The 121,896-nt window shown below is 46.8% G+C and overlaps 1 protein-coding gene across 1 annotated transcript; it reads left to right on the forward strand.

Moving 5' to 3' along the window:
- The first annotated feature begins 52,949 nt into the window (after nucleotides 1-52,949).
- LOC120841526 (LIM/homeobox protein Awh) lies at nucleotides 52,950-116,651 on the forward strand. The gene is made up of 5 exons (XM_040212445.1): nucleotides 52,950-52,961; nucleotides 55,236-55,417; nucleotides 93,966-94,183; nucleotides 103,494-103,751; nucleotides 116,542-116,651. Exons 1-5 carry the CDS (start codon nucleotides 52,950-52,952, stop codon nucleotides 116,649-116,651), a joined length of 780 nt encoding a protein of 259 aa, XP_040068379.1.
- Nucleotides 116,652-121,896: the final 5,245 nt, after the last annotated feature.

The raw sequence follows: 121,896 nt of genomic DNA on the forward strand, positions 1-121,896 counted from the left end.
CTCAGTTTTATTTCTAGCACTGGCTTTTTACACCAGCTCTAATACCCATGATACTGACGAACAATGTCCCATTTTATCTAGAATGTGAATGAACTACCTAGTTTGGCGCACTTTGGCCTCAGTAGCATTTTGCGCCATAAAGCCCCCAATCATCATCATCCCGCTAAATTTAGCAGGGATACCGAAATGGTGTCTTGGACACGTGACGTGAATTTTTCCGTTAAATTTGACGGGTAACTGAATTGGTGTATAAGTCACATGACGTCAATTTCTGGCTAAATTCAGTGGGGAAAATGAAATGATATTGTGGTCACAAGGCGTGAATTTTCCCGCTAAATTTTGCGGGGAAACTGAGTTGACGTACACGTCACGTGCCATCAATTTCCCCAAGGTGTACAGGTCACTTGACGCCACTTTCCCCGCTAAATTTAGCGTAAAATGCACAGATGGACGGACCAAAATTTAAGGATTGGGGATAGCGTTAAAAAGCATTTTATGCTTTAAAAATAACATAAAAGAAAGTTCCCTTTCTGAGTCTGGTGTTACCGATGGTTCCATATGTGTTGCCATACCTGCCGACGTTCGTTATTTCCATCTCTTATGGAATACTTTGGTGGCAGCTCGAAGCTTCGGTGACCATATCCAATGCTTTGAAGAACGATGTCTCGCTTGTACGTCATCTGGCACTTCCAGCGACCATTCTCGAAGTGTAGGATCCTAGCCACTCAATATTTCTTAATTTCGTGCATACTTCACTAAACCTATTTCAACAAACAAACTAAAAAAAAGCCTAGAAATATTTGTGCACCAATTACTCCAGTGCGTGTTTTAATGTTTTTCATTGTATATCAATGATGTTACTAGCTTTACTCTCACTGGCCGCACTTTTGCCGAGTAAACAAAGAGGACAAACGTATTGAGTATTGATATAACCAACTGTAACTTACCGCAGAACGTAAGGTATGTATAATTTATGTATGAAAACTATTACCCTTTAAAACCTCTAGAAATAACGCCAACATGACTTGAAAACCACTAGAACACCGCTGTCCGCAAAACAAAAGTTTGTCCCCCTTGAAAATGCAAACTGAAAGTGAGGGTGGAGAAAAATCATGATTTGTTTTAAAGAAATAGAGTAAAATAATTTTTTATAATCTCAATCAAAGTTATTTTATTTAAATCATAATTATTTTTTTTTAATTAAATTTATTTGATTTAAAGCAAATTTATTTAATTTAGGTCAGATTTATAATACTTAAATAATTTTATCTAAAATAAGTGATTTTAATAGACCTTTTAAAATAGCAGATTAACGTTTCGATCTCCCCAATCATATTGCTCTTCTATGTTGTATATGTTCCTTTGTCTTTTTTATTTTTTGCGCTTTTAAACTCAAAGGGGCCATGAAATGACCGTTTTACTTTTGCCAAATAACTTTTACATTAAACTTTCAATGTTCACTGAATGCCGAACAGGCATCCGTCTTTGTTTCGGTTTATAAACTTCTACACAAAAAGTCAATGGAATATCGACTTTTTCTTCCTCTCCAGCTCACCGCAGAACAAGCTGCGGCGTAATTTTGACGGTCGTGACGTCCGCCGCATCGGAACCGGAAGTTCTCTCGGCAGTAGGAGAATGGGAGCGTTAGCGGTGGCGAGTTGGCGGTGTGCCGGTGGGTTTTACTGCGCTGATGGCGCTGATGCCACCGATACATATTTTCTGAGTCGGCGCCTCTCATCGCTGCAGAAACTGTATTTCGGGTACTTCGGAAAACACTGCAGCTTTTCGGCATAGCAACCGAGCGATCGATCACAAACAATGTAATCACTTCTCGAGCAGCTAGAAAACAAAATTCTGCTATGCGAAGAAAGCGCGACCAGGAGCAAACCCGTTCAGCAGACGACGCTTCTGGGTTGACTGCGCAAACGCCGTCGGGTCTTCCTGTTGCTTCGTTTACCACACGATAGATGGCGCTTAGCTCTGAGCGTTATCAAATTCGGCAATTTTCGTCACATCTCTAATTATGCTACAAAATGTAAATCTGAATAATATTTACCAAAAATTTTAGGAAACATTCGCCGACTATTTATTGCTCATGATCGCGGTGCTGGTGAGGTAGGCTCTTACCCAATAGGCAACGTGGATTTGGCTGACGTGCTGCGGTTCCGCGGATACATCGCAGTGAAAAGGCAGAGCGCTTTCGAAGGAAAGAAGGTCCAAAGAGTTCGGTTGTCTTTTAAAAGTTTTGTAGGGAAGACTTTTTTTGACTCTCTATTTCGATATATATCATAACAGACAAAAGTGAATAAGCGTGTTTATTCGAAGGTGAACATTTCGGCAGACGTCTGCCTGGTTGGGTTAAATGTTATAAATAAATAAAGGGCAAACGCCAACCAATCCCTAAAAGATCGTAGGGTCCCAACGTTTCGGTGCCGGCTCGGCACCTTCTTCAGGGGGGCTATTTAAAAGAGAAGCAGCTTCTTCCTTTTCTTCTGCGGTGAATGTAGGGCAGTATCTTCGTTTTTTTACGGTGGTTAGTTTTCAAACCAGGTGCGGTACCTTCGTTTTCTTCAAAGATGGTTATTTACAAACGAGGATCAGCATCTTCATTTTCCTCTAAGGTAGGGGCCTGTTTCTTCGGGTTATGCTGAGTATGACGTATGCTGAGGGAAAGGTGCCGGAGGATCGATTAATATTTCCTGGTGTGGTCTGTACGCGCCATGACTCAATAAAAAGCCGTTGCCGCCAGTTGGTTTCTACATCCAGGATTCGGGTATTTTCAAAGTCATTATCCTCGCAGTGTAAACTAACTGGCGGCAACGGCTCTTTATTGAGTCATGGCGTGTACAGACCACACCAGGAAATATTAATGGATCCTCCGGCACCTTTCCCTCAGCATACGTCAGTGGACTAGGACACTTAGAGGAGACACCAAAAAAACAGGCCCCTACCATAGAGGAAAACTAAGATGCTGATCCTCGTTTGTAAATAACCAACTTTGAAGAAAATGAAGGTACCGCACCTGGTTTGAAAACTAACCACCGTAAAAAACGAAGATACTGCCCTAGATTCACCGCAAAAGAAAAGAAAGAAGCTGCTTCTCTTTTAAATAGCCCCCCTGAAGAAGGTGCCGAGCCGGCACCGAAACGTTGGGACCCTATGATCTTTTAGGGATTGGTTGGAGTTTGCCCTTTATTTATTTGTAGCGTATTTATTTAATCGCGCGCTTCCCCGGTTTTTCAACCGACCTGCTGTGGCATTCCGAAGCATATGTAATGTAAAAGGTTGCGAAGCCTCGTCGTCGAATTCGAACGAGTCGCTATGCCTTGGTAACCAATAATTGCGCACTGACATTGAATAAGTACGGTGCCTATTTTTCGGAGTTATTGAGCTAAGAAGGTAATATTTTACGATCCCCCGCTTCTTAACTCGTACGCAATATACGGCATCAACCAGGTGGACCAACGGAAGAGAACTTTTATAAAGAAACTTCTTTTCAGCGGTACTGCGAGAAATAACGGTGCTCTCCAAAGGGTTCACTAAGTTTTATTGATGTAAGAAAATCAGTTTGTCCCGCTGGTTACTCCGGGCCATCGAAGAACTTCTGAGACTCCATACACAAGCCGAAGAATATTTTCATTTTGCAATGTTTGCCACTTCTGAATGGAGTTCCGCGTTGCCGATTTTATTTTACTTCGAACACGGGGGATTTATGTATTTTGTTGTTGATGTTTCTTTCCGCGGAATAGGGGCTTTTTAATATCAATTTTGGGCGTCGGACAAACAAATCGGGGTTTATCGGGGCTTATGTTGAAGGAAATAGAACAGGGGCACGGCAGTCCCTAACCTCCAGGGAACATACGCAAAACCCGAATGCTTAAAAAACGTCCCCGTAACAATAAGAAAGGGAAACAAAATAAGATGTATGGTTCTGAAGAAGGAAGAAGCTTCGTGGACAGTTAATTGGGGGAATGTGTTTTGGGGTCAACAGAAAATACCGCTGTATATAAAGATTGCAAAAGATTTTCTTCCCGTGAAGTTGGGTTTTTCTTATTGAAGGACGTGCTCCAGCAAGGGGTTGCTCGGTTATCCCCGATGTCACTTAAGCAACCTACAGTGTTAATTTTCGGGCTGTGTCGGTATTTACGGAAAACATGGAATGATACTTATGATTAGTGTTTTCTGTCTTGAGGGTTATTTTTTTTTTTATCAAATTCGGTTTGCGGGTATTTTGCCCGTATTTTCGGTGTTTTCGGGTGCTTATTTGGGGTGCCGGAGAGAAAACAAATGTTGCTTACTGGCGAACTTACGATAACGAAAATAGGACGCACCCGTGGTGTTTTCCCGGGGAACGGGTTCGAATAGCTCAATTATGACTGCGAAGAAACGTTCAGTTGTGAAAGGATCAAGGAGCTTACACACAAACATGTAACACCAGGTCGTCCCCTTACTCTCATTTTATTTTTACAGGATCATTTCACTTGTTTTATAGAGGTATAAAACACTTAGTATTCTTCCGATAAACATCTGAATTTCCAACGATCTGCGGACAAAAAGATGTATGTACGGCAGAAACAAGGGACGGAAAGTTTGTTTTTAAAATCGGGTACTGCGATGTTGATGTCTTTTTACTTGAGCCGGTTACATGGGCTAGTATTGTTTTTGTTCATAATGTCCATATCTCAGTTGCTTTTAGAAGCTTCGATGGGGACTAGCCAGCCGTGTTTCGAAAACAAAAAGTGCACTAGGTTTGATTTTGCGTTTTGTTACAGCATTAAATCTCCGCAGTTTCATATATGCGACATGTTGGGACTGGGAATCGAGACAACATAAGTGAAGTAAGAACTTGTGGGTGGGAGTTCATTGCCATTTTTCGATATATTACTTTAAAAAAGTGATTCGTTATAGTTACATGTCTACTTTCTGAAAGAAAATATGGCAAATCGCAAGGCAATTGTGTTGCATACGTGAAGCGTTCTACCGTCAAAAACGTTTAGCGACACCTTGTGTTTCTAAGCGCCAGACGCCTACGTTCTCGGCGCTCTTCATCAGATAGTTCAACGCTTACCAAGTGCACACTTGTACGTAATCCGTTACAAGTAACGAAATTACTTGTAATCCCTTACATTTATCAGTAATTTAGTAACGAAATAATTACATATTTTTTACAGTAATTATAATGTAATTCCCTTACATTTTTGACGTAACGGATTCCTTGTAATCCGTTACTTTTTTTTCCGGAACCAACCCCCCCCCCCCCCCCCCCCCCCCCGCCGCCTTCTAAAGAAAGGGTTGTTTTTATTTGGGTAAAGTCGAGCGCAGTGACACTGTCACGCGAATTGACGAGCGCAAAGGGAGGCTTGGCACTCTGCAGTTCCGCAAAGCCTTTTCTGGTAACACCAAGCCCCTGAATCTATTTCTTTAGACCCTAGCAACAATTTCAAAAAACCCAAATAAACATTTTTACAAAAAAATTTAAAAAAAAAGGGGGGGGGGGCAAGTTATATCCGCTTTTTTTTTGGTCCCTTTGTCTTTTCTTTGCGATCGAAGACGCAGAGAGGATAACACCAAGTGATTGTGTGCCCCTTCGAGAAGCTCGAGGCGGTGAGTGCACAGAAAAGAATTAACAATGTCCTTCTTGGTTTATAGTGACTACGACCATTTTCATAATGTCACAACACGAGACAACGCTCCGTCAACCCTAAAACACACTAAAATCGGTGTGATAATATGTGAAGGCGTTTTTGCCACAAGCATCCTCGTTCGTTGCTGCACACTTATCAACTTCTCTTAGAAAATAGGATGTATTTTTTTCCGCATCTTTTACATTATTTGACCCTGTTTTAAAAGCTATTTACTTCTTTGTAGTCCAACTTCTAGGGTTGGCCCACTTTATTTGTGAATACCAGCCAGGTTATCTCCATCCCAGTCACCCTTTTTGTGAGTCAGCTTTTTGCGAGCACTTGAAAAGTGGTAATAGTCTTCCTTTCTTCTTCCTGTTTTCCCCAGCAGGACGCATCTTATCTCAAGCAAATATTTTTACAAATAAAACAAAATGGTGGCTAACGTAGACTCAATGTTCTGGGCTTGAGGAGAGAGTGAAATTCGTGAGTGGGGCCATAGCGCGGCTTACTCAGTACTGTGCCCTTCGCTGCCCGTGGCATCAGCGGGCGTCTATCTGGAGAGCACCAGAGTAAACTGCAGTCGATTCGTGCTCCGTGCGTTTTTGAACGGCACCAAGAATGGTACACACGGCAAACCTGCTTTATATTTCCTTGTTTTAACTGACATTCTAATTAATTGTTGTTATGAGTTTCCTTTTTTTTATTGCGTATATTTATAAACTGGAAACTTTTTTTTTTATTCACCGACGTCTCAACCGAGGCTCGACCTGTTCAGAACCAAAGAAAGAAGAATATCGAGCCAAACATTATTTATTATTTAATTATCACCTTACTGTTACATCTATGTTTTGCAATTGTCTGGCAATATATGTCGGTATAGTAAGATGGACATAAATTAATTCTTATTCTAGTTTTGGTTAGATGTATGATTACTTCCTCAGCTTCGCGATTTAGACAATGGACAATTTGAGTAGATCGGTGCGATGATTGCGATAATGATACCCGATACCCCGCCGCCGTCTTTCCACATGCATCTTATCGTTATCGGGGGCATCGGGGGTATCGGAACGATCTACTACTAAACTCTCAAATATCAGGCAGCGACTGCAACGACGAAGCTTTGTTCTATCTTCGAGCTAAATAGTACTTCCAATGCTTCGCTGAAGAAGCTCAATACAGAGCATGAAGCATTCGTGAGGAACAATATGGCACTCCCACCCAGTGCCCCAGTTCAGAGGGTGTTCTGCGTAGCAGTCGACATATTAAGTAAGAAATAACGCAAAATGTCTGACGAGACTTTCGAGAGCCAGCTGTTGCTCAAAATACTCAAGGTCATTAAATGGAACAGGTTGCAACAATAAGAACTTGAATAACGCTCTTCCCTTTGTTTCTTAGTTGATAAGAATAATGTTAAAAGTAACGCCGCGAATGTAACGGAATACTTTTTGGGGTAAGGGTCAGTTACTTTTTATGGGAGGGTAATTGTAATTGTAATAAATTACAATTTAGCCTCGAGTAATTGTAAATGTAATTCCTTACTATTTTTCAGTAACGTGTACAAGTCTGACCAAGTGTATACTTGATAGTTGTTCCTAGAATGAAGCAATAGTACCGCTGATCGGGCTGATAAACCTGGTGATTTTCCAGAGCCTTCCAGTCTCGAGCTCCTCTGCCTCAATGCGCACAGGTGGTCGAGTTCCTCCTCGCATACCCCTCTGGTCACATAATCTCCCCGTTAACCAATCAGCATCGAGCACCTCACTCCTCCTCTCCCAAACCGTCAACCAATCACTGTCGAGCCTCGCGGCCGTGCATTTATCTGGGCTTCACGAAATGCCGAACACCTACCCAAAGAACGTTTCAAGTTAATAAGTAGCGAAGTTACCATTCATGTTCGTTACAGAATTACATTAAGAAAGTAAGGTCGTTGTGTTCTTGTGTTCTTGTCGTTTTTGCATAATACAAAATTTCAAAGGAAGATTAAAACGTCTGTGCCAACACCTGTCCGCCGCTGCTTGCTCGCATACTCTGGTCATGTATTGGACACGAGGACTGCGTTCAACGAGGATTCAGATCCAATCACGCCCTTCGTGTCCATTAATGGATGGATGCTAACGTCTCTACCCTTGATAGCGGGCGGTAGCTTGCACCGCCTACCCTACAAATTAGGAACCAAAAAGTATGATGTCTTTCACTCGCCAATTACCCCGAGCAAATTCCTAAAAACAATGGCAAATGCCAAAGTAATTTGATAGACTTTTGAAAAGGGTCTATTAAACCACTAAAAGCACATTCCGCATGACTCTCATTCATTCTAGGGCATCTTGCGTGTCTATTCGGGCCCATTTGGCCCGCAGCGCTCGCTTTCTTAGGACAGGGGACCAGTCGGAAACACGCTCCCGGTTTCACGCAGCCGCGCGGGGGCCGCCGTCGCCCGCGGAGCCCGTGCCTCGTGGGCCCCGGCGAGTTGTCCCAAAGCCCACTTGTTTCGCGCCGGTGTCGCCGTCTCCGCGGGCCCGCTGATTTACGGCGGCCGCGGTGTCACACGGCAGGCAATCTATTCTAGGTTAAGGCGCAGCCTCGTAAACATGTCGGCTCGATCGGCGCGCACGGGGGCCCCCGATCGTGCGCCGAGCGACGCACTGCCAATCGCCATTGTCGGGCTCGCCTTTTCGCTCGGAGACGCGTATGGCGCGCGCAACCTGTTGCTGCTGCCCGCCGCACTCCCAAAGCGGGCTCCCACGCGGCCCGGCCTTTTGTCGAGCGCGACGGACGTGTCTGCGTGTTCCCCGACCGACCGACCGCCGCCGCTCGACGCACACGCGCGCACTCTCGGCCATATATAGTCAAACACAACTCGAGGTCCTTTTTTCTTTTAACGACAGGTTCCGAAGTTCGAACACAATTAGAACCGGCGGCACGACCAGTGTCGCGCAAAGCGTGCAGCGAGCGTCTCCGAAAACGCATCAGACGGTAACTTTGACGTGAATGGCTCGAGGCAGAGTTATCGGGACTTAAAACCTAAAGCGGAGTCAATGGGCGCCCTTTCATTCGCCACCTGGGTCCAGAAGCGGGCTCTGCGGCTTCCAGAACGCGTGGCGCGGTGTGGATCCGCTGACGCGGGCCACGCGCGGGCGACGGCGAATTTGTTACGATTTTGCAGCAATGACACAAGAGAGGATGTACTTAGACCTGTGTTTTTAAAAATTTATTTATTTATGTTTGGAACACTCTTCAAAGCCCTTTTAGTAATGACATTATAAGGCGGGAGATGAACAAAATTTGGAGGAAAGAAACGAAAGCAACAACAATGAGAAATCACCGAAGAAAAAACAGAAATAAATGAGTAAATAAGTCATATAATGCCGAAATTACTATCCACAAGAGCACAAACACTTTGGGGATTAGACTGCGTGACGATGCGATCATGGAGGTCATTCCACCAGACGAGGGTTTTGAGAAGAAACTATCACTTTTCTACGATAGATTACGACGAGTTGCAATCAGGAATTACTGGGGCATCAGACAGCGACGGAGAGATGCCTTGTAGTAAATGCGGAAGCCGTCGTTTCACCGCTTTTCACGACGATTCCTAACTATATGGGAAGATGCTCCCGGGAACGTCGGCTGGGGACATTCCCAGGCGCTATAGGAAGCCGTGGGCTCGCAATCGACGAGAGCGCATCTTTGAAAGCGATGTTTTCACGTAAAAACAGAGGAATTCGTAAGTTGGAACTGTGACTATTCTGATGGCGGGTGTATGAGAGGCGAAAACGGCTGGGCGAATATAGCGATTAAACTCGCGCGATAAGATTGAAGCCTATATCGCGTTCTGTTGGTCGCGTCGTTATATATATATATATATATATATATTGTAGGGTTCGGTGCTACTGCTCACCCGCAAGAAGGACCAACGAGGCGGATCTCCGGAAAAAACACACCTTTACTTTCTGGTGGCAGCCAACCGACTGCCGAGCCCCGAGACTCGACCGTGGCTCGCGCGCACGTTGCTGGCCGGGCGCGGAGCGCGAGTTCTTTTGCGCGGTGACGGGCCGCAAAGCCCACAAACTCTCCCCCCCCCCCCCTCCCCTCTTCTCTGTCCTCTGGCTCCGTGGCTGTCCTCTCTGGTTGTTGGTGGTAGAGGAGGAGGGGTTGTGACGGTGCAGGCGGCCGGATGCGGTTCGTGGAGGCCGCCTTCGGATTGGTGATGCGATTGTTGCAGTTGCCAATGAAGTCCCGATCTGCATCTTGATGTCGGAGAACTGTGCGTTGTTTAGGTGACGCACTGCTCTCTGCTTGGCCAGGTGGTCCTCCATCTGCACCATGACACAGCCGTTCTTGTTCTTTAGTGATCTTGACGACGTTGCCGTACAGGCAGAGCAGGTTAAAGAGCTTCTCGGCGTTCATCTTGTTAAAGTTGAGGCCGCACACAATCAGCAGAGACCCGTGTTGTGGACCCGCCGCTTGGGGACGAGTGGGTACCCCCGGGGCCGTGGCTGGCAACGTAACGGTCAGCAGGACCTTCGTTGCGGTCTTGGTCTCCGTTGGTCTGCGCCCCGTAGCCGTCGTTGTAGCCGCAGCCGGGCTGCTGATCTGGCGGCGTAGCTAGGGCCGGTACAGGGTCCCCGGCTGCCCACTGCGTTGCCGTAGTCCTCGAAACCACGTGGCTCATCGAGGACGTTGATAGAACCTCCGGCAACGGTTGGGGCGGTAGCGAGACATGTCGAAGGTTCGAAAAGAACGAAAGAAAAAAAAAAGAATCAGCAGTTGTCTTCTGGAGAGGCTTCTACAAGAAAGCGTCGGTACGTTGGGCGCGGCAATAGACTGGCTAAATTTGCGAGCACACTGTCGGTGTATATCGCACAGAACTACGTGCACAATCTGTATGGTGCGGAAACTAGTTCTCGTCAAAGCCTAATGCAACGCGCATTTTCTAAGTCTTCGTCTTCGTCTTCGCCACCAACATCAAAAAGAGTCCTCGCAGAATTAAGTTTATTTTTAATTATAACCCGGATCGGCATCACTCTCCACCTGCGTGAAAAGTTGGTCATCCGATTCATAATACCGTTTGAGGTTGGTGACATGAACGGGTCCTGCGAGTCGTCCAGACTCACAATGAACAAGCGTGTACGTGAGGCGTGAGACCTTGTCTCGCACTCGATACGGACCATCCCACCTGTTTGCCAGGGAAGCTGTGAAACCTCTGGAGGCGTCACTAAGTGGGTGTGTCCGCCGGAGTACAAGATCTCCAACTTCGAATTGCACGTCCCGGTGGCCACGATTGTACTGCTCAGCCTGCTGAAGCCGTGCGGCGTCCAAGCTCTCCCGGGCATCACGAACGATGTCCCTCAGTCTGCATCGTAGGCTTCCTGCAAACTGACCGTATGAGCGAGCAGCGCCACGGTTGTTGGTCGTGCAAGTGTTTTCCAGCGGGAAAGTCAGCTCTCTTCCGAAATTAAGGCAAGCTGGCGTAAAACCTGTAGACCGGTTAACGGTTGTGCGTGTTGCGAACGCGAGCTCTGAGAGCTTTGCGTCCCAGTCAGAGTGACGTTCGGTGTGAGCTATTAACATTGATTTCAGGTTTCGGTTCACCCGCTCTGTGATGTTTGCCTGTGGGTGATAGGGAGACGTCCGCTTGTGTTGTATGCCCAATGCGGCACATGAGTCTCGGAACACTTTGCTGGCAAAGTAAGTAGCGTTGTCGCTAATCAATTTCGCCGGAAATCCGAAGCGTGTGAACGTCTCCATCAGACACGACCAGATTCTTTTGGACGTCAGCGACCGTAATGCAAATAGCTCCACCCACTTGCTAAAGTGATCCGTGACAACCAACAAGTACTGGTTGCCACGCGGACTGCGTGGGAAAGGGCCCATGACGTCGATAGCAACGCATTCCCATGGGGACCGACTCACGACTGGCTGCATGAGACCAGGGGGCTGACCACCGCGCGGTTTGGCTTTCTGACAAACCGGGCATGAACGAGCGTACCTCAGCACGTCCTGACGAATTCCTGGCCAAGTTGCAGTACGGCTTAACTTTTCAAAAGTCTTGCAGCCACTACTGTGACCAGCCAAAGCAGAGTCATGGTAGTATCTAATGAAGGACGTGCGAAGTCGGCGAGGTATCACGGCTCGAAATGGAGTGTCTGTGCAGCCACCCTCCTCGTCGTCGATCTGAGGTATGTACCGGAGAAGCAGACCGTCTTCGGCCAGCAAGTACGAGTCAAAACCCATGTCAGCGTCTCTGTTGCCACGTCGGTCACGTGAAGATAACCACTCAGAGACCCTGCGACAAAGTCCATCGTTCTGCTGTGCAGCACGAAGCTCATCTCGGCTAATCAAAGTACCCCAGCGCGAGCCAGCATCTATCGCAGCCACAACATTGGCATCCTCGAGCACGCGCTCTTCGCCGAGCGGAGCGCGCGACAAAGCGTCTGCAACTTTGTTTTGTGAGCCTGGTTTGTGCACAATAGTGTAGTCATATTTCTGAAGCGTTAGTGCCCAGCGTGCTAATCGTCCTGCCGGATTTTCCAGCCGCTGAAGCCAAGACAAGGCGCCATTATCCGACTGGATCACAAAGCGCGCGCCATCAAGATACATGTTGAATTTCTGCAGGGCGAATATGATGGCCAGGCACTCGAGCTCGCAAACATTGTAATTTCGTTGAGCTGCTGTCAACGTATGGCTAGCAAACGCAACGGGTCGTAAGACACCATCAAAGTCTTGAAGCAGCACCGCACCTAAACCGTAGCCGCTCGCATCGGTTTGCAGCACAAACGGACGGTTGAGGTCTGGGAGCTTCAAAGATGCTGTCTCAGCAATAGCTCTGGACAGTTGAAGGAAAGCATTTTGCTGTGCCTCCGTCCAACGCCATTTGACGCCTTTGCGCAGCAGTTCGTTCAGAGGCCGCGTTATCTCTGCACAGTGGGGAATAAACTGGCGGTAAAATCCAACCATGCCAAGAAATCTCTGCAAACTCTTTGCATCATGTGGGGGAGGAAACTCAGTTATGGCCCTCAGCTTGTCCTCATTAGGGCGAAGCGATCCATCGTCGATTACAAAACCGAGCAGGTTAATCTTAGATGTTGCCAGTTGCATTTTTCCCGGGTGAACTGTCAAACAAGCATTCCGCATGCGCTCGAGAATAGTCCGAAGGTGCACAAGATGTTCTTCAAACGTGCGTGAAAAGACTACTACGTCATCCATATATGCCATGGCGTAGTTGTGCCGTGCGTCTCCAAGCACAATGTCCATAAGACGCTGGAATGTGGCAGGAGAGTTGCTCAAGCCGAAAGGCATGCGCACAAACTCGTACAACCCTCTGTAGCATGTGAATGCTGTTTTCTCAATGTCAGCAGGCTCGACCTCTATCTGGAGGAAACCGCGACTGCAGTCAAGAGTCGTGAAAAAACTCGCGTTTCCCAAGTTGTACATGATCGACTCAATCGAGGGGTACGGGTAGGCGCCACGAACGGTTACCGCATTCGGGCGCCGGTAGTCGACGCAAAGCCGAGCCGTTCCATCCTTCTTGGGGGCAAGGACGATCGGGAAGGCCCAAGGGCTCTGTGACTCACGTACTGCACCCGTGTCGATCATCTCTTGGAGCGCCTTGTCCAGCAGGGCTCGCTTGTGTACGCTGATAGGTCGAGGGTTGCAGCGTAGAGGCCGTGTATTCCCGGTGTCAATTGTATGCTTAAGGACACCGGTTCTGCCGGGGTTCTCCGTGAACATCGGCGAAAACTCCTCAAGGAGTCTTTGGAGACGCCGCTTTTGCTGGTCCGTAGCAGGACACTTCTGCAAAGAATCGCTTACCGCACATGGGAGCCGCAGAGCAGGCGTTCTAACGCCAACGTTATCGACACTGACGACACAATCCTCTCGTCTAGTAAATGGGATCAGTTGCGCGTCACTACCCAACCGGTAGCCTTTGTTCGGAAAGTCCAGAACCAGGTTCTCCCCGAAAATGAAATCTCGCCCCAAAATAATCGGTACCGTGAGACCAGGTAAGCAAACGAAGCGCTGACGCCGTTTTTTCTCGTTGAACCCGATCTGTAACCTCACGGCTTGACTCGCGAGCATTTCTGGTCCTGACGCTAGCTGTAAGCGCACGTTAGTCTCGCGCAGGTTAGCTTTCTGCTCTTTGCAGCGTTCAATCAGGTAGTCCCCAATAAGCGACAGACTCGCACCGGTATCAATCAGCGCTGCCACAGCTACTCCGAGCACTGTAACTGTCATACGAGGCTCAATTAGCTCAAGGTCAGGCTGAATTCGACATACCGATGGAAGTTTTGCCGAGTTGTCCATGGTCATCGCGGCCGGCAGGCGTTCAGGGGTCAACGCCACCGGCCGTACTCGTTTCCCGAAGCTGCAGGGCTGTTGCGCAGTAGGTCGGGGCAGTCACGCCGGAAGTGGCCATGGCGACGGCAGCCGAAGCACCGCACGGAGTTGCGCCGGTCAGGGCCGTGCGTCGGGCTTGCCTGCGCTTGTCGTTGCGGCCCTTCTTGGTGTCCCTCGTTGGACCAGCGATCGGCGCCCCGGTTGGCATTGCGGGGGAAGGACCTTAAACGGCTTTCACCCTGCCGTAGTCTCGATCCAGCCGGCCGGGCACGTAGCCGGGGGTCCGAACCATCGAGTGGTCTCCCGCGCTCCCATTGCCCGAAGGCGTAGGAGTCCAGCGCACGGGGGGGACAGACCGCGCCATCCAGGGTTTGGCGCTGAGTCGGACCTCTTCTGGGCCCGGGAGCTCGCCAGGCACAGGACGGCTCAAGAGCTTCTTCAGGCGGTGGCGGGGGCCGATACTGCAGCTCGGCCAGGAGCGTCTCTTGTATGCCGTGAGCGTCCCGGGCCAGTTGCTCCAGGGTGGAATACGTGCGGCCATGCAGGTAGGGCCGGAATCTTGGGTGGCTCTGCTGCATCACCCGAGCAACCCTGTCCGACTCCGACGTCGTTGGGCAGGCTCTTTCATAGAGCTCCTGCATCACCCGTACATATTCGACGAGGGTCTCGTCCGGGTGCTGGGTCCGGCGCTCCAGTTCTCGCTGGACTCGAGACTGGTACCCAGGTGGAAGAAACTCATCTTGAAACTTCCGCCGAAAGTCTTCCCAGGTGAGGAAGGGGGCCACGATGCGCCACCAGCGCGCGGCGCTAGCCTGGAACGCCACGGGCAGCACCCGCGCAAGGACGTACTCGTCCGAGGCTCTCGTGGCGAGCTTATAGGCCGCCAGCTCGGCCAGGAAGTCGGCCACGGACTTCCAGTCGTCGTAGCCCGTGTACAACGGAACCGGCACTTGGGGTCGTGGCCCTTGCCCTTGGGGTCCGTGGTCAGCCAGGACCAGGCGTTGCGCGACCGTGTCGCACAGGTTGGCCACCCGAGCCATCAGGTCCATGGACGTCGGGTCAGGCCCTTCTCCGGTCTCGCCTTGGTCTGCTGCGGCTCTATGGCGGGTCTGCATCGCAGTAGCAACCGCAGAAAAACAGGCAAACAGAAAAAACAGAACAAAACAAAACACAAAAGAACGGAAAAACACGCAATATACTACAATATCCACACTATTCACAACGGCCAAGCCCCGATGGCAAAGATGGCGTCCGGTGGCCGAAGCCTAGTCGAACGACCACGTAGGCCTATCGGGGATGGCGAAAGCGAGAAAACCGGGCGAACACGCCTAAAACGGGCTAAAAGCCTGCGGTCCAACCCGCGGGCGAGCAATAGGCCTCGCGTGGAGCACCAAATAATGTAGGGTTCGGTGCTACTGCTCACCCGCAAGAAGGACCAACGAGGCAGATCTCCGAAAAAACACACCTTTACTTTCTGGTGGCAGCCAACCGACTGCCGAGCCCCGAGACTCGACCGTGGCTCGCGCGCACGTTGCTGGCCGGGCGCGGAGCGCGAGTTCTTTTGCGCGGTGACGGGCCGCAAAGCCCACAATATATATAACTTCTTCAATTTCACAAAAACAACAACATAAAAAGTAGCGTTGGTTGTTGCTGAGAGAAATCTGAGGAGGTCATTCCTGGCTGTTTCAAGAACCGGCTAATCCGTGTTATCAGCACCAGCTAAATAAAAAGCTCCAGTTCTGGTGTTTGTTTGTCGTCGTCGAGCGGTTTCAGATAGAAGCATACACTGAATATTTTCAGTTCTCGGTCCCACACACATAACTGTTAAGTGATGCCTAATTGTTTTTCTCGTGATAAATAGATGTATTTTTATACAAACCTTTTTTTACCCGTATTTGATAATAAGCTATTTTCTGTCATCTTTTCTGACGACGAGGAACTAGAACCTTATGTGGATCGAAATAGTTGACACGATAAGCTAGCTTTTGACGAGCTGTTTTCAAAGAGGTACTGCGAAAGTGCTCATCCCCCTTATGCCCGAGTCCCGCTACAACGACAAACAGTAACAAACGACAGCGACATGCCTCAAACACATGCAGCGTGCTAGCAATGATACTTTTGGCAAGCGTTTAGTCGTTCGGTGCTCGTGAAGTAAGCACGAGTGATTGCAAGCCTGCCAAAGATACCCTCGCGTGCATGATGATCGTGTTTGGGCATAGCCTCCTTTATTCTACAAAGCCTGTCAAAATATCAAAAGGCTCTGGCTGGAGGCCTGTCACTGTCGTTTATTTCTGTTTATCGCTCCAGAGGGATTTGGGCATCAGGGTACTCGATCTCGCGTGTACAAATATCAGACTTAAAATTCATACAGAACTTATCGGATAAGTATATTTGTGAACACGAGCTGCTGTAGGAGTAGTAATTTCATTGCCTGCTAAACCGTAGTTTTACAGGTAAGCTGGTTTGGTTACAGACTCTTCAAAAACTGTAGAAGAATCGAAGACAAAAAAAAAAAGCATCAAGCACAAGACGTTTCAACGACTGACATGTTTTATGTTTGCCTCCTATTTCGTCCGCTGTCTCCGTTTTCTTTTTTTGTTTTTTTTTTGTTTGTTTTTGTAACATAAATCATAGCCTCGCTATAATATAGAGTAATTGCAGCATAGACTGCAGCTTTGGAACATCAACTGCAGCTAACATGCTGTTAAAGTACACGCGAACGTGAGATGGAGAGGTATTTACGCCTGATATATAGCGCCCATGTCAAAAGAACGTCTGAACGATTATTGCGCATACCTGAGAGTGATTGTCACTCTAATATACATTTGTGTGTTTACTTTTCTACAGAAGAAAAGGATCCCAGCGGATGGCGAAGTCCACCGTGTAATTAGATCCGAAAAATTCGACGTTAGCCAGGACACTGAAGAAACGGAACGTCGCGATAATTGTCTCTGCACACACCACTTTCTTGGTCCGATCGTGCTCTAGGCTTCATCATTTGCTGGGACCCTTCCTTCATTTGCAGCGATTGGCTTTCTCTGTGTTCTGCAGGGTGGTGCAAACTTATTTTTTTAGATTGTCTTCCACAATTTAAAGAAAAAAGTCTGTGTGTTAAAAGAGTATGTTTGCATCGGAATCCGGGTTGCCTTTCTCGAAACAACTACGCTTCATCTGACAAGCTGTATCTATGGTGGCAACAACCCAGGGCGTTTTAGCGATGTCTTTGCGATACACCTTCCACATTGTTCGCCGAAGGCCCTTGCAAAAAACAGATTTGACGCGAGCGCTTCGTCAGAGTGCAGCAACTCGTCTTCTCACCGAATGAAGACGGCTGCCGTCCGAACGCTGAAGCGGCTCTCGGGTCCGATCTGCTCCGCGACGGCTCCCGGTAAGTGAATGAGAAAATCCACGCATCGCGGCGTCGCTAGGCTATGCGGGCCTTCATCGAGGGAGAGGAGACGAGTTCGCGAAGGGACGTTGGAACACAGAGCTCTGGTTGGAATGATTAGCGAGAAGACGCGAGGCTAGCTGCCGTTGTCTCTACTCACCGTTCGACCGCGTTCGAACGCCCAAGGCCGGCGTCTGGCGCTCGGCGTTCGCGTTCTAACGCGTTCGACGTGTGCAAAGGCGGCTCGCTATAGCCTCGCATCTACCCACTAATCTCTCCGGTCAGAGCTCCGAGTTCTGGCGTCTGCGCGCCCTTCCGTTTCCTCCTCTCCCTCGCTTTCTGCCCGCATAGTCACTGAAGGCGTCAGAAGCGCGGGGCTTCTTGAGCCTTTTATTATCACTTCGCAGCGAGAGAGACGGCGGCATTGACTGATCCAGAAGGCCAAAGAACGGATGACGAAGTGGAAATCGTGAACCTCGGAAGCCACCCGTTTCGTAGGCCGTCGGTCGCCATAAAAGGGGTCAATGCAGCTATATATATATAAAAAAAAAAAAAGAAACGCAAGAACAAGAGCATCGTTTTTCGCAAGTATTTGTTGACATAGAAAACAAGTTTTAAGAGCCACGCGCTCTCATCCGTCCGTCTCTCAAAGGTGCGAGCTGGGCTATCAAAGAGTGACCTCTCAACCGGCGAGTAACATCGAGAAGCAGTATGGAGGTTTTTTGGGCGACATAGGGGACAATTACAATTCGAGTAGACACGGACAAGCGCTTGTCCGTGTCTACTCGCTTGTAATTGTCCCCTGTGTCGCGCAAAAAAACCTCCATACTGCATCATGAACCAACTAGGCCAACAACAAGTTTTAATTAACATCGAGAAACCTGGATGTGGCGGAGGTCTATCTGGAAACGTCTTTTTCATTATTCGCCCTTTTTAGTTCCGCGCAATGCTCATTTGGGCCTTCTCGTTTTAACATTATTAAAACATCCAAACCGTGTTTTTTTTTTTTTTTCGCATTTGGGCATATTTGTTTCTGGTCCCGTTCGCACTCCGACCGAGAGACGCGTGATTCTCACACCTGCTTGGGCTCGGACCGCTCGTAGCCTGCTCCGCAGTCCACTTTAAGAAAACAAAAATAGTTTAGGCGTGGAGAGGTAAAAGTCTGGCGAAACCAACCAAGACAGCACATGCATTCACCTGAATGCTATATACTCACCAAGATCCTAAAAATAGCACCACGTGGGTTACGATGTGAACGCTTCCATGCTTCGGGATGCGTTCTTTGGCGCTGATTATTATCGTCTAATAATGCAATTTCAATACTGCGGAAAAACAATGCGGAGCAAAAGTTCTTCTGCTTCGTTTGCAGGGGTTATGTTGACGGTCAGAACACGAGTTCCGCATTGAAGATACGGAGAACCTAGCAGACCTGGCATTTCTCAAGCCCTTAGTGGCCATCGTAATTCTATCTACGCCGTCAGGTTTCACGGAATGGACACATGGTCACCCGGTATGAAACCGTTCACTCTCAACACGAATCTTCGTTTCTGGAGCAGCCAGAAGCGATGACAGAACACGTTCTTTCTTTTACGCTCGCATCGAAATTACTCGCTCCAAGCGAGTTCTTCTTTCGCTATGTAGCCTTTAGGAGGAGCCATCTGCCAGAGTTCTCTCCGTTTACTTTGTTTCCTCCAACGTGACGCTCGGCCGACCCTCGAGGGATTTTCCGGCGGGAGCGGTGGTCCCGTTCCCGCAGCGCACACGTATACACACCGCGAGGCCTGCGCTGATGAAGCGGCACAAGGCGCAATTAGTCGGCGGTCGGTTCATTACCGACGGGTCCTTCGCGGGGGCGGCACGTGACTGACATCCGGAAGAGGAAGAGTTTCTTCTTCCCGAGGCTCTGGACTGGGTCCGCGTGAGGTGATGGAGGCGAGAGGCTCGCTCGTTTAGTTTGTACGCGACGCTTTCTTTTCCTTTTCTGGCGCAACGCGTTTCCCCGGTCGTCGTCGTGGTGCTTCGCTATAGAAAGCTGCCTTCTGACTGCGGGTGCGGCAGGCGTCCCTTTTTTTTTTTTTTGTGCGATGGGAACACGCGCGAAACGATAACAACTGTGCAGCTATGTTTAGTAAAAGTAGCCTGTATCTGCCGTAAAGTAGGCGGGTCGTCTGTCGGCAGTCTAATCGGGAAAAAACAAATCGTATTACATATGCAATATATATTTTTTTTAAGGTGGCACGGTTTCGGTGTTATGTAAAACACTCGAAAGGGGAACATGTGCGAGGCTACGGGTCAACGCGTCCAATAAGCCGCTACGATCTTTGAGCAGCCACATGCGTGGATGCATGCCGATTGGTGGACTTAGTTATTCGACAATGATGCGAAAACACAAAGAATCGATTCCGTTTATGCGTTCAGTGTGTGTGGCATGGACAGGATCCAATATACGCTTTGTGCAATTTCTGCTTCTGACTGCACAGTCTTCTACGCTACTGCCGTAGCGTGAAGGTTGATTAGCGAATTTCAAACATGTAGAGTACTTTCAGGAATCAAAGCGAATATTGTAACACGTGTTTAGGAGAAAAACACAACCGCAGCGCAAATAGAAACTACGCATCGTCCAAGGCTCAGTTTCCGCGCAAATTTCGTGCTGGCGGTCCGGACCAGGCGCCAAGGTATCAGAGCTAGCCCTCTTATCTGATTCAAAAGTCATCACCAGATATTTCAAATAAGAAAAAGGGGCGCGCTTCCTGTAGCGTTCGACATCTATCTTCATGTATTCACGGGCTCCGTTGGCCGTCATTTCCTTATTCAAAATATCTAAAAATCGCTTGTAACTTCTTTATTTACGTGCCGGTAAGTTCTTAAAATTTGGTGTCTAGTTTGGGCCGCTACTGCTACGTTTAGGCGCAGACTGAGCATTCGGTGATGCTTCGTTGTTTGTATTTTGTTTTTGTTTTGTGTTTTGCGATAAAAAATAGCTTTTTTTCACTCCTAAGCACTCGGCATACTTAACTTGTTTTGCAGTAATCCAAATCCCCGAATTGCGGCATATGAGTCAAGTTGAAGAGAAGTAAATATCTATTTTTGAACTGTAGTTTCTCAGTGAACATGTTTGAAAAACAGATATAATGACGCGATATAGCTAATAAAACTTTTCTGTACGTGTTGAGACGCTAGACTAAACTATCCAGAATGAATGTCATGTACCATTGTCCAATGACATCCCCAGTGAATTCGTTGGCATGCCTGAGGCAATAACTCAAAATTAAACGTGTCGGCTCGATGGATGTGACAGCTTAATAGTTGGATGTATTGACTTCAGACGTTAGCTCGCTCGAGCTGTATAGATGGTTTTATATTTGAATGTGGAACGCCGAGCAGTGATATTAGTTGGAAAATTTGTTTATATTATTTCATACTTAAACTTACTTGAACCACGGTAGGCTTTTATGAGTGAGTATTAGTAGCTATCAATGTCACTGTGGTTATTTTCTAATGTTTTCTTTTTTCAATCGCTGGTGAGTATAATAAAATAATCTTCTCAAACACCATTCGAAGTCCGACGTACACTTCGCGCCTTTCATGTTTCCCCGTCCCTTTTCCCTTATTGGACTCTTGCTTTTTATTTTCCTACGCGCAGCCATGACATGAACATGGTCTTTGCGCTAACCGCATTCGCCTGGAACTTAAAAAAAAGGCCATGGCTCTAAATCAATAACCAAAGATATACAGGATTGCGCTACGTCGTTGGTCATGCAGGTAATTTGTTGAATGCACGGAGCAGGTATGCGACAGACCGCTTCACCAGCTCATTTTATAGAGACAAAACGGCCAGCCACCTGCTCCAATTCCTACGTAAGAAACGTTTAAGTTCATATTTTTGTAAATGTATAAATTCTTAAGGTTTTCTACGCTCGCCATTTAGGTCCCGTGAAGCATCCCATGATGGTCCAGCACAAAACCATCGTACTTGCGTGAGTCAAGGCGAACCGAATCATCTGGAACCATGATACGTTGACTTCTCTTTCATCAGTTGTGTCAGCTATAAAGGATAGAGAGGCCATGCCCTTCCCTTTGCCTTCGTGGCACTACAGAGAAGCACTGAGAACCCCCTGGTAAAGTTTTTTTAAAGGGGAACTGAAGTCAATTTTGGGAAAGGTGGTTTTTGTCTTATATTGTTTAAAACTTGTTCGTTCTCATATTTCCCAAGTCCTATATTACAAAACCACCTACTCATCTCAGGGCAAGAGAAAAACATATGGACTCTTTTTTCTCGCGGACTACACTGTGTGGACCGATGAAAGCCTTACAATTAGTAGCAGATTTTGAATGATTTTATTATAATTTGTTTCGAAGGGAGTCTGATATGTACACATTCGGATAAGACTTCACTTTTTCTCCGCGGGCGAAGCCATCGCTTGCAAGTCGCCCACAAGCGGCCTTCGTCGACCACTTCACCCGGAAGAAAATTTTTCCCGAAAAGGGCGTGTCGCGATCTTTGAACACGGTTTTAACGAGGACATAAGCTACGCACGATTCTGATTTTGGGCTCGTTGGGATGCTTAGAACGTCTAGATTGAGTTGTCACCACAAAAGGACGATGTGAGAATCGACTTCAGTGCCCCTTCAGATGTAAATAGTCTACAAGCCACAACTTACAAATATGATGAAGCAAGACCATTGCGTCTTCCGGGTGATTTAATTACAAGTTCTAGATTGCACTCTACTACTTCTCCACCCGCCCCGCGAATGAGGCCACAGGGGGTTTACCATCGGCCATGTTACTATGCCACTGCTTCGGTTGGGTAAAACGTTATAGAAGCTAACTGGCTACTTGCTTCAGGGCACGTTTCCTCCTTCGTTACCCTCGTTTGTAAAAAAGCGGATCCTGGAAACTTTGTTAAGTGCTAGTTTCTTCTTTACACGACCAGTGAAACACTTTAAGAAGCAACTGCAAACTTCCATTGTGCTCGTGTACTACTTCACGTTGAAAACGATTGACAACCCGCGTGTTTCTTCAGAAAATCTTAGGCTGATTTCTGCCACGGACACTATGACATCCAACGGTGTATTAAGAAGCACTCGGGCTTTTGTGTACTCGCGAAAAAGTGGAAACGTTCTTATTTGTCGATAACTCCATTTCTCCACCCCCGCCCCCCCCCCCCCCCCCCCCAAAAAAAAAAAAGTTGTTTTTGCTGTGTTTTGCTGCAGACTAATAAACAAAATATGGTATTAAAAAAAAAACATTATTTTATGAAGGGCATATTCCGCGTATTAAATTGGGACAAACCTCGTTTCCTCGCTCAACCCTTCGTCGTGGCAGAACAAGCCGACCTTGCATCGTTGTCCCTAGCCAAACGTTGTTCTTTCTCTTCCGGCGTCTGATTGGTACAACGAACACGCGTGGGCAGCCGCCTCTGTTCAGCGACAGCCCCTTTTCAGTTCGCTCCTTTCTCTTGGGAGGCATGCTAAAGATGGCCCCAGCACTTCAGCAAGCGTGCTTCCTACCATAAGAGAGGTGAATGATTGAATGAATGGTATGGGCTATGCCCATTGTATCGGGCGGTAGGTTGGGTATACCTAGCCTAAAAACATTTCCATCCCTCCCATTTGAATTTAAGTATAAATTTCGTCTCTCGGGTAATCATCTATCCCCACCAATCTTGTGCAAAACCAGGCTTTTCTAGACCTTCCCCACCAATCTTCTAACGTTCCTTTTGTGATTGTAATCCTTTGTTTCTGTATTCTTTTATACTCGCCAGCAGCGCTCGCCTCGAATCCGTCACACCTTCAGAAAGTGCAGGGACAACACCCCGTGCATTTCAAAACCGCATATTCTAGAGTCTCGCTGTCACTAAGGCATACGACGTATATCTGTCTACCTCTTAGAATCTAGCCCTATATGTCTTTGTCATTAACAGTCTTGTTCTCGTCTCAAAAAGTACATAGCTTCTCTAAAAATTACCAAACACATTTTATTGTCTTATATCTTGTCTTTGCTGCCCGTACAAGCAGATTTTTCTTACATACATCTTTCCCCCAGTTTCTTTTCTGCTTCATTTACACTATTTTCAACTACACTAGTCTAGTCAACCCTATCACTAGTGAGCAGGTATACTTAACTATTTTGTTAAGTATGTTTAGCTGATCAAAACGGTAGTAACAATTTTTAAATGCGGTCGCATTTAAAAACTGTGACGGCCAGCCGGTCCAATTAGCAGGCAAGAAAGCTGTCGTTCTCACCAAGGACAAGAGTCGGTGTCTGTGGATGGTGTGGAGGATTTGTTTAACGTAATCGCGCTGGAATGGGCTATAATTTTATAGCTGAAATTACAGCTATGAAATAATCAGAGAAAAGTATTTTATTAATAATAAGATTACAATCTTGAGGAAGTATTTAAATACATAAAATACTAATACATTACGACGAACTTGATGACCTTAAAACACTTTTCGAAATACCTACATAGGTTCCCATAGCTTGACATCTGCGCGTTTTTAACCTGTAGTAAAAATGCTCAAGTTTGTGCCCGAATAAAGAGTCGAGCGTATATACGCTACGACAGTTAAGTGCATAAAAATAAAATCTCATATTTTGCAATAAACTTTATTTGACAAGCAGGCAAAACATCGGGAACGGCAATATATTTTCAGTATTTATGTTTTGTGATATAAAAAGGCTGCATACAACTTTTAGAAGGACTCTAGAAAGAAAGAAAAATTCAATGCGACATCCCCACACAAATGCCAGTATGTCTACCCAACAGTTGGGTTATCGGTGGCTCTCTTCTTTTCTATTTTTATTTTATGTTTATCACGCTTGGACCGTGACGTCGTCAGAAAGAGGGCTAACATTTTATTGAGTTACCATGGCATGTAATCTGCAAATTTTTTTCAGTATTTAGGTACAGATGTGAGTAATAATTTCCTAATATAAAACTACATACAAAATACTAAAACCTATTTTCATGATTTGTTTTTAAAATACTGGCCATCCCAGTGCATACCATCTATATCGGTGTTTACGACAAGCAAAATACGGAATACGGAAGGCATCTGTTCATGCAATGCATGAGTGATCTAACCTCGCGTACAGTCGATTACAATAGTAATCGTAATAGTTTATTTTCGATTCATTTTAAAAACATTTGAATCCATCTCACGAAAGCACTTTTGTGCTTGTGTGTCCACCTCGCATCAGTCGCCAGCCATCAGCTGTTCGGTAAATTCAAATTTCAAATCAGCAGGCGAAAGTTTGACCCTTTTCGTTTTGTGTTTCAACTCTCGATTAACAATTCCAGAAGTGCAGTTCCTCTGCTAACCGGGGTTTCGGACCGTGTATCACAGACTGTTGACGACACAGGCGTGCGCTGCTACATCGCCGGGGTTAATCAAAACATAGAGAAGTGGTATTCTGTACTTGGTTTTATTTTAAGTCCAACCGTAGCTAATGCTAAGAGGTAGAGAGACCAATCAACCAGCGTTAAAAGCCCCAGGTCCCCAGGTTTTTTCTTCGGAATCAATATGTGGGGTTTTGCGAGCACTGCTAGTATATTAGTAGCGATATGTAGGGAAAGAGACGTACCAGGAGGAAAGGAGGGAAACGACGTTTCGACCAACCGGTCTTCTTCAGGTATGATTACACGAGTGCCGACTATACCTCAATCAGCTTACCGCTGAAACACTACCACGACACGTTCTCGAACGGTTTTAAGGGAAGTTCTGTAAACGTTAACTGGCCCACTGCACTAATACAAACTAATTGAACTCATTGATTCTTTTATATCACTAACTCGTGTCACCTCTGATAACAACAATCCGTGGTAGGAGAAAATCATTTCACAGATACAAAAAAAAAATCTTATAGACGGGATAAGTGTTGCGACACACTGGGAATCGGGGACAAATACCACGAGTGTGCAACAGGATACAGAACAGCTGCAAATGATGCAAAAACTAAATTCCACACACATCTCCAACCTTCTGGTTAATAACCCCAAAGAAATTTTGGAATATTTTTATCCTTCTACGTCGCCGCCCTTGCGATTCACTGACGACAGCGGCCATAACCTATTCGATCACCAAGGTGAATTTTCACTTAAAATTTCTTTATTTCTGTCTTCACAGATGAACCCTTCTTAATATTCCTGTCTGACGCCAGTTTTTGCACACTCCTATGGGGCGCATCACCATTGAATATGCCGCGTCCTGTAAAGCAATTGAGAACTTGAAGCCATCTTCCAACTTAGGGGTGACCTTCTCAATTCTAAGATTTTAATAAACACGAAACACACAACCCCAGTTTTCGTTTGTGACATATTTTCCCAGTCACTTACTCATTCTGAAATTCCTCGGGCTTGGAAAACAGGCAACGTAACACCAGGATACAAATCTGGTGACCGCCACTTAAATACGAACTATCGCCCCATTTTACTAACTAGCGTATTATCTAACCTCATTAATCACCTACTTTACTCCAGTATAATCGCATATTTAAGAGATGACAACCTCCGTTTTAATCACCAACATGAATTCCGGAAAGCGTAATTTTGTGAAACCCAACTAACGGCGTTTCTTTATGACATAGACGCAGGTTTTAATACAGACATTCAAATTTGACGCCATTTTTCTCGACTTTTCCAAATCGTTGTATAGGGTCCCTAATCAACGTCTTATAATAAAACTTGACGAATTTAAGATCCAGCCCGCTATCGTAAATAGATATCCCAATTTTCGACTAACCACACCCAGTACACAACCATCAATAGTTCTAAATCCCCCTCCCCCGCAGTAACCTCAGGTGTTCAAAGCCGGGTTAAGGAACGGGCTAAGGAGGCTGCGGCCCAGGGCCCCAGGCTGCCAGGAAGCCCCGTGATGGCACCAGGAAACTTAGAAAAAAAATGCTAGCCCATTTCAGTCCAAAACAGCCCAAACCTATCGGAGGAACAAAACTCACAGGAGCCTCTGGGCCCTGGCCTTCTGGTGTCGTGCCCCTCCCTTCTTTTTATTTATTTATTTTTTTTTTTTTGGACGGTGAATCTGGGATGCTTTAAATTTCTTTTCGGCGGAAGAGCTGATGTTCGTGAGCTGGTTGTAAACGGCTGTGCGAGCAACAAGATGCAAGCGTTGCCTCCCACCCTCCTTGTGGAGCAAAGCTGTCGACGCTGGCGGTCCCGTTGAGGTCTCTTCTAATTGAAGCCAGACGGAAGGACAGCCACGGAGTCCCCTATTGTACTGGGCCCCCTCGACGCGTTTTACGGGCAATGCTGGGTTTGAAGGCAAACAAATGTTGCCGAAGGCTACAGCACACAGGCTGCAGGCTACACATTATTTTTTTGTTAATTTTTGGTCTTTTAGCGTAGTTCCATGTGGAAAGTTTTCTCCGAAACGACAAGTTTAAAACAAGCCAAAAGTAATATTGGTGAACGTTCCGAAGCCATCCTTTCTAACAAATAACAGGCACTTCAAGGAGCCTACTCTTCAGAGGCCCCATAAAAGTTTTCGAGAGGCAGCAATTGCAAGCAACTTCTATGGAGCCTGTGTCTGATCTGCCTGTGCGAGACAACAGCTTTCGTGCCACCGAGTGATATAATCGCTGGAATTGTTTTACGAGCCTCCGAGGTAGGACTTATTATTCTTAGCTTAGAGTAATGCGTCCAAATGGATAAAAAAAGTTCTTAATTGGTGCAATTAGAAGAAACAACAGCCCTTCTACAACTAATTGAAAATTTTTCCCTTGAACAAGACATAATGTAGGAGAGGAGTTTAAGAATATATCCTTGATCTTCATGAGAAATGCTTGTGAATGTGCCCAATTGACAGTGGTTGCTTTATTGCAATCGAATTCTGTCTCAATTAGTTCTTTTAATAGTTGAATGCTGAAGTCTGTTAGTTTGGAACGCTAGAGTTCAGTTATTAGAAAAGAGTGGACGAAGCGGTTTGAGCCCTCAAAACTTAAACCCCCAAGATTACTTTGTTGTCTGTTATTTCACTGTTTAAGTCAGTAATTAATTAAATATGGGCTAGTTATCAAGCTCCAATCAATCGAATCAATTTCTCGAATAAAAACGCTTTATTCTCGGGCCACTTTTCGAGCTGCGAGTTGCGAAGCATTTTTTTAGGGGCAGCGAAATTGTTTGTTCTTTCTTGTAGTGAGACTTTGCAGGTATCCTTTAGGTCACCGTCTAATGCAATCTGTGCCCAACTAATCATGCACTCAACATCAAGGGGGTCCCATCTGTACCATCTCTGTAACTCAACATCATGATGAATTTATGCAAGCCGACAGAGACACGTACTGCATAAATAAGGCTGTAGACCGGGTCAAACTGGTCAAACAAGCTCATAGGAACGCGGAGTCATCATTTTCAACTTTTCAACGGAAGTTTACGAGGCCAGGGAGCTGCTCAATGTGCGCGACACTTCTTGACATTTTCCGCAATCACTCAGCGTTTTGCGCTTTTAGTGGGTGATTGACTATTTCCAAAACAGCCTCTACTCCACAGTCGCATCTATTCCATTTCCACCCAATGAAACCCGAATTTCCTAATCTTTGAATCTACCGATCCGAAAACCTCCCAAGTTGTAACATAAAATGAGCGTTAAATGTATTTTATAAGGTGGTGAAATATACATATTGCCATCATTGCCATCATTGTCGTTACTAATACTACCATCGTCATCATATTCAGTATTATCTTCATCATTAGGGGGCTTGCGAACTGCTTTATTCCAGGGTCTCAATATCCCTTAACCGGGCTCTGCAGGTGTCCCTCAGGGGAGTGTACTTGGGCCCTTTCTGTTCTTATTCTACATTAATGACATTTAATTAGCACATCTCGTCATCAGTCCGGTTGTTTGGAGAGGACTGAGTAATTTACAGGCCCATTATCTCGCCCGACGATTACCACACATTGCCAACAAATATTTCACAAGTTATACAATTGTGCAGTAAATGGCAGAGGACTATAAATTTTGACAAACGCCACTTCCTTTCGTTTTCTTGTTTTGTTCTTCTTCGACCTTCTTCTCACCATCTTGACGCGTCCCCTTTTCCTGTTTGCAGTTCATATAAGTATATGGGTAGTCATTTAACATGTGACCTTTCATGGACGCCCCGCATCAATAATATTGTAGCAAACGCAAACCGCACCCTCGGCCTTTTGTGCCGAAACTTGAAACCGTCAAAACCAGCGTTAGAATAACTACCACACCAAACTTTAGTTCGGTGTAAGTTGAAATTCACGTCTTCTGTATAATACCCTTGGCAATCTTACCCTACTTATAAAACTTGAATCCATCAAAAAAAAAAAAAAAAAAAAAGCTCCCTGCTTTCTTTTTTTGATTACCGTATTTCCTCGAGTAATAGCCGCACAATTTATGAACAGGGACCTTGCGTCTGCTTTCCCGCAGAACAGATATACAGGCAATCATCGCGTTGCGCATAAATAACATAGCGAATAACCAGATCGAGAACACGATTCTCCATACAAATGCAATCTTCACAGATGGTATCTTCGCGCCAAGACGTTATCTTTGTCTTGTAAACCGCTGCAATCATGCTGCTGATCGCGGTGGTTGGCAAGAGGCATGCTCCGCAGGAAAACGAACCCTCACGCTTTCTTCATAAACAGTGCGGCTATTACTCGAGTAGATACGGTAGTCACCATTCGCAAGCATATCTGAAGTTTCGTATGGCCACCGAAGATCCCGTCTCCCTCTTCTTCACCGTATCTTTCACCTTAGCATGCCTCTTTGTGAATCGCTGCTCTCCGTGACAAATTTCCCCCCACTTCGACCACTCCTGTAAGTTGCGGCCCATTTTTTTTTTTCGTCAACTACTTCATACAGTATTTGAAATTTACCCATGGCCGTCAACGTTTGGAATATACTACCAAACTACTTTGTTGCCATAACTGACACATGAATTTACTGCCTCTGTAACCACCTTCATGTCTGCGTCATCCCGGCTGATTCCTTCTTCTTCTGCCATACAATACCGTGCGAAAATGTTCGGCTGAAAAAAAAAACGTAAACAAATGAATTGCTTTTTTGTGTAATGACCGTAAGGGCCTTCAGGGATAATAAATTATGATGATAATGAACGAGTGGTTCAGCGACGATAAAACGCGTACATAAACATGTCGAGCACTATTATGGCGCGCTTTTGACACTGTCTGATTGGTACCTTCAGCTCGTTCAGTCGGCTGCGTCTGGACTTGAAACGAAACCAAGTATAATTCCTCATAAATTTACCACTTGTAAAAATACAAAAAATCCCAAACATTTGAAAAAAAAAAAAGAAAAGCCTGGCGCGAAAGACGACGCTCCTACTATTGATTCTTCACAGAATCGAATTCAAACTTTATATCCAGCCAAAGCTACCAGATTTCGCAACAGCGCCGAAGCACCGTCGCGAAATCTATACTAACGATGCGTTCGTCGAGCTCGTGTTCGGGTGCGAGATGAGGTAATCCAGATGTAGCAACCGGAAATCGATGGCGTGATTAACCAAATTGACCTGCCGCACCGCTAGTGTCACCGACAAGCGATATGCAAAATCTCCACAACGTAAAAAAGAATAAGGGGGGGGGGGGGGGCATTATAATTTTCGCATGCCGCTCCGACGAAACTGAGGCAGTTCGAACGTTTTCGCGTCTATCAGTGATCATATAGTGCATATTTCTTGACAGAGGTACGGCGCACATGCGACACGAATCCCACGCATTGCTCAATGTCGGTCGCCAAGTTCCACGGCTGCAGGAAGAGCGGAATCGCCCGCCGCATTCACTGAATTGGCTCTCGTAAAATGCAAATCGATCGCCCGTCTGCCGATACGCAGCGTCAACGCCGAGCGAGAAATTAGCCAATAAAATGCTCGCTGTTTTTTTTTTCTTTTTTCTCCTCACTCGTCGGCGTCTCGGGTAACACTCCAACTGCGCCAAGTTCCAGACGCCACATTGGAGGCCCATCAAAGTCACCGCAGCAGGATAGCCGCACGCGCGCGATCGAACACCGTCGGCAACGGAGGGTGGCCTAGAGGAAGAAGATCCCGAGGCCGGCGGACCCCACAGGAAGATGCTTTGATCGGCGGGGCAGACGCGCCGATACCAGTTCACGAAGGCGTCGCTTAGCGCGTTGGAAACGCACCCGCGCCCCACGCGGAGGCACCCCGCCGAGCACGCTGTGACACCTCGCCGCCGTCAGCGGGAAGCCCCGCACGGTCCCCCTCGAGTGCCATACCCGAGTCCCTCAGCGCAACGGCCTCGCCGTTGCCCAGTCCCCGACCGCAACAGCGTTGTCAGAGAGAGAAAGAGAAAAAAAAAAGACTGAATACACCTTGTTCTACCTTACAACGGACCGTACTGGATACCCCGTGCCATCTCCAGCCAATACAGCGCCGTGAACGCGTCCTGTGACCAGGCGCATCCGCTCGTGTCACTGCGACACCGAAGGCCACGTGACGGTCGTACGGCGTTGGATTGCCTTCGATGGCTCGTAGTGCCCCCTGCTGTCCGTCGTGAAGGCGACACGGAGTACGGCGAGCTGGGCCATGTAAATATTGTGGGTTCGCCGTGGAGCGTCGGAGACGCTATACACTTCATATCACCTGGACGTTGGACCGCCGCGGGCGCTAACGAGCCGTCCCAGCCTATCGAGCGCGGTGAAGGTGTTACCTGAGTCGCGTCCCTCTGGAATGTCACGTGACAAGTCAGTTCTTTGGCTCCGACGGCTCGTAGCGTCTTCCATGCGGTTCATCGCAAGGGGGTGGACGGAGTATAAGCCTGGCCAGTCTGGTTGTTTGTTGTTGTCTTTTTATTGCGAAGGCCCACCGGCCGGCTGTCCCCCCGATACGGCGTCCCGACAAGTCAAATAAGACGTCATGAATAATGCATCGGCCGTCCATTGCCACGGGGATCGGCGCACACTGTCCCCGAGGCGGCGGCGAGCAAGCGGCAGCGACACGTCTCGGGACGTCCCGCCGCGAAAGCGACCACCGCGAAGGGTCCCCGCCCGAACGGTCGGCCGCGGACGTGCACGTGCTCCGGGCACACGTCCGTCTCGCCTCTCGGCGTCACTTCTCTCGGGGTGACGTGTCTCGTCCAGGGAACGAGGTTCGATGGCTGGGCTTCGTGCATGTTTAGGTGGAGCGATGCTGCGTGCCTTGGGGGGGCAAGGAGGGAGTCGAGGTATACCACCATCGTTATGCCGGTCTGTGGTGTATATACACGATGCGACACGTTGAGACATGAGGGCGTTGCTCCGCGGTCGGGCCTTCAGCCACCCGGACGGTAAAACAGATCTTTCGTGCACGGGTGATCGTAAAGGCCTGTTTACACATACAGTACAGCACTAACGTAAGAAACACAGCGCAAACTTTGTACTGTATCAGCGTTGTATCAGTGCTGCGCTGCATGTGAACCCACCTTTTTCAGGACACAACCACAACGCTGGCTTTGCGTTATCCCAGCGTTGCGCTGCGTCTATGAACCGGCGTTTTATGTTCACACACACTCTCACACAGAACTACGTCCACAGGCATCGCTGACAGCAGCACTAATGCGGAGCTCACTTTGGGTGATCACAGCGCTGGGTTGCATGTGTGAACCGACCTCTACTAGCGCCCGCTTGAGATAGCTTATGTGCTGGAAATGTTGGACAGGAATTGGCGGCGTCCAAGAGACACCGGTATTTCGCAGATTGGGAAGAAGGAAAATGAAACGCCATCCTAAGCTATACACATTGACTGTGACTAACCGTTGGGATGTACCTGCTGTCCGGGTCAGCTGGGAACGCGCTTTCTCTGCACTGAACTTAATTTTATCGGCTCTGAGATGTAGCCTGTCCCTGGACATGCTTGATTATGCGCTGTTGTCTAGGTTAACTAAGCAACAGCGCACTAGGGAGGTCTGTCTGAATGAAACATCTTTTTAATTGGAATTTGACCGGCTACATTCTGATCATACGTCCCGAAGTGCATAGCCTAAAACCACTAATTGTTTCTAACTTTCCGATATCGTCTTCCTGACTCCCTTCAACGTTCTTACCGTATTGTAAGAAAAAAGCGAACCAGCCCTGCTATTTTCGACATTTTGATATTAAAAGGACGATTTGGTAGAAGATTGTCTTCCAATCTTCACATCAAACAAATAGAACATTCTTTAAGCGCGGTTGTGTTTACTTCCGCTGAGGAACTGTCAGACGCTCTTTGCCCGGGCCTCGTTGAGCGTCGGTGCCAGGGCACTTTTCTTTAGACACACAAACACCGATCTCTCATGGATGGGACTTAGGACGGGAAGAAGGACGCGTAATAGCTAAACACAAATTGTCTGTGGTAAGAATACGAATTACAAAGAAACTTAGTGCCCTACTGAAAAAAAAAGAAAAGAAAAAAAAACGAAATATTTTAAATTAAAAATAAAAATAAAAGAAACTCAGAGACATGTGCAGCCAAAAAAAGAAAATACGTGCTAGCAAGCAGGATGCTAGAAAACTATACACCTGCATTCTGGCATACAAATGAACCCTCATATGTCGGTGTGTCCGTGGCTGAACAGGGCAATTTCCGCAATAAGGGGGCGTAATTATTCCCCAAGAGCGTGCCTTATAACACATCGAGGGGAGTTATTAAAGGTCACCCTACTCGATGTGTAAACACTCCATAGGTACCAAGAAGAGCGCGCACAAACTCCAGCGAAGAGTGGCGCTGATCCGTTCAAATCGCTTCTTTTGGGCGGGACAAGAAAGGAAGAGTCCGCAACACTCTAGCAGCGTCTCTTCAAGCGCATGAGAGGCCCGCGTGTGTTGCCCTTCGCGCGACACAGCGTCTCCTTTTGACTCCTTTCTCCCGTTCCTACCAGGCGGACGCCGGGTTTCCCTTTGTCCCCCGGACGGCGTGAACTGGGCCACCCGTCGGGCCTACGAGAGACAGTCAAGCAAACAGAGTCCTCGAGTCAACAAGACGACCCGCGGCCGCCTTTATTTTTTTCCACCGAAAAAAAGCGGGAGAGGAAAAGGGACACGGGAGCTCCTCGTCGCCACAAAAGGGGAACACTTGTAAGCGGGCTTATACCCCGCAGCGGGTGTTCCGCGTCGCGGAGTCCGCAACGCCCCGTCGCTGGGGACCTCGGGCCGACGCATTCACGCGGCCGACGCATCCCCCGAAGGGGGAGGCCGCAACCGCAACGAAAGGAGCCGTATTGTGCGCCTTTCCCCCGACGCCATTCATTTCGGTCCCGGTGCCGGTGGCGTCGGCGGCTGCCGACGACGACTGCCCGCGTGGCGCTCAATGGCCGTGAGCCGCCCGGCTGGGGACTCTCGATGGCTATCGACGGCCGACATGTTGGCTTCCCGAAGGCCCAGTAATGCGGGCTCGTTCGTCGCCGCTAACGCCGCCACACTCCTCGCCGCTCCCTGCGATGTACCCGAGACGCGGATCTCCGCTTTCCGGCTTTGTTGTCGCACCCGGGCTAGAGCCGGATGTTATCGAATAGGCGTTTTCTTGGTATTCCGGGGGATATGGCGGGCATTCCAGCGGGTATCACCTTCCGGAAGCAAACTATTTATCGGGGACTCGCATCCCAACACATGCGCGTTTGTGCCTAGACTCCCTTTTCACAGTAGAGGGTTTTAGTACATCGTTTCGATACCCCCGATAACGATATCCGGTGACGATACCACGCGTGTGCAAAGGTGACGGCGGAGTGTGCTGTACCGTTATCGGAGTCATCGGAACTATCTCACTGAAACTGTCTGATAAATTTGAACATAGCCTCCTATATACTGACAAAGCCTGGCAGATCGCCACGGGAGTTGCGGCCGCCGAAATGGAAAAGGTGGAGCGGCAGACAACGGATGAGAGGAAAGCCACGTGACTGGCGCCCCGCTGCGGCGAGAGTCCGAAACACACTTCTCACGAGCGAACACGTGTGTTTCGGGTCCTCGCCGCTGCAAAAGCTGTGCGCTGACGTCCTGTTTCCCCGCAAAATGGCTCTTTGATGCTCTGTGCTACCAGATCCTCGCACTCCAAATCTGCGACCGGGCGGCGCACTATGGCTCCATCTTCGAATTGCCATGCTTTGTGAATATAGTGATGGCTATGGTTTGAACTAAAACTCTGATTAGGCAATGCCAAAAGTGCATCGTCACGCCGTTCATCGTCTTTGAGGCGTTTGCTGTCAGCGACTGAACAAATCACGCATGAATGAACCGCCATCTCGCGTATTTTGCTGTGCCTCATTGCTTTAGCGGGTCGTGGGAAACATTTGAAAAGAAAACGAACGCCGTGACGATGAACTTTTGAGAGCTGCTTGATTGATGGCATGGTAGACTTGGCCGTTGTTGGACTCGAAGTAAAACGGAATCTATACGGTTTGAGGACGGCGTTTCCCGCGAAGGTTACTTCGCTTTAAAAGAGTCAATTCAGCTATATGTCGGAGCGGAACGGCTAGCCCGGCGACTTTAATGTGTACCTTCTTACCTCATTTTAAAAGAACGGTTACGTACGATGTTCGTCGGATTGAAATTGACCAACGCGGGAATCCTTTCCAGTCCTCGCCAGACGCAACGCAATCTTTTGCGTAGATTTTCTCCTCGTCAGCGAGCCCATGTCTGAACCTGTTAGCCATCCTAATAATTTATTCGGGTATAGTCGTCGCTAGATGACCCTCTTTTATAAATACCGAGTGATCTTTTTCCCCTATTGGTTTATAATTTCCGCCCAACTATTTACGATCTAACCTGTGTTGGCACCTCTGTTTTTGTGGTACATTGACCGTCGCTGCTGAAGTTGTCGAGCTCGTAATGTCTTTTCTGGGTATTTTGTTGTGACCCGATTAAGACTTCAATAGACCATTCCAAAGATATGTGCCTCCCTCCCCCCCCCCCCCCCCCCCCCCGGTCTATTTGACGCGTTACGACTAGGTTGTGCACTTCCCGGTTTATAACCAAAAAACACCTATAAACATCCGCCGGTGACGAGAGTGTAAAATCGGTTGTGACCAAAAAACATCGTTGGTTCAATATTTTCGCCTAGATCTGAAAAACACCGGTCGTCGGAATGCTTCCGCCCTAGCGACGACTATTTTCTTCGAAACTTTTTCTCCGTAGAGGTTCGTCCGACGTGTTATCTCGTGGTGGATCCCAGGCTCTTCCAGTGGCTATTGAGAGATCGCTGTGGTTTTTGGAAGTCACTGCCTACATCACTGTGGTCCTGGGCCTCTAACCTTGGAGAACGCATCTCTTCAAAATAATGAACCCAGTCACCCTCGATCGTTTATTCACGTAGACTAAAGGTGTACAGGGCCTCCTTCGTGTTTCACTTTTTTATGATATTTCTTTTTTAGAAATACGGTGGCGGCAAATTAGGCGCCACTGTTTGTGTTCAATGTGTTTTCGTGTTGTTTTTTCACAAATAATTATCGTTTCATGGGTTGTTACGAGTCGTTCCACCGATATACACCGGTGTTTAAGACATTCGCCGATTGTTCTCATTAATAAACACCGGAAAACGCACTCCCTAGTTACGGGAAAATAAGCGCCAAAAAAAACACGGACAAAGAGTAGATTGACAACGACACAGGGCGCACTCTCAACTGAATTTATTAGGAAAAAACACAAACTTATATACCAATGGGAGCACACTATCAGACACCACACGTCACGTTAGTCTCCGCCCAGACCACGTTTCAAATATTCAAACTCATTCGTAGACAGAGCCAATGATGTATCGCTAGTGCATTTTTTACCCCTTCTCCTAATCTCAAATGCCTCGTGAAGCTCGCGTGACACTTTGTTTCTGTACCTCGCCAATATTTTAGTGCTGTCAAATGATGGGTCGCAAGTGCATCTTTTGCAATGTACAGCCAAATGCCCTGACGGTGTAGTTCTAGTTGAAGCGGCGTGCTCGCGGACCCGATCATTAATACACCTTCCAGTCTGCCCTACATAGCTTAAACCACACGTCATTGGTATTTCATAAACGACGGCGGTTGCGCAATCAGTGTACTTATTCCTGTGCTTGGTATAGCACGGGTCAGTTATCGGTTGTGGATCATTAATTCTCCTGCATAATCGCGACATTTTGTTGGGCGCTGAAAATACGACCGGGACATCATAGCGCCCAGCCACCTTCTTAAGGTTATGGGAGACACCGTGCATATATGGTATCACCACAGGCCGTACGTTGCTCTTTTCGCGCGGTGGTTTCTGCGTCCCCTTGAACTTCTTTATCAAGCTCCCAGCCACTTCGACCAATGAGCTCATTGGGAAACCCCCTTTTCGCAGACGATCTACTTGTCTGACAAAGCTATCGTGGGCGCTATGCAGGCAAGACTTTCTGAGAGACGCCTCCATACACGAGCTCGCGATTCCTCTCTTCACTAGCTTGGAGTGGCAGGAATTGAAGGGAAGGACCCCCTTCTTAGATCTAGGGGAGTACTCCCAACAAATGTGCTCACCTAGAAAACTTAGCTTGAGGTCAAGAAATTGTATAATTCCGTCTTTTGGAGTCTCGTGCGTGAATGACAATCCGCGGCAGCAAGACTTGAACACCTTTAGCGTCTCTGAAACTTCACAGCTAGAGAGATCGGGATTGCGTCCCAGGATGAGAAAATCATCCACATACCTAAATATCTTGTATTTGCCATCACTCATATCAGAGCTATCCGCTATCGCCTTTCCGCACTTACTTAAAAAGATATTGCACAAAACCGGCGCGACACTGGCACCGATGCAAATTCCCTTCTTTTGTAAATAAACACCTCCCTCAAACGTCACAAACGTGTTCTTTAGATAAAAAGACAGGAGCTCAAGGAAAGCCTCAACATTGACACCACAAGAGCTCTGAAAAGCCGCAACCCCACTCAGGTCGATGCAGTCTCTTACCGCAAGGAAGAGGGGCTCATAAGGGATGGAATAAAACAAATCCTGGACATCTACGGAAAAGCCACTGCGCATGCCATGGTGAGCGTTGCTCAAAAATTCAATGACGCACTCAGAGTTCCTTGCGGCAAACGGGTCGTCCAGTTTTAACCCAGACAAATGATTGCGCAAATAGTCCCCTATCTGCGACTGCCACGTGCCTCTCTCTGTCACTATCGCCCTAAAAGGGTACTCAGGTTTATGAGTCTTAGCGGTGAAAAATATGTCCAAAATCAATTTCTTGCTGGCTTTCACATTTTTCAGAACCGTGGGCAGCTCCAAGGAACGGCACAAGTCCAGCGCGCGGTCCCTCACCTTCGTTAGGGCACCAGGATTCACCAGCATGAAGTTCCTGTCGATGGCCTGTCTCGTCCTGGTACTATACAGGGCAAGGGGGGCAACCACAAAGCCTCCCTCCTTGTCAGCTGCAAGCAGCTTCAAATCGTGACTCAGGAAGTGGTCGATGATATGGCCGAACTTGAAGCCCCTTGGGGAGATTCCGGAAGTGCGCTGTAGTACGTCTACGCCGTCCGCCACGCATCGATCTTTGTCTTCGGGTTTGGCCTTTTCACCTATCCATCTCACCAGTGATAGCTTTTCCACAGGGCGTAGCCCTGGCTCATGGCAAAACTTCGGTCCGTGGTTTAGAGCTGACTTGATGTCCGGTGGAAGCCTCGCATCACCTAACAAGGTGACTTCTGCTTGCCCTCCTGACGGGGCAGCTGGGCGCTCCGTACGTTTCCTCTTTACCAGCAGCGGTCTTGCTTGTTCCCAGAAGAACTCCGTGTATTGGGCGGCGGTCCGAAGGTGCGTTCTGTATGCGCTCTCCGCTGAAGCCTCTCCAACTCCGCCTGCGTGACACCGGATCCTCAGGCAGTCCCTGTAGCGTTCCACTTGTTTCCACGTCTCGGAACGGAGAATTCTGCACATTCTTTTGACGTGACCAGAAACCACCGCGCGAAAAGAGCAACGTACGGCCTGTGGTGATACCATATATGCACGGTGTCTCCCATAACCTTAAGAAGGTGGCTGGGCGCTATGATGTCCCGGTCGTATTTTCAGCGCCCAACAAAATGTCGCGATTATGCAGGAGAATTAATGATCCACAACCGATAACTGACCCGTGCCATACCAAGCACAGGAATAAGTACACTGATTGCGCAACCGCCGTCGTTTATGAAATACCAATGACGTGTGGTTTAAGCTATGTAGGGCAGACTGGAAGGTGTATTAATGATCGGGTCCGCGAGCACGCCGCTTCAACTAGAACTACACCGTCAGGGCATTTGGCTGTACATTGCAAAAGATGCACTTGCGACCCATCATTTGACAGCACTAAAATATTGGCGAGGTACAGAAACAAAGTGTCACGCGAGCTTCACGAGGCATTTGAGATTAGGAGAAGGGGTAAAAAATGCACTAGCGATACATCATTGGCTCTGTCTACGAATGAGTTTGAATATTTGAAACGTGGTCTGGGCGGAGACTAACGTGACGTGTGGTGTCTGATAGTGTGCTCCCATTGGTATATAAGTTTGTGTTTTTTCCTAATAAATTCAGTTGAGAGTGCGCCCTGTGTCGTTGTCAATCTACTCTTTGTCCGTGTTTTTTTTGGCGCTTATTTTTCCCACGATGTACCAACTGGCCCATCTAAGCATTTTATTGCAGTTCATTTCTCTTACAACGGGCTCTGTTCAATGTTCCCCTTCCACCCATCATTCGGTCCACACCCTTATTAACCTCATCGCTACGTCATGCTGCCGAGCCAGGCAGTATTCGTATGCCATTCGTCGAGGCACCTGCCCGAGCGAAATAACGTCCCTCTTCAATGGAACCCAGCCGTCAACTGGTCACGTCAAAAGAATGTGCAGAATTCTCCGTTCCGAGACGTGGAAACAAGTGGAACGCTACAGGGACTGCCTGAGGATCCGGTGTCACGCAGGCGGAGTTGGAGAGGCTTCAGCGGAGAGCGCAGACAGAACGCACCTTCGGACCGCCGCCCAATACACGGAGTTCTTCTGGGAACAAGCAAGACCGCTGCTGGTAAAGAGGAAACGTACGGAGCGCCCAGCTGCCCCGTCAGGAGGGCAAGCAGAAGTCACCTTGTTAGGTGATGCGAGGCTTCCACCGGACATCAAGTCAGCTCTAAACCACGGACCGAAGTTTTGCCATGAGCCAGGGCTACGCCCTGTGGAAAAGCTATCACTGGTGAGATGGATAGGTGAAAAGGCCAAACCCGAAGACAAAGATCGATGCGTGGCGGACGGCGTAGACGTACTACAGCGCACTTCCGGAATCTCCCCAAGGGGCTTCAAGTTCGGCCATATCATCGACCACTTCCTGAGTCACGATTTGAAGCTGCTTGCAGCTGACAAGGAGGGAGGCTTTGTGGTTGCCCCCCTTGCCCTGTATAGTACCAGGACGAGACAGGCCATCGACAGGAACTTCATGCTGGTGAATCCTGGTGCCCTAACGAAGGTGAGGGACCGCGCGCTGGACTTGTGCCGTTCCTTGGAGCTGCCCACGGTTCTGAAAAATGTGAAAGCCAGCAAGAAATTGATTTTGGACATATTTTTCACCGCTAAGACTCATAAACCTGAGTACCCTTTTAGGGCGATAGTGACAGAGAGAGGCACGTGGCAGTCGCAGATAGGGGACTATTTGCGCAATCATTTGTCTGGGTTAAAACTGGACGACCCGTTTGCCGCAAGGAACTCTGAGTGCGTCATTGAATTTTTGAGCAACGCTCACCATGGCATGCGCAGTGGCTTTTCCGTAGATGTCCAGGATTTGTTTTATTCCATCCCTTATGAGCCCCTCTTCCTTGCGGTAAGAGACTGCATCGACCTGAGTGGGGTTGCGGCTTTTCAGAGCTCTTGTGGTGTCAATGTTGAGGCTTTCCTTGAGCTCCTGTCTTTTTATCTAAAGAACACGTTTGTGACGTTTGAGGGAGGTGTTTATTTACAAAAGAAGGGAATTTGCATCGGTGCCAGTGTCGCGCCGGTTTTGTGCAATATCTTTTTAAGTAAGTGCGGAAAGGCGATAGCGGATAGCTCTGATATGAGTGATGGCAAATACAAGATATTTAGGTATGTGGATGATTTTCTCATCCTGGGACGCAATCCCGATCTCTCTAGCTGTGAAGTTTCAGAGACGCTAAAGGTGTTCAAGTCTTGCTGCCGCGGATTGTCATTCACGCACGAGACTCCAAAAGACGGAATTATACAATTTCTTGACCTCAAGCTAAGTTTTCTAGGTGAGCACATTTGTTGGGAGTACTCCCCTAGATCTAAGAAGGGGGTCCTTCCCTTCAATTCCTGCCACTCCAAGCTAGTGAAGAGAGGCATCGCGAGCTCGTGTATGGAGGCGTCTCTCAGAAAGTCTTGCCTGCATAGCGCCCACGATAGCTTTGTCAGACAAGTAGATCGTCTGCGAAAAGGGGGTTTCCCAATGAGCTCATTGGTCGAAGTGGCTGGGAGCTTGATAAAGAAGTTCAAGGGGACGCAGAAACCACCGCGCGAAAAGAGCAACGTACGGCCTGTGGTGATACCATATATGCACGGTGTCTCCCATAACCTTAAGAAGGTGGCTGGGCGCTATGATGTCCCGGTCGTATTTTCAGCGCCCAACAAAATGTCGCGATTATGCAGGAGAATTAATGATCCACAACCGATAACTGACCCGTGCCATACCAAGCACAGGAATAAGTACACTGATTGCGCAACCGCCGTCGTTTATGAAATACCAATGACGTGTGGTTTAAGCTATGTAGGGCAGACTGGAAGGTGTATTAATGATCGGGTCCGCGAGCACGCCGCTTCAACTAGAACTACACCGTCAGGGCATTTGGCTGTACATTGCAAAAGATGCACTTGCGACCCATCATTTGACAGCACTAAAATATTGGCGAGGTACAGAAACAAAGTGTCACGCGAGCTTCACGAGGCATTTGAGATTAGGAGAAGGGGTAAAAAATGCACTAGCGATACATCATTGGCTCTGTCTACGAATGAGTTTGAATATTTGAAACGTGGTCTGGGCGGAGACTAACGTGACGTGTGGTGTCTGATAGTGTGCTCCCATTGGTATATAAGTCTGTGTTTTTTCCTAATAAATTCAGTTGAGAGTGCGCCCTGTGTCGTTGTCAATCTACTCTTTGTCCGTGTTTTTTTTTGGCGCTTATTTTCCCACGATGTACCAACTGGCCCATCTAAGCATTTTATTCCCTAGTTACGACGCGAACGGCACGGCGAACCGCGCTTTTCTGTGGCATACGCCAACCGGAGGCTATACGATTACTGTAGAACGCTTGCGTGTCCAGTTTTAACCGCGGTGTCCCCGTAAAGCATCATGCGAGATCGCCACGTTTTCTTAAAGCTATCGGGGGCCCTCTTCCTTCTTTTTTTTTCTTTGAGGCCTTTGGTTTTTGGCAAGAAACTGCGATATGAGCACATTGAAGCTCTCTCACGCAGCGTGGGCGCTGAACATTTTTGTTGCGCACATCGGCAGCCGAGTGCCGACCTAGCTCGACTCTTCGGGAGGTCCCGCAAAGAATTACTGAACCGAAGTTTACGTAAAAGAGCCAAATCATAGATGACTAGGAATCCAACGCGAACAACATGTCAAACCCAGGCTGCCTGTCGTGGCGGCTGCCATCTTGAAATTGATGCTCTCGATGGGCCCGAGGTTTCTCAGCGGCTTTCCGGATGGGACTCCAGCAGCCGCAGAAACCAAAAAAACCCGCGCAAAAAAATAGCCCGTGTGTTTACTTCTTTGCACAACTCTCGTATAGTCGATCGCCGCAACGAAAATGTTCAGCGCCCACGCTGCGTGAGAGAGCTTCAGAGGAAGCTTAGCGAATGACGATGCTGAAACATATGTTTAGACCGAAAAACAGAATCTGAGTTGTGACATTAAAGGGGCGATGCAACGATTTTTGTTTTTTGCGCAAATACCGCTTAGAACGGATCCCTGACGTTAATGACCTGTGAAATACCCGTTCGTTTTTCACCACACGCAACCGAAGTCGCAGAAAAAAAAAATAAAGAAAAACGAGCAGAGTTCAACCCCTCAACTCGCAGCCAGAACTAGCGGCCACGTGATCTGGAGCCGATTATATGCCGCCAATGTTGATCATAGTCACACGCTGGGGTTGACAAGGCACAGGACACGCGCTGAGTTCCAGACATTGTTATAGTTCGGCTGTTGTCGTCGTTGCAGTGATTGGACACGGGCCACTACCCGAATGCTTCTCGAGGTAGTAATTATCACGAGCCTAAATCGAGTGTCAACGCCATGCTCGGGTCCAATCGATGAGCCGCATTCAAATATCGTCACTGGGCGGTATTGCTACCGCCCAGCTACGTCATCAGGTTTTGCGAAGGAGAGATAGAATGAAAACACTCGGTTTTGTCCTCGAAATTACAGCGAAAAAAAGGCGTTTCTTGGTCAGTGGCGTTGCGTGGGAGTATCCTTGAGTCCCACTAGTGCCAGTAAGCTGGTGTAAAGTGAAAAACATTCCAATTGAATATCGTTGCACCGCCACTTTAAGCAATGCAAAACGTCACGCCTGCATTACTTGATGTTACAAGTCAGACCGCGTTTTTTGGTCTAAACATATGTTTCGGCATCGTCGTTCGCTGAGCTGCCTCCGTAAGTTACGCTGATTGGCTCTCCGAGTGTTGTGCGGGAAAGTAGACGCACGGCTTTTTTTTTAGAGTGCGGCGCATTGAGGGTGAACGCAACGCCCAAATATGGCAGAATGCAACGAACGCATGCTGGAGGTAGAGCGTCGGAACCAGGGTGTAAGATAGACAGGTGGGGAAACGAGAGCCAAATGAGTGACCGCATTGTGTCCCCCTCGGTTTTCTCTTTTTCTGTGGCGCCATCTATGTGGAGCACAACCAACTCTCACTCCGGGTGAGCGACCGAAGGCGACCGGCTAAACTGACGGAGATGGTTTCTCGTGCATTTTTAATGAAGGACTGTCGTACTCTCGGTTTATTTTGCGCACTCTTTCATAGAGTTCCACGGAAATCCGATTCCGATTTTTTTTTCCTCTCGCCGCAGCGCTATCTGTCGCAAGTCGGGGGTACCTGCAAGCAGACGAGTACACAATCCGGTCACGGCGCTGCGGTAGGCTTCTATGGGCCGTTTCCCCACCTGTCTATCTTACACCCTGGTCGGAACGCGAAGCGCACTGACGTTTTCAGCCTGTCAGTTACTGCGGTACTTTTGTTGCGCTCTGTGCATGCGCAATGCAAATCCACAGTGTGTTTTTGTTTTGTGCACGCAAAGCTTTTGCGATACGACCCACTAAAACTGTCTAGTGATCGACTTTCTTATCGAGCGCAGGCATCTTCCTCCACCCAAACAGGTGTCTGTATACACGGTAACTATGCAGCACCCGACAGAGCAAATGAAACCCTGCTTTTCTGTCAGAATAAAAAACTGCGCATCGCTGAACGGTTGCATTTCGCGTGATTAAAGTGATCCCACCGGTGGTGATTGAATTCGAAAGTTCAAGGACATGTCGTCATTAGGATCTAAAGCTAAAAGAGAAAAAAATCATTTTTTTTCCTACGAGCAGATGTCCAGTTGGGACTAACATTCTTCACACCAACACATGACACTGCTGTAGAGGCCTGTGGCATATATTTCAGCGAAGAAACGCGTCAGCAAGAAAGAAAACAAGGTTACGTTTTGTGCTGACACCTCTTTCTACTCAAAAAACTGCCACAGGTACCCACAATTCACTTCTTGGTTTGGCGAATGCTAGGCCTAGATGAACCTTACATCATAAAGATTTTTTTTTTCTCTTTGTACTTTCGATATAGATAACGTCATATTCTCAATCCTTCGCATTCTCCCACCACCGCTAGAGTCACATTCACACGGAGCTGCAGCAACCAGCGACGTGTAGTTTAATTATGTGGGCGTACGGTTTCCTTTTGTCTGTTATAAATATTCTGCAGAGGGTGTTTTTTAGCTTTTATGGGGCGGAAACATTTTTTTATAAATAAACAAATGAACGCGGTGCGTTGAAACTTTTTACAATGGTGTCTTTGTTGAGTATGCATTTATATGCATACTCAACTTTCGTTGTGTAGTTTTCTGGGGAAAAAAACTGATAACCTAAAAATCATGTTTTTGTGTGTGTGTGTGTGGATTTTTTTTTTTTTCAATCCGCAGAAAGGAAAACGGTAGAAACTTTCTGGTTGATTCTGCCACCCTCATATGTTACCACAGACGCACACGCTCGGGTCTGCTCAGATCTGCTCGTGAGAGTTCATCTCCAAAGGAAGTTTCACCTTTATTTATAATTAATTTATTTAAAAACACTGTCAATCCATGAGAAATTTTACCGGGACTGAACATGCACATATAAAAGACGTACATGCATCTTGCGTAGGACATCGCAGTATATAATTCACATAAAAAAGCTTATTTGCAATACTAATTAGATTTTGCTTTGTGTTCTGGCATCCGTGGGTATAGCGTCACAAACCAAGAAATGTTACAAAAAGCGGACAGCAGAATTTTCTTTTATATCTAGCGTTTATTTCCGCAGAAAAAAAAAATATTTCAGCTGATTATAGCTTTATTAGTGCTTCGATTTTATGTCTCAAAGATCTGCAGGGGAGGCTTTCCTGTATCCGTCAAAAGGCTGAAAAGCCATCCCATAATATTGCGCTGAGCTTTGCTTCAATGAGTTTTTACTGATACTTTTGTAGCGGTGAGCTTTCTTCTTTACAGTCATGGTCGTCGAAATACCTTTAAATCTTATGCGAGGAACGTCTAAATAGCCACCAAATAGATCGGAGCCCAAATGCCTGTCAAGAATAGACCAAATATAGCAAAAAGTAAACTTTTTATAGTAAATCCGAGAGGCTGGTCCACCCAACTGCAGACATTCCCGGTACCTATATAAGCCACCCCACTCCCCTGCCCCATTTTCTCTCCGATGTCAGGAACCAATTCGTAGAAAAAGTCGTACCCGTTTTTTTTTTTTTATTTTATTAAAAGCATATTAAATCAACCAAAAATCACCACCGCTCCGATCCGATGAGTCGTACAATTTTGTTCTGTCTGTGGAGCTGCGGGTACATCACACATTTTGCGGTGTTCGCTCAACTGGTCGTGCGCTCTCGTGACGTGCGCTTTAGTGCCAAGCGCGCTACTGTCGCAGCGCCCTCGTGTCGCGCGCTCTCACGTCGGCGCTCTAGTATCGCGCGCTCTAAAGGAGCTCTTCCGCAGCGTCAACCAGACGGTTTTTATCCCTTTCCTTCTTGTTCACTGGAAGAAAAGTGATTCTTTAGGCTCCATAATTCTCTCATTATACTCATGAACTTTGTGTTTGATAAATGTGCCTTCTAAACACACGTTTGAGAAACATTTTATTGGCTTATTTATACAAAATCTTTTACACCGAATATCGCTTTCAAAGTCTCTGTATATTAAACGATACTTATATTTGTAAAATTTAATGTCACTGAGATACACTGAGCTCTGCGAGTACCGATAACTCTCTAAGGTTCTGGGTGCGAATGTGCAACGTACAACACGAACGCAACGCCACCTACATTGTCTGCTTGCAAACAGGCATCGGCGCCACATCCGAGGAATATGCATAGAGTGACTTAAAAGCGGGTTTCTACCGCGCTCGGGTTGTTCTGCGCCAATGATTATGCACCATAATATTACCGTTCAAAATACTTTTTGTCTGCCTATATTAGGTAACTCGACACTGAAAATGCGCCCTTCGCTATGCCGTACTCCGGATTGTCACACGCCAAACAGGCAGGAGGCACGTTTTATGTAATCGTCTATCGATGAATTTAACTGGTTAAATCACAATACCACTCCCCCCCCCCCCCCCCCCCGGAAAGGGCAGTGCGAACTGGACAACTTAAGCGGCAGCGTGCGATATACCACAACCAAAATAGCCCCTTTGCCATACCTGTAGCTTGGCAAAGGCAATGGGGACGCAAAATCTGACGTATGGGTGTTTATAAACTGTGTATACGCATGCGAAGAAAGGATGGAGCGAAGCGGCCCCGTGTCACGTAAGGTAATCGCGTAAGCTCTCCGCGGATGCTTGTTGGTGCCATCTTATGGGTTTGCGGTGTAAATGCTACCTTCTCAACAACAGTTGGAGTGTAAGACGCAGTAAAAAAAGCGTTCGGAAAACAGAATAATTGGAAGGTGGCAGCGCCAAGCAGAGCCCTGGCGGCAGCTCGCGACTCGTGAGCTGGCGCCCGAGTGACCAAACACTCGAACCTATCTCGACCCGTTGCGGCTAAGGCGTCTTTCTGCTTTTTTTTTTTTTTTTTACAACGATAGCTGTTATGGGCTCGTCCCACCACTGGGAATAATGTCCGCTATTGTAGTTGTTGATGTTGTAGTTGGCGATGTAGGGCGTCCGTCGCCGATGTTGCAAAAACCTCGAAAAAGATCGCACGCCGTCCGGGCGAATCCAAGCTGGGTTCGATGGGTGCGAAGCGGAGGCGTTACAACTCAGCTACTCCACAGTTTTTTTTTTTTTTGTTTTCATGAGCTACGCCACAGCGTAATTACAGCTCTGTCTGTACCTTGGGCCTTAGCCTCCTCTATACTCACAAAGCCTGGCAGTTCGATGACGGAGCCATAGAGTGCCCGATCGCAGGTTTCGAGCATGAGGATCTGGTAACACAGAGCATCATTACATCTCATAGATTTGCAGGGGAGGCTTTCCTGTATCCGTAAAAAGGCTGAAAAGATTTGCATCCCATAATATTGCGCTTAGCTTTCCTTCAATTAGTGTTTTACTGATACTTTTGTAGCGGTGAGCTTTCTTCGTTACAGTCATGGACGTCAGAATACCATTTAAACTTATGCGAGGGACGTCGAAATAGCCACCAAATAGACCTCGAAAATGGAAACATTTGCACTCCTTAATACGGAATCCAACTCAAGAAAGAGCAGTCACTAGTATAAGTATAGGCGATAGAACTATTTCTGCTGTAGAACTGGCGAATATGTTGAATGATTATTTTGTGAGCGTAGGGAAAAGTAGTTATAACAGTTCTGCAGCAAATAATATCCCCAGAATAAACGAAACCATGTTTTTAAACCGATGTGATACTAAAGAAGTACTATTTTCATGAATATAAAAAACAGTCGTAGCCATGACTGTGGGGATCGTCAAATTGGGCCGGTGAAATTTGTGGTTGACTTGCTATTACCATGTATAACTCATCTGTACAATCTTATATTGTCTTCCGGTATATTTCCTAGAAGGATGCAAATTGCGAAAGTATCCGTAGTGTACAAAGGTGGTGATCGCAATGACATAAGTAATTATCGATCCATATCTATCCTTCCTGTCTTTTCGAAACCGATTGAAAACATTCTGCACTCTCGACTACTACATTTTTTTTTTTTTTTAAATACTCACTACTGACTGATTCTCAGTTCGGCTTTAGGAAACATAAATGTACGGAAACCGCGTTATTGGTGCAGAAGGAAATAATATTAGAAAATTTTGAAAAAAAACTTCTAACGTTGGGTATATCTATAGACTTAAGCAAAGCTTTCGATAGGATAAATTACCAAATTCTTCTTAATAAACTTGAACGTTATGGAATCCGAGGTATCCCATTATCGCTCATAACGTCTTATTTACAATATCGATCCCAATATGTTCGAATTAGAAATTATGTATCTACTACTGACCGAATTTACTCCGGGCTTCCTCAGGGTAGTATTCTAGGGCCTCTATTGTTTCTCGTATACGTGAATGATATAGTAAGCATCGAAAACACCGCTAAATTTATAATGTACGCCGACGATACTAGCATATTTTTTTCTAGTTTCAAAGAAGACCTACTTACCTCCATTGCAAACGTTTTTCTAGGTAAATTAAAAAATTGGATAAATATTAACTCTCTTATTCTTAATACCACTAAAACTAAGGTTGTCCTATTTCAATGCCCGGGATCGTATGTTCAAATATCACGTGATTTGTACTTTGGGTCATGCACAATAGAATGTGTTGATACCGTTAAAACTCTCGGTGTTATATTTTCTAGTCATATGTCATGGAATAATCACGTAACATACATTCATAAAAAACTTTCTAAAGTTGTTGGAATTATGAATAAATACAGGCATATACTTCCCGTAAACATCAAAAGGTTAATTTACAATTCCCTTTTTCATTCTATAATCTGCTATTCCCATTTAGTGTGAGGAACAACTACTAAGAGTAATTTAGACAAATTGCGTCTTTTACAGAAAAAGGCTGTCAGAATAATTGAAAATTTACCTCGTGATTATCACTCTCTTCCTCTTTTTGAAAAGCAAAAAATCATTGATATATATAATATGTATTCTTCCAGATTGATTTTAAAACCAACAATGTGTAAGAAAAAATATTAACATAATCTTAGACCTTGCTAAACTAGAAAAAAACGAGTCCATTTACGCATCGCGTCATAGGCCCCCCTGGCGTCTTCCTGTATCTAGAACAAATTTCGGCACCCAGAGATACCGCTACCAATTACCGCTATTGTTAAACCTTCTTTTTTCTCATGGAATTGATATATACTCTGTAAACAGTCGTACAATACAAGACATTTTGTAACATAAAATCACTATTTACGTTTCAGATAGCTCTAAATATGTGTACTTAGGTAGATGGTTTTTTTTTTTTTTGCTGTTTTTGTGATTGTTATATACTGTGTTCTTTTTTTTTTTTGTATTGATGTCAGTCCCGCTGCTGCTTTGTATTGGGGCGCTGGGACTCGTCAAGCTGCTAACATGCAGCTTTTTTTCCAGCGCCCTTGTCACGAATGTATTTTTGTGGCAGAAAATAAACTGATTTGATTTGATTTGATCAAAGGGCCATTTCTCGGGGAAGCTGGACGTCAGTGTACAGCTTTTGCAGCGGCGAGGAGTCGAAACACACTTGTTCGCTCGGGAAAAATGTGTTTCGGCGTCTCGCCGCAGAGGGGCGCCAGTCACGTGGCTCTTCTTTCATCCGTTGTCTGCCGCTCCTCCTTTTTCATTTCGGCGGCCGCTTCTCGTGGCGATCGGCCAGGCTTTGTCAGTATATAGGAGGCTATGCTTGGGCTTTTGTATCCGATGTTCACTGCACGCGTTCTTTGAAAACAAAAATAGCCGATAACAAAATGCCGTTGTAGCAGTGTCAGTGTCAAGTGCTTGTGCAGGGAGACGCGCTTTTACGCGCTCAGGAATAGAAAAGAAACAAAAACGTTCAGAATTTGTAGTTCCTTCTGTGCACTGCACACGCTCCCTGGAAAAAAAATCCAGAAAAATAGCCGATAACGAAATGCCGTTGCAGCACTATTATGCCAAGAGCTAGTGCCGGGCAACGCGCGTTCACGCGCTCCGGAACAAACAAAAACAAGCGTCTGGAACAAAAGGGTCGGGAATCTATTTTACTCCTTCTGTTCACGCTCCCCACGGCGCGGTGAACGCTACGCCGATGCATGACGACTTCGCCGTGACGTGGCACAGCTATCTCTGTGACTGTACTGTGGGTGAACAGAAGACTGCTTTCTTTCTTTCTTTCTTCCTTTCTTTCTTTCTTTCTTTCTTTCTTTCTTTCTTTCTTTTCTTTTCTCTCCGATTTTCCGTCGCTCTCTACTGCGCTCTCTCTTTGAGCAGGCCCGGAGCGCGCTCGTTTCACGGAACAGAGCGCCGCTGTATGTCTGAACACATTACGTTTTACCCCTTTCGGGAATAACACGGAGGCACCCGACGAAGGGGCTCGTCTGGCACTGGTGTCACATCGGTGACGAGACGAGCGCTGCATCGGCGGTCGTCTGGCAGTCGGCTCGTCGACTTCCGTTAATGCCACATAACCGGATATGGTTAGGTGCCCTTGCAACACTGATGTAGCAGATCCTACACACAAACGCACGGGAGGGACGTCATTCAACACCTTCCAATAAGGAGGCCATAAAACTGGAGCTTCTACGTCGCACACCGGAGGCCAGCGCCGGCACGGACGCGAATACGGCGTCGGCGATCGACAGGAAGTTGAGTTCAGACGGTGCGAAGACGAATTCTGCCCAACTGTAACTTAAGTGACTTCAAATGTCATCTAAAAAAAGTTTTAATTTAATCTTGGATGACTAATTTTAGGACAGTCATAGAACAGGTGAATGAAAAGTTCAAAAGTCGATATGTTTGCCCTCTTGTACTGTGATTTGAGACCAATTTCTCGTGTTCACACTTGGTGCACGATATGTTTATGACTGAAGCTACAATCGTACCTCGGTTAACTCATCGTGTGCTGTAATGAATCCCTAGATTCGTATAGTGCCTCCGAAAATATTGTTACCTAAGGCCTGAGCTACTCTTGGTGTAAACTATCCTCCCACTCACCCTTTTTTCTGAATGGTACGGGACACATACATTTCATGAATAGACAATGAGCTCCTAAACAACTTGTCCGCGTGAATGGATAGAGTGGGGTTATGTACGAAATTAGCTTTTTTTGGATACGCATTTTTAGCGCTGTGTTGGCGTCGCGAGACACATTTCGGGTTGTGAGCGAACAAGAAACGTGTTTCTATTTGAGGAAGTCGACCCCGAAATGCTGTGAGGTTTTGAAGATGGGTGAAACATCTATAGTGACCGCATAAATCGGCACGGTGAAGTACCGCGCTGCAATTTTGCAGTGCACGAAGGTGGCGGAAACATTGCATGAAAACTTCAAAAGCAAACTTACCCCAGTAAAAACTAAAAAAAAAAACGATGATTTTTTTATTTTATTTAAGGCGTTCGTCTGCTATCTCAACTGAACACCCTAATGCGCAAACTCAGAGGGTGTGCAACCAGGAAATAAACGACATTAAAAAAAAAAAAAAATATATATATATATATATATATATATATATATATACAAGTTCCGCTTTTTCTTACTTTTTATTTAGGTAAGTTTTATTTTTTTTTTTATTTTGATGCGATGCTTTCACCACCTTCAGGCTCCTCTGCGGTAAACACTATACTCCGCGACAACTTTTCTTGGCAATGCAGTAGAAGGTAGAGGCCCGCGTCCCCTCTCCCATTTTGAGTGTACGCGGGCTCTCCTGCGTACACTCAAAATGGGAGAGGGGACGCGGGCCTCTACCTTCCACTACACTGCCAAGAAAAGTTGTCGCGGAGTATAGTGGGAAACATTTTTACGACGATTTCTGCGGTAACTTTAAAGGCCTCACCCGGCTTCGGGACCTCGCTGTAGAAGTATGCTTCGGGATGGCTCCTAACTCAAAATATGTCTGCGCGAGGTTAATATTCCGCCTTTTGTTCTCTTTTTGAGACGAGAGGGTGAAGGCTTGTTCTGTGACGCACGCGTCTAATCCGGGCACTTAAAAAAAGGATTTCGGGGGTTCAGTGTTTCTTTTAGTAACCACTTTTTCTCGAAACAAGACACTTCCTTGTTCTGCTCTCCTCTTTCCTTTTTTTTTTTTAGAGCGCAGCTCTTAGGGGCCCGTTTCCATCCTGAGCGGCGTCGGCGTCGGCGTCGGTGTAACCGGGGGGGGGGGGGGGGGGTCACGTGACCCTCGAGGTCAAGTCACCCCCTCCCCCCCCCCCCGAGGTCACGTGACCCCCCGAAATCACGTGGCCCCCCCCCCCTCCCCCGAGGTCACGTGACTACCCGCAGGTGATGTGACCCCCCTCAGTGCCCTTCCCTACTCCTCCTCAAGAGCTGCGCTCCAATTCGGCGTTACAGGGATTTGTAAACGGCTTTCATTTTTTTTTTTGCTTTTTTTAGTCCTGTGATTTCTCCATAACCTATTCTATCTTGTTTTTGTTTTTTTGTTATTTTTTCCTCTCCCTTCTCTGGCACAAAACAAATTCACAGGGTATCTTATGTTATCCCTAAGACGACTTGGAAGCGAAAGCTCACGCGCCGATGAGTTAAAGACATGATTTCCGGATGCCGGCGGTACCCCTCCGCCACGGATCATTACGTACTACGTGAAAGCATTTATACGTGATATATGTTTATATATTTTACGTGCATATCACGACTGAAAGAGCTCGAATCTACATAATTACAACATATAAAAGTCGACGCAAAAACGTAAAGTTGTCTTTCTTGCAGTATTACTAAGGTTGTTGGGAAGATACATTTGCAGGGCGAGAGCGCAGAAAATAATTTTCCCCGGAGAACATGGGCTAATTAAGTCATTAATTATCTTTTTCACTAATTTTTATAACGCCAAACCTCTTCCATATATATCTAGGGAAAATCAAAATTCCACAATGTTGTTGTCTAAAATCCCGAAAATAAAAATAGGAGCGCTTTCATTCACGTTGTTTTTGGCCATGAGTTCCCGTGCTCGTGTCTGGGTTTCGGTTTCGAGCAATTGAGTTTTTGGCTTTATTAAAAATATACGTGGCTCTGTAGCAAAATATTGATTGAGTAGTCTCCTGACGCCATATTAGATTGCTCTTAAAATAAAATTTAAATTTTGGGGTTCAAGCCTGGTTCAGACATTGGTCACCGTCTGTTTTACGATTCCCGACTTTCCATTACGGCTGGTCACGTGGACTTTAGTTGCCATAGCAACCGCTTCGTTGCAAGCAGTCATAAGCGGTCGTTGCGTGGTCAATCAAGGCGTTTCCCCACACTTGCGAGTTTTTAGGACCCAGTGTCTTAAATGGGGTCTAAAGTGCGTTCTGAGATCCTCGCTTTTGGTCATAATTTAATCTACGAGTTCTAAACATCCAAAAAAAAAAACACTAAATTACATTGATGCGCAACCATTTTGGATATTAAAAAAAGATAAGATTTCCCGACACCTATCGTTGGCGCAGAATGACAGAGGGCGCTACTGCACCTTGCTCAATATGGTCGAACGAGGGGCGGCACTTGTCAGCCACACTCGCGGGTGATGAGTTTCCTCTTGGACGAGCGGCCGACCATTCCCGCTCGTCCACACGAGAACCCATTGCTAAAATCCACCGAGGTGCTTGGGAAACAAAATATAGTCGAACCATTGCGGCAAGCCATAGTTTGTTCGCGAAAATGATTTTTGCAATGAATAAAATACGTGGCGTATTTTATTCATTGCAAAAATGAATAAAATTGGCGTATTTTATTCATTGCATTGTATACGTGGCGGAATCGCAACTGACAGAATCTCGGTCATGGCGCCCATTTCATTTTGATCGCGCTTGGCATGTACGACCCTTTTGTTGTTTACATACAGGAACTGCCACTTCCGTCCCAAGCGACTTCTGGTCGCTCTCTCTTTGCCAGCCTGTCGAGGTTGCTTATGTCACCAGTGCTAGAAAGCATAAATGCCACACGAACAAAAACGTTGGAGATTTAACGAGGGCCTTCGGTTGTACAATTTAACATCTGCCAGGAGCCAAGTTCGTTTGCTGGAATATTCGGAAAGATTTAACAAATCTCGCGCTTTTTCGTTTTTTTTTTTTTTTTTTTGGTGAGGGAGGGGGGGCGGCGTTCACATGGAGAATTGGTGGTTAAACGTTTCACTGACATTTCAAGCAGCGGTGGTAAGTTGAGCTTCGTTATTTTCGTTATTTATTTTTATCAACCGGAAGTTCTCCGTGACGTCAAAGACTGGAGCACCGCCTGGTGGCCTTTGCCATGAAAAGGGTCTACAGTGGATCGCGCGCAACAGCAGCTGTGGTGCACCCGCAGCCTCGCGCTTGTTGCTCTAATGTATTTGGCTGGCTCAGTACCGGCATCCAGGCATTTGACACCCTGACATCTGACCCTACTTCTGTCTTTTCGTGTGGAGTTCCAAGCGGCACACGACTTGTGCCAAGCGGCACGAGACATTCTTGGACACGTGTCGCCATCTCTATTTGATAGGAAACTGCAACTTGCCATAACTGAATGGGAAAAAGTTTTAGATCTAATACTAAACTTCACATGTAATATATCGATTTTGGAATTCTAGAAAATGTAATATCGAACGATGCTGCGAAATTTAATGTCTCGTAATTTTCATTAGTTGACGGGATTTCGCTTTTATAACACAATAAAATAATACAAATCTAAATTTTATTATTTTTATTTTAAAATGTGCATTCTCTGAATAATTCGTTGCTAACTTTTTTAATTCGTCATACCCAACTGTCGGTTCATGTAAATCATCATGGGCGTTTGGACATTACAACTCGAGAAAAGAAGTTCTATATTAAAGAGTGTGGTAAATTAAAAGTTGAATAATAAACTAAAACTAAAAATAATTGCAATAATAAGACATTAAACTATATGTGAAAAATAGTTCTTTAATTTGACCTTAACTTTATGACTGTAAATTACATAAAAAAGAAAGTTATTATAAACTGTAAAAAGAAACACCATTCACGATGGGATTGCACCCTAAGGCGTGTCCACACACTGTTGACTGTTTACGACCGGAGGAGCTAAAAGCTTGTTTTTAATCCTTTTGTGATGGCCTACGAGATGTCGTAAGCCGTCACAAGATGCTTGAAAACCGGTTGTCTCGAAGTCGGTCGTAGTCAAACCCCAGTTTGTGAGCGGGCCTTCAAAACCGCTTGTGATCTCTTACGACGGGAGAACACAATGGCACGCTGGCGCCATCTATGCAGTGAACCTGAAACTGCATTTCACTACTCCGAAGTTTTTCCGGTATTTTCAAGGTCAAATTTATGAGAAATGGTAGTTTATAACATTGACAGAAGTTTTTTTCAAACCAAAAATAAATAAACCGCGAAAAAAAAAAGGAAATATACGCGACCACCAAGTGCCCCACGGCTACCGGATAGGTAGCGCCGGTGTGCTCTCCTGTTGCAAGAGATCTTGAGAGGTTTCGAGGCACACGGTCCTGAGAAGTCGCAAGCGCGTCAACGGGACACTGAAATGCGAATGTGAGATTTTACTGTTTGAATGGTGGTTCGCCGAGCGACGGACCTGGAGATGACGTCCCGCGCTCTGTCCGGTGCAGACGGAGCAAGAGGCGTGCAGCGCGTGTGGCGAGCTCATCGCCGACCGGTTCCTGCTGAAGGTGAGCGACACGTCGTGGCACGCCCGCTGCCTCCGCTGCTGCGTGTGCCAGACGCCACTGGACCACCAGCCGTCCTGCTTCGTGCGCCACGGGAGCGTCTACTGCAGGCCAGACTACGTCCGGTAAGCGTCACCACGCACACCACACCACATGTCAGGTACCGCCTAGAGGACATGGCCTGTTCATTACGTCATCCTTTGTAGATCCTCGACCCGCCCCAAGCGGCGAACCCGCTAAACTCAACCAAGTACACCTTGGCGTCGGCCTCTGCTCGTATCGCGCGTGTTGTTGGACGCTGCAAGGCGCGCTGGTGCTGCGTGCATTTACTAGTGATGACGCTAGTGATTTACTAGTGATGACAGGCCGCGATCCTGCCGGTGGCACGGCAGCATGGCTGGATGCGGCAGAGGCCCGTTCTGCTTCAGGTCTCTCTGCAGCCCGACAGTCTACGCAAACCGAAACAAACACGAGGTGGGACGCCGCGACGACAGCGACCCTTGCGTCCGCGCTCACCCTTGTCTCGAGCATTTCTACAACAAACCGGAAGGATCGCAAAATACGAGAACACGACACACCGTCTCTTGTGACGCTATTACTTGTTGCCACTTCAGGGCCGATTTCGATGCACGGGCGGGACGGTGAACCACCAGTTCAAGATGCGTTCCAGGCACCCGCAGAGACTATGATGACGAGGCTAGCGAACGCCCCTAAGTCGTTTATACTCGAAGGATTTGGCAGAATTTGGTAGATTTCGACGGTTTCGAAAAACACGGCGGGGAGTCCGGCCAAAGAAAAATGGTACGTTCCCTCCGCCATCTTGCGTTGCTCACGCATAATAGACCGTGACCGAGATCTCCCAATAAGATAATACAACATTTTGTCTTATCGAAAAGTTGGTTTCTTCTACAGTCACTGGAAAGGTGAAAACGGCGAGGAAGGGCTTCAGGGTGTCCCGACTGCAGGGCGAGCCTTCTACATTTTTCAACCATGGCCTCCTCTATACTGACAAAGACTGGCACATCGCCACAAGAAGCGGCTGCCAAAATGTAAATGGTGGAGACAACAGATGAGAGGAGAGCCATGGGACTTGCGCTTCGCTGCGGCGAGACGCCGAAACACCCTTCTGCCGAGCGAACAAGTGCGTTTCGGGTCCTCGCCGCTGCAAAAGATGTGCGCTGACGTCCAGGTTCCTTGAGAAATGGCTCTATGATGCTTTGTGCCACTAGATCCTTGCGCTCCAAATCTGCGACCGGGCACTCTGTGGCTCCGCTGTCAAACTGCCAGGCTTTGTGAGTATAAAGGAAGCTATGGTACTGGAGGCCGGGCGTTTGAAAGACGCACCCTGCCGTTCTAGCTCTGTCATTGAATATAGCGGGTTCACAAGCTCCACCCGCTGACCAAATCCTCCCAGTATAAACGGCTGCGAAATGCCACTAAAAATGCGCCAGATGCGGTCGACGTTTTATGCACCCCCTTCGAGACACGACAAAAAATGGCACTAATATATATTAAAACAGACATTACAGACCCAACAGGAAACATATGTTATTTTAGGGGATAAAAAGACAACACTCGTTTGAATGTTTTGTTAGTTGAACACCTTGATTGGCAGCTTAATCCGCCTAAAGTAAAGAGATATATTTCTTAAATATTGTAAGTGTTTTTTTTTAATATAAAATTTATAACCGAAGCTATTCTTCAAGCGCCAAGTTTGAAACTTGATTTTCGGACTTTGCTTGGTTAAGCTAAAGAAACAATGCGGAAACTTACCCTACTTTTACTGAATACATAAGTTTTCTCATATACGTATATATACATATATTATAGAGTTAACAAACCGCTAAACAACTCAATTTTAGCTTCCGTGTCACATAATTTAATCCCTACATATATTTACAGAGTAGGACCGAAAAGCCTTCTCTCCTTCGATATCCACGATCGGGGGAATTGTCGTGCTGGTCGCAACTCCTCGGCGTCAGCAACATGGGCGACAAGAAAACCGGCAATGCCAAGATGTCAGCTGGGAGCTCCTAAGAAACTAGAAGGCTGAGCTAGAACAGACTTGTACGCAAAGCGCCAAACACACGAGCGACGATTCTCTGTAACCGCCTTAGAGATCTAGCGTATCATACTTAGGCTGGATCAAAAATCCAGCCTAAGTATGAGTACGTACGGTGAGTCACAGCTAAGAATACCTTCTTTTGGAATGCTTACACATTGTTTACTTTGAACTTAGTATGTTTTATGTTGGCTTGGCCTGTGTGTAACGCTTTTTCGTCACATTCAAGCGTGACGCTTTTCGCGCGAAAGCCAGCCCGTGAACACATTCCGTGTTGATAATCTATGGCCTCCATGGGTTGGTGAGCCTTTTGTAGACAAGTACAGGAAATGTTAATGCACAAACACCGTGCGACAGCCTTCAGAGGCCCAAAAAAGAAGTGAAGCAGCTCCATCTCAAACTCTCCTTCTGAGATAGAGGATTGAGACGTTGTGACCGGTTGCGATCAGGTCTCCGTGCACCGGGTGTGCCGGATCCGCTAAAGTACAAGTCTGCAAATTACCTTTCTTTTTTTTTTCGTCAGCAAGTGAAAGCGTGATTGTATCAGTGATGTGGAGACACATCAGGAGCGTGAAGGCAAGATACTACCCGGCTGTGCTTTGTCAGCAAATGTCGGCGAAGGTGTTGAATAGAATTGTTCAGGTAGGCGTGCGTTTCGACTGATATAGCTTATTACAATTCTAAACTGCTATTGATAGGAAACAGCCAGAATTACGTGTGATCCCATAAAGAAGGGTTTGATTAAATTTAAAAGATGCTGAATGAAGCGGAGAGTCTGAATATTGTTTAGAGTGGTATTGTTTTGCCTTGTTTAGAGTGGTATTTGATTTAAAAAAAATGATCTTCGCTTATACTAGTTTTTGGTTGACTTGAAAATTGTCTTTCACGCGTATTAACGCTTGGCTGTAATCATATTTTATAACATATGTGATAACGTTCGAATTGTATGTTTAAAACGCGTAGAAATTTACTATTATCTCTTATATGAAAATACAGTATTATCGTTCATTTCATTATTGTTTATTTTTAGCTGAGGCGACTTTTGTTGCGATCTTTATTTAACATACTCTACTAGCCGGCGGGCCTCACTTCACGTTTTGCGCAGGAACACGCTTTGCGTGGCGGCATCGTCACGCAGACGACACTGGCGAAAGGACCTCCTTTCGCAACCACTCAGCGTCGCCGCTACGCGGTGTCGATTTCGCTGGAGCCGCGTTTTGCACGCCTCTATGTCGAGCTCCATCCGGTCGAACCGATTTATTACTGCAGATAATTTCTGTCACGTGACATCCCTTCAAGCATTGGGGGGGAGGGGGGGGGGGGGGGCGTAGGAGCAGAGAGCAAAAGGATTGAAGTATTTTTTTGTTTTGTTTTTTGTTTTGTCTTACGAGCGGCCTCATGCGGCAACTCGGCCGGAGACTCCGCGTCGGCCTGTGGGCCCTTCAGCGTTCCTCGACGAAGCGCGGAGAATATCCTCGCTGGAGTGTCGCAATTCGATAACGGCGGGGGTAACCGAATCTGCGGGCTCCCTCGCTTCGTCCTCAATTAGCCCGGGGGATTTCCTGGCAGCAGCGATTGTGCCCAATTAAGCGCCAAAGCGGGAACGTCCCGACAAATCCAATCGAGTCCCCGTTCCGCCGCGGGGAGCCGTCCCCCGGGGGACACACGTGGCCCGGAGGGGCGCGGTGTCCCCCAGGGCGAGTTGAAGGCGCACGCGCCCCGCTTTTTTTAAATGCCGGCGGACTTCTGTATGGCGAGGGACAAGCATATTACTACGAGTATCGGTGCAGCAGTTTCGCGTAGCACGACTGGCTCCAAAGGGCGTTTTCACGCGACGTACTTCCGGTTAGAAATCGTGCCGGACGCGATATTGTTTAATATTATCCCTAACCCTTTCTTTGCGCCGAAGGCACTGTTTTCCAGATCACTCGAGTTATTTCCTTGTAGTGATTGAGTGCCCCGGTAAGAGTAGGTGAGAACACGAAAAAAAAAAGGATCGCGTGGTACGTATACATTCCAGTTTTTAATCGGTCTTATGATGTGCCGCCGACCAAAAAGTCAACTCGTCGGCGGCCAAAATGGCTCCGGTAGGCAACTCCGCCAGCAATAAAAGCGCAGTGTTATAATGGCGCGTTTACACTTGCGGATTCACGGGCGAATGCGCGCAGGCGGAAAGTGGGTTTTGGACGCATGGTGGCGTAAAAGACTCGTCGCTGGCGGAACTTCTGGATCAGTCCGGGACCGACATCCAGAGTTTCCGCCAGCGACGAGTAGATTTCGCCACCCGGCTCCAAAATCGCCTTCCCGCCTATGCGGGTCCGCCCGCGAACCCTCAAGTATAAACGCGCCATAAGTGTGGGTTTCTGCGGCTCAAATACCTCCCCGGTCGCACTTAACCGAGTTCTGTGGTCGGCGGAAACACTCGCCGTTCTAGCGCGTTTCACATACATCAAAAAACGACCGCATTCACTAATCGTCCGCATGCAAACTAATGGGAAAAGGGGGGCGAACGCCGTTCACCAAAAAGGCAGAACGCGGCTTACTGGAAGTGAAAAAGGCGTCTCGTGAAATCGCCCTCGGGTTATTGAAAGCTTTATACGAGGGCAGAAAGTGAGGAAGAGGAGGAGGCGAGAGGGACGTCAGAAGGCCGAGCTTGGGTTGGAATGAGTAGAGGGTAGACGCAAAGCTGGCTGCCTTTGTATCCACTGCCGTAGCCTCCTCTATATTCTCACAGCCTGGCAGTTCGACGACGGAGCCATAGCGTGCCCGGTCGCAGATTTGGAGCGCTAGGATCTGGTAGCGCAGAGCGTCAAAGAGCCATTTCTCGGGGAACCTGGACGTCAGCGTGCAGCTTTTGCAGCGACGAGGACCCGAAACACACTTGTTCGCTCGGGATAAGTGTTTCGGCGTCTTGCCGCAGAGAATCGCGCCAGTCACGTGGCTCCGCTCTCACCCGTTGTCTGCCGCTCCACCTTTTTCATTTCGTCGGCCGCTTCTCGTGGCCATCTGCCAGGCTTTCTCAGTATTTAGGAGGCTATGGTCCAGCATAAAGATCTCGATTGGCCATGTCAGTTCAACTATATGCGTCGAAGTGGGACCGACTGCGTTGCAACCGCGTATGACCGCTTACCACGAGAAAACGCACTGGCGCATTGGGTAGCCCCGAAAACACTTCCGATCTGCGAATATGTCGTATTCGTTTTTGTGCGTGCTATTTTTTTTCACGGATGTGATGTTTTTCTGCGTCAATTGTCGGTGTCGGTCAAATAATGGGTGTTCGATAGAGACTTGTGTTGAGGCCAAACTTAAGAAGTAATCCGTTACAAGTGGCGGATTAATTATAATCCATTACTTTTTCGAGTAATTTTAGGTTACTCTTTTGCAGAAGTAAGTTGTTGCGTAATTTCGTTACAAAATATTGTCAACGGATTACTTTAATTACTGGTTACTTTTTTAAGAATGTAAATATAATACAGAAAGTTGACACCACCCGCTCGACCAAACCTCAAAAACGAGCGCTCGCGCTCATGCATTTTTCACTTCTGCATGCACCTATAGGGTGGTATTCACTGGACGCCATATTTCAGGGCGGTGTTTAGAGCGCATGCTCAGACCAAGCTCAGATTAATAGCCTGATAAGACCGGCGATCTTGATGGTGCTAAATTCATGTTGCAAAGGAACTGCGGTAACTCGCCGGTATAGCGTTCGTTCAGAAGCCGCGCACACAGTCATGGCCGCCAGTAAATACTCCCTATATTCCATTCATACTTAAGCTGAGAGTCCTTCCAAGCATAGCCTCCTCTATACTCGCAAAGCCTGGCAGTTCGACGACGGAGGCATAGAGTGCCCAGTCGCAGATTTGGAGCACGAGGATCTGGTAGCACAGAGCATTTCTCGGGGAACCTGGTATTGAGCGCACCGCATTTGCAAGGGCGAGGACCCGAAACATGATTTTTGAACCCGACGAGAAAAGAAGTGGTAGCGCGAGGAACGCGAGGAACACGAGCGGACAACCCATCGCTCGGGACAAGTGTGTTTCGGCGTCTCGCCGCAGCGGGGCGCCCGTCACGTGGCTCTCCTCTCATCCGTTGTCTGCCGCTCTACTTTTTCATTTTCGGCCGCCGCGTCTAGTGGCGATCTGCCAGGCTTTGTCGACGAGGCTATGGTCAAAGCTACAGGCACGAGACGGCAGCTTTGAGACGTTGCGCTCGCGCTTGAAAACTCCGTCTTAAAAGGGAGCTTTCGTCTATCGGTTCCTCACCTCCGAACCTCCTAGCTGAGGTAGACGCTGCTACTGAGCACGCGCACCCCTAGCTTTGTCTGTAAAATTTAAGGGATCATTTTCTGAGGTCGTGAGCTAGCAGGATGGCGGCTTTGGTTGCAGCTTGCGCTGCCTTGTCAGCTTACAGGCGAACAGAGTGCACCTATCATTCTTTTTCTTAAATACAATATTTTTATTTTATTTTTACGAGGACTACCATAATGCGGTCGCATGAGAAATAGAAAGTGGCGTTGCAAAACATTTTTGAAAAGATCAAAATTGTTTCCATTGTTTTCTTAGTAAGGCTAAAGTAATTTGTAACGTAATGAGTAAAGTAATCCGTTACTCTTCAGCGAAAGGAATTTGGAACGGTAATTCATTACATTTGAGGTCCGGTAATTCGTAATTGTAATCCATTACATTTTTCAAGCAACAGGCTCAAGTCTGCTTGAGGCAAATAGGACACGGGCACGAGATTCCCCAAACTTCAGGGAACACGCGTGCGACCGAGATCGGTACCGATCAGGAGTAAGGAGTGACTGATTACTTGTAATCAATTACATTTTATTGTAACGTTTTAGCGCTTCAATAACTTTTGCCGTAACGTTCGCTGTTATTGAATTACTATTTTTTGTAATCAATTTTATGTTTTTGAAAGTGCTAAAATGATTGAGTTGAGCTTTTTTTACGTAAAAAATGGCTTTCAGCCCGTGCGTCAGTCGTGCATGTTGCACCGACATTGGACACATATTTTTACCCCTAAACCTGTGGAACGGCATCTGTGCCATACCATTGGCGGCCTTCTAGTGAGTGATAAAGGAAGAGGTTCAAGGTGCTCCTAAGCGAATGTTACGAGGCCTGTACATTCGGGGGGTCAGTACGACGCGACGTAGGAATGAAACACAATAGCTACGTAAGCGTTCATTTCTAATAACTCAGATTCAGCCAACCTATGGGCTGCACAGAATTGGCTCTAAAGCACTTTGGTGTATGAAATTTTCTCGAGGCATCTGAGTGGGTTGGAGCTTTGTTTTGAATTCAGGTTTTTGGTCACCATCGAACTGAAAGTGATCGAGAAAGAACTCAAACTGAACAATTACTCGCGCGCCGTTGCCTCGCCAAAGTGACGGTGCCGATACAAGTTAATTTCTGCCATTTGATATGGCAAAACCTAAACTGCTTTATGAACCACCAGATGGCACTGAATTTCGGAAAGGGTCTATTTGTCATCGGCAACATTTTTTCAGTAACGCGCACAAGACTGGTACTGATAAAAGAAGGTAGGAGTCCAAAGAAAGAAGCTGCAGTGCCTCGCAGACGGTTCAGTGCGGACTTTCTTCCCGGTCAACACAAGATAAATTGAGCAACGGTTGATAGTGGAGCTTGTTGGTACATACTTGTATATATATTTGACAGCTTGAACCAGGGGAAGAGATGTCTCAATTTCTCTATATCTTCCCCTGGTTCAAGCTGTCAAATATATAAACACAAGATAAAACTGTAGGTAAAGGCTTCCTTCCCAGGAGGGTTTTTCTCATCTTCAGTGACAGCTCCAGTTGGGAGTATTTCCCTTTTTTCCGAATTTGGGCAAAACGGCTCAGAGCTTAATTTTCAGGGTTTATCGGTACTTGCCGAAAATACGGTACCTTGTGTTATCTTGTCATCGCAGTAGCAGTCCTGATAAGCGGTTGCAAGGTATAGTCGATCGCGCTGAAACCAACGAACCAGCCTTTATGGGGTCAAAAAGTTAGCCTATTGGGCAGGAGCTCGAACTATAGGGGGCGCTCTGACCCGTTTGTTTCCCCACAGCTCGGTGTTTACTCAACACAAGGCCTGTGCACATACCAACAGGCCTTATGGGCATGTCCATGTCACCTTCTGTGTCGGCGCTACGTCGCTACGAACTGATAGTACAAATCATGCAGCGCCAAAAACGCACCATCGTGACTCTCGCCATGTTCCCGTACGTGCTTCATCATCGCTGAACCACGTCATAAACAAAATCTGCCTTGTTACTTGCGCTTTTGATGCTGCTTGATTTGTTTCCTTACCTTGTAGCGTTGGCTACGTCTAGACTTAAGCTGACACAATATATAGCAGTGTACTAGTTAGGGCTGGGCGTTGATTAAAACTTTTAACCCGATTAATCACCACCGTCTAATCGATGAATGAATCGATACATCAGTCATGTTCATTTTCATGCATAATCATTTCAAAAAGATTTCTTTTTTTTTTAGAGCGCAGCTCTTAGGCTCCCGTTTCCGGCTTGAGCGGCTTCGGAGTCGCGGTCGGCGTAACCGCGACCCCCCCCTCCCCCCCGAGTACCTCGGGAGGTCCTCAGGTACCTTCAGTGACCTCGGGGAGGGGGGGGGGGGATCACGTGACCCCCCCCTCCCCAAGGTCACGTGAACCCCCCCCCCCCAGGTCACATGACACCTCCCCCCCCTCAGTACCCTTCCCTACTCCTTCTCAAGAGCTGCGCTCTAATTCGGCGTTACAGGGAGTTGCAAACGGCTTTCACTTTTTTTGTTTTTGAGCGTAATAGCGCTAAAAACAACGTTCAAGTAAACGAAACGAACAACACAGAGCGCTACGCTTTGTGCTGTTCGTTTTTTTTTTTTTTTACTTGTCCGTTGTTTTTAGGGCTTTTACCCTCAAAAACATGGATCATCAACTAGCCCAAGTGCATGCCTTTCTACATTTTTTTTTTCGTTTCGTTTTTGATAAATATTAGTATGTGATAAACGGCGCAATGTATAATTTTTATTATGAGTCAATCTCGAAGTGTAGTTGGGGACGGTCCAAATACACTCACACACACAGAGATGATTACTTCAGCTGCATGAGTCCAAGAGGTTCGTTGATATTGGCCGACAAAAGCGACCTCGTTTGGTTATTCACAATAGTCTCTGCTGAACAAAACGGACGCTCGCACGGCATTCATGTGGGTCGGACACGTGTAACCTTCTTCCGTTTTCTGGAGTTACGAATCTCGCTTCTGGAGTTTATTTTAGGCTTACATTTTACCCAAAGCTTGCCCTTCATACGGGTGTCCTCGTCCATGTCTGCATGCTGAAAGAATTTTTGTTTACTCTCTTTTGGTTCGTCAAAATTTTACCGATTAACCGGATAAGAAAAGTAATCGCGATGAAAGCCTTAATCGACGAATCGGTAGGTTAATCGATCAATCGTCCAGCCGTAGCACTTATGTTATATTCGGTGCGTATGCACGTTTTTTAATGACGTAGGTATCGCAGTATACAATCGCCCTCCCCAGTTCGCAGATGCTCCGCCTCAAAAGAGAGATCCTCGTTTTCACCCTCGTGGCACGATTAAAACACGGGTCTCTTCACTTGTCCGTATGTACCAAGATTATAGAGTCACGCGACAGAGATCTAACCTCGTACTGCTGTTCTACGTCGAGAATCCGGATAACGGCTATTTTGATATACAGCATTCGATACCTTTGATAAGCTCTAGCATATGCCTATTGCACACACACTTTGATTTACACGAACAAAAAAAGAGCATATGCTTCGAGCATTCAAATGCCTAACAGTCGTTAAGTTTGAGCGCACGACCAGCCACCGTGTATAGAGCACCACGCGGCTATGACGTACTGTCGCTGCGATGGCTCTGCTGTCGGCGCGCTCTCGGGACTCTGGTTTGTGCGCACGAAAAGCAGTTCTCACTGTAAGTATGAGCAAACGCGTTGACATATACATCGTCCCGAGGTAAAAAGAGCTAAACCATCGCTATATTACCCGCATACAATTTGTTATTATAATTTTACTTTATTTCACATTTCGTAAAAGCGGGTTTTTGATGCGCCAGTGGAAGGCGTGGGGGGAACTGGCGCGCGACTCGTGCGGATCTTGGGGATGAAAAGTGGCGGAAACGAGCGCATCGTCGTGGTGCAAGGCGGGGGCGAGGAGGAAGAGAAGCCCGGCTTTCGGCAGAGCCCTGGCGGGAGCCAGCGACTCGCAGCGGCTCGCAGCTGCACTCATTAGCATACGCACCTGGGGACACAATGGCGAGGAATGCGCGCCGGCGGAGGCGACACCCCCGGGACACCGCCAGAGGGCGCGCTTTCTCGCCACTCTCCAGAAACGAAGAGACTGTGTCGCAACTCCTTCGCGGTTTTTGCTGCCTTTCCCCTTTGGATCCGGATGAGCATCGTATACAGGCGTGCGGTCATGTACAAACACTGCGTGACGCACGTCAAAGAAGCCCGAGCTATAGCAGTCGTACTGCACTGGCTAAATTCCTCATCCGCAGCGACGACACCGAGCGCCCATTGGGGGCCGACAAACCTCCGGCTTTCTAGACAAACGCGCAACTCAATTATTCGTGCCTCTCGTGGCGGAGGTGAACGTAAATGGAAGCGGCCATTTTCGACGGTCGTTGCCAAATAAATGCGGGTAATATTTTCACGTCCGCGACATCACTTCCTGATGTCGGGGACGTGAACGTATTGATTAAATCTCTCCGACGTTCGTCGTCGAAATAGTTGTTGCGTTATTTTGACGTATCCCGTAATAATAGTGATTTCATTCTCTGGACGCCCTCCGTCGAAATTTCGAAGAGCCACAACGGGCATGACAGAAGATGGCAGTCGAGGAGTGCTCGTCGCCGTGCGATCGGCGTCATGGTCATCGAGGTTCACGCGTTTTCCGACACGAAATGTTGGGCAATTAACTACATTTTTACCACCTGGAGGCGAATAACTCTAAATGTGTTCTTAATTTCTCGATACCGCCGTAGACGCTTCGCACATGCGCCAGATTACAGCCGCCATTTCTGACCTTCTTTAGTCTTCCCGAGATACCGCGCCAGTTAAACGGGTCTTTGACGAGCCTCCACAAAGTCCAATGCCGGGGAGGACACATTGGAATCTAAGATGGCAATCACCTCGCCTGCTATGGTAATGATGAAATGAGATAAACGGAATAAGAGGAACTAAAAACTGGAGGTTGGTTATGGGGTGTCCACGCACAGCTGCTGCAAAGCATCTTTAAATATTTGAATTACGGAAGAGCAATAAGGCCAAGTACTGCATCGTGCAACTTATGCTAATATTTTGTTCGCTTGCACCAGTCCAGAGACACCAGGGACGTAATATGTTCGGATTCACAACCTTATATTTTATGTTTCGATCGTTTAGAACCCACCGCAAACTGGTTATATACACGACTAAAAAACCCAAACAAAATGACAGATCTGTTAAATAGAGGGAAGGCATACGCATAGCGAGACTTCGCGAATATTTGAAGAAGCACTCCTATACAAGTAAAGGCAGAAAAGAAATTCATGTTACGTGGTGCATAGCACATTTTTTACGTGCAAGCAAAAGAAAGCGAAATGCAGGTCACCTTTGTTCTGAAATCCTCAAAATTTATGTGAGAACTTCCGCTGAAGATATCCCCTTCTACCGAGAAAGTGCACAGCACCGCCGACGAGCACTCCTGATCCTGTCAGTTTCTCAACGGTCCCCGTCCGAAGATTCTTCGAACGCAATCATCTGACTGCCAAATCGACACACGCTGTGGACATTGTCAGTGACGATTCTTGTCGGTGGACTTAGTGGGCTAGCGCACATATAAGCGCACACAAGCACGGAGCACGTGGAGCGAAAGCTCGCGCTGCAGACCCCAGAGATTCTAAGTTCAATCCCCAGCCCATCCCGTTTAAAGACCCCAGGCTATCGATTTGTTCGGCACAGGCTAAATTTCTCATCTGACCAGCTGGGAGACAAGTCGCCCGTTATGGCAGACCAAGTTTTAGGTTGTATTAACATAAACACACCCCAATGTTTTCTTCAATATTTGCTTGGCTCTTCAGCAGGCTAAAAGACAAGCGAGACGGCTGTAAAACGGCGACACCTCTACACAGTCGAAAACCTACCGCCATTTTGGTAGGGGGACGTCAAAAGTAAGAATCAAATATTTTGTCAGGAAACGCAAAAAAAAACGCATTAGTTAATTTCACAAAAAAACATAAAAATAATTTTAAAATAAACAAGTGCGGAAGTTTTATGAAAAACACGTCACGAATATGAAAATGATATCGTAACTTATTTTGACAGCGGCCGAATAGTCACAGCCGAAAGAAAAAAAAAAGTTTACAAAAGAAATACACATAAAGGACCAAACACGTGCTGCGCTGTGTTGTCCGTGTTCTGTCCTTTATGAAATACTTGTGTAAAATTTTATCCAATGCCAACAAACTCACCCTAAAAAAAACGCGTTTTTTTTGTTACACTTTGCTTTTAGGAAATAGAAAAAAAAGTTAGGCAGCGTCGGCCGCCAGGGCCTTGGACACTGTTGGCTCGACAACAATGTCGGTCCCAGACAGCTGTATTCCTCGACGGTTGTCTAAATAAACTTTGATTTGATTTGATTTGATTTTCGATTTTTATTTCGATAAGATATTGGTGGGGGCCAAACTTTATTGCTTCGATTAGTGCCCCAGTTGAGCAATCCAGGCAACACGTAGTTTTGATGACAACCCCTTCACAATGAAAAAAGTAAAAAAAAGCGCCGGTGACTTATTTGTTTTATCAGTGTCGCGCTATGGACATCTGTATTAAACAACTCTTCTCTGTAATGCCCCAGGGCCCCGAGAGCATGCAAATTAATGAATAAACAAATACGAGTGCACCCAGAAAGGCAGGCCCTGCGCTGATTACGGCAATAGTTAATTGTAATCAGCGGGGTTTCGCAGTACATCCAATGCGCATTTCGTCCACCTATACACCCAGGCAAAGGCTCAGTAACTCCAAACCGAATGTGATCTCTTGTTGTTTTATTGGCTCTATCTTAACTCATGAAAGTTACTGAACCTGAACCCCTGGTTTCTCCGAGATGCGCACAAATGAATAGCTCAGAAACGGACCATATAGTTTTGACGGCACAATATCAGGGCAGAGTATAAAATCGGCCGCTAAATTTAGCGGACATTTAGTGTCACGTGAAGTCTCAGTGCCACGTGATGTCATGACGTCATGCGACATTGCAGTGTTAGTGAAGATCGACAGCTAAGTTTAAACACGGCAGTGGCGTGCAGCAGTTTGCAGCGTCTCGGGAAGTCGATTTGCAAGGATACGGCAAGTGAGTTCTTTTTTTATTTTTTTATTCCATGCTTACTTATATTACGGCTGCAAAAGTAATGCGGGAAGATTCTCGGTGGGTGGTAACGAACGGTTCCAAATAGCACGTTGGTAGCGTTACCGGAAGCGTCGCCAATGCAAGCCCAACGATCGGGGCAGACCAGCAGTCCCGGTTAAATCTCCCGAACCCGGGGCCACAGCAAAGCAGTCCTCGGCCTGGCGACCCACCCGCAGGGGTGCCTCTTGCGGAAGCCCGGCAGTCGAGTCCGCCCAGACGGCAGCGAATCGAATTGGCAGAACCGAAAAGCAACCGTCCTCCCCGGGAGCGGTTCGTTAGCGCTGCGCCGGGCAAAGTCGCCGGCACGATCAATGTCGGCACTCGCCCGGGTTAGCGCGGCAGACTGTTTGGTATTTGAATTCTCAGCGTGGGGCGCAATCACCTCTCTTCGAAGTGCCCCCGGGAAAGGCTTTTGCTTTCGGGGTGCTTCACTATTTGCACTGTATTTGGGATCCAGGCCTTCCTTTTTTTTTTTCGCCGTTTTGTTGCCGCGAGCAGGTGGTGTGTGTGTGTGAGGGGGGGGGGGGGGGGTTCGCAAACGGGGGAAAGATAAAAATAGTTCCACTACTTGGCGAAGGACACGCCGACTCACCCGTGGTACGGATCGCTAAAACGCGAGGTAGGAGTAAAATGAAAAATCCACAAACAGACTAAATAATACGATAAGTAACGACACAAGCAGAGTGTGTTATTCGGCATATTTCCCTGTCAGACAGGACGTGAAATCGGCCAAGTGAGAGAAATAACCGGTGGATGCTACCGGTGTTCTCTTTGTAAAAACTATGTCAGAGTTGCTAGAACGGGGCAAATGAAGCCTCGGCGTCAAGCAGCGGGCCATTTCATGGACTCAGACGCAAATGCGTAGTTAAGTTAACTATGTTTGTGTCCATATCGCACTATACTTCAGCTGATCGGTCCCGACAAATGTTTACACCAGACATCTAAAATGTCATCGTGCGAATTCAAATATCTACGGGGTTCTTTTCAAAATCTGTTATTGTAAATTAAAAAGTTTACGAGAAAACAAAAATAAAACAGAAGTCTCACCTATCTTCGTTGCTTTTAGGGTCGTCTTGCTCTATTTTGATTTTTTTCAAGTTCCTCGCTATTAAGATCAAGAAAAAGCAACCCGATCTTCAACTCTGACACCCTGGGTACCAAGTACCGACCACGACCATTGAGAGCCTCCCCTCCGGCCAGGCCCCCTCGTGTACCGAAATGGAACACGAATCATCGGCTATCTCAAGCGTTTCAAGCACTGCCTCTTACCAGGAGAGTATTCCTGACAATCCGGAGGCCACCTTTGAAAAACTTCAGTTTCCAAAGGGCAAAAAAAAGCGCAAAGCCTCAAATACATCAGACTTCGAGTCAGGCCACAAGACAGTCATGACTCCAAAGCGTGCTCATCTTCACTTTACGGTGAAAGTCAAGCCCAAGGATCCAGCCAACATGCTCGCAGCAGTGAACCCGATGAAAATGACCGAGAAAATAGAAATGAGTATTACATATAGTGTTATCTTGGTCTGGTAGAACCGATGGCACAACGTGCTGGCAATAGACACAAGAAACACGGACTCCACGAGAGCGCTCTTTGGACTCACCTCATTGGCTGCAATTCCTGTCATTGCCTATTAAGCACTCCTGCGGGAACTGGCGGCTGGAGTGAACTACGACGTTTCATTGTACCTGACCGAAGCCGAACTCCAATTGTCAGTTGTTGCAACGGCACCCGTTATCTCAATACATCGACTGGGAGCATCAGTGTCCTTCAAAGTGAACTTCAGCACGGAGACCTTACCAGACTACGTGACCGTATAGACACACACTGTACAAGCTGCAGCCGTACTGTACATCGAGAAGCTGCGTCAGTGCTAGAAATATCGCTGCTCCGTACATGTCCAAACCGCCTGCACAAACGAATCCCCCTGCTCTCGCTGCGGTGGAGCCCATGACTCAAGTGTCGAGGGGACAGCCCATTCTGCACAAACTGCGGTAAAGCGCACGACTCAACATCGCATATGCGCCCTGTTTGCCAAAGAGGAAGGGAAATATATCAGTACAAAAACGAGGCAATCACAAAAGACTAAACTCTTACTGAAGCCATCCTACATATCATCACGCAATGATCACATACATAAACTCAAAATTCCACAGTGCCACAATAATACCCACTACATATCATTCATACCTCGTAAGTCTGCTGATTGGAATATCCTTTCCACATCCATCGCCACAAGCGTTAATCCTGATGATTTTTAAAAAAATGCTGTATTCGTACTATTAGACCTTGATTCGTGATTTGAGTGTTCTAATAACTTGTGCTTTATAAATTATAATCCCACCCCCTCTCTAATGCCTTCGGGCCCTGAGAGTACCAATAAATTAAATGAAATGAAAGGTTGGCTATCCAACAGCTAAGGCGAATACACTGTCATCGAAAAAGCAGATGTCCGAAGGTTATTACAAAATGAATGTTACTGGGACAAGACAGGATGTGAGAGATTAACAGAACCGAACCCAAAATCAACGACACTCTTCGTTAAGGCAACCGTCAAACGTGATTCCGACCAAGACACATGAGCAACCAAGAGACTTCAGCCGAACAGTCACACAGAATTTCACACACTGCCTTCCGCAACCTCGAGTTCTCATGAAAAAGCCGAAGAAAACACAGCCTAAATAGGGAAATCAAAGGCCCCACCAGTTGATCAACCGTCTATCTTTGGATTCAAGCTCCAAACAGTCGACGGCCTTATCCTGAATATTCTTTGATCATAAAATTCTCTTATATCCCAAGCACTACTAACCTCGCCTGATGGAGTGCTTTCATTTTTCATCCTGTGGTACCATTAGAGAAACTTCATGGTAAGGCCACCATACTTAAAGGTGCGGTGCAACGATATTCAATTCGAATGTTTTTTTCACTTTACACGAGCTTACTGGCACTAATGGGACTCAAGGATACTCGCACGACGCCACTGGCCAAGAAACTCCTTTGTTACGGTGTAATTTCAAGGGCAAAAACGTTCATTTTTATTCAATCTCTCCTTTGCAAAATTCGATGACGTAACGTGGGGATCGCAGTACACCCCAATGACGATATTTGAATGCGGTTCATAGATTCGACCCTGCATTGCGTTGGTATTTGATTTGGGCTCGTGATAATTACTAGCTCGAGAAGCATTCGGGTAGTGCCCCGTGCCTAATCGCTGCAACGGTGACAATAGCCGAGCCATAACAATGTCTGGAACTCAGCGCGTGTCCTGTGCTATGTCAGCCCCAGCGCGTGGCTGTGATCAACATTGACGGAATATGAACGGCTCCAGATCCTATGGCCGCTTGTTCTGGCTGCGAGTTGAGGGGGTGAACGCTGCTCGTTTTTCTTCAATTTTTTTCTGGGACTTCTATTGCGTGGGATGAATAACGAACGCGTGTTTTATAGGTCATTAACGTCAGGGATCCGTTCTAAGCGGTATTTGCACAAAGTACAAAAATTGTTGCATCGCCCCTTTAACAATGGAACGCGAGGAGTCTACGAAATCGGCTTTCGGACTTTGAAAAGCTTTTATAGAAGTATAATTTTTCTATTATTGCAATTTTAAAGTCGCGGCTGAGCCACAACGTTGTAATAGAAATACTAACGTTTTTATTTTTTCTTTCCTTCCCATGGAAGAAATTAACTTAGCAGGGTTTTACTCGGCGTACGTTATAAACTCGCCTTCGTTGAGCGTAATATCCCGTGACACCCCACAAATAAGTGCGTTGCAAGGGCCATAAGTAAAGGAGACGTTTGTTTCACACTCATGACTGGCTATACACCTCCCCGTGCTCCCTTAGACGTTCAAAGGCTCGATACAACTTTACTGTAAACCCCATCACCTCATATACCAACGGGCGATTTTATCAGTCATCACAAATTATGAGAAAGAAAAATACTCAAAAAACAGTAATATTTGACCTTGCTCTAAAGCATGGCCTTATAATACTTAATGATGGCACTCCAAACTGTTTTAGCGGTGCATCTTTGAGTAGTCCTTTAGATGTCCCCTTTGTATCTTCGAGTCTTTCCTGGTTAACAAGGTAGTTCACGGCCACCCAAACCTACAATAGTGGTCACGTACCGACATATACCAAGATTCAAGGTTTCAGTGTTTGAAGCGGCGTACCACTCTGTTTTATACGGACTGGGATATCTTCAAAACTAAAATGGAATCTCCATGCCCTACGCTAACCGAGCCCAAAGGTTTTGTTTGCGGCCGTAACCTCTTCAACGTCTGGTGCGGCTAAAACTGTTAACATAACAAACTTTCAAACTTCAATCGATAAAGAATATAAGCACCTTCCTGCCATTTGTCGTCGGGCTGAACTCCGAGCAAGAAAAATAAAAAAAAAATACTGAGGAAGCTCGGGTTTTCAGGCGAGCGCAAAAAACACGTACCGCGGGATTTGAACAAGATTTTGAAGAGACGCTGGAGGTCGCGTAGTGCTTTCCTTGACCTGAGAAAGCCTCTCGAATATGGCACATAATGCGAAGTATGAGTGTAAGGCCACATTAAATTCGTCCCCTTTGGACCATCAGTTTATTCTATCGATTTTCCGAAACAGGTATACAGCCGACGAGTTCTGAATTAAGATCACCTCCTGCTCTTCAATTACCGATCACGGCGTCAATGTACCGGGTGGCCTCTGTAAGTGTATGCAATGCTACTGAAGCATACTTTACCATCAAGGAACTCGCTACGTCTAAGACTAGGTCATCCCCGGGCCCGGGTGGCGTACGATATCTGCGTTACGCCACTTGGGGGAGTCGGCTGGAACAGCCCTGTTGCATTTATTGAACTCCTCGTGGGAAACGGGTACGATACCAAAGGGATGAAAAATTGTTCGAGTAAAACCAATTATAAAGAATGAAAAATCCTCTTGAGACATTACCTCATACCGACCTACTGCATTAACGTGTAGCGTGAGGAAAGTGATGGGACAAATTGTGCTTGCCAGTGTGTATTGGGATCTAGAAAATAGGGATTTATATCATTCATCCATTAATGGATTTTGACTTGGAAGAAGTACCGACAATGTCATTGATTTGGCAGCTGGCATCGAACGAACGAAAATACTAAATAAGGTAACGACCGCCGTATTTGTCGACGAAAAGTCAGAAGTCGATTGTGTAGAAATTGAGGCCATCCTTCATGATTTAAAAGACACTGGTTTCGGGGGACGCCTATACCGATGAATAGACAGCTACCTGAAAGAAAGGCAACTTTATATATTGGCACAAGACGGCGACACCGATCTTCATGATATCAGTAGGAGAGTACCCCAAGGAGGGTTTCTCAGTCCCGTGCTTTTTAGCATTTGCCTCATAAGCCTACTTAAAATAGTTCCGGGAACGTTTCACGTACCTATCTATATACGCTGATGATGTGTGTCTAAGGGTGTGCAGTCGGTCACTGTACATAAACTGAGCAAGAGAGCAGAAAGCCATTAAAATTACCACACGGTACCTTCGACATTGTGGTCTGTACATATCTCGGACAAATCAGCTGCTAATAAATTTACCACACAAAAAAAAAAAAAAAAAAAACTCAATCTCGATAGACGGAAAGAATATTCTTTATGTCACGGAACATGCCTTTCTGAGAGTCAGTCACGATCAGCAGCTGAAATGGAACCCTCATGTAAGGCGCCACAAGGGAAAGCTCTCCGCATTTATTAACGTGTTCAGGGTGATAACTGGGACTAAATGGGGATGCTCTATCTCTGCACTACTCAGTCTATATAATGCATTGTTCGTCGGAATTTTACGGTACAGCCTGCCTGGTCTGCATAATATCTTGGAATCACTTTTGAAATAATTAGAAAGTGTGCAAGCACTACTTCTTCGTGCTTGTTTAGGGCTGCAAAATGCACCTCAAATTCGGGAACACTTGCTGAAGTCCGAGCGGTAAAGCGGGCCATCGTAAGAACGCAAGAAACGTTAAAAGTCCATGTTCCCCATAAAACGCAGGCGTATCAGCACCATCTAAGAAATGCTGCAACAGAAAGTCTATCACGGTTTTGAGGAAGTTGTCTAACTTTTAAACGACTACATTCCCACTTATTTTGAAGCGGCGGTGATTACAAGGTATCCAACGTGCAAGCATCCCTCCACCACCCCCCCCTTCTTGAAATTAAAACATGTGTTCCAGGAATCACCTAAAAAAAGCAATGCCCGTTCCTGTGACCAACCAGTTTGTACTTGCTTGTATACATCAAACTTACGCCTCATTCAGACATGTCTTCACTGACGGTTCTACACTCCCAACATCATCAACTTTGGGAGTCTACCTTCCTTCCATCGACACATGCATAAAAGCAAGGTTGAGTCACGTTACATCTTCAACAGCGTCAGAGCTCGCTGCGGTACTAGTGTCTATCGCGTGGATGAGAGCTGAGAGTCCCAGTTTTGGGGTTATTTCTGCTGACTCAAAACCTGCCCTTTGCATACTCTTGTCGACACAAAAATGCAGCCCATATTTGCAATTCACACGTGATATTTCGGAAGCAGCTCGCCAAACTTTATGCCAAGGCACCACTTTATTTTACAATGAATTCTTGGTCACTGTGTCACCTGGATTACAATGTATTCCTGGTCACTACCCAAGCGGCACGAATTTTGGTCAAGCCTTGGGCATTGGCTGGAGAAGGTTTTTTGTCCAATAACCAAGGAGTGGCCATTCATCGGCGAATGCTAGGCCGATGGCGGATGGCTAGTGGCCATGGGCCAATGGCCAAAGAAAGGACATTCATCGGCCAATGACTGGCCATCGTCTAGCCACTGGCCAAATGACCATTGCCATGCATTGGCCAAAGACTGGCAAATCTGTGCTGCTTGGGTATGTGTTACAACTAGAAATGTTCTCGCTGACAAAGCTGCTAGAGACGCACACGAAGGCACTATTAGTGTCTCAATCCCATTCCCTAGGTCTAATGTAAATGTCTTGATTAGAAAAATCAGCCATGAAATAGCGTCTTTCCTTTAGGAAAATTCTTGTTATCACCACGAATATCTATACAACATTTATCCTAAGCTTTAATTTTGGTTTGAACGAGGACTTCCAAGAGGAACTAAAACTGCCCTACTTCATTTGAATCCCAATGTTGCGTACATTAACAGCTATATTTAGAAAAATCGGTAAGATCGAGTCTTCCACATGTCCAACGTGCGGAGTCGCAAATACTATTCAACGCGTATTGTGCGAATGCACTGATTACAACTGCAAAAGGGAGTTGATGAATACCCACCTGGGGAGATTAAGCAATGGACAGGCGATAATCATTCATATTTTGTTTGGTTCGTGGATATCTGCAGCAGATGGGTTTAAAGCCACGGAGGCTCTCCTGAAATTTCTAAAAGGTACTCGATTGCAAAAGAAACTGCAGCGTGCTTAGGTGAGCTCAAATTGGAAGTGACATGCTCTAGTGACGTACTTTAGGTTGCATTTCTATTTTCATTTCATTTATTACACCGATGTTTGTTTTCGTTTTCTCTTTCTCCCTTCTTTTCTTTCTCTCCTTGCGTTTTTTCTTATATTCTTAGATTTTAATTTCTGTTCATTTCGCAATGTAGCAAACCGGCAATAGGTGCCGACTGACATAATTGTCTAATAAATGCGTAGTTCTCCCTCTTTTCTTTCTCTCTCTCTCTCTCTCTTTCAGTTTTTAACGAACGTGTTGATTCAGACTTGTAGCCAATGGAAAAGCATTACAAGTAATGCTCAAGACAGAGGCATATAAAATTTTAACTATACACAACACGTATTTCAGAACACCAGAAAAACAAATAGTCGTTAGATGTTTAGAAAGCGTCAGTTTAGTCTGCGAGAGTATGGCAACATTGTTACACACTGTAGATGAAAAATTAAGCCAGTGGAATACGAATGACAGCTTGTGGTCTTTACCGCGTATTACGAAGTGGTAACACATAGCTGCACGTCGGCACAATGCGTATTCAGATAACGAAATGCAAACATTCACACGACGCGCATTCAGACATCGAAATACATAAGGAGAAGATGGTAGAAGCGCTGACCACTGACGTTTAACTAAAGTCCTTGGGCTTTGCGCTGTATGTATTTCCTTTGGGGTGCCAAACTATACTCCGCCAGTTGATTTTGATTTATCTAGGTCAAAACGGGGAGGGCCGGGGACAACAGAACTCCACTCCAACAAACCTTGATTGGAAAAGAATAAGAATTAAAAAAAATTAAGTAACGCAGAAAATAAAACGCGTAATGAAAAAAATTTTCCGAGGACACCTAAGCACTTCTTACGAGTTGTGAATGAGAAATCTTGAATGTCGATCGCGTGCTCTCGTGAAGTGGCCGGGCCGCGCTGAGCTCGGCCGTACAACCTCTGCGGCGTCTGCACGGGCCGGCTCTGGGGACAGGCCCGCACCGCCGCACTTCGCAGGGCCGCTGCGTGCGCTGCGCCGACCTGGGGAGGGCTTTTCTGGTGGTGGTTTTTGGAACTACGCCGCACGAGAGTCAATGGGAACCCCGTTTTTTGATGACGCACGCCAGCCAATGGGAGCGTATCCATCAGAATCGGCTTCACTTCGAGGGAATTTAGGTGCCGTTTGACGCAAGGCTTCAAAGCTGATGACTTAGGTTCGCTCCATGAAACAGTTAATATTATTAAAAAAAAAAGATCCAATCTAAAGGGCCCAGATATTAAGCCGACCATGAGTCATCCGGTTGTAAATATCGTTGGATTTAACAGTGGCCTCGAAATTTCAGGTTCTCTCTTTGACGAGGCAACGGAAAGCGTATCAAACTTGAAGCTGGCCACTTTTCAACGTAAAAATTTCATTAAACTTTTTTTCTTTTCTTTTTTTGCATTTGCGGTATTTTTACCGACGGTATCCTGAACCTTGTGGCACGTCCCTGGCAGTCTTTGAAGTGAGAGGCAATGGGGTGGGCTGTACGTCATGGCCTCAGCTGGTGACACATTCTTCTCGTGGTACTTACAGAGGCGAACGTTGAGACATCACATTACTACTACAAAATCTGCACCACGCGCATTCAGGATAAAGTCCATGCCATGTTATTTTTTTATTGCTTTTAGCAGAACGCAGAAGGACTATATCCGACGAATACTGAGAGTGAGTAGGAGACGAGAGTGCGCTGGGACGTAAGCAACGCCGAGCTCTGGTTGGAGCGATTAGTAGGTAGACCTAAAGCTATCTCCCTTTGTCTCCCTCGACGAATGGATTAGGACGCGGAACGGCGGCGTCCGGCGCTTGGCCCTCGCACACGAACGCGTTCGACGCGTGCAGTGGAGACAAAGGCAGCTATAGACGCTTTCAGGCAGCTGTGCATGGGCGCCGCCATAACCGACCTTCAGTTTTTGTTCCCTATTAGCCCGTTCGCACCACTTCATGATTACCACAGCAGGACAGGTTAGTGCCATTTTAAGTGTTACTGCGACCTTCTCCCTAGCATAGGCCTTTATGGAGACTCGTCAATGCCCGCTTCAGTGGCTCGGCATCTCGGTAAGACAAGAGAAGGTCGGCTATGGCGGCTCAATTTGGCGCGCGCTGAAAGCGTCTATAGCTTTATGTCTACCCACTAATCCTTCCAATCAGAGCTCGGTACTCTGACGTCCCCCACGCGCTCTCGTCTCCTCCTCTCCCTCAGTGTCCCGGCGCATAACGCGGCTATGACATCACGGCGCTGCGGTGGCGCTGCTGTCGGCATGCCGCAAACGCCTCGCTTTGATCGGAGCTCTATACGTAGAAAGTTCGGCCATTAATTGGTAAGAATAGGTTGAACATAAGGGACGTCATTGGCCGAAATTGTTTCCATGACCTTGGGTGCGTTGATTGACCTCACTTGGGATCAACCCCAAGCCACGAAATTTCCCCTAGCGGAGGAAATTAGCTTAAATTATATCTTATCTTTCAATTACAATTTGTGGCTAAGGATGCATTCATTTCAGCACGCTAGAGTTGAAATTGGCGACTCTTCATAACTGAAAGGGCAACGCACGTGACGTTGTCGTCACGGCGTCACTCAGAATGCACAATATCTTTCTTTTTGGCCACGACAGAGTGGACGGTAATAACCGCAATCTCAACTCTGGGATATTTGACACAAATTCCGAACGCGCTCCCCATGTTCGCAGTTTCGGCTCATGTTTCAGGAAACTTTTCTTGTCAATGTGACCTTTACTGGCTCAGTAAACGCACTCAGCAACCTTGAAACTCTCTATTTCCACCAATCTCTTACAATTATACATTCATGTACTTTCAGCATCATTTATAAAAAAAAAAATACCTGCGCCGCAGAACGCGCGTCTTCAAGGTCATTTCGGATATTTTTACTTCGCAAGATCATCACGGGGGGAATATGCGGCACTGGCGGCGGCGTCGCTTCGCCGCTCCACCCCGGCTCCCGCCGGCTTCCCCCATTGGCCAAACTCTCTCAATATGCGGCTCTGGCTTTGATCTGGTTTGTGCGCACGCGCAATGCCCACATCCGGTGTGGGAAAATGCGGGCTCACTCGCAACAGCGTGCTGATTTATTTCGCAACCATTTAGTGCAACGTGTAAAGAACACGCGCTCTTTTATGCAGACATTTGGTTCGTTTTGGGGACCGCGGCGGTTTGTTGAAAGCGCGGACGTAGCGTTTTTTTTTTTTTAATTTTAAACTATGTCGTAAATTGAATGTACAATCTGTATCCTTATATTAAAAGTCAAAGTCGAACCTGTGGGTTTTACCTGCCAGACCAACGACGGGCATCTGGCACGCCCCAGCGAAGGACTGGAGATTAATTTCGACCACATGGTGATCTTCTGACGTTCAACCGAAAGCTCTGTTACACGGCGCCTTCTACGCAATAAGCCTCCGTCAAGTTGCGGGCAGCTCGGCCGGGATTCTATAGCCAACGACTGTTTGAAGTCCCATCCTAGAAACTACAAGCCGACCGTAAATTATGTTTTCCTATATACAAACATTGATCCACACTGCGCTATTAGACACAAAAGTTTTATAAAAATTAGAGTCAGAGCTATGACACATAATTATTAAATCTGCAAATTTTAAACCTCACAAATATTTATCTGGATGAACTGAAATAAATCAATGTCTTTCCTCTCTGATGATGTTCGGAAAAAGCCAAAAATGTATTTTATGAATCATTTGCTATTCTTGTTGTTTTACATAGTTGGTCCGTTTTAATTTTCTTGCATATACAATGTACATCGTTTTTTGTGGAGCTTTATTTGCGTTGATCTGTTGCAGTTGCTTGTGTTGCAAATGTAGTCGGTATACTACCTCTAAAAGAGGGGCGGCCCAAATAAAAACGGCGCTAATGATCACTTGTCAACGAGAAACTTGAAAGGCAGTAAAATAATATGTTCATTTGTTCATACGCGGGTACAAGACACGCATGTGTCGACAGCATGCTAGATGGGGACGGCTGAAGTGTGAATCGCAGCGACGTCCTGCGCCACCTAACCACGGCACCTCGCTCGACACGGCAGGAACCAAGATATTAATGGGCGAATTGAGGCGGTGGAGCACCATAAAAAAAAATACAATTTTAAACTTTATTTTTATTTTAAAATGTATATTATATGTAGAGTTCATTGCTTACGTTTTTAATTCATTATATTCAACCGAACGCTCAAGTAAAATATCGTGGACGGTGGGACGTTACAACTCGAGAAATATTTTTTTCAATGTTAGAGACTGTGGCCTATTAAAAGCTAATTTAATTAATTAATAACTAAAAATTATCGTAATATTGAGACATTAAAGTATCGTTGAAAAACAGTTCTTTAATTTGACAATAACTTTATAGTTGTAGGATTCATAGAAAGAAAGTTATAGACCGTCAAGAAAGCACCAAAACGTCGTGCACGTTGGGTTTGCACCTTAATAATAAATTTACAAACTTCCATATCAGGCCGCACGATTTGATCTAAAAAACGAAGTTCCTTACGCTAGCGTGTCAGCATTGAATGCTGTGCTGGGATTGTAATGCTTGAAACCACAAGAAAAATAACGTAAGACTCAATTTCTTTTTATCCTATAGTTTGCAATACTTGTATTGCAAATTCATTTGCAATACAAGTATTGCAAATGAGACTCTGAGTCCTCAGCGAACGCTGATGCAGCACTCGCGTCCAACACATGACCAGAGTAGGTGCCCAAAAAATGACGGAATCTGTTTATTGGCGCAGCGTCTACTAGATGGAGCGCACTTTTAAAAAGGGTTTCACCCTTTGGACACAATTGCCGTTTCAGGACCGGGGCTCGAGTTCTCAGTTACTAGAAGTCGAATTCCAACCAGACGCTGGCGCTACCCTCATTCCTTATGAGCCCCGCGGTGGCCCTCGCTGGGTAACGTAGAAAATTTTAGCTTCGCCTTTAAGAGTGGAACGCGAAAGGTAAATATAAACCCACGCTCGTCCCCCAGCCGCGCAAGCGTGTCTGCGTGACCTAGTCGGCTCGCAACCGAAGGGTCCTGGGTTCGATCCCGCCTGCTCAAAATTCTGGTTCAGTGATGTCTTTAAAATAACGGTTCGATTACCGCTTCCACTAAGCGCAAGACAGTTAAATTCTTTTCTTAAAAAGAAAAGCCCACATCTTTCAGTCGGTAATATTAAAAGGGGAGTTCAACACGGCGTCATCTGCATAAACAAACATTAGATCAACAGAAGCCGTGCTGCGAAGACAAGACCAGCAAAACAAATATATGCATAATTCGTTTCGAATATATGAATTTCTAACGCGAACACCGTTCTATGAAAATTACTAGGCTATACAAGCTCTTGGAAACAGTAACAAAGTACAGTGCTCACATGTGGAGTCAATCAGCCAGCACGCAAAGTGACACCGGGACGCGGGCAGGACTCGTAAACTACCCCAAACAAAACAAATCAGTCGTTTAAACAGCATGGCGTTTAGTCTGCCAGTATGGCGACATTGTTACTCACTGTAGATAAGAAATTTAGCCAGTGCAGTACGACTGTTAGCTAGTCCGGGGCCTTTAGAGGGCATCACGCATTACTGATACACGACCGCACGCCGGTACGAGGCTCATCCAGATCGAAGCGGCAAACTAACCACACTGCTCGTACAAACGACTTGCTCGAACGACTGAGTTAAATAGGAGATAGACTATCAATTAAAACAAAAAAGGACATAAAAAGACAACGGGCGACTTGCTGTTTCTTGAAAACGCACACACAAAAAAAAAATTGTTCAAAAATCGTCCAAGGCTCTGAGCGACTGGCGTCCCAGCGACCGTCGCCGCGCAGTGTCGTGCTCGTCGCGCCTTCGCCTCTTGGCGCCTCCAGATTTCGCCACAGCGGAACAAAAGCGCCGACAGCCATCAACTTTTTGTTTTTGTTTTTCCGGGTTGAGAGGCGTCGCCGTCGCCGTCGGCGTCGGCGTAACTGCGCGCGTCACATTATGGAAATAATGCAACCGGGCGTAACTGCACGTTGCATTATGAGAACATTTCTCCGCTAAATTTAGTGCAAAATTTTTCCCGCTAGATTTAGCGCGAAACTTTTTCCGCTAAGTTTAGCGGAAAAAATTTCCCGCTAAATATAGCGAGAAAATTGACGCCACGCGACCTCGTCACCAATTTAGTTTCCCTGCTAAATTTAGCGGGGAACATGGCGTCACGACTACATGTCACGTCACCCATGAACAAATTTAGCGGCAGAAGGAGAGGAGCAGGAAAGGAGGAGGAGAGAAGGCGGGGGCTCAGGAGGGGGAGGGCATACCCTCCCCTCCGTAGCCTCCCCGCCTCCTACTCAAGAGCTGCGCTCTAATTCGGCATTAGAGAAAACTGTAAACGTCTTTCATTTTTAACTCGGTTATATTTTGTGCGGAATTTCACATTTCCCTAAATTTGTACCACCAACCTTTTGACCCCCCCCCCCCCCCCCCCCCACACACACACACACACACTTTTGTGACTACTTTTCTTGGAGCTTGTGGAGGCGGCCAAGGCAGCGACCAGCCGAGTCTGAGGTACATCGCAGAACTGTTTTATTTTCGAAGCAGGAAAAAGAAGAAGCAAACAAAAAAAGACCAGAGCGCGCGTTCTTGGCGCGTGCCGTTCGGCATTAGATTAGATTAGAACGCAATTCATTAGCCAAAAATAGGAAAGGAAATAAAAAAAAGAGTAAGATTGGGGAGGGCACCGGTGGACTAAATTCAAGGTTTGGGTGCTGGCATATTAAAAAAAAAGTCAGGTTAGATGAAAGAGTCTACTTTAGCCTCATGGATAAAGTCCAGCAGGCTTCGTAGAATCTTTCGTTGTCTGTCTTCATTCCCAGGAGGGTAAGTCCAGCCTTCAAATGAGGCCGCGTCTTGGGGTTCATATATTACTCTTATGTCTTGATATTTCGGACATTCTCAGATCAAGTGTTGGATGTCCGCCTTGACACGCATGTCGCAGCGGGAGCATAGAGCTGATCTTTTACCCTTGCTTCCCGGACTCCCTTGGAAGGGAGTCCGGGAAGATCCGGTTCGACTAGGCACTCGTCTAGTTTCTCTTTTATGTCTTCTTTGATCCTCACCCCCTCCTCAGCCGGGTCTTACTCCTGATGTTCCCATTCGATGGGTGACAGAGCCCGCTCCTCAGAGCGAGTTGTCCGGTCGTACCGGTGATCGATGCGTCAATGTGGCGGCTCATCGTCTCGTAGCTCGAGAAGAACTAGAAGAGACGCGCTGGCGAGGTTGTGAGCTTCGTTTCCGGGAATCCCGGCATGGCCTGGAACCCATTCAATTCCTGTCGTGATTCCTCAGCGCGAGCAAAGTTCTGAGACGAGTTTCGTAATTTTCCGCACTTAGATGCTGGGACTGTTGTGGGTGCGGGACTCTTTGACCGCCTCCTGAAAATTTGCAGATATCTGAAGATTCTCACGAAGGGGGGCCCAGGTGCACACTGGTGATCTCTAGCACGAGCCGAAGGGCTGCTAGCTCCCCGTCCTTGGATGACACTCCATTTGGAAGGGTTTCGGCTGCTTCTAGCTCTAAGTCCGGGACATCAATCACGCGTGCCACATTTCGTCCCCGATGATCGACCATCGTATTTCTTTTCCGGGCTGCTCTTTCCTGAAATCGCATTTACGTGTATCGTAAAGGAACCCATATGGTCTCATTATTTCGAGCAGGAGCTCAGCGGCAAATTCAATTTTCTGTAAGCCCGTTGTTGAAGAACCGTAGGCTCCACAGAACGCGCGCGTCGTCCCACTTGAGAAAAGAGCTTCACTAGGGACTTTCAGCAAACCGTTACCGTGTTCCGTGCACCGCACGACCGCACTTTCGGAGCCTTCGAGGCACGTTTCTAAGCACGCGCTCCGCGGTCATGGTATCAGCGCGGTGCGCGCTTAAAAGCATGCTTCAAAAGCTCCGGTGGTATCTGGAACGCGTTAACGGTTCACTAAAAGTCCCCATTAGAAAGTTTTAGAGAACAATTTTTGCGCATCCGATACGGTACAATGGGTCTTCCGGTACAAACTGCGCATGCGCGGTTCTTCTGCGGTAGCATATACGCAGTTCGTACCGGAGAGCCCATCGTACCGTATCAGATGTGCAAAAACGGTTCCCTGAAACTCTCTAATGACTTCGTCGTTGAGACACGGTACGGTAACAGTACAGTCAATCCCCCCTCGCGCGGCCCTTCCCATGGTCAGCCAACTTCTGAAAATCCGCCAGATTGAGCGAAGTTTCATATTTTGGGATTGGTTTTCCCTCATTGGGGCGGGACTCCGGCGCCCCCCGTCTCCCGTAAGCGCTGGAGACGTGTAGAACATCGCCCTTCGGCTTATTTCGGTTCCCGCGACGGGCTTTGGCGCTTAGACAGCTCCGAAAACCCTCTCCCCCCCGGGGACACGCCGCCCGGCGTCACGCGGAGATGGGGGAAAAGACGGCTGTGTGAATGAGGCCTAAAGCCGTGGTCACACTGATCACACAAAATACAAAATACAGTCTGCAAACCGATTCAAACGCGTGTCACCGCAAAATCCGTGCTTCAAATGCCGCATGGTAATAAGTTCGGGGACGAAACTTAGCACGCGGTATTCGAACCACGGATATTGCGGTGACTGATGTCTGCACACTGTCTCTTCTATGATGACTCGCATGACAGTCTTTTGTAGGAAGAAAATGACGAGGCTGGGGGTAGTGGCGCGCCTTACCATTGCGCACCAGGCTCCGGGCGCAAGGCTTGGCTTCTATGAAATATTTTTATCTCATTGAGTGTACGCTTCTTTCTCATATTAGGAGATCGGTGAACGAGTGGGCTAGCGCGCACTAAAGTCACTGACTCATGGGAAAGTAGCGCCAAGTTCCCCGTATGGTCGCCATCTTGGTCCGTAAAATACCCCTCCGTTCTTGGCGAGCCGATCTAAATTCGCTGGTGACGGGTTGCTTATGGAGACGTTTCTTGCATATATCGAGAGTTTGCTATCCACACACCGGCGAATCGAGCGTACATCTTCGTACCACCACCACCTGCTGCGTTGGTGCTTGGAGGCACTAAAAAATAAGTTTACTATTTTAAAATACGCAAGAAGAACAATATAGTTGTAAGAGATCCGTGGAGATGGGCTTGATTGATAAGTTCATTTCATGTACACTGCCAAAGACGTTTATGGTGGCAAGGAACGCTTCCTGTACGATGATGCTCCACAGTGATCTTGACGCGACTGGTTTAGAAAGACCTTCTTTTCGTAGTCAGGTGTACTCCGTTTCACCTTAAGCTATTCCGTGACATGATGGATGAGCTACTCGCCGACGCCAATTCGTGCTTTACATAGACGTAAAATATACTTACATTATTGAGTTGTTCCCATGTCGTCGCTGCCGTTCGTTTAGTCAAAACTGAGCCGCCGACGCCATCGTCGCGAGTATTTATTTGACTTGGCGCCGCCACCTGAAAGGAGGCGAGGCTGACATTTTATCACGCCGAACCGTTTCCAATGAACCGCTAACCGCCACATGAGATTGGGGTTTCGTTCCGGTTCGGGTTCGGTATCAACACTTTTGTTTCGGTTCAGTTCAAAATAACGGTTTTGCTCCGGTTTTTGGATTGGGTTCGGTTTGACACCCTGGTTTAAAGCCACATGCCAATCGCGCATGATTACAACAGTCTCTTTATCGCTTCTCGTGGCGCCTGGAAGGACACCTTGTTTGTCTGCAGCTATTCAGTTTTGGTTGCTTCACTCCTAGCGTACCATTTTCATCGTCGAAGTAGCATAAGCCAGTGAGACAATCAAGGCGTCAGTCACCTTCAGTACAATGACGCTGTTTCACGAGCCACTTACCATGCGCTAGCGAACTGCGTCATCAGCCCGAAGGCTCTAGACTAAAATCGACACAGCTCACATTAGAACTGAGGCCGTTCGATTCTCATTGCATTCAGAAGTCGCGAAAGTGCAGAATTATTCCGGAATTATTCAAACTCCCCAGTGGCAACCCCGAAACACTGGTGTGCACGGTTTTCCCTGCCCACTCGGTCGGGGTCCACTCAGTTCATCCCAAGACACTTCATCCCAGGACACTTCATCCCAGACACTTTATACCAAAGGTGTTTCATCCCAAGACGTTTCATCTCAAGATGTTTAATCCCACGAACATTACATGCCAGGATATTTTATACTTTGGAGTGGCTCTGCCACACTTCATCCCCTGATGCGTCATCCCAGGAATGTTCATCCCGGTCACTTCATACCAAAGTCATTTCATCCCAAGATGTTTCATCCCAAGACGTTTCATGCCAGTGACATGAAATACCAAGGCATTTCATACCAGAATAATTTGGGGCATGCCTACGAGTTGCTGAGCTCTAGCAAGAAGAAATCGTAGACTATTCTTTGCGCACCATCAAAGTCGTCATGTTCATGTAAAATAGGTCGCATTTCGCCGGCTGCAGCACTTAAAGGGGCAATGCAACAACTTTGGTACTTTGCGCAAATACCGCTTAGAACTGATTTCTGACATTAATGACCTATGAAACACACGTTTTTTTTTTCACCCCACGCAATAGAAGTCCCAGAAAAAAATTAAAGAGAAACGAGCAGCGTTCACCCCCTCAACTCGCAGCCAGAACAAGCGGCCACGTGATCTGGAGCCGATTATATGCCACCAATGTAGATCATAGCCACGCGCTGGGGTTGGCAAAGCACAGGGCACGCGCTGAGTTCCAGATATTGTTATGGCTCGGCTATTGTCGTCGTTGCAGCGATTGGACACGGGCCACTACCCGAATGCTTCTCGAGCTAGTAATTATCACGAGCCCAAATCGAGCGCCCACGCAATGCTCGGGTACAATCTATGAACAGCATTCAAATATCGTCATATGGGTGTACTGCGATACCCACGTTACGTCATGAAATTTCGCAAAGGAGAGATTGAATGAAAATGATCGCTTTTGTCCTTGAAATTAAACCGCAACAGAGGAGTTTCTTGGCCAGCGGAGTTGCGTGCGAGTATCCTTGACTCCCACTAGTGCCAGTAAGCTTGAGTAAAGGTAAAAACATTCCAACTGAATATCGTTGCACAGCTCCTTTAAATGAACATCATTTTGGGGTGTGCATAGCAGTGCCCACATGCAACTCGGTACTAGACTTCAGCGAAGGTCGGCCCATTCCACTGAGAGCCTTTTTTCTATTTTTATATTCTTCCCTCTCATTCATTCACTTACTTCGATCCCTATTTGCATTGCTGCTGTAATGGTCAGATTTACTTCTTATGAAAGCTGCAAACCGCAACAAACCGCAATACTGGGGATTGATGTCACTTGAAGAACGGCCGAAATTATCGTTCCAAGAGAACAGTCAACAGAAATATGAAAATTTAAAACGTTTATCTTACAATAACCCACCCATAACAGAAAAACCATAACAAGAGGCCAAAATTCGAGCTAATACGCTCTTCAGAGCACACAATTCTGGCTAATACACTCAAGAATCGCCAAGTACGTAGCACGAGCACGCATTGAGAAAGCTGTCTGCGTCTCTGTTGTTATAGTCATCCAGGATCCGGCATAGACGCTTGTTGGACTGCTCGTACTCCTTCGTGTATAGCGGTGGCTCATGACCCACGTCCAGCTGAATGGCCATCGCGTTTACACGGACTTGTTTGGAAAGAAGCGCATCCAACAACTTGAATACTGTAGGGTGGGATGCACCCGATAGAATTTCGAAATACCCGGTTCCAGCTTTCAACGCTATTGTTGGTTCTGGGAAGGCTGACCTCTGTCACGCGCTTGCAATTCCACATGGATATTGGGAACCTTGAGTCCTTGTGGGGTCGACCGACCCAGGTATTCTCAAAGTAGTCTAAGAACTCTTGGTGCTGTTCTGTGCGTCCAAACAAGTCCAGCAGCTGTCTTGCGAGCATGCGATATCTGTCGCAGACGTCGAAAACATCGCAGAAGCACAGTGCGATGAATTTCTTCAGGATGAGATGGTAGCTGGAATTATGAAAGAATCGCGTGTGCATGCACGGCTCTTGAATTCGGCACCAGATGCTTTGCGCGAAATGAAATAAGCATCCATGCACCTCGACGTCAGGAATGCATTCCCGAAACGCGTTCTCTTCGGCCTTTTCTAAGTCCATCACTACTGTGTGCACCTGTCGTGGGCTTGAAGTGGCATCGTCAATAGCCTCAAGTAGCATGCGCGTTGCTCTCTTGTACGTCGCTTCGCGCTTGTTTGACAAGAGGAAGTAAACAAGGGGAAGTACCCTGCTTTTGTACAGGCCATGAACAACCCAATGCTGGTAAAACATCTCTGGTGATACTTTAAATGTGCCGTCACACAACCAGGTTTCGCAGGTGTTTAAGCGGCACAGGTCCGTGTTACAGGCGAAAATTATTCTTTCCGAGTCAATACAGCCTGTGTCCCCTGCGAGAAATACTTCAGGTGACCCTGTTCTTGTGATGCGCAGGTGTTCAGGTACAATTATGTCTTCGATTCGGTGGGGACCTTGACCTGCGCCATGGGCTTCACGTCGAACTCTGTTCACCTTCCTTTCCAGTGATGGCAGCTTTGGGAGCTTCGCGATAGTCGCCGGTCTTGCCCCTGGTAGGCAGGCGGCTACGACGTTCCGAGGGGTGTCGTGGGAACGCCTGGCTGCAGTTTTGATCTCATCTTGTAAACGCGCCGCAGCGACATTTTCTGGACTCGGTAGACGTCAAGTGTAGCCTTGTGTCACAGCGATAGTCTCACCTGCAATAAGAGCTCGTCCCCGGCCACCCTCCTGGAATTTCTCGCATCTCCATGCCGTCTACTCGTCGTTGGTCCTGTGCTTGGTGTAGATGTAACCTTTGAAGCATAGCTTCGGCGATCCTCGACGAGAAGCCACAAAGGTGGCCATGTTCTATGAAGAAACTCGATGACAATCAGTGAGTCGGGCCGGCTGGACTGTTAGACTGATGGAAGCTCGATGCCAAGTGCAGGACGGTCTTACGTGGCACGGGTGACAATAGAAGAAAGACGAAGTGCATATGTCGGCTCCACGCGTGAAAAACCAAGTTTATAACTTCTTCTTCTAAGCAGAAGACTTTGTGGTATAAAATATCCAGGTATGAAATGTCCTTGGTATGAAGAGTCTTGGGATGAGACGTCTCGGGATAGAATGTTTCTGGTATGAAGTGTCCGGAATAAACAGTCCTGGAATGAAATGACCTGGGATGAAGTGAGTGGCCCTTTAATCGGCTGAACCGTATGGACTATTCTGACATCAAATGTCGTGGTATGGATTCTCCATGGGATGAGCTGTCTTGGGGTGAAACATCCTGGGATGAAATGACTTTGGTATGATGTGTCTGGGATGAACTGTTCTAGGATGAAGTGACTTGGGATGAAGTGTGGTAGAGCCCACTCGGTCGTGGCCGCGGCTGCGAATGAAACCGAAAGAAAGATGGAGTCAACGTTGATGGTGCAAAATGCACGCTGCAGAAGGTTCGCGCTCAGTGCAAGCCATGTATTCGAGAGACACAAATTACGAAGGCGAAAGCCTTATATGTCTCATCGTTCAGTCGACCTTCAAAGTCCTTGAGCGAAAACAGGTCGGCCACACGAACGGTACCAAAGCTTTTACGTGACCACTCAGGCGAATTAGAGGTAATGAAATTAAGAGGAATCAAAGTGAATTTCTAGAAGTCGTCCTGTAGGCGTCGTCCTAGACGTAGTCCTTGAGGTCGTCCTAGAGGTCGTCCTAGAAGGCGTCCTAGACGTCGTCTTAGAAGTCGTCCTAGAAGTCGTCCTAGACGTTGCCCTTGACGTCGTCCTAGATTTCGTCCTCAGGCGTCGTCCTCGGCGTCGACCTAGACGTCGTCCTTGACTGGCTTTCGCCTTCCTACACGTAAGCAATCCTAAGTGTACCCGTGTACTCTTGCCTGGTGCAGCGCCGTGAGGAATGGTGTTAGCGTCTGGAAGAGCGAAAACGCACCTTCTGGCAAGAGTGTTTTGCAAACGTAGATTCCGGGACCACGCTTTTTAGTATGTGCCGAAGACTCGGAGCAGAGGAATCTTTAGAACACAATATGTTCCTTAAAACTGAACCCCCCCCCCCCCCCCTACTTCCCCACACCTTTTCTTGTTTCAATGCTCCTCCAGAGAATACTTTTTGTTCCTGAAAGGGACTCGCGCCTTCGCTCGAGTGTGTTAATTCCGCAATTATATTTGTGTCATTTGTTAACACTAATCCTGCATTTCTTTCATTTCACTCTAAAAACTCTGAAGGAAACCGACCACAAGTTTAAAAAGAAAAAATGTGGAGGTGATCGAAGCTTCAAGAAGAACTTGGGACGACACTCCTGTGAGACTTAGAGCGACTGCCAACGTTCGGCTGTCCCTCTGAGGCCACTAAGATCTTTCTTTTCAGGTATCCCTTCCGTACACACTTGTAGTTCTATGTAACGGCGGGTTCACAAGACAGAATTAGTCCTTTCAATGTCTCTATTCTCGGCGTCAACTTTCTGAGGCAGTTCAGCAACAACGAAAGCAATTTGGGTGCCTCGATGAGGTGTAGATTCAAAATGGGTCGTGCAAAAATCTTAGTACTTTCAGTAAATGCCGCTAAGAGCTAATCCCGGACGTTGATAACTTGCAAAAACACCCATTACTTTTTTTTTCCGCTCAATGGCAGACGCAGAAAAAAATTAAGAAAGAAACAGCTTTCCCCTCCTCAACTCGCTATTTGAACAAGCCGCGATACGATTTGACGCTAATTGTATACCACCAGTGTTCATTCTACTCATGCGCTCGGGTTGGCAAAGAACAAAGCATGAGGGAAGCTTCAGACATTGTTGGGGTTCTATTATTCTTATATTTCATTGAACACGAGCCATTACCCGACTGTTTGGCGATGCTGATTGCCATGAACCCGACAGCACTAGACTCGGGCTCATGACAATCAAGTATGTCACGGTGTCACATTACTCGGGGTGATAAAAGTCGTGATGTCATGTGACGTCACGGTGACAACAACGCTAATAAATCTAATGACGTTCTCAACTTAAGTCGACTTCACGCAGAGAGTCACGTGTATACGTCACGGGGCCGCGTGACGTGAAATTGTTTGACAGCATGTCTTTACACCATGACGTCAGGTGGCCACGTGACACATGATTAATTATATTGCCGATACAAAAGCAGCACGAAAACCCGCAATTTTTTTATGCATTGCTATTCGGTATATGCCAATTTGATCACTGCATAAAAATGCAGCTGCGAATTTTTATTTCTGAAAACTTTAATTTTGAAATGCAAAACAAAATTACTGTGAACTGTTCTGAAGCGGCTAACGTTATATTTTATTCCGGTTCACTTCCGGTTCAGTTCCAAGACGGCGGCGAAGATTCAGTTCCCGTTTGGTTAAAAATATCTGTTCAGTTCCGGTTTTCGACACTCTGCACCCGGGACACCAGACGCACATTGGGGCTAACTACCGGCTGTATAAACATACACACACCATTTTTTTTTTCCATTTGCTGCCGGCCGCACCATACTCGTACGAATATATATATTACACTCGTATTATACACATTAAAACAAATTTCGACTGTTATGCTTATCATCCATTTAAATAAAACAACCCTTTTGGGAGAGAATTTAAAACAAGAGCGAGAAAAAAATACCATTGTATGTGCCATCTAACACACAAAGTTTGGTAGATTACAATGACAAAACCTCCAATTGACTTAAACGGGTAATTGGGCTAGTTAATCTTACCCTGAAGATCGAACTGACCCGTGCGTTCTTCATTTAGAAAAGTGCATGTAATATGTCGCGTGCACTTTTTTGTTTTTCGTATGGTACCGAGGCAAAGCAAATTCGACCTTCGTGTTTAGACAGCGTGAGGTTCATCGGCTTTTGAGGCTTAACGAGACGGGTGTACGCTCTATCGAGTTTCCAAAACAGCGGCCAGGCTCTTGAAATCGACCGCAAAGTTCAGTTTTTTTTACCTATCGCGCTACGATTTTGTGCAGCGTTACCCACAGGTAGTGCATTTTTTTTCTATAAAACTTGCAAAGAGCGAACTTACCTGAGGAAAAAGTAAAAAAAAGGCTTAACTCTTATGGAAACCTAGAGAAGCCACCGGTCTTCAATCAATAGGGCGCCCTATTGTTTAAAAACTGGTGACTTCGCTGCGTTTCCATCGGAGTTAAAGGAGCACTGGCACATCATAATCATTTTTTTCTTTTTTGTTATACGAAACGATTGAAGACAATGCCAGGACATTAATACCCTCACGGAAATTCACTATTTGTTAAGTAAAAGAATAATTTCCAAATGCCGAATTTGAAGTTCCCGCGCGATCCGCGCCAGTGCGATGACGTCACATATTGCGGAGTCCTGCGGGTCTAGTTAATTTCGCGCCTCCGAACCACCGCGACCCGAAGCGAGGAAGTGAGGAGCGACAGAGAAGGGCGCCGGCGGACCGGGAAAAACCGGTTTCCTTGACCAATTTCCCGACTCACCGACCATCCTCTGCTATGTGCGTCGAGCGGCGCCAAGTTTTCCGAGGGAGGATACAAATCCAGGAGGCGACATCACACCGGACTCTGATTTTCGGTATTTCAAAAAGGAGGGCGTTCGCAATTGCGTTAAAAAAAAAATGTTTTACGATTGCCGTTACTAAATGTTATAAAAATGTCACCTACAAAGTTTCTAAAGTTTATGATTTTTGACGTCACCAATCAAAAGAAGCAAGGAGGTGAGGAGCGGGAGAAAAAAGCGCCAAAAATAAAAAGGCGCGCGCGCTCGCGCAGGAAAATTGTTTTTCGCGATGCGTTTTTTTTTTTTTTTTTTTTTGCAAGTCTATGACTACAACTTGCATCGTTTTTTGGAAAATAAAAAAAAATACGACCTTCGGGGTGTCGGTGCCCCTTTAAGTCCTTTTTTTTTTTGCTTTTTTCCTGAGGTAAGTTTGCTCTTTGCAAATTTTATAGAAAAAATGCACCACCTGTGGGTAACGCTGCACAAACTTGTAGCGCGATAGGTTGAGAAACTGAATTTTGCGGTCGATTTAAAGAGCTTGGCCGCTATTTCGGACACCCGGTAGATAAGAAATTCATCCATAGCAGCTCCGCTGGAAGTCTGTGATCTCTAGAACGCACCATGCAGGATAATGATACACGACCGCAGGATGGTACGATTCTCATGCTGATCGGAACGGGTAGGGGTGGAACAGACCGATCTCACCAGTCAGTTTGACTATACGCCACCTCTGGCGCAATGCATCGAGGGAACTTCAGTCTTTCTGCACGTGCGACAACCCCGCTGGAGCTCTGGGCGAGTGGAGCCCGAGACGGCACGAGCCCTCTCGTGCACTGTCGTCTGCCTCCTGCTAACTAATGTTATGGCGGCGTCACGCATGCGCCGGACATTTAGTGAGGTCGGTTTATTGAAACCAATATCGGGATCCCGTGTTCCGCAGCGTGCGCTTTCGCTCTAGGTGCTTCAAGCTCCGATGAACTAACCCCCTCGGTCACCTATATGGTAAATGGTCTTCCACATCGTAGCGATGAAATATGGGTTGTATGAGGTACACCGATGTTTGTTTGTTTTCTCAAGAGTGTGAAGGGGTTCTTTTTAAGCTGCATTTACTGCAAGCGCCAAAAGCCGCTCCGCCGCCTGTTTCAGTGTCCTGTCCCGCGCAGGCAGTTCGCGGCCAAGTGCGCCAAGTGCGGCCGCGCCATCGGTGCCTCGGACTGGGTGCGGCGGGCACGGGAGCAGGTGTACCACCTGGCCTGCTTCGCCTGCGACGCCTGCAAGAGGCAGCTGTCCACGGGAGAGGAGTTCGCCCTGCACGACGGACGCGTCCTCTGCAAGACCCACTACTTCGAGCTCCTCGACTGCGGCTCCGGCTCCAACGATGGTCAGTCTGCATTCCACCTACGCTCTTCTCTGCATCGCCAATATCGCTTATACTCGTTTTACCCCAAAAACTGTAGTAAAAAAACAAAGTTAAGCTCCTCGCGTAGCATTATTAATTTTTCCCCTTTATGTAAAGGATTAGTATATATGCATTCCAGATTCGATATATGTTATCTTATCAAGACGTACGTACACGTTTCAAAGGCCATAATCGTCGCTTTTTCCTCCGACAATTAGATATTGTAAGAACTACTTCGCGCGGCTTAAGAACGGTGGCGCAAAACTTACTTTTCTCTCGAGGTAAAGACAAGTAGAGGAGCCAACGCCTGCCCCCCCCCCCCCGCCCCCCCCCCCCCCCCCCAAATAGGAGAAGAAACGTCAACATTAGGGGATTTACATATTGACGCGGATAGGTTGCGTCAGGGTTGCCGCCAACACGTCTTGTACGAGCGCGGCGCCCGCATGCGGCAACGCCAGACACATGCGCCGGCAGCTTTTGCGGCGTAGTCTCTTCACGCTTTAGCTTGTTTGCCGCTTGAGGTGAGTATTACGCAATGCAAGCATGACGCTTCCTATTGCGTAATGCCACAGCGCAGACTAAAGTTTGAGGTTTAAACAGATGTTCCGCCTCATGATTCGCTGAGCTGATCTTGTAGATCGCAGAGGTTGGCTCTTCGAGTGTTTTGCGGGTACGTAGACCCCAAGGGAAATGCTCAAAGCTAGTAATATAGAACCTCTGCTCATAAGACCAGAAGTCGCACGTCTGAAATTGCTTTATTTAATGATCAACGACAAACTAAATTTAAGCCGAAATAAGTACGTTCTCCCTCAAGCTCGAAGCGATCAAGTAGACTGAATCATACAAAAACATGCCAAACCTATAAAAGCCAAATGGACGCATTTCAACATTATTTCTTTGTAAAAACTATAGAGGCTTGGAATTCATTGCCCAAAGTTGCAAATTTAGGAACCGTGTCCTCCTTTGAAGATTCCATTGCAATGCTGTTAACATTATAATGGCTTAACGTGATGCTGTTTAAGTGTGCAATTTGTAATAATTATGTGGGCTAATTTGTTCTATTTGTTTATTTGTGTAGAGGGCCAAAGTTGTGCCTTGTTTTCATTGCTTGTTCGAAGAGCAGTGTCTGCTAAATTGTCCATTCCTTATGCTTGCGTTTTTTATGTGTCATCACAACGATGAATACCCTCCTTGTAATAGCCCTCAAGCGAGGGCTGACAGTATTTTCAAATAAAAAGATATAAGGTTTTGACTAGGCATTTACAATATTGTAAATCTTATAAAAAAAATTGCTTAGCATTTTTCGTTCAGACTCAAGATACTCAAGGCCGAATTTACGTACCATGTCCGACACTGATGATAGGCGCTTAAAATCGAAATAAATAAATTGTGCACTGAGGCGCTGAATTCTCTCAACTTTTTCAATGTCTTTTATTAAGTACGGGTCCTACACGATGGACCTATATTCTAGCACTGGTCGAATTAAACTTTTATATACCGAAAGTTTTACCGACGAGTCACATGGTCCCAGATTCTGTCTTATGTAACACAACTTTTTTAAGCCTTTGCAGTTATATTATCTATATGAGTTTCCCAATTGAATTTTGAATTAAGATTTAGGCCCAGATACTTTACTTCGTTTACAGTTTGGATTAATTTGTGTCTTACGTGGTATGCAAAGCAAAAAGGGAATTTCTTGCATGTTACTGTGAGAGCACATGTTTTAGAGTAATTCATAACCATCTGCCACCTCTCACACCATTCGGAAATTTCGCAAAAGTTTGCGTTAAGCGATGCTTGATCCAACGTGTTTCTGTCAGCTCTATAAACAACGCAGTCATCAGCAAATATTTCCAGTCACGTTTGTATCAATGTTGTCAGCTATGTCGTTTACATAAATTAAAGACAAGAGTGGTCCTAAGACCAACACGCCAGAGAGCACGCCGAGATACACTGATTGACATTCGTTGATTTCGACAAATTGCACTTTATTTTACAAATAAGCAGTGATTGCTCGTCGCCCCAAGGCGAGGAGCAATGCCAACCGACTGCAATTTTATTAGTGGTATATAGGTGACGCGGTACCCTGTCGAAGGCCTTAGGTCTAAAAATGTTGCATTAATTTCTCTGTTATTAATCGCATTACCGAAATCGTGCACTGCTGAAAGTAGTTGAGTAGTGGTAGACGGTTGTTTTCTAAATCCATGTTGAAAGTCCACTAATATGTTCTGGTTGTCTAAACAAAAGCTAATGTGACTGGCGATGACATGTTGTATCAACTTAGAGCAGGTGCTAAATATTGACATTGGTCTGTAATTTACAGAAAACATTTTGCTCCCATCTATATGTACAGGTATCCCCCGTGCAGAAAACTACAGTTCCCACGATGCATGGTGACAGTGGTGGCGTAATAAAACTGGCTGTGAGAGCGGTCTGTTTGGCCGCTTAGCAAAGAAAAGTTCTCAAAATCGTCAATGTCAGTTTTTTTTTTTTTTTTTTTTCACCAGTAGTTCTTTGACTGCAACACCTTGAGTCATGGTTCAACTGGGCATGTGAAGTTTGACTCGCTCATAAAGCGGCTTGCCCACTTAACACCGTTCATGATACACCTATCAAATGGAGACTTCAACGATATTTGAAATACACCCGTCGTGTTCAGATATAGGCTGAATATGATCCACAATTTCCGTAAATGACAATCGCACGTTTGTATTTTAAGCCTGGTGGCTGTATTTTTTCGTTATAAACGGCCCACTCTACCATGCGGTCGGAGAGCAGCCAGCGGAGAGCATGTGACATCCGACGCAATCGTGACGTAGCTTGTCTCGGGACGAATAAAGCTGCTGCCAACGTTGTCTGCTGCGAGGCTGACGTGGACAATTAAGACGATTGCAAGCAGTGCATCTGGCCGCCGCCATCTCTCTGCTCGTGCGGGCAAGTGCGTGCAATTATAGGCTTGCCGAAGATATACGTTCAGACGCACGCTGCGCATGCTTGCACGCGTGGGGCACCAGTGAGGCCATCGTTCTAGGCGAGACAGGCATCGTCACTAAACCTGTCAGTGTTCCCAGACAGACATTAGAAACGAGGCTTAGGCGACATTCAACAGGTGTCATTTGCTAATCGTCTAATTCATTACAAATTTTCTTTTCCTGTCTTTTTCCTCGAGAGATTGGGGTGTTCCACAGTAAATAAGAAGGAAGCTGGTTTGGTAGCGGTGCATAATCTGCGTCTTGGGAAGGAGATCCAACCTTCGCGCCCCTAGTGGCTAAATTGAAAACTGCACCGATGGGTACCACAACAATAGATTATTTGTTCGCGTTTCGACGCAGCGCCCTGCCCACGTAGCCAAACTTGGGAATCAGCGTTCCGCTGTGTTCAATCAGTGAAGCCTAACGCGGACACAGCGAAACATTGAGTGCGAGTCGTGCCCAATCTTTGCCCCGCGCTCAATCGAGAAAGGTGGAGTAAAGAATCCAGTCTTGATGGTGTGGATTGCACGTTGCAAAAGAACTGCGGAAGGCGGCCATTAGCACGCGCTCAGCCGTCGCCTTCCACGATTGGCCGAAGGCTGATTATAACGTCAGCAAGGACTTTCTCATCGACATATATAAGAGTAATGCAAGAACGTTAATTTTGACGGTGTTGTGGCAGTGTCGCAGCAGCGCAATCACTTCAAGTTCCCGCCATGCTCATTACAAACACCATCGAGCTTGTTGTTTGCGAGGTAATGACGTCACGAGAGGAAACCATAGGAAGGCGTCACCAAAACATCTCGCCGCTAATAGTTCGATTTCCTCGCCAATAGCTCACATTAGTAAAGCATCGAGGGATTTTAACTTGTAGCAAGCAGCAGCGAGATTGGCTTAATGTGACGATATTCTGTTGTCATTGATGAAGTAATTTTATTGTCTATGCTGCCTCAATAGACCCTTTACGAAAGTCAGTCTACCCACCTTGTGCAGAGCCAGACCCGACGCTCTAATGGCGGAACTACACTGTTTCTCCACACCAGAAAAATCGAACGTCTTCGAAAGCATAGAGCAGAAAAAGGAAAAGATGTTGGTCCTTTCATGTCACCTTCGATGCACGGAATCGAGGGTGTTTGATTTAGCCGCGCATGATCTCCTATCACCGCCATTAGAGCGGCAATAATGGAGCTTTTTATACTGCCACAAGAGGACTCTGACTTTTGAAAAGGGTCTATTCCTTCCCAGTCCCCACTACGAAATAAATAAAAGATACAATGAATAAAAACGAAACTCCGATTGCTTGCCGTAGCATTATAAAGGCCGGTTCAGAGACTTGCGTTTGAGTGCGTTTGACTGCGTTGCGTCCGGAACCGAAAGCGAGTCACCGGCACATCTATGCTTCGTATGAAGCGTGGAATCCAATTCAAGGAATCATCCTGGCACGCGATATAAGCAGCAGGGATGTCCTGGTTTCTCGAAGCCGCAACGCAGTCAAACGCAGTCAAACGCAACTGTCTGAACCAGGCTTTAGACGAACGCTCTTGTCCATCCAGTACGCGGATATCAAGAACATTTGAGAATAACTCACGCTACGCCGATCGCGTTGTCAACCTTCGCTGCTTTTCACCGCCGCGCAAGCGTGAAGCTTGCCTGCTTTCCACCGGAGCGCGCAGGTCAGTCCTTACCTCTTGTTTGCGTCGGCGCGGGCGCGTCAATTTTCGCCGCACTAAGCTTGATTCACACGGCGCGATTTTACCTGCGATTGCGTAGATGCGGCGTCCAGCACAACAACTTCGGCAATGCTGTTTTTTTTGTTTTTTTTTTTTTTTTTTTGCACGAGCGGCATCGCAACTGCCATAATGCAGGTAAAATCACAACGCGTGAATCGGGCGTTACACCGGCGCGCGTGGGTCAACTTTCACCACTTTGCACCGGCGCGCACGGTGAAGCCTAACGGTGCGTGCCGGTGAAAAGCGTTCGCTCGATAGACCCTTTCCGAAATCCAAATGAAAACTACGATTACTATTGGAAACATTTTGAAACATTTTAAAACATTTTGAAACATTTCTTTACTTACATCAAATTATAAGAGAAAACCAACGGGAAAAAGCTGCTATTTGCAGCTTGACCAGCCCATTGGTACCCCTACAAGGCAAGCAACACTAACACGAGAGAAAAAAGCAAAAAGGACATAAATTAATAAAACAAAATTAGCGGGAAAAAAATAAAATAGAGGGTATGTTTTAAGTATTATACAATTCAAGGGATATCATTCCTGCTCACTGACATAACATCAATTCCTAATGATGTATATGATTTAGTAGCTCGGGAAGTGCATGTTTAAGTGCATGTGCTATGGATGTATCTGACGGGTTTGACGAATGGAATCGTGCAAATGAAGGGCAGCAATTGCGAGAAATGTTTCATATTTACTTTTCATCGCAGTATGAAATGTTAATTTTAATCGATGTGCATACATTTTTGAAACGTCAAGTATTACCAGTACAAGTATCACGTCCAGGGGCGGATCCAGACCTCCATTTTAGGGGGGGCGGTTCCTCGGCGTAAAACGGCGGGAGGGGGGGGGGGGGAGGGGGGGAGTGTTTATATTTTTTGTGGAGTTATCGTTTTTACTAAACTCTGATAACATGATATAGATCTTGAGAGCTTTTGTATCGGTTTACCTGTCGGGGATGAACTCTTTGAATTAAAACCTTTCGGGTGACCACGCTAGAGGTAAGTATCTCAAGAATTGTGGTGACACTATCCTTTCTGAAACTTGGGTTTCAGACCGACACTACGTGAGCAGTCGATTTAGGGCAGCTTAAAGACATTGCCTTGGCAGACATTCTGGTTGGAGCTAGTGCTCAACTGCTGCAGCAACGGGAAGAGCGGCTTAAATCAGCGGAGCGAGTACGTTGCAAACAAGCGACAAAAATGGCCCGGCGACTTCGACGCTGCTCGCGGCGTCAAAACACTGTTGACGCAGCGAGCGAAACGAACGCTGCCATGCAAGTTCGTCGGTTGTTCGCCGTATATTTGGAATGTAGAGAGCTCAGCACATGCGGCATTGCCAACCCAAACTCGTGTTTTCACGTGTTCTGGATGCAATTCAAGAGAACGAAAGCGAATAATTGTTGAATATTTTTGAAAGCATGTTGCAGTTCGGCAACTATAACTTTTGAACTTAGACAAGACTTTAAACCAGCAATGGATCCTTCCAAATTATATTCAATTGCACTTCGTCTGGATATTTTCCGTATCAAAAGAACACTTATTTGTTTCTGGGTAGTTAGCTCATTCGTCAGGGTCAAGAGGACGGGTGCAGAGATATGATAGGGCAGAGCGGTTGTAAGGTCGGCGAATCTCAACTGGGCTAAAGGCCGATCACGACTGGAGCATGGATGTTTGGGAGTCGGTGTTCACTCGAACGGGCACAGGCACTGTCTATTTAATTTATGTATAGCCGCATCTTTGAAAGGGCCTCGTTTACCCCAAGTCCGTTTGACACACACATATTCGCTCCTGCAAAGCCGCGCGAAAGCTCTGCCGTCAATCCACAGAAGCCGCGTTTAACTGGAAAAGACGGCGCCAAGGGGAGACAAGGGGTAGCGGGCGCCTTTCCTAAAATATGTCCCGCCACCCTAAGTTGAAACGGCATTGTATACAAATAAATGCTTGAGGACCCCGTGTAAGCAGCCTTCAGCCTTTAGAGTGCTCGTACCGTTTATCTTTCTTTTATTAGCTTCCCGCCACGAGAAGTCGTACCGGAGGCAGTATGAAGCCCATTAGAGGAAACATCTCCCCCTTCTGGCGCTCGTCGGCTTCTTTCTGTATTCCGCGCTGCGGCGCTGATCCTCAGCGAGGGATGGAGGCGAGGGCGAAAGCGGGCTTATGTTTAAGCCAAGGTCGTGGGGAAGTCCGGAGCGTCTTCAGGAGAAGCTCAGACCCAGACTACACTGTACCCAGAGCATTTGCTTCCTCTCTCCTGGTTGTACAAGCTGCACCCCCCCCCCCCCCCCCCCTGGAACGTCTCCTCCCGGTACGTCCCCTCCGCACTTCCCTTGGCAATGAGCACACCGTGCCAATAAGATACCTTTAGTGAGCCCGTGGGCGACAGCATCTCAAAGCAAGCCAAAAAAGACATGCCAAAAGACAAGCCCAGAACCACGAAGAAACCATCAAACGAAAAGTGATGAAAAGGCGGCCGCTAGAGAGGAAGGATAATCCGCTACCCTTGAGGAAGGCTGCTTGACGTCTGCGTTTTGGAGCTTTCAGGGCACAAATTTTTCGCAGACAACCCCCAAAGAGAGAGAGGGAGACAGAGAGAGAGAGAAAGGGGACTAGATATGTTGAAGGTATTTTTCCCCCGTGCTCGACGTACTGGCCTTGTTTGCAAGTGTGCCTGTAGTCGAGGACCCTGATATTTGGTGCGCCTCCCCACTGTCTCTCCACTTCGAAACTCCTGGCGCCGTCCCTGTCGGGAAGACGTACCGTGACCTTGACGGAGATAAACCCCACTTTGGAAGCGCCCAGCAGGCGCGTCCACCCACCTCTGTTTTAATCTTTTGTTTCTTGCGTCGATTGCTTACGTTTTTTCTTCGAGCTGACGAAGAGCCCCGGGGGGGGGGGGGGGTTGCCTGGCGAGGCGTTTGGGGGGGGCGATCGCCCCCACCGCCCCCCCCCCCCTTGGATCCGCCACTGATCACGTCAAGTACTTCTCAAAAAGAGGCAAGGATGGGGTTGAAGAGACATTAGCTACAGCTCGTAGAGCTTTTTTTGCCATATCCGAAGTAAGTTTAAATCCGTCGTGCCGGTAGACCCCCACACTAGATGCATGTAGCATCAGATGGGATAGAATGGTGATTTAAAAAGTTGAATTTTGACACCGTGGGTAAAATGTTTCTATATATATTTATCACACCCACTATTCTAGAACGTTTAGGGCGAAAGTGTCTAATATGGTCATTCCAAGACATGTTATAAGAAAAAGAAATACACCAAGAGTTTTTACATTTTCAACTTATTGAGTAATACCGGTGCCCTATTTCAGAATAGATGATGAGGTTGTTTGAGTTCGGGAATGTAGTTGGAATATTATAGCCTTGCTCTTGCTAGCATTTATATGAAGGGAATTTTTTATGCACCAGGATTTTAATTTTGAAAGGACATTATTTGTTTTGCTAATAAGATGTTCACTATTTTAATCAGAAATGCCAATCGTTGTTAACTTGTTTTCTGAATTGTCTAAAATAATTTCTTTTTGGTGCAAAAATGCAGACTCAAAAGACCTAAATGTTCTAAATCCAAACTGAGATTCTATTAATGCATTACGATGATCAAAGAAATTTGTAATTCTTGAGTGCATAAGCTTTTCTAAGGCTTTTGAAAAAATAGGAAGAATGGATATTGAATGATATGCCCATACTATTTCTATATCCTGCCTAAAACAAAACTGTTACTTGAGCTATTTTCATGCCTGTGGGAAACGCACCCGACGAAAGAGCAAGGTTATAATTATGTGCTATCACCCGAGTAATGAAATCATGGAATCTAGGCCATAATGATGGCTCCCTTCTCGTGACCGATGAAGAAAGAAGTTGAAGATACGCTCAGGCGGTTGCATAAATAGAATGCCACAGCAGACTACTCCAGTAAAAAACCTTATATGTATAAGAAATTTCTATGTCCAATAAACGCATACGATCAAATAAGATCATATAAGAACATACAAGCACAACATATGATTATATAAGTTATAAAAACTTCTTAACAGTTTCTTATAAATTCCTATTTAATCTTATATATTTCTTTAATTGTTATTATATGTTCCTATAAAGTTCTTGCATGTTCTTATATGATCATATGCGTTTATTGCACATAGAAATATCTTATACATATAACATTTTCTACTAGGGTAAGCGTTTATTTCTAACTCGAGCTTGATCAATATTTTTTCCCACAGGTTTATTGGCTAAAAACTCTAAAGCCCCTATGTATAAACCCTTAGAAAGGCATTTTCTTTTTTTTTTTCTTTTTTTGTAGGCTGTCATTTTTTTAGAGTGCAGCTCTGAGGCGCCCGTTTCCGGCTTCAGCGGCGTCGCCGTCGGCGTAACCACTGCGACGTTTCGGCGAGGCGACGTTTCGGCACCGTGCCAAAACGTCCCCGTGACATCCCTCAGAAGGGTCGCGTGAACCCCCTGAGAGGGGTCCTGAGGGGGGACACGTTACCCCTTGAGGAGGTCCTGAGGGGGGTCACGTGACCCCCCTCAGGGGGTCGTCAGGTTCTAACTTTGACAGTGACGTGTCCGCGCTTGCAGAGAACAGCGAGCAGGAGTGCGGCTCCGGCGGGTCCGGAGGCTCGGGCGCCAAGGCCAAGACGAAGCGCGTGCGCACCACCTTCACCGAGGAGCAGCTGCAGGTGCTCCAGGCCAACTTCAACCTGGACTCGAACCCGGACGGCCAGGACCTCGAGCGTATCGCCCAGATCACGGGCCTGAGCAAGCGCGTCACCCAGGTCTGGTTCCAGAATTCCAGAGCGCGACAGAAGAAATACTTCAACAACCAGGCCAAGAAGGGTACGCACTCCTTCCGAGCCCCGCTGCTGGACGGCCAAGCTACACAGAGATAAACTAAACGGTAGAAAACATGAGGGCGAACGGCGACGTCAGAGCGGAAGGATAGTGAGTGTGAGTGGACGCGAAGACTAAAGTCTGTTGCAACTCAAGAAGGTAGGGCGAGGGTAAGACGGGCCGGGGAGGAGGAAGTAGACGGAAACCTTAAGAGAGGACGGGGTTTCCCCCTCTCTTCTCCAGCGTTTCGTCTGCTTCCTCCTCCCTGGCCCGTCTTACCCTCGCTTTACCTTCTTGAGTTACAACGGACTACAGCTGTCTCTGTCCTCTGCCCACTGCCTTCTACCAATCAGAGCGAAAAAGGCCGTCGTCGGCTTCTCGCGCAGAGTGCAAGAAGTAGACGGCGTCAGCGCCTGGCTTTCAAACGCCGGCGTTGTCTGCTACGCCTAGCAATGGCTGTCTTACCTTTTATAAGTCTTTCAAAAACCTACCTTTTTTGTTTTGTTTTTTCGAACTAGGATTTGGTTTTTGCAAAAACGCGATATAACTTCCAGACGCGTTCTAATAACTAATAACTTCCAGACGCGTTCTAACAAAATACGAACCCACGGTTGATAAGCCCTGGGTTAGACGTTTCTCGTCTCCTCCAAACCCAGAAGCCGACAACTGCGGGGCGAGTTTCGTCACACACGTGATCAAAAGCCTTTAGCCGCACCTTTAAACTTCTCTCCTAGACGAAGTTCCTCCTCTTATGCAAAGATACCATGACTAGCCCGGCAAATACGTCCCTTTTGAAAGTGTGACTAATGGAAACTATAGAATTCCTGCACAATGGCGGATACAAAAGAAGCCATCACAATTGAAATACTGGAAATTCAACTAGTGCGACTTCACTGCCAGCTTATGTATATTTAATATTTATAATGGCACGTTTTATGGTGTCGCTTGTTCCGCCGTTGTGCCGTGGAACTTCGAGCCTTCTAAGAATAGGCACGTGACTTTTGAAAGGGGTTTCTGGTTCCTGGAGGGCGTCTCCGACTGCTGTGTTTACCGCTTCATCTGTGACCCCTTGGTTTGCGCCTGATGATGTCACACTTGTGTCATGCTGTTGCCTGCCTCAATTATGGCGCTTGTACAACGGCGGAGGTGAATATGACAGATACCTGTTCTGCTGTATGTCACTCTCTAGTTTCACAGTTCACGGGAACTTGAGCAGCCAAGAATTAGGAAGCTGCGACGACAATAACACTTGCGTTCCCTCGTGATGTGTCTTTTTTTTTTTTTTTTGCCAGATTTTTTACGATTAATTGCAAGGATCACAAGAATCGAGAGCATGGCACGCCGAATCCAGTATGGTAGTTGATTGAGACCTCGGGGCCACCTTTGGTGCTTAGGCGGTAGAGGGTGCCAAACACACCAGCCGAAAGCGTATTTTAGGCACTCTAGTAAAACTCACGACAGCGCGTACTGTTTTCAAGTTAAAAACTTACTATTTAAAACACGTTCTTTGCAACCCACTGTTTTAATTAACCTGCGTCGCGCATCACGTGTCTGTCTACCGCACGCCGCGGGAAAATGTGACGGACCTTCGATGCCCTGACAACTAGCTATGGTCTAGTTCCTTCAATTTCGGTCCGTATTTTAGAAAGGATAACCCGCGCAAGTTGGTTACCAAGTATTAGCGAGCATGAATCACGCAAAGCTCTCATACTCAAACACATTGACTTGAAACATGTTTTCGACAAGAAATACAGGTTCTCAAGTTTTACAAAAATTAACTCGAGATGACCGTAGCAACTCGTGGCATCAAGCACGCGCCATATGTTAGAGTCTAGACCGCCTTATTCTAATTTTTTTTAATAACGTTCCTGGTGTGACGTGGGAAGATCCGTAACAATGCAGAACACTCCCACTTGCAAGTTTCTTTGTCGTTTTATTTTTATCAATCTTTGAACTACATCATCACATATAGTTCTAAACAAGAATCATGTGAAACGAGCATGAGCAAGTTCGACCTTCTTGCTAACACCCGCGGCATGATACAGCCAGTCTCCAGCCTTTCCGGGATTAGCGTCCAGAATGTTCTAGTTGCAACCATGGCCACCACACCCTAACCGAAGGAACAGCTGCCAAGGAAAGTACTATTTTAAAGCAGGAGAAACTATAAAGGCATTTTTCGAGGGGAATAGTGAAATATTAAATTATATTGTGGACTGGCGCGAACTATTTTGACGACGGGCAAGAAATCTTCGGTTGAAATGGGCCAACTAAGACTTTTGAAGCAGACAACGCCAAGCTCTGAAGTTTTGGCATCTTATGAGGACCGCTAGTGCTACATTTAGGCAGAGACTGAGCGTTTGGAGCTGCGTAGCTTACTTCCGCAGTAAATAAAAGCCTGTAAATTTATTTGCATTGACGTAAGGTTAAAAAAAGCCAGGACGACACTTTGCGTCCATCGCAAAGTATCGGATGTAGCGCCATGGGCACTTTATGTAACAAATCTTTCAGTGGATCTCAGAAAGCTTTAGGTACCCGTGTCACATGACATTTCATACTAAGTTTTGCCACACACATTTTAAACGAGCGGCGAGATCCCGATTCCGGCTAAGCATAATGTTCGTGAGGTATCCAGCTGGTGTGAGTATGCGACGCAGGTAAGACTCAGCGTTGTCAGTGACTTGGAGCTTTGGTATACGTCATTTAGCAAAGCCCCTCCTACCAGGACGGGGCAATTCCCACGGTATATTTTTTAATTGTTTCTATCATCTATTCATACCTTGGTGCCCCTCTTTTCCGCAGTAGATGGACGATTTGGTCAGTGCGCAAGCAATGTTAACCTTTGGTCTGCCGTACACGAAATCTGCAGTAGAAGGTCCGCCTCCAGCCCGAGCTTTGTCTCATCGATAACTCTTCGGCGCGTGAACGTGAGCTGTGCGCAGTCACGCACGATGGAAGGCATCGAACGAGTTCTAAAGGCGAATAGCTTCTTCTGCAGACCTTATATCGTAACTCTATAGGATGAAAAATATGCAGCACGCTGGGTGCCAATTACACTCTTTCGGTATGACGGCCATTTAAAGTTCCAATCAGTATAGGGCGGCGTGTGCGCATTCGACCAATTCCACCTTGTGGACAAAAACTGCCTCGCCCCCCCCCCCCCCTGAAAAAAAACAAAAAAAACGTTATTATTAGTGAATTGACCTTGCTTCAGCATCGTCGAAGGCGCGTTTTGCAACGTCTCACATAAATTGCGACGCTGTAGTATGCGACGACGCCAAGACGGACGCGTCTGCCGCTTGGCGGTGGCCTTCGTCGGGCTTCTGCGTGTTGGACGCTTGAAGACGGTTCAAGGATCCACCAGTACTCGCTTTCCCCTCTCTTCCCCCCCCCCTCTACCCTGTCCATTGTTGCCTGTTTTCTCCTCCCCCATGGTGAGGAGGATCTTCTATACCTTGCAGAATCTCGAGTCTGGCCGTCGGCCTTTAAAGGCGGGGGCTCAAAATTTTCTTCAGCGTGGCAGAAGATTCCCCCTCTTTTCTTTTTTTCCTCCTCCCTTTTCCTCCTCCATTTTCCTCCTCGCTTTTTACGGCCTTCTCGCACGAGTGCTAATGGGCTTACCGGCCCCCCGACAAAATCTCTGTAACCCTTCAAGGTTCTCTGCTTCAATCCCAAAAACCAGGGATTAGTTAGGCAGGCTGGATATGAGCTCGGAAGGGTTCGGGCTGGCTCGCTTTTCTTCTTTTTTTCGTTTTGCTCTTTTTCTGCAGTTCTAAAACACACTCAGATAGTCAACACCAACTAGCCCAACAACAAGTTCTTTTACATTCAGATACTTTCGCATGCGGCCACACACGCTACACCACCGCATATTTATCTCGAGTGAACGGAACTTGAACATCACAGCAGAAGGAAAAAGATGGGTATTTTTATCCGAACTTTGAGCTCTACCCAGAGAGTTGAAAATTCGTCGTTCTAAAAACGGCACACTGAAGAGTGATTATATCACTATTGTGTTTTTTTTTTTTTGTTTTTTTTTTGTACAAAGTAATAATCATGAGTAATTACAAGTCAAAGATATTGCAGTCTGAGGGACCCAGTCTGACCATTTCTGGGGCATAATATATAGGTTCGTACTACAGGTGTTTTCAAGAGTGACGGCCGCCTCGTTGAAGCTACTAAGAAGAGTAAAAACAAACTTCGATAAAAACTGAAACGGTTTATGGTATATTTCATCTATCTTCAGCCTTTGAAAAAAATTTCTTCGTGGCCAAACGTGCATTTAGTTTTTGTCGACAAATGTAACTGAAAACTTGACACCCGACAAATATCTTGCGTATCAGCAAAGAGAACGGGAAACACGGAGATAGAACCGCAAAATCACAATTTTCTTCGCGTAAAATAGTGCAACTAGCAATATTATGCCACTAGCAATATTATGCCATTTATTAAAAGACAGCAGGTATTACGAAGTTTTCATTCTCTTCTTTTCGCATTTGTTCGCTGATAAAGAAACGGAATGCTCAGATAGCCTCTGCAGCCCTTACATAATTGTTTGGGCTTTGTCAGGGTGGGCGAAGGCCATCTCCAAAAAAAACCAGGAGCTCGGAAGGTGTACTACCGCAAGTTTTGGGGCTGCTTGGATAATTTAGGCGTCTGGCGTTCCCCGCCTACTTAGAAAAGGAGTGGAACAGCGGTCAGCTCAACGTCGTCACCAAGCGGGAAATCATGCCGAAATGTGTCCTTGAACACGTGCGAGATCTTTACCCGAACCCAGCCGGGATTCGCTACAATTAATCTAGGAAAAAAATTATAAAAAGGGGTAGGCTTAAACTATTTGGCAGTTTTTGAATATAGTCTTGCGGACTAACTGTCCACAAGTACGGAAAGAAATGCAGTAGAGATGCAGAGCTCTATTGTGTTCTTTATGTCCATACTTGTCTTTCGCGCTGTACACCAATTAAAATGAATTCTGCAATATCTGTAGATTATGCCTGGTTATGTTGTCTTTAAAAGAAAAGTAATCAAGCAAGTTCGGTATCGTGCCACAATTTGTACATATACAATTTTATGTGGAATTCAAATTCAAAACAGTACTTCCGCGGGAAATAATGCATCCGTCGTTCTTCGTCTTCCTGAAGCTATGAACTACCGATCCCGGCTACAGGACTTTTGGGTCCACAAAATATCACGCTCAGTAGAAAATTCGCCTTTTCTACCAAAAGTACTGAAAATTATTTATTTTTCAAACAGGTCGGGTGGTGATGCGTGTTTGAGTGTAGAACCGTTGACTGGGCACTGGTTTGCGCCAAGAGTGCAGTGCTTCCGTTCATGCTGCCCGCGACGAGTGTTGAAATTTGAATATAGTAGAAATAAAATCAACTGACACCCTTAGAATTATTTTAAACTTGTGCTTTTTTCAGGCATTAAAATTTTTATCGCACCTTTTATTCATTGTCGTCTTCGATGAGGGAACAACTTGCCGAGGAGGCCGCGCTGTCCGCGTACGCGCCTTGACAGATAAGGTCGCGAATGCTTTTCACGAATCTTTAAAGACCAAGCATAAAAATGAAAGACGCAGCCCCTTTACGCCAATGAATTAAGCCAACTTTATGTTTTGGGTAGACGTCTTGCGAGAGTTGCAGTATTTTTAATTATGCCTAATAAATTAAATGTTTAGGACTAAGTACCAAACTTTTTTAGATGTATTAAGAACCAAAATGTCAATTGGAAAGTTCTAGAGCTGCTTGAGAAACACCCGAATTAGCTGTTTGCAACGTGATGCGGCTCGCGTGGCTTCCTTCTGACTAGTAATAAAGCTTATGAAACATGACAAAATACCCCGTGATAAAGCGCCCGCCCCATCATAAACTCAATTTCGAATGTCCCGGGATTTCTTTTCATAGGCCGGAAAAAAAAAAAAGAGATGGATGCAAGACGCGTGCCCCACGCTTTATTTATATCAGAAAAGAACTGCCCTCTATTTTATATACAACGATTATTATTTTTTTTTCACCTACTAGATATTAGAAAAAAACGTGGAAATTAACGTTTTGTGGATGTGAGCTAAACGGCCAGGCGAAGATTGGGTTCAAGAAAGAGCGCAACAAAAACCGACTGATTACCTAACATTTGTTATTAAACTTTTTGATAATAAAAGAAAACGGGATAGTTGATTTATAAAGGTGTTGGGCGTAATCGAAAGCCACCAAATTGTCCAGTGAAAATTAGCGCCATTGCGGTTTGTGTAGGTGAGCTATACGGCCAGGCGAGGATTAGGTTCAATAACGAACGCAACTAAAACCGACCGATTGCCTAAAATTCGCTAATTAACCTTTTAATTAGAAAAGAAAACGGCATCTTGTATTTAGAAAGTTGTTGGCCATAATCGCAAGCCACCAAACCGTCCAGTCTTAAAAAGATGTAACGCGCGTACACTATTATACGGCGTCCTCCTAATTTGGGCGCGAAAATATGGTTCTGATTTTATGTGGGCTCCATCTCCGCGTGGCACAGCCTAACGCCATGAAGCTAAAGCGACAAATCATGCGCATCGCTGTGACAACGCCACTGTAGAAGGGGCGAGGAGTGCGGTGGCCGAAAAGATTGCGGTAACACGATTCGCGTCCAAATTAGGCTTTTTAGGACGCCGTGAGCCACTTCACGACCACTACATCTCTTTAAAAATGAATGATTTGGTGTTTTTGATGACTATAGATAAGGCACAAACCGCAATTGCGTAACTCTGACGTCTTTTTTAGAAAAATGTCTAGTCGTTAAAAAAAAATCGCCCTGTATAACCACGATTGTAACGCAGTTCTTTACGTCCGGCGACATCATTACGGCATGGAAGGAGACGTTGACCACAGATCATACTCTGTGTATGATCTGTGGTCACTGTTTTTTTTTTTTTCGTACGAGAATGAGCAAACATTTGATACCAAATAAAATAGATTTAGCATTCACCAAATTCGGCTTGTTTACTTGATTCAAATCGATATTTGATTTGATTACACTTATTTTGTACCCGCACACGCCTACTTTATTCCCTAATGAGTTACAAGTAATAATTACATTGTTTTTTGTATTTTTTTTTTTTGTCGTGCGAGGTCATCACAATTTATTATTAACAATCGGAGCTATGCGATTACGCGGAGGAGGCGCATTTGAAGATATTCAAAATTGTTCTGCCACACAAACAACTTCAAACGTCTTGCTGTTTGGGTCGTTTCCTACACGCAGGACCAATAATAGTCAAGACCTTATAGAGGAGACTATTTCTATCAACTCAACGCGCAAACACGATGTGAAGCGTGTCAGCGTACGTTGGAAAAGAGATACTGGCGAGCAAACCATAGCGTCGAATGTCCATGCATCAAAATGTCCGTGCACCGAAATATCCGCTCACCGAAAAGTCCCACACCGAAAAGTCTTTGCAGCAAAAAGTGCGTACACTGAAATGTCTGTGCACCAAAATGTCCGCACCGAAATGCCCTACAGCAAAACGCTCTACACAGAAAAGTGCTAGACCCACTGCGGATGGGATCCTCTGTCACGTACCTCAGCCGGTTTACGAACCATGATGATTGAGAACCACTGGTCTATGGAGCGCCATCCCTGATATACAGAAAACGCCGCTCGTACTTCCCGTTGTCGCCATGAATCCGCCTAAACAACAAAAGACGGCAAATTAGATATTTATATTAAAATTGATACTTCAATGACTACTTCTTTGAGCAGAACAAGGCATTTGTGCTCTCACAACAGCAAAGAATCGTCTTCCAAACCAATGCTAAAAAAGAGCCAATGCAACTCGTTGGGAAGAGCAAGTGCCAAGCTCGCTCAAAACAGCCCTATTGAAAATTCCATCAAGCTACGTAATTTGGGACACTGACTGCCAGTCAGCAGCCTTGGTGGAACGTGATGGACCATCAGACGTCATCTGATGGTCCATCAGATGACGTCTGACTGCCACTGCCAAGGGAATTTCATCAACAGGGGCAGCATTTATATAAGAGTGAAGCTATACGCACTCATAAATATCGCCAAATGCCTCAATAAAACAAAAAGTTCGAAAAAAAAAAGCAAAAAAAAAAAAGCAGCATCACCGCGCATCGAACCCGCGACCACATGCGTACAAATCGGACACCCTAACCGCTATGCTACGCCCCTTTTTTTTTTTTTTAAAAAACACATTTATTTACATATTATTTACAGATGATTTCCACTCGCAGGTGGTTTGCACAACAGTTGAACAGATAGACTTACAAAGCAGAACGAACTTGACCGTCACTGGCCCGAGCAAAAACAGAGGAAAGATACGTTATATGGGCATGGGCATGACGTATTTACAACACAACAGGGCGCCCCTGCGCAGCGCGCCCCTCACTCAGCTTCCCCGCACTGGTTCTCGCGAGGTAGCCGCCAAAACCCCACCACGCTGAGGCCGGTGCCTACGGCGGATACCCCCGGCCTCCAGCTGTCTTTCCACGCACCGCCACTCGTCGGTCGCTGTGCTTGTCCCCCTGTCAATCAGTGATATCACCCAGTCCAGCTTGGCCACGAAGTAGTCCCAGGTTGGGCGTGCGTCTATGTGGCATTGCACCATCGCAGTGCGCGATTGCCAGATGGCGTGCAGTCCTAGTAGCACCAACACATAGGTCACCTCTGCCGTCTCCCTGCCGCCTAGAGCCAGATACTTGAGGTTAACCCACTCTACGTCGAAAGCCGTTCTTAGGTTGAAAATCGTCCTCATCTCGTCCCAGAACAGGTAGGCGTTCGAACACTCGACGAGGACGTGTGGGATGGTCTCGGTGGCACCGCAGAGGTCGCAGTTGAGCGACCAGGGCACAAAAATCCCCCTCCGGTGCAGCCATGTTTTGACTGGAAGCACCTCCAGATGCATGCGCACAAAAAAGTCCTTGCTGGCCGCAGAGACAGGGAGACGGCGCACGAGCTTGAAAAGTCCTGCTGTGCCGTCGGGTACTGGCGGCGGCCTATACAAAGGTGATGGAAAGGTCACAGAAACTGTGTCCCAGTAGAGTTTTCTTTTGCCGACGGTCGCCAAATAGTCCCAGGAGAACCGAGCCAGGAAGAACTCGATGGAGGCCGCTATTTCGCTGTAAAAGCGCAATGCGGCTGCCTTCGCTGTGCGGCCACTGGTGGTCACCATCCATCTTCCCAGGTAAGGGAAGCCGAGGTGGTGTAGCGCACTCAGGAGAACGGGGTCCTTTGCGTCCCGGAAGAGGAGAAAACGATGTACATGTAGCTTGAGCACGATGTTTACCAGGCCAAGACCTCCGCCCTCCTGGTGTAGGAAGAGGTGCTCCCGCCGTGTCCGTTCCATGGATGATTTCCAGACAAAGACGGCCCAGCTTCTGTGTATCCTCTTGGCCGTCACTCCAGGGCAGCATACGGCCTGCGCCTTGTAGAGAACGGCTGGGTATATGACAGCGTTGCATACGTATGCACGGTTGAAAAAGGAGAGATGTCTGCACTGCCAGGGTGAGAGCTTGGATGCTACCGAGTTGGCAGCCTTTTTCCATACTGTGGAGGAAGGTCCCTGTGGGTCAATAGGAACACCGAGATAGTTTCCGACTGACGTGGTCCAGCCAATCCCTGCGAAGAGCTTTGGCGTTGTTGCCCATCCCCCAAGCCACGCTCCCACCGACTTTTCCCTGTTTATCTCCGCGCCTGCTGCGACGGTGAAATTCTCCACATGCCGCAAGATGGTCTCCACCTGTCTCTTGGAAGAGCAAACGAAGGACACGTCATCCGCAAAGGCCAAAACCCGGACATTCTCGTTTCCTAGTTGTAGTCCCGTGATAGTTTGGTCTTCATTGATCGCGCGACATAATGGCTCAAGCTGCAGCGCGAAGAGAATTGGCGAAAGGGGGCATCCCTGACGGACCGACCTCCCTATGCGGATGGGCGCTCCCCTGTCTCCGTTGATGAGTAGGCGTGTGCTGATGTCGCGGTAGCAGAGGGCTATCCACCCCCGCAGCTCCTCCCCCACACCGAAGTGTTTGAGTGCTGCATGGAGAAATTTATGAGACACCCTGTCAAACGCTTGACGCAGGTCCAGCTGAATCACAGCGAGAGGCTCGTGACCCACAGCGGTCGCCTCGCAGACGGAGCGCATGGCGTGCAGGTTCCGCGCTATCGATCGGCCACGGATCCCGTAGCTCTGATGGGGCCCTATGACGGATCTAAGCCCAGTGTCGAGTCGTCTTGCCAGTATCTTGGCTAGAATCTTGAAGTCACAGCAAAGTAGGCTGATCGGGCGGAAGTCAGTGACCTCAGCTATAGGACTTGTCTTTGACTTCTTCGGTATCAGTACAGTAAAACTTTTCCTCATGGACGGGGGGAGCAGCTTGCGTTTCTTTATGTCCTCGAACACCTGAACCAGGATTGGGCAGAGCGCATCCGAGAAGATCTTATAAAACTCTGCTCCAATGCCGTCCGGGCCGGGCGCCTTGTTGCGTGACAGTCTTTTTATAGCTTGCTTGACTTCTGACAGTCGAATTGGACAGTTCATAAGGTCACTTGCTTCTTCGGGCACGGTCGGCGACTCATGTAAAATTGACTCGAAGGCGGTCTCGTCCAGGTTTTCCTCTTGAAACAACCTCCCGAAAGCCTCCTCAAACGCGCCCGCAATTTCTTGCTGCGATGTTGCTACGCCCCTCTCGCCACGCACTTCCCTTAAGGTGTTTTCTCTCACCCTCTGTCTCTCATGTGTGCGGAAGATCTTGCAAGGCTGTATTTCCCCCTCAAGAGCCTGCACTCTGCTCCTGACTTGAGCTCCCCTGTAGCGCTCTTCGAGTATACCGAGCAGCTGTTCTTTGCAGTTCTTTATGTCGTCCGCAAACGTTCCAGGGTTTTGCTCCTCCTCCTCTAGAAGCATCCGCAGGGTCTTGGCCAGGTGGATTCACTCGACTTCACTATTCGTTTTATACAAAATGCTTTGGCTGCAAATGCAGTTAAGTCGTCAGCATGTTATGCAAAGCACTCGTACATCACTCGCCGTACTTCAGTTCTACTCACCTGCCATGTAGAGTACTTTCGCGTCGTAGAACGATCCTTTTGTTCGCGCATCACCGGCCCAGTAGACCTGGTACACCCTGTCGTCTTCAACTACACCGCTTAAGTCCCTTACATCGTCGGAACTCACAACAGGCTGGGTCTTGTCGAGTGGAAATTCTACTAAAACATAAGACATTGTAGAGCCCGGGCAGGATCGACAGGTTAAAGCAAGCGGGCAAGCAAACCGAGTCGAGAGCGATCGTTCATGAAAGCTCGGCGAAGCCTCTATGGGTGAAGCGAAGTCGGCGAAGTGCGAAGTGTCGTGTTCGGCGCTTCCGCGGCCTTCTGATCAAGGTTGTCGGTCGGTTGCGTGTCATGTCTCTAACGTCAGCGGTTTTATGGGCTCACGTCCCAAAATCGTTTTCTCGTGCATAGATTACTTTTCGTATTCATAGATTTGACGAAATAGCGGTATCCGAACGAACTTTACGTCCTTTGACCGTACGTCTGTCTGCACGTCAAAGCTTTCTGACGTACAGTCAGAGACAATCGATGTACAGTCAGAATCACCACCAAGACATCCTGATGGCATTTCGCGGCGGCCGACTGCCACCAGGAAACCATCAGAAAGCCGACAAGCGGGGTCTGACTGGAGTTTGACTGTCAGTCAGAGTAACTTGTTGGCCAATCAGACATGCTTGACGTACAGTCAGGCACAGTCAGCGGTCCACTAGAAAACATTGACTGCCAAGCAGGGTTACATTGATGGATTTTTCCTTCGGGAGCTACTCGGTTGGTTCAGGTCTTTGTCGCAGGTGTGCCGGCTGGCTTCTGGATAATCTTTTCAAATCCTTCAAGCTTTCATTTTCCCCACCCCAAACTAGTAAAAAAAAAAAAAAAAGGCAACTGGCAAAAAAAAAAAAAATAAAAAAGAATCGAAAAATGGCGAGGAGGAAACGAGAGGCGATTTCCTCCTTTCACAGTGGCGAGAAGGAAAGTGAGGGTCGGGTTCCTTCTCTCTGCTTGCGGGCCGGCCTTTAAGTGAAGACGCAGCCGACGATACAAGCCGATGGTACCAAACAGTGTCAGAAGTACAACGTCATGCCAGGTCAGGCATCGTACGTGTTCCATCGTTGCAGAACCCATCATGTACAGAAATGACCCTAAGTGGCTTGCGCTTTTCACGCTGTTCGATTGGTCACATCAACTCGTAGCGACGGCTGCGTCTGGACATAAAGTGAAACGAAGTATAACAATGACGTAAGGCGCCGGCCTTGTCTTCTATAGTTCGACTCGGAATGTCATATAGTCTTTGACGCAAAGTTGTACTCGGAGTGTTTGCCAGTAGCCGTGTGTTTAGCAGGTTCGACCACCGCACACCGCATTCCTTTCGGCCGTAAATCCACACCGCGCTCCCTTCGGGCAGGTGCGCAGACACTCGCGACACGCTTCTTCCGCTTCCTGGTGGAAAGAGCTGAAATCGAATCGAGTTTGGGGGTTTGCCACGTACCAAACCAAAAGAAGAACATCCGGCGCTCCCCAGCGGAGGACTGAAAATTATTTTAGAGCCCCTGGGGATCGTTTGACGCGCAACCTAAATCTCGATGGCACGGCGCCTTGTTCGCAATAAGCCTGCCGTTGCGGGCAACTTGGCTTGGGTTCGAACCCGCCAGCTGGGGATCCGTGGGTCAGTGCTTTGCCTTTGAGCCACCGACAGCGTCTGGTGGAGAGAGGTAAAGAGAAAGAAAGGCTCACAGACGCCGTTCCTCCTTCGCAGTGAACCCGGCTAACAGCGCATCGGTGGGAGCAGCGTGTCCAGGCTGCGGCATGCTGTACTGCCTCTGCGCCCACCCTAGCCTCGGACTCAGTATGGGCCAGGTGGCGTGAACCGAAAACGCCGACAGCGTCCCATGCCGAGGCCTTGCGTCCTCGTCGTCAGCAGCTGGCCGTTAAAGCAGGTCGAACAGACACCGAGTCCCGGACAAACGCCAGAGAGTCGGCGTCGAGAGTGAGCCGGTTGAACCCGGCACTCTCCCGGATCGGACACATTACGACCCCGAGCTGGTCTCGAGGACGACACGTAGCGACCGACTCCGGCCCAGTCGGGTCGGGCTGGTTGTGTCATCTCCCAAGTGACTCGAATGTGACAAAGTGAAGACGTCATCTCGCTCGGCTGGCCCGGACGTTTGTACGTGGACACCAGCGAGCCACGCTCTCCTGGTGTCCAAATCTACCGGAGGGGTGGTGCACTAGCGCATCACTCAGCAAAGCAAGCGCACCGCACTAATCTCGGGTCTTAGTTCTTAGCGAGTTCGGGGCAACGCGACAAAATCCAGCTTTCGACACATTTTCATATTCCTATCGCGGATGCATGCACTCTTCCACTATCGTGTCCATCGACAGCTCAAGAGAAGCAGGGAATGGCCTATCGTAGATTCAAGTTTCGCGATTGGTTCTTAGGTTTCGGCTCGTACCGACACCTCCTTGGCTGCGGAACGACGCTCTGTAAACTCGCCACGCCCCGCCTTTCTTAAGCTGTCACGTGACTATGGACCGCAGATGTGCCGGTTGTGTCGAGGCAGCGTCCGAGGAGCCGCTCTGGTCGCCTATTTGTGGAAGGGTACCGGGGTGCCACGAGTACGAGGACACCCGTGCTCTCGCGGACACGATACGCTCGACACCGAGTGAAATCTAAACTTTCTCCTAAAACCGCTGTCCTCGCACCGCTCGTGCGTCGTGCAAAACACACGCTCTTCAGACACGATGAAAGGACTATCTGCGGATACACCATCTTCGAAGTCGCTTCGTACATGTCTGAAGACAGTTCTTTTTTATGACCAACGTGACCAGGGAGAAACACGTCTCAGTCTGCACGCTATTGTTGTTTTTATTTTTTTCTGCGATGCATTGGCTGTGCTTTAGGGTATAGGGTCGGCAATCCGCGCAACACGAGCCGGCCTAAGACGCTGGATGAATATCATTGGGGAATTGTAGTGGATCGTTTTTCTCCTCCGCTACGTTATCCCCGAAGAAAACGCCGCAGCTGCGCATGCGCGCCGCCAGCCTTGTCTGCATAGTTCAAGGTCTTGTGGCGGATTACGGAGCGCTATCCGGGTGCTTAGCGGGCTGCGGAAACGGTCTACTACAATTCCCAATTGAGCATACGAGTACCGCCAAGGTGATGCATGTTGGGATGCGCTTGAGACAAAGATGGCGAAGCGTCGCCGCAAACGCGGTGCGTTGCTGCAGACGCGGTGCGTCGCCGGTAGCCACAGCAGACCAATGGGAGCGCGCTCGATGACGGAGCCTCATCGCTAGCTGTCTAGGCTGACCAGTAAGGGGAGCGTACGTTCGCGTGGAGGATGCTTCCTAAGAAAACAATATATGGCGACGCATCGCCGGCATTTTATTGGATTGCCCGCGGCACAGCCAAACGATGTATGGCGGTACTTTGGCACGTGGGAATAACCGGCGCTTTATGTCGCCCCGCAAGCTGTTGCCCCCAGTTCGCCGGTGCTGGAGTAATTGCTTTCTCGTCGAACAAATCCTACGATAGACGGGATTTCAATTCTCAACGGCAAGTGGTTGCTCGTTTTCTTAGGTCGGATAATTAACATATCAACTAAACGCGTCTCAAAAAAGAAAATTGCATTTATGAATAAAAAAAAATTAGAAAACTAGAGAGACATATACGTTTAAAGACAAAACCTTACTCACTCTTTTTTTTTTTTTTTAGATTGCTGTTTGAGATTTGTTAACACTTGTCTAAATGTGAAATTAAGTTTTTCGCGCCCTTTCAGAAAAATTCCCCTTCAGTTTGGTACAACCAGTTCACGACCCCAGTTTTCCCGAGGAATGGCTGAAAACATTCCAGCGGGAGATATGTGGCAACGTCCATCGTGCAGCTCCGTCTTTTAAACTACGTAAACAGGAACAAGCAAGAAACATTATTCCCTATACAGGGTGTATCACTTTAATCCGAACAGATTTTTCTAAAAGGGTGTGACAGTTTGACGAGTGCCGTCTGCGCCCTGTATTTAACAGGCTCAGTGGACATTAGATACGGAGTAATCGTCATTGGAAGTTACCAATTAACTAAAGTATGGTAATTAACTTTTAATAATGGGTTCCATGCTTGTCCACGTTGCAATATGAGTATTGATAGCAATTACGATTAGAAGTTAAACAAATTCAAATAATTTGCAAAAAAGTAATGGTTTTTAGAACATTATTCGAATTAGAGGTCACCGCAAGCCCTGCCCACAATGACGCTTCGAAAAGTGGCGTGGACGTTTAATTCATGTGGTCACTTGTGTCGTCAGCGACTCCCTCAAGGACACGCAGCCGAGATAGTGACAATGTGACTGGAACGACGCGTCACTCTTTCCCAGCGTCATTAAGGGCAGGGCTTGCGACGACCCTCTTAAAAGCACTTTACAAATCCGGCGAAAAAAAACTCAAAAATTGATTGAAGATAGTATTAGGAACCATTGCCTTTTCGCAGATCCTCTAAGTTGGTCTGGTCTCTAATAGTAATTTCCGTCAATACTGCAATTACAACATCACCCCTAAAACCAATGAATGAGAAGTCGACCAACAGAATTTTGTTAATTAGTGAACTTAACACGACGATTATTTCCTCATCCAATGTCCCCCGAGCCTAATAAACACATGGTGAACACGGTGCTTCCATATCTCTTGTCCTCTTTCTTACAAAAAAACAAAAAAAAAACAGGTTTGAATTAAAATTTAGCAGCCTGTATAATACAATTTTAATATTGCTAGGTAAAATGCAAGACTAGCTCAGACAATTCCGCACCGATTAGGCTGTGTAAAGCAACTGCGGTTCTGAACTGTCTGCGGAAGATTGGAGGGGACTCTCTCTTTGTGAGTACAGATAATTCAATCGCGAGTTCCCAAGAAAAACTAAAAAAGTAATTGTGTTGTCTCATTGTTTAGACAGGAGGAAGTTACATGAACGTCTAATGTCTAACCTGTAGACGGGAAATTTTGCCAGTGCGGTACCGCAGCTATTCTGGGGTTTTTAACGTGCACCATGCAGTAGTGATAACATGACCGCACGCCGGTACGATGCTCATCTAGGTTTAAACCGGCAGGCGTGGGGACTGAACCGAAGGTCTGCAGCGCGAGCTTTCGCTCCACCTGCTCCGCCGAGATGCGATGCCTTTGAAGGGCTACTCCGACCGTCTTTCGAGCTACCCAAACAAATTGCATTTTCTGACTACCCGGACTTTAGTCTCCACGGTATTTTCTCAAAATTCAAAACAGCAGTTGAGAAAACCGTGAATGAAGATGATGCCGAAACCTACATTCAAATTTCCGCGCGCTCTCCAGTGGTGTGACGTCACAAATGGTACAGACTTTCATGTCGCTCAGGTAGTCTTAAACAGATTATGTCGAGTGTTTTTTTTTTTTCGTGCTTTTTAGTGAATCAGATACCAAGCATTATTTTCCCATCATGATATGTCTTGTAATCAGTTGGGAACATGGCTTACTGGCCACCTTGTACCATTTCTGTCGTCACACTTTAATGTTGCGAGGGGGGGCTTTCGGTTTTAGAAACACGATGAAAACGAAATTAGAAAATTCAATAACTTCGCGAAATGTTTTTCTTTTCACGCAATCCTTGGGGAACTGGTAAAGCCGTGTCTATCGGTGTGTTGAGCCAGTTTTAAGGCAAATCAGCGACCATAAAAAAATCGCCAGAGTGCCCCTTTAACACACTCGGCGTTAATACGCGGTATTTAGACGAGTATGTCCAAAAAAGGAATAAGGGCCTACCTTTAAGCGAACAGAAACAGCGTGAGTACTTTTCTCTAGTTTTGTGTTTTATTGAAAAGTTTATTTTTGATACGCCCCTTGAGATTCTGCTGATCTACGGGCTAGTCCTCTATTTATAGGGAATATTCACTAGACGCCATATTTGTGGGCGCTGTTTAGAGCGCATGCTCAGAACGCGCTGACATCAATAGGCTGCTAAGACCGGCACTCTCGATGGTGCGGAATGCACGTTGCAAAACAACTGTGGCAGCTCGCCATCAGCACGCGCTCAGCATTCGCGCACACAGCTATATGGCCGCCAGTGAATACTCCCTATCGGGAAAAATCAGTTTCTTTTCAGCTCTGTTTTCCTCGTGAGTAACCGAGCCGACACAGATATATTTGTCAGCATTCATTCGACCCACCACTCTATGAGTAGGTTGCCTACTCCCGGCTTAGTGGACTATCAAAGTGTGTTTTAAGAGCAGACACTCGAAGTCTACGTGGCGTGTCCTGCGACGCAGAAATGTCGCTCTCCACGTTTTGGCGTTAGTTCCGGGCGAGCTACGTTCGACACGACATGTACAACATCGCGTAAGCCAAAGAAGTGTCTTCTGTTCCTCGACTAGATCGACCTTCCAGAACGACCGAATAAAAGCGATTTACCCTCGTTGATGCGCCGTTCCACGTCTGACCGCTGCGATTCTTCATTGGTATTACCTTTCATTTATCGTCGCTCAATGTGTGCTGTGGCGGGCATCAGTGAGGCAGCTGTGATACACGATCAAATAGTAATCAAATATGAGAAGAAAAAACGCAGAATTCCAGAGGTGAGTAAAACTGCCGAAATATCATGAGCCATTCCACTCTGGGAAGGTGGATGACCAGCGAAGCTGTTATAGCACGCGGCACAGACATGACACCGAATGTTGAATAAAGGTACGAACACATTGACTGTCTTGCCAGTTGGTCATCGTGACGAAAGGTACGCACACACATGTCGAGGACTATCGACGCACACGAAAAATCTACGGAACCCTAGACATAAACAGCTTCGCTGTAAAAAGTACATTCTGCTCTGATGTTGTAACGAATAAAAAATTAGAAGCGGACGAGTGTAAAACTGAAAGTACGTACTTAATCGTGAGAACTTGCGCTTATGCGACTTAAACAAACGGGAACCGCACAGTTCGCGACGGCGACGGCAGAACTTTCGAACATTACAGACAAAAAATTCGACAATTTTCGACCTTTCGCATTTCTGCACTAAAAAGATCGAAGCTTTTCGAACTTTGCACGCTAAGGAATTCGATCATTTTCAAACTTATTAATTCAGAGAATCCGAAAAGTT

This window comes from Ixodes scapularis, unplaced genomic scaffold (genome assembly GCF_016920785.2).
Source record: "Ixodes scapularis isolate PalLabHiFi unplaced genomic scaffold, ASM1692078v2 PGA_scaffold3__209_contigs__length_174095766, whole genome shotgun sequence".
NCBI classification, from domain to species: domain Eukaryota; kingdom Metazoa; phylum Arthropoda; class Arachnida; order Ixodida; family Ixodidae; genus Ixodes; species Ixodes scapularis.

Bases quoted from the DNA above. Each gene is read 5' to 3' on its own strand.
- LOC120841526 (XM_040212445.1), top strand. The intron at 55,418-93,965 runs GTAAGCGTCACC...TGTCCCGCGCAG, and splicing joins TGCAGGCCAGACTACGTCCG to GCAGTTCGCGGCCAAGTGCG. The intron at 94,184-103,493 runs GTCAGTCTGCAT...CCGCGCTTGCAG, and splicing joins CGGCTCCGGCTCCAACGATG to AGAACAGCGAGCAGGAGTGC.